This window comes from Micromys minutus (assembly GCF_963924665.1).
Source record: "Micromys minutus genome assembly, chromosome: 4".
NCBI lineage: Eukaryota > Metazoa > Chordata > Mammalia > Rodentia > Muridae > Micromys > Micromys minutus.
The window spans coordinates 18,003,786-18,131,155 of NC_137973.1; the positions used below are offsets into that span (position 1 = coordinate 18,003,786).

The 127,370-nt window shown below is 38.3% G+C and overlaps 1 protein-coding gene and 1 pseudogene across 2 annotated transcripts; both read right to left on the reverse strand.

The window, feature by feature from the left end:
* Positions 1–2,313: 2,313 nt before the first annotated feature.
* On the reverse strand, positions 2,314–4,331 carry LOC308419622 (dnaJ homolog subfamily C member 14-like; annotated as a pseudogene). The gene has a single exon. The product of its transcript is annotated as a dnaJ homolog subfamily C member 14-like (transcript).
* Positions 4,332–39,682: 35,351 nt separating this feature from the next.
* On the reverse strand, positions 39,683–115,382 carry GLRB (glycine receptor beta; the record flags this gene model as incomplete). The annotated part of the gene is made up of 10 exons (XM_080915523.1): positions 115,324–115,382; positions 113,838–113,992; positions 86,120–86,226; positions 84,511–84,578; positions 62,890–63,119; positions 62,702–62,784; positions 61,153–61,293; positions 57,084–57,236; positions 51,248–51,540; positions 39,683–39,976 (listed from the first exon to the last, which is right to left on the reverse strand). Exons 2-10 carry the CDS (start codon positions 113,957–113,959, stop codon positions 39,683–39,685), a joined length of 1,491 nt encoding a protein of 496 aa, XP_080771649.1. The 5' UTR covers positions 113,960–113,992; positions 115,324–115,382.
* Positions 115,383–127,370: the final 11,988 nt, after the last annotated feature.

Consider the following 127,370-nt stretch of genomic DNA (forward strand, 5'->3'; position numbering starts at 1 on the left):
TGAGAATTAAAATAGCAAAGGATCATAAAGGACAATAAAAAGTTCTGTAGATAAAAATGTGAAGCCTGAAAAGAATATTGAGTGTTGGTAAGGCATGTCATGGTGTGGATGAGTTTATCACCTGAGGAATAAGCCTGTTCTATCTATGCAGAGTTTTACCCACCTGACTAGATCACTCATGGGCATTCACCAAAAAGTTCTGGTCTCCGCTATTGCCAGAGTGCTTAGTCAGTTTGATTTTGATGTCAAGAGGCTATTTGTAATATCAGGACTGTTTTATATGTGGGCGTAGGCAGTAAATAACATCATGATTGGAAGGATGTAACAGGCATACTCACAATACTCTTGTTCACCTGATTAGTGATGTGTACAGTTTTGGTGACCATAGATACCCTCTTTGTCTCTGTCCTTCTCTGTCTCTCTCTATCTCTGTCTCTATTTTTCTCTCCTTTTCTCCCCTCTCTCCTCAACTAACTCCCTCTATTTCTCCCTCCTCACTCTTGTTATAAATATATATAACGAATATATATGTATATGTATATATATATATATATATATATATATATATATATATATATATATACATCTTCCTCTCTTTTTCCTCTCTCTCCCCCTCTCTATTTACTACTTCGTGCTCTCCTACTTTTTCCCCCCTTCCTCCCTCCATCCTCTCTCCTCCTCCTCTCATTCGACCTCTCCTTTTCTTCATCTCTCTTTCCTCTCTTCCTCCATCTAGTTATCTCTTCTTCCCTGCACTTGGCAGCTGAAGCATCTTCCTGTCTGTACACAAGGAGGCAGTATTTCCAGTGTCAGGCTCTGCTTTCTTTCATTCTGTTAGGAAGAAATGTATGATGTACCATTAAGATGCTGGCTAACATCATTTACATCCATTGCCAGGTGAAGTTTTGTGTAAATGTCATCTACTTTGAACTACTAGTAATATGAAAATATGATCATCTCTACACACCTCAACCTGAACTATCAGGAAACCAGGAAATACTCTATGGAGGGATAAGCCTGCAGAAAAAGGCACTATGAAAATATCAGCTGCCTCTGCATGAGATTTATTTTTGTCATACATGCATGCTCATAATGAGTTCTGCATATATGACTTCCATTTTATAGGCATACTTCTGTGCATGTCCAATTTTATGGTATGGTGAATAAAGGAATAACTGTTTTCTATGTATCAAAGATCATTTTGCAGAATCCTTTGGTATCATAAGAGAAGAGCTCAGTATACAGTAAGGCCTAGAAGCAAATTAGAGGCCACCTTTGAAATGAGTTCATGTTGTCAGCTGAGGGGTGTTATCATCATTTCTTACATCAAATCCTGGGCACTTTATCCAATCTCTTATTTTCTTTCTATAGGTTCTATGCCAGCATCTCTGAACTCTAAACATTTCCTAAATCATTGTGTCTAAGTGATCTGAAAAAAACAGCACCACCCTCAATTCCACCATAACTTAGCACTACATTCTTTTGCTTTGGATTCTAATGTCAGTCTTACAGCATGTGTCTAAGCACCCAAACATGAAATATACATATACATACATACATGCTCACACACACACACACACACACACACACACACACACACACAGTTTTTAAAGTAAAAAAGCCTGCTAAGAATTTCTTCTTCCCATGTTGGGTAATGTCAGATGCAGCTAGATTCAGCTCTCTGTGACTTCAACTATGGTCTGTCACATATATTATTACAAAGGATTTTAGGAGGACTCTGACCTCTTGTATATCTGTCCAAACTAGCATGGTGTCCTCAAAACAATATACTGACTTAGCTTTGTGCCACATGGTCATCCAGACCAATCTTTCATTTCTCTCTTTGTGCATAGATAAAATAGTCACAAAAGAGAGGCATTAGAGAGAAGAATTGGCCATCTCTTGAACAACTTGTTTCAAGTGTTGCTTCTGTTTAATTTGTTTGTTTGTTTGTTTGATTGATTGATTGATTGCTTTTTCAGGGAAGAGGATTTTTTTCCATAAGGCTAAAATATTTTTTCTTTTCTTCAATAAGCAAAAGTAATTAAAACCAAAACCCAAAATCCACAACAATCTTAAATGTAGGAGAGCAGTCAATTAAAGCTGCTACTGAATTCAAGGATGTACCCAACGTACAAGCTTCCTCACTGTGAGTCATATGACTGTATATGTAGACAGACAGGTAGGAAGGTGTGTGTGTATGTGTGTGTGTGTGTGTGTGTGTGTGTGTGTGTGTGTGTGTGGTATATGCATATATAAAACCAAGAAATTTGGAGAAATGGGAACCACTATGGCAGAAAGCACAAACAATTTTCATTGCGCAATCCCAAAACTCTCTGCTCTTTTTCTCTTCTTTGCCCCTGTATCTTCTGTGGTTCCAGTTCCAGCTGAACTTGTCACAATCCCAAATCTCTCCTTCTGTTTCTCTGGCTTCTCATAATGCTCAGACTTTCTAGAGATGGCAGAGACATTCAAACCAAATCTCTGTGCTCTTTAGTTTATCCACCCTAACACCAGGTTCAGGGTTAGATGATAACCCTTTTGTTGGAACTGAAAAAATCCAAAGCTTGCTGCCTGAGAAGCCTTCTGACTCTCTAGCTTACAGACACACTGAATCATTCAGCCCTCTTCTGCCTCCTCTCAATCTGAGGTATTCCAGATGTAAGTTTTACCTCCATTTTTCTGATGCCACATCAACAGCTTTCTCGTTAGGTTCTTCCTCTTTAACAGGAAATTCTACGGGCTTTGATTCTTCTTCCTTGTTTTCGTCTCTGGTACATTCTCTTCATTTACTTCTTCTTCAGCATGTTCTTCAAGATATGCCTGGAGCCAACTGATAAGATGTTTTATTTCCCTGTACTCTAAACCACGAGCAAGACATGCTTGCTTTTGTTCAGCAAGGTTCTTCCGCCGTTTAGGTCTGGCTTCTCCCTTGACTAATGAACTGTTGGAACTGGAGGTCGAAGTGGTCCCAGGTCCAGAGTGAGGAATGGCAAAGAAGCTCTCATTGGACATCAGCCCTGGAGGTACTTGAAAGATCTGGCTCAAGAAATCCTGCAGATCATCAGGAGGGGACTCTGGAGTGACCCTCTGCCGGACACTGGTGCCCAGCACCCGAGAACCAATTGGTAAAGAACTATGTGGATGTCTGGGGAGATGCCCGCACTCTGGCATCCAGCCCACTCTGTGATGTCATACACCTTTCTGCCCAGCAATGCAAAGTAGGTGATCTTGAGGCCCAACATGCTTGACTCTGCCCAGAAGACTCCTTCCTCGACAGAATGTAGCCTATTACACGCAGCACAATATCTGGCACCCTTGAGTTCCCGGTCCATTTCCAACCTCCTATGTTTACCTTAGCATCTGCTGCACATCATGATATTCATTGCCTCTTTGAGGACATCTTGTAGCTTTGACAGAAACTCACTCACTAACCAACTGAGCTCATTCTCTGCCATCTGTTTCATTTCATATTCTTTCTGCCTCTCTGGGTTTCTAACAATGTCCTAAGCTGCCTGCAAATGTTAAAGGCCCCCTTAGCCCGGGAAGGTGATTTTCATCAGGATGAACCATTACTGCTAGCCGCCTATAGGCCTTCTTTAGTTCAATATTGGATGTTGTAGCTTCAACTCCCAGCACATGAAAAGGGTATAGTTCATCCTAAGGAACCCTGCCATAGTCCAGAATCGGGGCACTTCCTTTTCAGGTTGGCAGTATCCCCGCTAGCTACAAGTGCATTGCTTCTTAGTCCTCTGCTTGACCCAGGGAGAGCTTTCAGCAGAGTCAAGAAGTGATTCAGGGCGCCAGCCACGAGAGCAGCCAAGAGGTCTTATCCCTCCAGTCTAACCTGTCGTCCAGTCCGACCAAAAACCTCCAGCCCAACTGTACATATCCCAAAAAAAAGGCAAGAGCCAGGAGGAGGAAAGCACCCACTATCCTTAGAAAAAGAATGAATGGACCCATAGAAGCAGCTATGACTTAGAAACTGGAACCACACTCTGGCCAAGCCCCCTAATTATCTGTCCCAGACCCCTACCCAGACTCGAAAAAGGTCCAGGACACTTTCTTTCAGCTTCCTGCATGCGTAAATGAGATGGCCACATGATACCACATATTCTCTCACCAATATCAGAAGTTCAATTAGCCTGCCTGTTCATGCATAGTTCCTCTACTCCTCACAGTACCAGACCTCTGTGCTTATCTGTCTGACTTCATTTTCAGGCCAGCTGATGATGACCTGGGGGCCTTGGGATTTCTGTGTCCACTATTTCGAGCATCCTCCTTGATCAGAAAATGATGTCTCTGCTTCAGGATGGGAGTTTCTTTCCATTGGACACACATGGAAAAAATCACTGGTTAATTTAAGAGGTTACTAATCATTGTATTCTTCTAACTCTTCATCTTCCCCCAAGTCTAGAGAGGTATAATGGTAGCTCTGCCTTCCCATAATGCTAAAATATTAACTTCTGCATCTACAAGAATTTAAGGGTATTTAGAGGTTCTAGGGTTCTCAGACTCATCAAGGTCTTTATAAATATCTCCACTTTATCCACCTTAGTTGCCTTCCTTAACATCACCACAATTAAATTAGAAATATGCAGCAAAACATTTGACTGGTACTGCAAACCTTAAATACCTAAAGTTGTATTTTGTTTTGCCCACATACCACAAATTCTTGTTTCAACAGCACCAGAGAGAACACTTCTTAATAGTGTGTGTGAAAGTTTTAGCTTCTCATTTCTTGATGTTCTAAGATTAGCTCAGGAGCAAGACCCACAGAGCACAATTAGACAATAGACCGCTGTAATAACAAGAGGTTTTTATTCCATGTACATGGGGTTGCTCATCCTCGAAGGGCGAGTCAACTGGAATTCAAAAAACATACATCTTTTATACTTTTTTGTGAGGGGGTAAACTACTATTTTACCACTGGTCAATAATATAATTTTTAGAAAGGAGAGAAAGAAGGAAGGAAAGGGGTGAAAAACTTTGGCAGTAAGTTGGTGACAATTTGCATTCTCCAAATTCAGTATAGGGAGGGGTAGGGGAGCTATTCCTAAATCAGTCATTTTTGTTTTGTCTTAACTCAGCTTGGTCAGTATAGTTTGACCTGTCCACTAAAACTTTGTTTTTACATTTTCAGAACCTTTTTTATATATTTCAAAACATTGAGGGGTTTTGTCCTTGTTTTTTTTCTCAGAAATGGGTGATTAGAACATAAATTAACTATAACATGTTTTAGGACCCTATCTAGGGCTTTCTAGAGGGCCAGGTGGCTATGAGTAAGTTTATCCTGTTTTTGTTTTTCTTCTGAAAATTACTCTGGGCATTGTATTTATTTGTCAGGCATGGGTGAGATCTCATAGCCTTGGGATGACTGAAAAGTCTCTGAGTCTGACTTTAACCATTTCTGTGTGTTTAGTGTCTTATATTCTAAGAATGCGGTGTTTTGGAAAAGTCTCAGAGCCTCCCAAAAACCTTAGGTTTTACATCACTGACTGGATCGTAAGTCCAGAAAAAAGACTAACAGCATAAACATTTAAATTCATTGCTGCTTTTGTCACCATTGCAAGCAGTATATACTCTCCAGTGTTTCTACATCCTATGTCAGGAGAAATGAACATGTTTCCTAGTCTTCCTAATGCTAGCACCTCACAATAATAAATATTATGTCCTATACCTCCTTTTAAATAATGCTCATTCATTCCTTGGCACTCAGATACAGGGACAACATGATCCTGAATTTTATCATGAAATTTCACTTCTAAGAGTTACTCAAGTACCAATTATCCTATATTTGGGTTAGTGGAGAAAGTAGACAGCACATTCCGGCAGGATCATTTTAACATGTTATGCTTACAAATGTTCTTGGATTGAGGAAGTCCACTGAGTGAGTTTTATCATCTAGCTGAGGTGATGATGCTTTTAAGCTGAGAAAGAAGCCAAGTTGGTGAATACAAGAAGAACCATGCAAAGGATGCCACCTGGAAGGATGCAGTGTTACTCTGCTAAAGACTGGAGATTATCTGAGGGCTGTATTAGCAAAAAATTTGGTATCTGTCTTCCCTTAGTTACCTGATTATAGAGGTTGCTAGACAGAGTCAACTGGAGATACCAAAGATTGATGTAGGTCATACAGGTCAGTTGCCTACAGAAAATGGGACAGTAAAGAGGAGAAAATGAATAGGAGGAATAAAAGAGTGTTTCCAGTCACATTGGCTGTCTCTTAAAATTGGTCAAAATGTTTAGACAACATATCATGTTCTGGGTTAATGGAAAGGGGATGTGGAATTTACCTTCCATAAAATCTTTAGAGATAAAGGAAGAAATTATATATATATGTCTATCATCAAGGGTCTCTGTGACACAGCTTGGCAAGGTCTACTGTTTATTTGGGTGTGTTTCCTCCCAAATCTGTTGTAGTATACTAAAATGATGTAAGAATGATGATACAAAGAATTTTATCTTACTTTGGCAGCTTTGGTTTTAACATGCATTGGTGGCTTATAAACTATAAAAAGAAATTCTCACATGTATCAGAGGCAGGAGGTAGAGATAGTATGGCCAGGCAAGGGCTTTACAACTGTTGAATAATTTTGAAAGGATCAAGAGTATAAAACATAAGAGAAGACATACATACATTCAAGTAAAAGCAGTGGAGAGATGGTGTGTACTGTATATTTTCAAGACGCCATGACTTATTGAATATTTCAACATCATCATTACATTTACCCACTGGGGTTGAGCATTTATCTCACTGATAAAGCAACTTGCCCCATAAGTATGGAATCTTGGATTCTGACCCATCAATGAAACAATAACTAAGGGAAATAACATTATTCATTTTGACTCCAGAGACTAGAAAGACCTGAGCAACATACTTGGACTGTTGCTGGAGATTAGTTTTTGTGGACCAATTAGCTTTCACCCATGACCTAAAGCACAAATCTGTCTTGCTTTCTGAATGTTCTCTGTGTTGCTTTGTTCAGAGGGAAGGAGGCAGTCATGGTTAGGTGGAAAGCACTCATGATTAGTGATTCAGAAAAATAAGACCAGTTCTCTTTAGTCAGGAATTCCCATTGTTTTCAATACAAATAATGCATATAACAAATCTGTATGTTGAATTTTCTACTGGAATAAAGAATAATTTGTACAGAAAAAAAAATAATGAAAATCATTCTTAAGGTTTTTTAAAGAATCAATCCAGGTGCAATAAGAATAAAAACTGAATTAGAAAGAGTGTTCTATTAATAATAACAATCTCTTGTGTTCATATGTGTAGGGACATCATAAATTCAGCAACACTAGCATTCCAGATTGTAGATTGTCCTGAAGTTGTTAGTATCTTAATGTTAATTCTACTTCCCCAAGAAGGGCTGCCTAGTCATATACTCATGAGTTGACTCCATCTGAACTTTCCTATTTTAATTAGTAAAATAAAGGAAAGCCAGTGACTGGGTAGGGCAAGGGAGGTGAGAGTTCTGGGAAGTCAGAGAGGAGAGTGGAGGTTGTGGCAACACAGAGTTTCCTAAGGACCACCTAGACCCAGGTGGGATTGATTGGTGTTAAGAAGCTATAAACATTAACAATTTTATATGTCTAATATCTCATATAGAAAGGCAGTTTGTATCGTTATCTATTTGATGCAATCTTGTTGTGTAGAGTGTTTGTAGATTGAGAGTTGAATATATAAACCTGAATGAAAAGCTATCAGCTATAGAGTTGTATTTATGTAGGATTTTGGGGTAGAGAATCACCCCGGGACAGAGGCAGAGAAAAGGCGGTAGAAAACCTCCAGGAAAGGCTGTTTTACAGACAAGTTTGGCCATAGTGGTAGCTCAGATGGGTGCCAGAGGTGCCTGCAGCTCTGTATCTGGGTCAGGTCTGAGGAGTGAGACTTCAGGGCTGATAAAAACTTAAACCACTTTTCTATATTTTATTATTTACTGCAACACAAGATCACTCCAGAGATCAGCTGTAACCATCACAGGGGTAAGCTACCACACATTGCTTTTTATATGAGTGCTGGGTACCTGAATTTAGCTTGTCACATTTACACCAAGCACTTAACTAACCTCTCCATCTTCGTGTTGGTTTCTAAGTGATAAAATAGCAATACAATTCTATTGAGAGACTTTTGCTACTTTACATTATATATGAGGAATGCTTTAATATTACAGTGAACAAAGACTTCTACATGGTGGCATCAGGGTCATGATTCTACTTTAAGTACATTGGATTTGCATTGAAATGGCTTACCAAAATAAGGAAGAAAAACCCCCAAATAAATCTCACCAACAACCAAATGTTCTGAAAAGTTAATTGTAAATGCACACAACCCTACAATTTATCATTAATTTTAGAAAAATGCTCCTGTCAGACAACACACAGAAGCCTAATTTGGAAATGCTGCTAGCATTCTCTGGAATGCATTACAAAGCAGAACCCAGGGAGGAACAGTCCTGGTACCATTAGTGGCCAGATAATTTACAGATGTAATTTATGTTGCGATTTTCCCCTAATAAGGAGGGTATGAGAACTGCTTTCTTTCTAGTATACACCCTCGGTGAAATATGTGGCTGCACTGTGTGTTCTGGAGGCAAAGGGATTTCATTGCCCGGCTGCCAAATAAGAATGGCTGAAGAAGGAAAATTTCTTGAGCTCAGGAGTGAGACACCAGCCTGGAATCCTTAGCTATACAGACAGGCCCCCATCTCAGGAAAAGTAAATTTAAAAAGTTATTAGGGGTGGGGTTCAAGCAAAATAATGAGGTAGATAAAATAAAGATGAGGAGGGTTGAGTTTGTAGATCATCCCCAATGTAGGTGGGTCAAACACTAGCGAACCATACATCTGAATCCCACAGAGAAGATGCCCTGTAATCTTTAGAAAAAAGACATGTTCCTTCTCTAAAGTTATCCACAGATTTGAGTTCTCCTTTATCCAAACCTTCAGTGAACTAGAATTTAAAAGTTGACATTTATTTCTACATCAGCAGCATGAAGGTGCTGTAATTTTATCATATTAAATTAAATTTCTCTCCATAAGGTCAGAATTTGTTTCTAAGGTGGGAAGAAGGCTTTTCTATCAATATGTTTGCATACTTAGAAATTGATTTTGAAGGAAAGAGCAATGAGGGATGTTTTGTCTATCTACTTATACTTTGGCATGTTTGCTTTATGAGAGTGATAAGATTGAGCTCCACCACAAGACATGGAGTCACCTACAGGAATTTGGAAGTTAGGACATCAAATGCTGGGGAAGACATTGGGACTGGGATAATGGAGAGCCTAACTTAAGTCAATGGATGCTTACTCAAGCTATGCATCTGAAGTTACACATGCATCAGAAACTGAAGTTCTCCACAAATGCTGGTATTACTTCAGAGTACTTCTTCCTTTTTTAAGAATTAAGTTCAAAGGTTTAGTATATTGAACCTAAAAGAGAAATAGGTTCTTCAAAACTCAACAAAATTGAATTTCTTACCATAGTGGGGAAGGGATCATATTGATTTAACTTTATTTAATAAAATGAGGGTACAGTGACCTCCTTTATGATTATGGGTGGAAATCACATCCTCATTTTATTACTATACTTTTGATTAGTCAGTATTGGAACAATACTGTCACCAGTAACTAAAGCTCGCTCTCAGTAGGCACACTTCTGATCATTAAAATGATTTTTTTCTTTGAAATTTAAATATTAGAGACCACAGGAACATCTACTTAGTCAACATACTTCTATAAAGATATTAAAACCTCCTTAATTATAAAATTAAATCTGATGAAATTCTCAGCTCTCTTTTGAAATTGTCTAGTCTCTGATCATGTGAAGCAATCTTATAAATCTTGTAATACAATTATATATAAATTTTATTGGTTATGTTCCTTACAGCATCTGAATACAGATGTTAAACAGCATTTCAAGACATTAAAAATTATTTTCAATAAGATGCAAAACTCTTAACATAAGAGTTATGATGATACACCCAAAGGGTTTTTTTTTAACTGAAAATAGTTTTTTTTTCTCATAGAATACAACAATATGTCCTGACTACTTTATCCCCTCCCTCCACTCCCCAGCTCTTTTTGACTACCCTGTCTTCCCATTCTATTCAGATATTACAAAGCAAGATACAGTAATACAAGTCAAAAGCCTTTTCAGATCAAGGCTCAACTAAGCAACCGAATGGGAGGAAAAGAGTCTCAACTGCAGGCAGAAGAGTAAGAGACACTTCTACTTCCAGGCAGCAATTTCAGACTCTGACAGCGCCAACTTTAGAATACTTGATCTCCGAGAAGTTTTCAGAGTTAACGAGAGCGCAGATGGGTAAGCTATCAGTGCTGGAGTGATCACACTTTTCAAATAATATTTCTAGAGCTGCAGACAGAAAACACTTAAGCTAATTCACTTCCAGTAATGAAAAGGAGTGTGCTGGAAAAACAAATCTAAAATAACCTAGAATGAAAATTTTGCAGCATAGATCTCTCTTAAAGCCACAGTATAACCTGGGGCTTGGGGGTCTGCTCCTTTCAGAAGACCCATGACAGTCTTCATTTTTATTTGTTATAGTTGGTCATTAAAAAGTCAAAGGAGCTGTTAAGATTCAGTGGTTTTTTCATTTTTCTATTGGAGCATATCTATTGAATATTATGCTGGGTTTCATAAAATTTCTTTCAAGTACAATACATATTTAGGTTTTAGTCACACTCTTGTGTTCCACCCCTACCCTTTCCCCTCTCCTGCTGGTCTTCTTCCTTTCCCCAGTTTTCTTTACATACTCATGTGCATGTGTGCACACACACATATGTCTTTACGTATTTATAAATGCAAAATAAGAAAATGTGATATGTGCCTTTAAGTGTTTAGCTTACTTTTTCCTTTTAAAATTGCATTATTAGGATTGTGATGTATGTGTATGTACATCATAGAATGAAACACAAATGCTATGGAGCACACGAGAACAGCAGAGATATTCGTGAAACTAGTTTTCTCTTCTGCCTTCACCCGTGATAGAAAATAGAACACAGGTCTCAATTTCTACCTGGGAAATAAACACCCTTTATTTATTTTTTAACCATTAAATGATTTTTATTGGATATTTTATTATTTACATTTCAAATGTTATCCCTTTCAACCCTCTCCCAAGACCCCTCCCCAATTCCCTGCTTCTATGAAGATGCTCCCACTCCTGCCCATATCATTGTCTGGACACTCCCCTATGCTGGGGAAATAAGCCTTCACAAGACCAAATCTTCACAAGACCAAATTGCCTATTGATGCCAGACAATGCCATCTTCTGTTACATCCTCTGAGTTGTATCATGGGTATTCTGAGCTCTTTTACTAATATTCACTTATCATTGAGTACATACCAGGTATGTTCTTTAGGACAGAGTTAACATCATTCAGGATGTTATTTTCTAATTCCATCCACTTGCCTAAGAATTTCATGAAGTCCTTCTTTTGAATAGTTGAGTAGTACTCCATCATGTAAATGTAGCACTTTTTTTTTTTTGTATCCATTCCTCTGTTAAAAGATATCTGGGTTCCTTCTAGCTTTTGTTTATTATAAATAAGGCTGCTATGAACTAAGTTGAACATGTGTCTCTGTTATATGTTGGAGTATTTTTGGATATATGCCCAGGAGTGGTATAGCTGGGTACTCAGTAGCACTATGTCCAATTTTCTGAGGAACCACCAGACTGATTTCCAAGGTGGTTGTACCAGCTTACAACCCCACCAACAGTGGAGGAATGTTCCTCTTTCTCCACATCACCTGAGTTTTTTATCTTAGTCTTTCTGACTGGTGTGCAGTTTCTATTTTAAATTAAAGTCTTTGGTTCATTTTGTGACTCAGTCTTTATACAGGGTAAAAAATACATATCTAGCGTCGTATTTTTTTGACTTACCAAATTTCTACTGACATCTGTTAAAAGGACTTTCTTCATCTCTAGTGCATGTTTTTGTGATCTTTGTTATAAAGCAAGTGACTAATAGACTTTTGTTGCTTGATATACAGAATTCAAAATGCAACTGAGCTGGAAGCTCACCCTGATGGGTAGCATTTATGGTTCTAGCAAGTGCTATTTGAGCACTAGTGGGTGTATTTGGGAGTGTCAGATGCATCAGTGATCTTATCTAGCATGAATCCTACACATTACAAGACCAACCTTTCCAGAGGATATTCCCACTTGAGTTATAGAGGCATTACTGTAATGAAGATATCTATCTCCTCGCTGATTAGATTCGAAGCTGGCTCTATTGAAACTGAAAGTCTTAATAACTTCCTGGTATGGAAGGCTATAGAATCAAAGCAGAACTTAATTATTCGGTTTAGTTAATTGACATCGTGATCAACTACTACTTCAAAAAATAATTTTATGTCTATAGACAATTACCACTCAGGCATAATCAGAGAACTCTTTTTCTTCTGAACTGCAGTAAATGCCAACATGGTTTGTAAAAAGTGTTATAAATAAACACAGAGTAGTTGAATGCTCAGCTGTAACTGAAGCATAGCATCAATAGCATCCTGTCCAAGAGTCTGAGAATGTAGTGAGATCCAGTGGAAAGAAAAACCGTAAGAGCCATAGGATAGGAAAAAGGACAGCAGACACAAGAGCTATGGGGGACTGAGCTGACTGAGGTGAATGGAGCAATGAATCTGCTACCATTGAGGCCAGAATGAGAGAAGAAATAGAGGAGCTCATTTCTCACTGCTGAACTGTTTTGCTCCTGACAGATTCAGGAAGAGAAGGTGTAGATTTATTTTAAGTCAATTGGACGGTAGAGGGGTAGGTGGGGAAAAGACTAGAAACATGGAAGAGGAGTAGATACTGGGAGAGGTCATGATATAGCTGGAGAAAGCAGACTTAGATCGATCCTCATGGCCGTAATGGGAGATAGGTAGATATAAATATTTCTAAGGGATTTTATATGTTTTTTAAATTCATTAGAGAAGGGCAGTTTGTACCTTTGTCTATTGTATTAAATATTATTGTGTAGAGGGTTTGTGGATTGAGAATCTAATATATAAGCCTACAATAAAAAGCAATCAGGCTTTGGAGCAAAGTTTGTGCTAGGTGGTAGTGGAAAGAAACATGCCAGGGTGGTAGTATCTACTCGGGTCGGAATCAGCAGGGCAGGTGGGGTGAGCTGTCTTGGAAGGGAATTGTGTGGAGAGCAGCTTGGACTGAGGGACAGAGTCCATGCATTCGGCTCCATATTAAAACAGTGCTTGTGGAATAATACCTTGGGGTGATAAAGGGATGAGACATCCATCACTAAATATTTACTGCAATAAAAAGGAATCATTACCTTCTGTTGTGTGCCCAGTGATGACCGACTCAGGCTTCAATAGGCAGTCTCAATTCAAAATTCATTCACATGTCCCTGGACAAACTAAACAGGTCACAAAACAATTCCCAAACATAGAAATATGGAGAGAGGCTAGGTAGGCAGATAAGCTTATAAAAGTGGAAGAGAAAGCTAATATCAGATATATACAAAGGACTCAAGATGTTAGACTCCAGAGAATCAAATAACCCTATTAAAAATGGGCTGAAGAAAAAGGTTGTCTACTCTCTCCTTAGCTATTAAATATACTACTTGATGTACTAGCCAGAGCAATAAAACAACAAAAAGAGTTCAAAGGGATACAAATTGGAAAGGAAGAAGTCAAAATATTACTATTTGCAGATGATATGATAGTATACTTAAGTGACCACAAAAATTCCACTAGGGAAGTTTTACAGCTTATAAACACCTTCAGCAATGTGGCTGGATATAAAATTAACTCAAGCAAATCAGTAGTCTTCCTCTACTCAGAGAGCAAACAGGTTGAGAAAGAAATTAGGGGAATGATACCCTTTACAATAGACACAAAGAATATAAAATACTTTGGTGTGACCTTAACCAAGCAAATAAAGGGTCTACATGACAAGAACTTCAACTCTCTGAAGAAGGACATTGAAGAAGACCTCAGGAGATGGGAAGATCTCCCATGCTCATGGACTGGAAAAATGGCCATTTTGCCTAAGGCAATCTACAAATTCAAGGCAATCCCCATCAAAATTCCAACTCAATTATTTATAGAGCTAGAAAGAGCAATTTGAAAATTCATTTGGAATTATTAAAAAACCCAGAATAGCAAAGAACATTCTTAACAGTAAAAAAACCTTCTGAGGGAATCTCGATCCTTGACCTCAAGCTGTATTACTGATCAATTGTGATAAAAACTGCCTGGCATTGGTACAGAGATAGGCAAATAGACCAATAGAATAGAGTCAAAGACCCAGAAATGAACCCACACATCTATGGTCAGTTGATCTTTGAAAAGGGAGCTAAAACATTCAATGGTAAAAAGATAGCCTCTTCAACAACTGGTGCTGATTCAAGTGGCAGTTAGCATGCAGAAGAATGCAAATCGATTCTTTCTTATCTCCTTGTACAAAGCTCAAGTGCAAGTGGACCAAAAACTTCCAGGTAAAATCAGGTACACTGAAACTAATAGAACAGAAAGTGGGGAAGAGCTTAGAACACATAGGCACAGGGGAAAATTTCCTGAAGAGAACACCAATGGCTTAACTCTAAGTTCAAAAACTGACAAATGGAAACTCATGAAATCGCAAAGCTTCTGTTAGGCCAAGGACACTGTTAAAAGGACAAAACAGCAAGCAACAGATTAGGAAACGATCTTTACCAATCTTACATCTGATAGAGGGCTAGTATCCAGTATATACAAAGAACTCAAAAAGTTAGATTCTAGAGAATTAAATAATCCTATTAAAAATGGGGTACAGAGCTACACAGAAACTTCTCAATGCAGGGATATCAAATGTCTGAGAAGCACCTAAAGAAATGCTCAACATCCCTTGTCATCAGAGAAATGCAAATCAAAACACCCTAAGATTCCACCTTACACAAGTCAGAATGGCTAAGATAAAAAATTCAGGTGATATCAGATGCTCTCAAGGATGTGGAACAAGAGGAACATTCTTATATTTTTCATGGGATTGTAAACTGGTACAACTACTCTGGAAATCAGTCTGTTGGTTCCTCAGAAAATTTAACATAGTGCTACCCAAGGACGGAGCTATACCACTCCTGGGCATATACCCAATTCACTGACTATATGAAGTTCAAGAAGAAGAAAGACCAAAGTGAAGATGCTTCAGTCTTTCTTAGAAGAAGAATCAAAAATATTCTCAGGCAGAAATATGAATACAAAGCTTGGAGTATAGACTGAAAGAAAGACCATCCAGAGACTGTTCCACCTGGGGATCCAGCCCACATTCAGTCACTAAACCTAAACATTATTGCTGATGCTAAGAAGTGCATGCTGTTAGGAACCTTATATAGCTGTCTCCTGAGAGACTCTGTCAGAACATCACAAATACAGAAGCAGAGGCTCGAAGCCAACCACAGAACTGAAAGCAGTGTCTTTAATAGAAAAGTTAAAGAAAAAATTGAAGGAGTTAAAGGGGTTTGCAACCCCATAAGAACAATACCAACCAACTACAGCTCTCAGGGATTAAACCACTATCCAGAGAGTACACATGGATCCAGCTGTATATGTAATAGAGGATGGCCTTGTTGGGCTTCAATGGAAAAAGAAGCCCTTGGTCTTGCCAAGGCTTGATGCTGCAGTGTAGGGGGATGTCAGGGTGGGGAGGCAGTAGGGGTGAGTGAGAGGGTGAACACCAGCATAGAAGCAGGGGGAGGGGTGATGGGATAGGAGATATGGAGGGGAATCCAGGACATGGGATAACATCTGAAATGTAAATAAAATATGTCCAATTTTTAAAAAGTGGGAAACACATGAGGTGGGGCCACCCTTGGGCAGGTGGCTCTAGATGATATAATGCAGTGGCTGAGCAAACAGGAGGAGAAGCCTGATAGGTGGTACTCTTTCTGCTGTGTCTTCCTGTTTCTGCCTCTAGATTCCTGCCCTGCTTGGGTCCTTACTCTGACCTCCTCAGTACTGTGACATGAAGGGTAAGATGGAATACACTCTTCCCTGCCAATGTTGTTTGCAGTCATGGTGCTTTCGTCACGCAGTAGAAATGCAAAGACAGTTCTTTTTGATGGAAGCTACACTAGGCTCTAAACATATAAGCAGAGTCCCTTTAAAAACGACAATGGGGTAGGATTTTATATCACTTGATTCAACGATGCTCAGTGAATTATGTCTAATCCAGGGGCTCAGAGTTGAGAAGGAAGTCCAGGAGATGAGGTTAGACAGTTTGATGGGTAACAAAGAATTGTATGTTCCAACTTTAACAGAGCTTAGTTTCTCCAAAAGGAAAACTCTTCTCATCATTGTCTGTCCCTAGAGCTCTTAGAGATTATCCATGTTGCAAAAATGTAAAGAATTAAATAATTGAGCAAAATTCCTGTATAGATTTTACCTTCATTTTGATTTGGTTTACTATAATAAAATAAAATAACCTATGAAACTGTAAAACAAAAAAAGTGGGAGAGAGATGGGCAGCAGTGGAAGAAGGAAAGGACTCAGAGATAGCATATACATGTGTGAAATTTTCAAAGAAATGACTTAATTTAAAAATCTTAAATTTATAGATGTGTGTGCTCACTTCTAGATCACAGATTCTATTCCACTGACCCACAAAACTGTTTGTGCAGTGACATTGTGATTCCCTTTTTGCATGGCTGATCATATGCTACCTTGTTTTGTTCTTACAATGGCTGTGTAAAATCACTGAGAGTTATGGAACTCTCTAATACCACTTTTGCCTTGGCTGTCTAGTCATCTGTGCTTCCATGTGAATTTCTGCATTCTTTGTGGTATTTCTGTAAAAGATGTTATTGGAAATGCTGTGAGTATTGAGTTACAACAATACATTGCTTATGGGAGACTGACTATTTTCACAATATTCATTCTGCTGCCCCAGAGACTTACAGGTCTATCTTCTAGTGTTAACTTGAACGTTTTTTTTAGTATTTTGTAACTTTTATTGTAAATGTCTTCCACTGTCATACTTACATTAATTTTGGGGTGAGTTTTTAAAACTACTATAAATAGAGTTGTTTTCCAAGGTTTTGTTATTCAGATAAAGTTCTGAGTTAACAGTTAAGAGCATAATTAACACACATATACAGTGATAACCAACTGACTCCCTGTGTTCATATAATATATAATATGAATTGCGTACCTATCAACATTCAAAATAACTGTTTTGTTCAATTTTCACTGAGTTTCAAGTGTGAATAGATACTTGAACACTTCATAGTTTCATTACTCAGAGCAACCTTATTAATCATAAGTGTTTCAACTAATAACCAACTGAGCTGTCATTTTCAACAGCTTTAAATGAGTATGTGTTAGACGTGAATATAAATATATGTAAATCACATCTAGTTCCTAAAATCCTATGCAATCCAGTGTTTATCATATATTTAACATACAATAAAACTACATAGATAACATAGAGGTTTTGATGCAAAATCTCTCAAAAACATGTATATAATCCACATATAGGCCAGCCTTTCTCATAGAAACCCCTTCCTCCAGTTTCACTGGTCATTTACATTATAATTGTTGAGCACCTCTGCAGGCAGAACAATGAGTACATCATGGGAAATACAGCAATAAAGAACTCAAATGTGATCACTGATCTTTTGACAATGATATTTAATGTTGCCTTACATCATAGGACCACCAATGAGACATAAGTATAAAAGCTAAATTATTTATCTCTTGTAATAAGGAATATGAAGGAATAGAGTGGTCTTGTCATAAGGAAAGAGTGATCTGTTTATAAAAAGATAAAGATAAGGGGGATATGTTTTATGGAGTTATGGTATGCGAGGAAGGGGGTGCCTCTGGGGGGCCTATGATGAAGTATCCTTTCCCCCTAAGGGACCAGCCACAGGTGGGTATAGTATAGAATCAAGTTTATTCAGGGCATGGAAAGGGAGGTTAAAATTGTAGTAGAGGCAGAGAAAAAGAGAGGAGAGAGGGGGAGGGGAAGGAATAGAGGCTGGCCATGACCATGTGGAGAGTGGGAAGGGAACAGGAAGAGAGTAAGAGCAAAAGAGTCCAGAGGGCGAGAGAGTGAGGAAGAGGCAAGCCGCCTCTTTTGTAATGCCAGGCATAACTGGTCTTTGCCAGGTAACTGTATGGCAGAGCATACCTGGCTGTTGCCAGGTAACTGTGGGGTAAAATTTGCTCCATTTCCTTTCCCACCCACTTCCTTACTCCTTTAAAAGTTCTTTATTTAAAGTTTTCTGACATTTACTAATATTTATTCACATTTAGATATGTACACTTAACTGTTAGAAGCTAGGGTATGCATGAGAGAGAATGCACAGAATCTGTCTCTCTGAATCTTATTCTTTTTATGTGCTCTCTATTTCTATCCATCTTCCTACAAATTTTATAATTTTATTTTTCTTTTACATATGAATGACTTTTATATATGTGCCAAAATTTCATGACTCAGTCATAATGTCTTTTAGTTTTATTTGTTTTATTATATGTATATGAGTGTATATATGTGTATATGTGTACTGAAGGTGTGCCTGGTGCCATATAGGCCAGAAAGGGTTTCTCCCCATCTCTGAAATTTGAGTATCAGTGTTGTAAGCTATCATGTGGGTGCAAGGAACCAAACCCATGTTCTTTACAAGAGCAACAAGTGCTCTTAGCTATGGAGCCCTCTCTCCAGCCCCTTATCAGGTTTTTTATAGAATAGTTATTGAGAAGTCAACTTGAAATTACCTAATAAAATACATGATTCATATGTAAAATACCATACCTATAATGTCAACTTAGAAGATCATAAAATTCACCCCAAATAAGATGGTGATAATGCCAAGATACCCCAATGATGATTGACATAACATATCAGTCTGTTCATTCAATTTGACCTGAGAGATATAGGATCGCTTTATCTATCTTTGATTGAAACTATGGAGAGAATATCAGCAATCACTTATAAGGAGGTTACTTACCACAGTAACCATGATGGATTCTGTATCATTTATAATTTAGTCTAGATTTTGTAGGCTGAGAGATTGAGTGCTCAAAACACCTGTTGTTCTTGGTTGTATTTGAGGTTAAATTATTTCAGAATCACCAGTAGGCTTCTGGAGCAGGTGATAAAAAACTTTCTATGACTATATCTGTGTCTAGCAGAAAAGGGGTCAATATGTATATTGTAGAGTGATGTGTCAGACTGGAAATAGGAAAGAAAGTCAGCAGCCAGGGCTAGCCATTTACTATCCTTATCCTAAAACATGGAAATTTTTGAACATCATGAGATAATTTGAATATACCTTGGTGTTTTAGGTCACCTTAGAATCTAACAGATTAAATTTGAGACAACCTCATGAAAACAGGTAAACCATGGGTGAAACCAAATTGGGGAGAGAAGTGTGCCACAAAAAGATGTAACTTCAGCAAAAATCCCACATTCAAAACCTGTAGGTGTCTAAAATAAGTGACTTTAGAATGGTTAAATTTGTGTCCTTCCACACAACCAGCAAATAGGTTCAGGCTGCCAATAGTCACATACAGGAAGTCTATATACTTTGTCTTCTTCAGAGTGCTCAGTGGGTCAAAGGTCATTCTCCAGTGGTGTGGAGAAAATTGTGGGAAACTGGAAGGATAGGACTACAGTGCTGATAAAAGGAACTGAAAGAGTCTGGGAAATAGATACATAGCCTCTACAATACTGTTTATCAAATGTGTCATCAAGATATAGGTCCAGGAGATTACTCACAGAGCAGGAATCTGAGAAAATAATGCAGAAGCTTTCCTGCACCAGGAAAGCAGGAAAGCTTCTGCATTGTTTTCTCTTTTAAGCATGAGCCCTGACCTTGACAAGGCCACATGACTGTAGAAAAATACAGAAATAAGATAAGGCCATCTCCAAAGAAGACTACAAAGACAAGGAAGTGAAGAAGTACATCAATAAAGGGGTCAAAGGCACTGTCAGCTTGGGCCGTGTTTGGATTGCTACATTTCTGAAAATACACGGATGCTCTCAAGGCACTATAATAATTATCCTTAGAAGTATATATCTCACTTTAAATGGCACAAGTTCATTTTAAAAAACCATTGTGTCCTTAGTCCCAACGTTGATGTCTTTGCTCATCAAAGAACAAGCATTTCATATCTTTGTACTACCTATTTGCTTCAAGATGTCCAAAATAACCATGTCTTGGTCTGAATGACTAATTGTTATAAGTTTATCTGTATTAAATCAATTAATTTGTCAGTTTTGATTTAATACTTTACAAGTCTCAGATTGCAGAAAAAATACAGACCAGTTTGTTGCCAGGATGTAATACAAAATGCCATCTCCATTCTTTATTTCATTCTGTATTTGCATGTAAAACCTCATCAGTGTTCTGTTCTGAGTTTACACCAGAATTGTCATCAAGAGCACCTTACAGTACTCTAGGGTTTTCTGTAGTTCATTTTGTACTCATCCAAATATCTCCCAAAAGAAGTTTCTGAGGTTAAAGAATGATGTGACCATGTTTGTGATCAGCAAGAAGCCCACTGCTTCTCCTGTACCGACTTCTGGTCATCTCTGTTGTGTAGCAATCTAGAGCTTTGCTAAACATAAGAAACAACAAATTAAAGGACAGGTTGCTCATTGTCACCCATGGTTTCAGAGGGTTCCATCCATGGTTTGCTGGTTTTATTTTCTTCATCCTGAGGTGAGAGGAAATTTCTTGGTGCTGAGAACATGGGCAAACAAAGGCTATAAATGGCAAAGACAGGCACAAACACACACAAACACACACACACACACACACACACACACACACACAGAGAGAGAGAGAGAGAGAGAGAGAGAGAGAGAGAGAGAGAGAGAGAGAGAGAGAGAGGCAGAGGGACAGAGCACAAGTGATAAAGACTATCTGACTAAAGTATAGCCTCCAAAGACAAGCTTCATCTATTTCCCACTTGGAATATCACTTCCCAAAATTTCCAGCACCTCTCAAAAGATCATCATCTACCTCCAGTATATAAGCCTGTAATAAATTAAACTTCATATTTTATGTGAGTTCTTACTTCTTGTGCTATGTAGGCAGAAACAAGTTCTCCCTCAATTGAAAACAAAACAAAACAAACAAACAAGAAAAAAAACTAAGATTTCTGGTCACTGGTGTTAATTCTCACCATCAGGACCAAACTTCAGTTAGAATCTGTCACAAAATACTTCTCAGAAGGCAAAAGTTAACAAAAATTGGCATGTCCATTCAGGAGACCAAGCTGAGATGTGTTCAATTAAAAATGAAACAGGAATTAGATTTCAGAACCTCTTTAGAGTTTTGGAATGGACTCTGGCTGTAACAAAGACTTGTTATGAAGCCAAACAAATGGGTTCTGGATGAGTCCACAACAAATGATCCTGTATATTGAATATTCAGATATGCTCTTCTTTATGAGGATTTAGAGGGAAAAATAATCTAGTTCATGAAGAATCCTTCAATTTAACATCATTGCCCACTGTGCAGAAAATTGGGAAGTTAGAATAAATGCCTACCTGGCTGATGAGTTTATTACCAAATCATCAGGACCTGCTCTTTTGGTGTGAATAGAGTATTACTCTGACACTTGATGAAAGGCCTTATAAGAAAGGCAGTTATATCTAATGTCAACAGAAAGAGAATAAATACCTATGGAACTGACTACACTAGTGGTCAACCAGTAACATTTGGCAGCCATAAATTGCCTTTAATTGGAATGGCTAAAGACTATATATGTATATATCAACCTTAGAGAAAATTATTAAAATTTACAATACCAAATTTTCTACTGTTTCAGATAATCTGAATATACCTCTCATGATAAGTAAAAGGTTTAGATTCCTGAAACCAAAGCAGACTTGGCTTCCAGTTCTCCCAGTATCTCTCAGTCTCTACCTGGCACAAGTACCCCAGCACTGAACATTCCAGGCCAGGGGCTGTGCTGTCCCGCAGATGCTTTTCCCAATATCATCAAGGCATTGTGGTTTCTTCCCCATTTTCTTTTTTTCTTCAGGCATATTTCCTTTTTCTTTCTTCTCACCTCTGTCTGCCTTCCAATGACAACTTGCCTGGCCTCCTTCCTTGGGGCCAGTGAAACTGACCACCCCAGAGCACCTTCCCAATAAACTAGTATGCATATATTTTTAAATTTATCTTGGACTAGGTCTTTTTCACCAGCAGAGAAATTACTGATCATTGTGCTTTGATAATATTATTAAGCAAGATTTGGAGAAAAAGAAGAAGAAGAAGAAGAAGAAGAAGAAGAAGAAGAAGAAGAAGAAGAAGAAGAAGAAGAAGAAGAACAACAACAACAACAACAACAACAACAACAACAACAACAACATCTTGACCTACAAAATGTAAAAATTTTAATTCTGGTGGCTATTAAATAATGATTACCTAAAGAAGTAATGGGGTCATAGAAATGGTTGCCTTACATTGATGTGGAACTTACATCAATTCCAAGAGAATTAATGATGGGAGTTTAACTGGATAGACTTCTAAGCATGAAGAGGTAGGAATATGTGGGATGGGGAAACATGGTATCTTTTAGAACTAATAAAATGCTTGCCATTTGAAATGCTCTCATATTTGGACTTAAAAGTGACTTAGCTGCTTCTCTACAGCCATGAGGAGACATCATGACTTTTCAGTTCACAAATAATGAGGAAATGACTATTGACACCAGAAATAAACCAAAAGCAACTTTATTCACCTTGAGCTGGGGGAGGGGAAGGGGTGCTGCTAACCTTTAGAGTTGTAGTCAGTCTCTGGAGCAGATACAAGTCTCCTGTTGAAGCATACACCCAAGAGCAGAGGTTCAGGGAATAATAAAGAAGAAATTCGTAAACTGAGAGTTAGTCCTCAAGCTCAGGGTATGCAGATAGCAGGGTGTTAGTACAGGTAAGGCTATTCTAAGATAGCCAGTCTTACATTGGGAGGGCTAGGCTGACTCCATGACAGGCTTCAAATGTGCAGTTCTAGAAATGAGGCATAAATCTCTGTTTCCAAGAACTGGACGAGTTCATGAAAGCCCTGGTCTCAGAAGCTGCCCTGCCACCTGGCTTGAGGCAAGGACAATGGGTCTTCAGCAGTTTCCTGACTTCCTCATGTACCTCCTTAGCAACAATTTCCAGACATTCCCCCAGCAACATTTTCCAGCCCTAAGGGAATGGGAATGTTCTGTAATGTCCCTAGAGATGGAGCAAAATAAAAGTCACTTACCCCAGAATTCTCCTAATGTGCTTTAAATCTGGCCTGCAAGCCTATTTGGTTGTCTATCTTGATAATGGGAGATTCCAACATGCTTGACTTCTGCAGAATAAGACATTCTTTGTGTTTCCATACTATTTGAGTTCAGGGTATCATCCTTTGTTGAATCATGAACCCTTACAATATCAACCCTTATGGGGTACAAACATGCCAGGTGGTTTTACTGCAACTGAAGATAACTTAGGACTTGAATTCATTCAGTAAGATGGGGTGGTAACCAATTCCTGATTGTCAACTTGAACTACAATTCAGAATTGGAAGGCTCATTTGTGATCCAGATATTGAGGCTGGGAGATCCAAGTTTCTGACCTAGAACTTGGGGTTCTTGAGGTATAGTGGCCATGAAAAGCTTAAACCCAGGCAAGGTAGTCATATCAGGATACTGAGGCAAGGAGATCTCTGAGTTCAAGGTTATCGTAAAACAAGAAAATTCTAGATCCAGCCATAGTGTTGAATATCTTTAATCTGGGCCACACCTCCTCCTGAAGGCCTACATAAGGACATTGGAAAAAGGAAAACTCACTCTTTTTTGCCTGCTTGTATTTACTTTATAGCACGTTGTTGTAACCTACTTTTACAGAAGACCAGCTGAAACAAATAACCTAATGGGACTGATCAACTACTAGGTCCTTGGACTTCCCATTCACAGATGATCATTGTTGGGTTAGTTGGACTACAAACTCTAAGTCATCACAATAAATTCTCTCAATATAGAGAGGCATTCCATAAGTTCTGTGACTCTAGAGAACCCTGACTAATACAGCAACTTATACAGAAAGAATTAATCAGGGCTTACAATTTCAGAGGGTGAGTCCATGATCATCATGGCCAGGAATATGGTAGCAAAGAGGCATTGTGCTAGAGCAGTAGCTGAGAGCTTACCTTTTACCTATCTGGTGGAACCAGGTGGAGCCAGTGGTTTTAGCCTGACATGGTATTTTGAAACCTCAAATACTACTCCTGGTGAATATACACCCTCACACAAGGCTACACTTAATCTTTCCTAAAATATCCCACCAACTGAAAACATTCAAATATATTGTCCTTTGGAGGCCATTCTCATTCAAATCACAACTGACTTTATCAAGGCTCTGACTATTATACAAAATAGATATCAATGTTATTAAACCTGATAGTGTTGATTTATAAAGGCTAACTCGTATGACTCACAATTTTGACTTACTCAGGAAAAATAAGAATAGGTATTAATGTGTTCTCTAGAGTCACAGAGCTTATGGTAGTCTCTATATAGTAAGGTATATGGTGACTTACAGTTTGTAGTCCAACTTCCCAACAATGGTCAGCAGCAGCTGTGAGCAGAAGTCCAAGGATCTAGCAGATGCTCAGTCCCACAAGGCAAGCAGGCTGAAAGAGAGAGCTTTCTTTCTTCCAATGTCTTTATGTAGGTCTCCAACAGAAGGTGTGTTCCAGAAATAACCAAAACTCATAGTCTTGCCATGTCCTGCAGAGGGTACAATGGTCTACTTAGGAAAACTTGAAGTTTTGGAGTCTGGAAAGGAACTGTTTCATGGTTGTGATAGTCAATACAAACTGTCAACTCCATGGATTTAGAATCACACAGGAGACATACTTCTGGTAATGTCTGTGAGTATATTTGCAGGGAGGCTTAATTAATCCCGGAAGATGCACCCTGAATTCAGGCAGCACCATTGCACAGGATAAAGTCCCAGACTGATAAAAATGCCTGTCTGCATTCTGAGTGCTGGCATAGCTGTCATGAAGGCTTGTGCCCTCAAAGTAAGTGAGAACTTCCAGACCCAGACAAGTGGCTGCGGGGCTGGCCTCCAGGTTTGATTCAGCACCCCCCCCCATCTCTACTTATAGGGTATGGCTGGGATACCCCTTACCCTACCCTGAACCTTTCAACCCAAAGTACTGGGCTACCTTTCAGCTCTTCCTTATTATAAACCAGACATTTTTTTTTTTTTTTTGTTATCTCTCTACCTGTCTGTCTCTTTTGCTTCTTTTGTACTTTTGACTTCTGGGCTGCTGCACTCAGTGGCCTCCTCTCCTCCCCACCCCTTTGCCCACATAGTTCAGAGTCTGAACTCTCTCAGACTTGTCTGCCTCTGACTATGTCTTCCTCATATCTATAAAAATAACTTTGTCCTCCCCCATACTTATGGTCAGTAATATTTTTTCCTTTCCTTTTATTTATTTTTGTATTGGATATTTTATGTATTTACATTTCAAATGTTATTCCCCTATTCTGGTTACCCCCTCTTCCATCGTCCCTCCCCTTGTTTCTCTGATGATACTCTTCTCCCACCCACCCACTGCCCTGGCATTCCCTTACACTGGGGAAAGGAGCCTTCACAGGACCAAGGGCTTCTGCTCCTATTGATGCCAGACAATGGGGTCCTTTGGTACATATGTGGCTGGAGAACAGGGTCCCTCCATGTGTTCTCTTTGTTTGGTGTTTTAGTCCCTGGGAGCTCTGGGAGATCTAGTTGGTTGAAATTGTTGCTCCATTCAGTATGAATCAAATTAAGCATGTCCCAAGGTTGCTTTTCTATGATATTTTGCCAGAGCAATGAGTAAAATAACTAATATAAATACTGAATAAACTTTCTTTGGCATGCATAAGACATCAGAAAGAATATTTCATGTGGAGAACATGCCTGTAGTGTCTGTCCTACTGCACCAAGGAAAGGATACTAGCAGTAGACTTGCTTTTCTGTGATTTCTAATTAATTGCAAAAGAAAATTAAAGACCAGTATTCCTCATGAATATTAATGCAATAATCCTTGAAGAAATATTTGCAAACTGAATCCAAGAACACATCAAAAATTATCCAACATAATCAATTAGGCTTCATCACAGAGATGCAAGGATGCTTAAATATATATAAATCAATAAGTATAATTCAGCACATAAACAGACAAAAAGACAAAGCCCAGATAATCATCTCAATTTATGCAGAAAAGGGCTTTGATAAATCAACATCCTGTCATGATAAAAGTTCTGATAGGTTAAAGATATAAGAAATTTGCCTCAACATAATAGAAGAGACTTACAAAAGCCCACAGCCAATATCAACATAAAGGAAGAGAAATTCAAAGCATTTCCACTAAAATGTAGAACAAGACAAGGTTGTCTATTCTCTTCTTACTTATTTGAAGTATTACCTAAAATCTTACAGCAATAAGAAATCAAGGAGATACAATAAAAAAGAAAAAAATGTATTTTTTGTGTGCAAGTAATATGACTTTACTCATGGAAGGCATCAAAATCTCTAACAGAAAACTCCTATAGCTGACAAATACTTTAAACAAAATATCAGGATATAATATTAAGACACAAAAATTGATAGGCTTTTTTTTTTTTTTAAAGAAAAGGGAGGTCTTGTTTATAAGAGTTCACTGTAGTTGTTCAGACACACCAGAAGAGGGCGTTGGAAACTATTACAGATGGTTGTGAGCCACTGTGTAGATGCTGAGAATTGAATTCAGTACCTCTGCAAAAGCAGCCAGTGCTCTTAACCATTGAGCAATCTCTCCAGCCCAATAGCCTCATACCAATCTATCTGTCTGTCTATCTATCTATCTATCTATCTATCTATCTATCTATCTATCTATCTATCATCGATCTATCTATCACCTATCTATCTATCTATCATCTATCTATCTATCATCTATCTATCTATCTAACTATCTATCTATCTACTTATCTATCTAGATACATAGATACTTAGATATATAGATACATGGATACATAGATATATAGATATATAGATACATAGATACATAAATATATAGATACTTAGATACATAGATATATAGATACATAGACACAAAGATTTATAGATACATAGATACATAGATACATAGATACATATATACATAGATACTTAGATACATAGATATATAGATACTTAGATACTTAGATACTTAGATACTTAGATACTTAGATACATAGATATATAGATACATAGATACTTAGATACTTAGATACATAGATATAGAAATACATGGATACAAATGACAAGCACACAAAGAAACACATCAGAAAAATATGGTACCTTTCATAATAGGTCAAAAAGAATAATGAAACATCTTGGAAAGATTCTTGCCAAGCCAGTGACAGGTTTGTATAATAAAAATCTGTAAAAAGTCATTGAAGAAAGAAACTGAAGAACAAATCATAAGATGAAAACATCCCCATGCTTATGGAAAAGCAATCTAAACATTCAGAGCAATCTTCACCACCTTTTCACAGAAAAAAAACAAAAACAATCATCAGTTTCATATGAGAACACAAAAATCCAGGAGAGCTAAAACAGTTCTGCATAATAAAAGAGCTGCCAGAGGTACTGAAATCAAGTTGTATTACAGAGTTCTCATAATAAAACCGCATGTTATTGTCATGAAAACAGGTTTGAAAATCCAGTACCTGTTAGAAGTGGCTAAATAAATAACTGTATCTAGACAAGACTGAGAATGTCCAAGAAAAAATAATATTTTATTGTGAGAAAAAGCAATTGGCTTATAAAAATGACAATTATAATGACATCTGAAACATTGCATTACAAAAGATAGAATCTCTTTGGAAAATACAAGGTAAGTGGAATAAAAAAAAAATCTGCTAGACCAAAACAATTAGGCAAGAGAAGGAAGATAAATAAATCAAAATTTGAAAGAAGGTAAATTTCCCTTTTGAAAATAATTTGTTCTAGTATATAGAAAATAAAATTCCAAAAGATTCTCACAAAAGATGGGTACAGTATAAAACAAATAATTAATAAAATTTCTGGGTTTAAAAACCTCATTATATAAAATCTAAATGTTTTTATTAACCATGAACTATCCAAAAATAATCTCACTCTGTTTAGATATCATTTTTTTCTCTTTTTGGGTGTCATGTGAGGATTTAGTTAAGGGTTTGTTTGTTTATTACATTCACTGCTGTCTTAGTTAAGTTTTACTATTGTAAACAGACACCATGACCAAGGCAACTCGTACAAGGGCAACATTTAATTGGGGCTGACTTAAAGGTTCAGAGGTTCAGTCTAGTGTCACCAATGAGGGAGCATCACAATATCTAGGCAGCCATGGTGCAGGAGGATCTGAGAGTTTTACTTCTTCTTCTGGAGGCTGCAAAAAAAAAAAAAAATACTGACTTCCAGGCAGCTAGGATTAGGGTATTAAAGCCCACACCCTCAGTGACACACCTACTCCAACAAGGCTACACTTACAAATAGTGCCACTGCCTGGGCCAAGTAAACACAAACCATCACAATTGCTCTCCTCTAAATCCTCCCAGATCCTTCCCTTTTTATTCTCATCCTATACTGTGTCCTTAAATAAAATGAACCAAAATAAGATATAATAAAATACAATAAACCAGGAAGTACAATTACACTGTCCACTTGAATGTGTGACAATAAATTTACAAGAGTGTGATTTATTGAACTACCCAGAACCACACCTTGAAAAATGACTTCCCTTCCCAGCAGTTATCCATTGCTAATGCTTCCTTAGCTAAAGGTAGGTGTCCCCCTCCCCCGTCCATGCTGGAATTTTCTGGGTTGAGCCTATGTCAATCTTGCACCTGGTGTCACAATCGCTAGGTATTCATATTTGCTATTGCTTGCTGTATCCATAAAAAGCTGTTTTCTTGTTCTCAGCCCCACCTTTTGCTCTTATGAATGTTCAACCACCTCTTCTGAAATTATCCCTGAATTCTAAGGGAAAGACATTGTTAGAGATGCCCCCTTTAGGTCTGAGTGCTCTGCAGTTTCTTATTCTCTATACCTTTGACTGATGTGGGTCTGTCAGTCCCTCATATAGTTCAGAACAAAGCTTCTCTGATGAAGGTTGAAAGATGGTCACTCTATGAGTATAAAACAATAGCTTATTAGAAGTTGGTTTTATATTGTCTCCATTTAGAATAAAAAAATAGGAATAGATTTTCTCAAAGGTGTTTTGGCTTTTCTAGTCATAGGTTCATGACACCAATAATAGTGAAAAATACTAATTTCCACTTGTGGAGCTGGTATCAAGTTGAATCGGAAAGTGGTTGGTTCTTCCCACTATGTTTGTCATGAGTGTACCTGTAGGCAGGTCTTAGCAGATCAGTTGTTACTATAGCTCTTAAGGTACACGGGCAGTTATGATCAATGATTTCTTATCTCTTCCTGGAGCAAGTAACTTACTTCCAGCACTCTAGCCATTAGCAATGAGGCTTCCAGAAATCCAGCTTGATTTGTCTGTGTTCTATGACTCAAATAGGTTCTTTTCTCAATAGTATTTTACTATGATGTTCTGGAGGATAACCAAGGTCACAAGCCTGTGATGTCTGCAGGATGGACATTCATTGTCCAACAATTCTGAAGGAGGTAACACATTCTTGGCACTGAAATTTTTATTTATTAGCCCATTGTCTCTATATACAGGCATACACATGTGCTGTGCTATTTTATTGGGCTTCTATAGTACAAACTTTCTACATATGTTTGCTGGTAGTCAATGTTCCTGTATTTCTTGCTATTCCTTTCTCTCCCATATCTCTCCCATACCCCAGCTACATGCCAATTTACAAAACATTAAAACTTTATACAGATTGAAAGATGTCTCAACAGTTAATAACATCTGCTACTATGTAGATGATTGGAGGTTGGTTCTCAGTGCCCACACTGGGTAGTTGAACACAGTCTGTAACTCAAGTTACAAGTGATCTAATATAATAATCTGTTTCCACAGGGATGTGAACTTGGGTACACATATCCACACAGACACAGATGCACACACACACACACACACACACACAAAATTAAAAATAAAATGAATCTTTAAAAATTTATCAAGAAACAAATTAGTATATCAAAATCTTCAGTAATTAAAAAAAAGCAAACAAAAGACCTGCATACCAAAAACTATAAAGCATGGATAAAAAATTAAAGGACACACAAGAATAATAAAGCTGTATTTTATGTACATAAATTCAAATAATTTATCTCATTAAATATTCATATTACCTTATTTTGAGAATTCAGTGCCATCCCTATCACAGTACCAGTGATGTCTTTATGAAAAGACTCCAAACAAGCCACAGAAACCTCTGATTAGCAAATGAAACCTTAAGAGTAAGAAAAAGACTACAGAAGCCACACCTCTTTATTTTCAAAGCACTATAAAAAGATGCAATAATCAAAACAGCATCTACTGAAATGAACAAAGACACATAGACCACTGGAGCAGAAACTCACTCCTTAGATTTATTGTCTATTGGCCTCAGGCAATGGTACTAAGAGGAGGAAGAGAGGATGAAGAAGAGGAAAAGGAAAAAGGGAAAGAGGAAGAAAAAATGCAGGAGTAAAGGAGTAATATTTTCAATAAATAGTATTGTAATACCAGAATACGTGCATTGATAAGAATGAAATTAGATCTTAATTTTATAATGTATATATATATATATATAAACTTAAATTCAATTTTAAAATAAGAATGGGAACTGTTGAACTTCTGGAAGCAAGAATTAAGAAAAGGCTTTTTGACATTTTCAGTGCAGTGAGTCTTTCGATACGACTCTCAAAGTGCAGGAAATGAAATTAGAAAAGGGGGAAGTGAGTCAAGCTAAAGCCACTGGACAGCAAGGAAAACAACGACACAAGAAAAGAGAGCATACGAAAGAGAAAACCCATTACAACCAATACATATAAATGCTTACCATTCAAAACACATAAGAAATCCATAGAAAGAAAACAAATAGCCAAGGTTTAAAACTTAAAGCGACCTAATTAGACATTTCTCAATAGAAGATACATAATAACTAACAGGGCTATGTCGAGGGCTATGACCAGGGCGACAAACAGGGCTAGGAACAGTCCACTGAACATCTTCAGCCTTCAAGCAACCAACAACCGAAGTCAATAATTTTAGAATGAGCTCAGAATCATAAATCTCCTCTTTTCTATTTTTAATGTCACAAAGCCAATTTTATTTCATAAAAATTCTAGAAAATTCATGGACCAATTAATTCTCCAGGCTTAGTTAATTTCTTCAACCAACTGCTAAAGGCCCAGGAAATTGCACAAGTCACGAGTCTTCTGGAACTCCAATGCAGATTCAGAACTTGGGTGCCAAAACATGGCCGGTCAATCACATTTCTGAGAAATAAAATCATTTTGGCTTTTTGGTGGCTATACTAAATATAAAAGAACTATGCAAACCTAAAATTGTGAAACACAGCTCTCTCCATTAGTGCCCTTCCCTACTCCTTTCTTCCTTTCATGTTTCTCTTATGCACACACAGAGGCATAGCACCATTTTCAAAAGAAGGGAGTTTGCATAGGTGGAGAAGGAATCCAGGAACATTATTAAGAAGCAAGGTGAAGGCTCCAAGTCTCAAAAGTGAATCCACACGAGGAAACAAAATGACAGTGTCTGTTTGAATTCCACAGATTTAGATGTGTATCATATAGTTTGGAATACACTCAAACAGTTTGTGGAAAGTTCCAGATGACAGAGACGATGCAGTGGAGCACGTCAAAACTGAGCATGTGCGCTATTAAGCAGACACAGTATGTAAGAGGGTAACCAAGGGATACAAGTAGAAAGGAAAGTGAAACCAAAATATTTCACCGCAGAAGTTGGAAAAGAGTTGTGAATACACGCTGTCATAAGGCAACATTTACACAATGGAATACTACTCAGCCACCAGAAACAATGACTTAACCAAATTCTTAAGAAAATGGCTGCATCTAGAGAATATCATCCTGAGTGAGATAACCCAGTCACAAAAGAACAGACATAATATGCAGTCACTGATAGTGGGATGCTAACCCCCAGAGGCTCGCACTGCCCCAGAAACAACTCACAGACTGTAGGAAGTCCAAGAAATAAAGAAAACAAAACAAAACAAAACAAAAAAATAAGGCAACATAGGAAACTTCACCAGGTCCCCTAAAGGAGTAAAATAATACTGGACTCTTTCTCAGGTCTAAAAAACTTAGAGTAGAAACCTAGAGGAAAAATGACTAAGATTTCCCCAAGGATGGTGTGGCATATATGGAATGGGAGATCTTTTGGCATCTAGAAGGAGGTGGGGGTACACCTCATTTTATGAGGTGCAGAAGAATGAGCCTGGGGTACATTCAAGAATGGCCGCTTTTTAAAATGAATAAACATACAAATAAGTAAATGGAACAGTCTGTTGAGATTAAGTCTTTCTTTGTGGGCCATCTGGATCATATCAATTAGTGCACACTTATTTTATTTGATCTTTTACTAGGCAAGCTCAGGAAGGGCTCCTAATGCAGCTATAATGTGAAACTGTCATGGAACTCACGTAAAATGCAAACCCTGCAGAACTTAAAAACGAAAAATTACACCACGTGCTTGTGAACAGAACATTAATTAATGCAGTCATTTGCATGCATGTATTTGCATTCCTGTACAAAGATATGCAATATCTGGAATGTATTATATTCAAGAAATATTTATAAAAATATGTATGTATCTCTGTATTGAGTAACAACATCCTGAATGGTGTTATGAAAAAGCCAGGAGGACATAGTGGACTAGCTGTCTCTTAAAAGCATACACTAAAGTTCATACATAAATGCTCTTTGAAGCTTAAAATACAATAGGTCAAATTTCAAGGGTATTTTTTGTGGCAACAAAAAAATTATCTATCATTGCGTTATTTAAAATCTCTATTTGAAGTGGTTACGTTCCACCTAGGAAGTATACACTTCATACTGTCTTTCCTTCACAGTTATCTCATATTTACAGCTTCCACCTGTTTTTTCTTAATTGTTTCTCCTTTGCTTAAAAAATGAATTTTGCAGGTTTGTTTGCTTCTTTGTTTTTAAGGATTTGTATATAATGAGTGGTTGGATGTTTAAACCTTAATAGTTTTAAAAATCAGAGTGATGGTTCCCCTTCTCAAAGTCGTTCAAAGTGTATCCACAGCTAAAAACCCAGCAATTGGTGTTCTCATATACCTTCACATTCCACAGTTGACTGACTATTTCCTCAGTGAATGAAAGATGCTGTGTGGATAACATGGCATAGTGTGTTAAGGGGAATTCAATGTGACATTATTAGTTGGAAGTTTGCCTCATCCACTTACAGATGAGTTCAGAATAAAACATTACCATTTGCTCAGAATTGTGTTAATTTCATATATTGATTGAGAATTGCTATTCTAGTTAGTGATGGGATTATCTAATTTCAAAGCACTGGAAAACAATTAAATACTTTGTCATTGCCATTCTATTGAGCATAATTTTAAAATTCATGTTGTTTCATAAATAAATTAAGAAACATGGTTCTTTAGAGTAATCATGATGAGAACTAATTATCATACATATAATCTAATTTATCAAATATATATGTGTGTGTTTATATTAGATACAAGAAATTGAGCTCAATTTGTACTGCTTGTTTAATGGAGCCAGGAAATGTGTCCTCATTCTTTGAAATGTTCAGAAGCCCACTTATTTCCTCATGCCTTCCACTTAGGCATAGGGTGGAAAGTGGATACACCCTTAAGTTCTGGCGTTAGGATAATGTTCTGTCATATACACAGACTGACTCATAATTGTGGTCTCTAAATTAAAATTTTAACATCCAAGAAGATCTAATTTATATATGTTACAGCTCCTTCTCTCACACTCTAACTTGGGTAATTGTGAATGCTAACCTAATTTGGAGCAGAATTAACCTGAAGCTTTTATCTAAGTGACCAAAAGGTTTCGATTTAGCCAAACACCCACTTTTACACGGAGTGTTTAAAAAATAAGTAGAAGCCTTAACTATTTCCAAATATTTGCTTTTAAGCACAATAAATACAGACACATCTATGATTATAGATTCAGGGATAGTTGTTTCTCCTCCTTTAAAAACAGAAAAACAGAAAGAAAGGTTCTTCAACAAAGACACAAGTTCGGCAGCAAGCCCAGTTGTCAGCACAAGCCTGTGCCATCCTGTCCTCCTGTACTGTGGTGTATGATGCTGGACAGTGAAATTAATTCACCTAAAACATTTCAAAACTTGCAAAATGCCAGCGCCCTGACTGGAAACTTGTGATTTTCGAATGAAAGAGCTTTTGAGTTTAGGAATGAATGAACAGGAAAGGCACAGCTGTGTTCAGAAAAAGGCTTTCTAATAGTCCAAAGCAGAATTTATTAGGTTATTCCTTCTTAATGAGTCCTATATAATATGCTCTCAGTTAATAAACTAAAGATATCTTCACAGCTGTCAAGTTGGCTGATGCTGACTTAGAATGATGCTGAACATTGGGGTGTCTGAGTCTAGCAGGCAGATCTGACCTACATTTTCGGAGGAAGTCTCCATAAATCATGTGGCACATGGCTGTAGTCTTCAAAGAATAACCACGTTTGCTGTCACAGAATGCCAGTTTTCTCTGGAAAGGCAACGTTTAAGACTCTAACACTGGGTAACCTGAGCCGAGGCATTCAGAGCTGGGGCGTTTGGCCTGTTTCTCTTACCAATCATTTCACACAAGGTGTTTCTGTTTCCATCCTCCATGGCCTAGGGTGAGGCAGTAGAAATTGACCAATAAAATATCCATTCGGAGGTAAATGGCAGAGGAGTCTTAGTTGCAACCAGAGTCTTGGTAAGCCATTGGGGCGGAAATGCTCTGCTATACCCTTCTTCCCTCGCCGTGGAGACTGAAATGAACTGCCTCCTGCTGAAAATTAAGACTTGGCAAAAATAGATTAAAGTTCTATGATCAAGAGCAGATGAGGGTTTTAGATAAGAAATACACATTAGGTCGACAGACATACACCATGTGCTAAGGAAATTCACCCAACAGCTCTTAATGATTTTTTTTTTTTTTTTTGACTGAGCTATTTCTGTGTGTTGAAATCTGTAATTCTTCTTTGGGTTAACCTCTAGTTTCAAGACTCTACAGTACATTATTAAATAATGTTTAGTTAGCCACATTAACTTCCTCGTTTTCTAATTATATTCATTGCTATGTTACCCGTGTGGAGATAACAGGACAACCTGCGAAAGTCTGTTCTCTCCTTCCACTGTGTAGGTCTCACGGATCCAACTCAGAGTTCCCGGCTTGGCTGCAAACATTTTAGCAGCTGAGCCACTTTCCTCACTATCTTCTGTATACCTAAGAGTGTTTTTTCCTCTTAGATGAATGGCTTAGGTCTTTTTCACATCCTTTGGTTAATACGCTGTATATTGTTACCTGAATCACAGTCTCTTACATAGTTAGCATATGCCATTCACACTGTTGACTGCCGTGTGGCATACATTATTAGTGGGATCTTTGCTTTATGCAACTCAACAGATTTGACTCACACCAACTCTTGGTAAAATAAAGTATCAACACATTTGTTGTTCTAGAAATTATTGGAGGTGTGGCGTGTAAGATTTGAGACACTCAAAAATACTTAAGTGTGTAATAGAGAATGAATGTCAGAATTCGTGAACTTCAGTATTGTTGGTGGTGAAAGACACAGAAATATCTACAGAGAAAGTGTTAAATGCATCAAAAGATAAGGATCCAGTTTGCTCAAGCATAAACACTTGGAATAAAGGTAGCCTTAAATATGACTTGCATAGAGTTCACACTATTGTTAATCACAAAAATGTTTTTTTTTAAAATGGTTTCTATGTCTTCGGTGATGTGGCTGACATTTTCCAAGAGCTTGATTTTACTCCTGAGAAGTTTAACATTAGTTTCAGTTGAAAACAAAGCAAGCTAGTAAGCACTGACCCATTCTTATGCTGCTTAGATATGCAATCAGTTTGATAATATAATCTGAATAACACTTATTTTCTATAGGAAGGTAAAACTTACCATGAATGTATTTAGTAAAAGTTGTAGACAAGACAGCAAGCAGGTTATTTGCCATTTTAGGCCTGGTTGCTTAAATCTTATATTAACTATGCACATAAGTGGAACTCTTCAGTCTTGTGAATAATGATAAATTGGGTGGTTTTCAAAGCAACTTAATTTGAGGACTGTGCTGCACCTCCAGAGAAAAGCATTTCACCTTCATTATTTACCAGAGAGGAAATCATATGACTAAAACGCACTTAACTTCTGAATGAAATACATATGAGTTAGGAGAAGTGTTTGCAGACATGACATCCAAGACTGGTCTACTTAGAGGAAACAAAACATTAGGCTAACATTTCCATAAAAGGAGAGGCCTGAATTTAGCACTTTAGTTAAGTCTAAAAATGAGAGAAAATGGTTGAAATCAATTTAGTGGGATATTAGGGTATAAATAACGTTAGGATAATTTTATAAGTGAGTTTTTTGCCTAGTTCAGTGTGACCTAACATAAGGTACTAAGTAGATCTGTATAAACCTGGCCCCTTTCTGGCCTCTGTAGGCCACCCCCTGTGTAGAATTCAGTTGTACCTATGCATATAAAAAGTGTTTTTTAAAATATTATACCAGGTTCTTTTGAGTGATGCTTCTAAGCAATTATAAGCTGCTGCACATGGATGCTAATAAGAACTGAGCTACAGTCCTTCTGCAATATCAGCAAGCATTCTCAACCACTATCCATGTCTAACAACATAACCCCAGTCACGTTAAAGAAATTCATGTCGTGACAATGAAATGAGACCCGTAATCCTGGGTTATACTATGAAGAACAGTAACAGAAAATAGAGAGACTGTTTGAGGAGTTAATAATTCTTTCACTGCTAGCTTCCTGATGAGGATACCTTTAATCACTGTGGCCATGAAATGAAAGGTCCTTGTAATTTAGAAACATAGGCTGAAGTTATATAGGTAAAGTGACATCATTTCTGCCATTTATGATTCTGCAAAGCTGCTTCTTGCGCACACATTTGATGGAAGAGAAAGAAAAGCATCTGAGAAAAGCAGAATGTTTGGAAACTTTAGATCAAGGGTGCACAGGAGTTCTTTATACTTTGTCAAGTTCATTGGAACCTTCTGAAATGATACCAAGTGAAAAAATTCAAAAACAAAACAGGTCAACGACATGACATAAGGTAGGAACCGGCGTGGTGAGAGCGTGAGCCTGTTATGGTGGAAGCGTGCACTGGTATCTTTCAGCAGAAATACACAAGGAGACACAGCAGAGTTTTAAATGTCTAAGCTTTTCAGGTCATCCGCTTCGCCTTGGGCATTCACATAGACAGCCACATCCATACACAAATAACTAGTGCAAAATAGGTTTGGATTTGTGAAAGGACAATTTCTGCCCGGGGGTAAAAAAAAAAATCCTCCCAAGGATAAGAGGAGACAGAGTTCAGATATGGGGATAAGTATGGGGAAGGGGATAACATCTGAAATGTAAATGCAGGGAATAGCTAATTTTAAAAAAAGTATGCTATCACCGAGAAAGAATCTCGACACATACAATGTGAAAAATCCAAATAATGTTACATTAGATGCCATTTATTCTATATGCTTTTATGTTAAATTCCTCTTTATAGTCAAATGTCAGACTGAGGTTAGAGATACCTAAGAGCAGGCCTGGGCTGTGATCTCGGCACACTGAACCCTGGGAAGCATAAAAAGAGAAAACTGCAAGGATGGCCGTGCTTGTGCTATCCTGAACAGATGTGTCGGGTTCATAAAACATCTGCATATTTAGCTCAAATAAGTAGTGGTGAGAGACTGTAGACCAAGGCTATAGTCTGATATTATATTGTATTATATGACAAAATTCCTTCCCTACTGTTTTAACAATACATTTCTATATCATGACTCAGATTCCACTATAATGCACCTAAAACCCTAGATCAAAAGCCCTAACATGAAAGCAAGTTATAAAAACAAATGTAAGAAAATATCACTACAAAGAGATTCTTTAAAAGATACATGTTCATGGTATTTCTCTCACCACTGACTTATTAAAGTAATACTAGATCTTGAGGGAAAAGTCCAATACCCATTTACTTGTGGCATTTTAAAGTGATTTAGATTGTCATGCTTTTCTGACTGGATGATACTGAAAGACTACAGAGGATTACTCTAGATACCATTTAAAGAAGTTTATAACCACCAGGGATGCTTCTAAGTTAAAAATCTTCATTAAATCAAATAGCAGTAAAGAACATATGGAAACTGCGCAAATAATACTTTTAATGCATCATATTATGCGTTGGCTATACAAACTATCAACAAGAACAAAAGCACTCCAAATAATGTAAAATGGTTTTGTGGTCTAGGTTTACATTACATTAATTACTAATAGCTCCAATTTTAGCTAAGACAGAAATAAACAGTTACACTCTGACACTGTTAGAAAATGGGGCTCTAAAATGTGAGACTTGGGGGTTTTTTTTCAGATAGAAACAAGATAAAGTCAGTCAGCCCCAATATCTAGACTTAGAGCAAGAAGGAAAAAAGGGAAGTCTAATGCTTAAATTAAAAAAAAAAATATTATTAACTAAATCATTGTGTTGTAACATATTCAAATACATTCAAATAAACAAAAAATTCCAAAAACAGTTCACATATTAATTGAAATATAGAAAGACTGTAATAAAGCCAAGTCCTTCAGTGATAATGAGTTTTCCAGCTAAAGTTCATGCTAATGATTCCCGGAGTCTAACAGTAATCTGGAATCTCACGTCTCACACCCTTTAGATCTGAAATGCATTCAACTCTTTTTAAGGCTTGTGCTTAACACTCCATTCCAACAAATGAAAGGCATGAAAATAGACTTTGATTTTAAGGTGGGTTAAAGAATTTATTTTATCCAAAATACTTAATTAATACATCTATCATTTATTTGTTTGTATTTTGCCAGAAGCCGGAACTCACTAGACATCTATACTAGCTCCGATTTTTCTTTTCTTCAAAAACGCTTACCATTCTATTATCTGGCATTTTGACAGCATGAGCACACTTAAAAATAAGCTTGCTGTATAAATGTATAATTTTGATTTTATTTCTTAAGGAGCCTGCATAACTATTACTTATCTACCTCTCTTAAAAACTTTAAACACTATGTCATATAATTTTACTATTGAAAATTATTTAATATAATGGCTTTCTTTCTTACAAGGACGGGGATGTAAGATAACATATACACAGAACATGAGATCTCGGTCAGCGTGCACATCATGTTTTCATTCGGATTACTGAAAGTATTTGTAGTCATAGAGTTACAGTAGCTGAAGAGCACATTATGTAGATTATGTAGTATGTGTATTTGTCATTGATTCCTAAAGCACTATGCTCAATATACATACATCTATCTATCTCATGGCTGGAGCACAGAAGTTACAGGTTCATGCTGCCATTTAAAAGTAAGGTGCTGCATTTTATTATAATCAAGTGGCATCCAAAATGCAATATATTGCTATGAAAATGCAACATTTTCACAGATCGGCAATTATGAATTGCATTGGTCACAATGAAGTGGTGTTGTATTTCATACAAATGGAAATGGTTTGTCATAAATATATAGACCAGTATATAACATTGAAGAACAAGAAGCAGAAGGGAAATAATGCTCTTGCATAAAGGTCGATGCGCTTGGCTGCTGTTGGGATGACAGGCTTGGCAGGCGGAGGCTTCTTGTTCTTTGCCTGTGGTTTCCCAAGTCCATTGTTGACTTCAATGGGTTTCCCATAGCAGTCATAATTGGATAATTCAAAATCTCTTGGTAAGCTTCCAACAATGCTGAAGTCATTGGATCTCAGATCAGACTTGGAAGTACAAACTTTCTTGCATCTGGTCTCACCAACCTGGGTGTAAAAATGAAACATGATGTAACAGAATTTAATTTATAGATACTACATCTCTTCAAAAAGGTACTTTAAAATTGAGTTTGTACATTAGCAGGAATAGTCAGCTTATTAACCGACAAGATCAATTGGACATTTAAGAAAGCTCTGATACTTTGCCCAATTAACTAGGCTCATACTGTTGAGTGGACTTCTTTTTATTAATTTGTATTAAGAAATAAAGCATGAATCAACATTAATTTGGGTTACTGTTTGGGTTGCAGTACTTTTCTCAGTTTAAATATTTAATAAAAATAAAAATAAAAACCTGTCCTTGATCCCAAGAAACTATTAGTGTAAGTGTGGGTTCAGAGCTTTCATTTTTGCTTTCCTGTTTCCAAATAGAATTCCTGATTAATAGATGATAGAGCAGTTTGTCCTGAAATAAGAATGTTAGTCTCTGAATCACAGCCATTAAAAATCCATATTATTTAAATATCTACTGAGCAGTAAGGAGAGCATGACTTAATATTGTAACAAACAGGTAAGAAGAATTCCCAGAAGTTGTCACTTTCCCATTCTTAAGTCACTGGAAAGTCTCTGTGACTTTGTGCTGGGCTCCTACGTTCAGACCAAGTGGCATGATGCATGTGTGCCATCTGTGTGCTAGGAAAGAAGTAAGGTTGGTTTCCTGCCTCTGAAGGATCCTCAGACTTATTTTAAGAAGTCTGGACTCACTCAATAGTTGGAGGGTCTCTTTTTTGTTCCATTCATCAGAAATTTTACACAAACCTTTATTGTTTCGAACTTAAATGCAAATAGAGCAGTAGAAAAGGTTTTACAATAAAAATGGCCTCTTCAGCAGTTATAATTCTATAACTAGACATATGATCCACCTAACAGAGTATTCCAACTCAACACATTCCTAATTTGTCTTGTCAATCCCTAAATTCATTGATTTCCCATTATTCCACATATCTCATTTACTCCCAGAATGTACATTATTGCCTCCAAGGGACCAATAACAGAAATGAGACATCACAAAGATAAAGTTGCCCACAGCAACAACAACAAAAACAACAACAACAACAACTCAAGCCAATAAAACCGTATTATTTTACAGGTCGCTGAGAGCTTGGAAGAGCTGCAGGAGGGCTTTCCATCTTAAGTGGAGGGGTAAATCAACTTCTTCTTCCAACTCTCTACCCCAGGAGAGGCAGCTCAAAACTCTCATAGCATAGGTTGTGGTGCTGCATGGGAGTGAACAGTTCTGGCCCAAGTCCAGAAAAGGCCCAGCTGCATTAGGACTGGGCACTGCCATCGGAACTCACAGCCTACCTAGAGAGAGAAACAACAAGAAACAGTCTCGTTCTGAGACCACCAGTTCACAGAACCACAACTGAGCCAAGCCCCAGTAAGAGACAACAAGATCACATACCATCATCTAAAACAAGATGGCAAGAGGCAAGCACAAGACTCTAAGAAACAGAAAACCAGGACAACCTGGAAACATCAGAACCCAGTTTTTCCACCACTGAAAATAACAAATCCCAACTCACCAGAAAAAACAAGATTCAGACTTAAAATCATACTTCATGATGAAGATGGAGATCTTCGAGAAGTGCATGAGTAACTGCCTTAAACAATTACAGGACAACATACATAAACAAATAAAAGCTTTTAAAGAGGAAACACAAAAATCACTTAAAGAGGAAAAGGAAAGCACAAACAACCAGGTGAAGGAACTGAAAACAGAAAGAGAAACAATGAAAAAATTCCAAATAGACAACCCTAAATTTGGAAAACCTAGGAAAGACATCGGGAGTCATAGATGCAAGCATCACCAACAGAACACGAGTGATGGAAGAAAGAATCTCAGGAGCAGAAGATACCATAGAAATCACTGACACAACAGTCATAGAAAATGCAAAAATCAAAAAGATTCTAACCCAAAACATCCAGGACACAATGAAAAGACCAAACCTAAGAATAATAGGAGTAGAAGAGAATGAATATTAGCTGAAAGGCACAGTAAATATTTTCAACAAAATTATAGAAAAAAACTTCCCTAACCTACAAAAAGAGATGATAAGGAACATACAAGAAGTCTACAGAACACCAAATAGACTGGACCAGAAAAAATTCTTCCCTACACATAATAGTCAAAACAACAAATGCTCTAAACAAAAAAAGGAATACTAAAAGCAGTAAGAAAAAACGACAGGTAACATATAAAGGCAGACCAATCAGAATAACACCTGACTTCTCAACAGAGACTATGAAAGCAAGAAGATCCTGAACAGACAGCATACAGACTATATGGAAGCAAAAGTTCCAGCGTAGGTTACTATATCCAGGAAAACTCTCAATCACCATAGATGGAGAAACCAAGATATTCCAGGAGAAAACAAAAATTACACATTATCTGTCCACAAATCCAGCCGTTCAAAGGATAATAGATGAAAAACTCTACCACAAAGAGAGAATCTTCACTTTCTTTTTTTTAGAAAACTCATGAAACTAATCCTCTCACAACAAACACCAAAGAAGAAAAGCACATAAACATGAGTCTAACTCTAACCACAAAAATAGCAGGAAACAACAATCACCATTTCTTAATATCCTTTAACATTAATGGACTCAATTCTCCAATAAAAAGACATAGACTATCAAACTGGTTACATAAACAGGATATAATATTTTGCTGCATATAGAAAACTCATCTCAGCAATAAATACAGGTACTACCTTAGAATAAGAGGTTGGGAATAAACATTCCAAGCAAATGGTTCCAAGAAAAAGGCTGGAGTAGCCATCCTAATATCAAATAAAATATATCTTCCACCAAAGGTCATCAAAAAAGACAAGGAAGTATACTTTTTACTCAACAAAGAAAAAAAATCTATCAAGATGAACTTTCTATCCTGAACATCTATGCTCAAAACACCAGATCACACACATTCATAAAAGAAACTCCACTAAAGATCACAGCATATATTATACCACACATAATAATATTGGAAGACTTAACACAACACTCTCATCAATGGAAAAAACATGGATGCAAATACTGAACAGAGACAGAGTGAAACTAACAGAAGTTATGAACCAAATGGATTTAACAGACATCTATGAATGTTTCATCCTAAAACAAAAGAACATACCTTCTTCTCAGCACCTCATGGCACCTTCTCCAATATTGACCATATAGTTACTCAAAAAGCAGGCCTCAGCAGATGCACAAAGATAGAAATAATCTCATGAATTCTATCAGATCCCCATGGAATAAGGCTCGTCTTTAATAATAATAATAATAATAATAATAATAATAATAATAATCACAACAACAACACAAAGTCCATGTACACATGGAAGCTAAACAACAAGGTTCATACTTAAATATAGTAAAAGCAATATGCAACAAATCAGTAGCTAACATCAAACTAAACTGCAAGAAACTTGAAGCAATCCCACTAAAATCAGGGACTAGACAAGGCTGCCCACTCTCTCCCTACCTGTTAAATATAGTAATGGATGTACTAGCTAGAGCAATGAGACAGCAAAAAGATGTCAAAGAGATACACATTGGAAAGAGAAAAGTCACAATTTTACTGTTTGCAGATGATATGATAGTATACTTAAGTGACCCTAAATATTTCACCAGAGAAATTTACAGCTGATAAACATGTTCAGCAAAGTGGCTGGATATAAAAATAACACAAACAAATCAGTCACCTCCCTCTACTCAGAGGACAAACAGTCTGAGATAGAAATTAGAGAATGGACACCCTTCACAATAGTCACATTGAATATAAAATAGCTTGGTGTGACCCTAACTAAGCAAGTGAAGGATCTGTATGTCAAGAAGTTCAAGTCTCTGGAGAAGGAAATTGAAGAAGACCTCAGAAGATGGAGATATCTTCCATGCTCATGGATTGGAAGGATCAACATTGTAAAAATGGCCATCTTGCCTAAGGCAATCTACAAATTCAATGCAATTCCCATAAAAATCCCAACTTAATCATTTATAATGTTATAAAGAGCTATTTGCAAATTCATTCAGAATAATACAAGAGCCAGAATAGCAAAAAACATTCTCATCAATAAAAAACCTTCTGGGGGACTCACCATCCCTCCCCTCATGCTGTATTACAGATCAATTGTGATTAAAAACTGCCTGATATTGGTACAGAGATAGGCAGGTAGAACAAAGCAATAAACTTGAAGACCCAGAAATTTACCCACGTACCTATGGTCACTTGATCTTTAACAAAGGAGCTAAGAACATTCAATGGAAAGGGGGCAACCTCTTCAACAAATGGTGCTGATTCAACTGGCAGTCAGCATGCACAAGAATGCACATTGTTCCCTTCTTAAATCCGTGTACAAAGCTCAAGTCCAAGTGGATCAATGACCTCTACATAAAACAAGTACACCGAGACTAATAGAACAGATTCTAGGTAATGGAATACCCTAGAACACATAAGCACAGAGGAAAATTTCCTGAACAGAACACCAGTGGCTTATACTCTAAGATCAAAAATCAACAAATGGGACCTCATGAAATCTCAAAGCTTCTGTAAGGCCAAGGACACTGTCAAAGGACAAAATGGCAACCAAAGTGTTAGGAAAAGATTTTTACCAGTCTTGAGGCCTATATACAATATATACAAGAAGTCAAGAAATTATACTATACAGAATCAAATAATCCTATTAAAAACAGAGCTACAAAAAGACTTCTCAACTGATGAATATCAAATGTCTGAGACGCAGCTAAAGAAATGCTCAACATCCCTAGTCATTAGAGAAATGTAAAACAAAACAACCCTAAGATTTTACCTTACACCAGTCAGAATGGCTAAGATCAAAAACTCAGGAGACAGCAGATGCTGGCAAAAATGTGGAGAAAGAGGAACACTCCTCTATTCTTGGTGGGATTGTAAACTGTTGCAACCACTCTGGAAATCAGTCTGGCAGTTCCACAGAAAATTGGTCTTAGTACTACCTGAGGACCCAGATATACCATTCCTGGGTTTATACCCAAAATATATAGCTCCAACATCTAACAAGATCACATGCTCAACAATGTTTATAGAAGCCTTATTTATAATGGCCAGAAGCTGGAAAGAACCCAGATGTTCCTCAACAGAGGAATTGATAGAGAAAATGTGGTACATTTACACAATGAAGAACTTCTCAGTTATTAGAAACAACAGGTTCATGAAATTCCTAGGCAAATGGATGGAACTTGAAGCTATCATCCTGAGTGGTGTAACCCAATCACAAAATAACATTCATGGTATGTACTCACTTATAAGCAGATACTAGCTGTTGTTAAAAGTAATGGGGCACCAATGTTGTTAAAGATGATGTACCAGATTTCAGGACCAATGTTAGGAAAAGGATGAAGAGAGTTTCAGAGATATGACCCATGAAGGTGCGGCAAGATCTGGGGACAAGGGAGATGCCTGGGGGGGGGGGATCATATTGGAAATCTCTTCCCCCTGAGGGACCAGCCACACAACAGTATAGTATGTAGTAAAGTTTATTCAGGTCATGGGAGAGTTAAGAGGGTAGTATAGGCAGAGAGAGAGATAGAGATAGATAGATAGATAGATAGATAGATAGATAGATAGAGAGAGAGAGAGAGAGAGAGAGAGAGAGAGAGAGAGAGAGAGAGAGAAGGAGGGAGGGAGAAAGAAAGAGAAGAGAGGAATGGAGGAGTAGATAGAGGAGAAGTAGGCACCAGCCATGAGCACGTGGAGAGAGAGGGCGAACTGAAGGGGAAGAGGAGAGATAGGGGTAAGAGAGGAAAAAAGAGCAACAGAACAAGAGGAAGGAGAGCTAGGAGGATAAAAGCAGCCCCTTTAATAGTGTCAGCTCACTGGGGCGGAGCATACCTGGCTATGCCAGGCAATTGAGGGGCGGGGTATACCTGGGTGTTGCTAGGTAACTGAGGCGTGGGGTTTACAGAATCCCAACACTGTCCCCTCTCCCCCTCCAACAAAAAGCTTGGAATACAAAAGAATTTATCTACAGAACTTATGAAGCTCAAAAGAAGGAAGACCAGAATGTGGATGTGTCAGTCCTTCTTAGAAGGGAGAACAAAACAGGGGAGAAAATACAAGATCAAATAGAGGAGCAGGGATTGAAGAAAAGGTCTACAGAGACCTGGAGAGGCCTCACCTGGAGAACCACCCCATATGCAGCCACCAAACCCAAGCACTATTGCTGATGCCAAGAAGTGTTTACTGGCAGGAACCAAACATGAATGTCTCCTCAGAGTCTCTGCCAGAGTCACATAGATATAGATGAGGATGCTTGCAGCTAACCATCAGACTGAACATGGGTGCCCCAATGAAAGAGGTAGAGAAAGGACTGAAGAAGCTGAAAGCTTTGAAATCTCATGGGAAGAAAAAGAAATCAACCAGTCAAGGCACTGAGTGAGAGAGGGGGATTGGGAGAGGGAGCAGTTTCATGGAAGCAAGTTAAGGGAAGGACGGAGGAGAGTGGGAGGGTATAACATATGAAATGTAAATACAGAGAATATCTAACAAAATTTTTAAAAATTTTAATATTTCCTAATTTAAACTCTGGAATTTTGTGCATGGTTCATGTAAAAGCAAATGATTTTGTATAGAACTTCTAGAACTAAAGATGTCTTCTCTAGATATTAAAAAGATGCCCAAAGGAAATAATTGGGATAGAATATAACTGAATCTAAATCAATGCTAAAATTTAAACATACCTTTACCATCAAGACACAGCTCCCATGGTCACATAAGCTTTCTTTTGTTTATTAAATTACTGAATATTGAGCACAGGGGAGCTGTTTTGTCTTTGTGTAGAGTGTTAAGAAAGTGTTACAGACGTTGCTGACAACAACAACAGGTTTGAAGCTGCTTTCATAAAGGAAAAGGAAAACAGATCAGCTACCAAAAGACTGAAGGCTGGTCAAGCCAGTGCCATCTTTTCGTTTTTATGAAAGGGAGCCAGATAGCCAGAAACAAGGTTAAAAACATAATTTTGCACGATAACCACAACTGTATTCCCTAAAAACTCTTCTACTGAAGTCTGGGTTATATATTTTTGTGGTTTCGGGTATACTTTTACTTACTGATCACACTGTTGTTTTTTAAATTGGACTTTCAGTTTCCACAATTCAGAGTTTTGTTATGCTTCTATTGTTATTTAGACTAACAATTAGGGGTGAACTTCCTGATTGTAATTTCTTGGAAATTTCTTGTGTTTTCAAAAGCAAAATACATGTGAACAAGCAGATAATGAATCTGAAGATATATATATGCATTTTTTATGGAACTGTTAGATTTAAAAAGAATACATTTCAATTTTTATTTTATTTCACATGTTAACATGTGCCAACTCTGTGAGTTTACCAAGTTGTAGATTGCTGTAAGCTTAGTGGGTATATTAGTTGTAAGGTATTTAGGATCTTATGTTACTGAGAAAGGCATGATTATGGAATGTCAGGAGGCTCAAAGAGGGATGACTATGGCAGGGGCTGAACAATGAGAGATAACAGAATGGCAGGGACTGCAGTTAGGAAGTAATCTCCCCACATCTCCTCACATGGAGGCATCCTCCAGGCTCCTGTTTGCATTTCAGGAAGTAAGAAATAAATACATGCTGCTCGTTTGTCTCACTCACAGAATGTTCAAGGTGTAGAAACATACTCTACAGTCTCTGCTCAGTACCAGTTTCTGAGGCTATGATGGCAAGAGAAACTCCAGTCAAACCCTGGGGAGGGGAACTACAATTTCTCTGAAAATAGTTTTTCTGGTGCATGATAAATGTTAGGAAAGTGTTAAAACAGATGTGGCGTCCTAGGCCTATGATCATAGCTCATAGGAGGCTAACTCTGGAGGCCACATAGAGCATTGGTGAACAGCTTTAATGAGTCAGGTGAGGTGCAGAAAAAGTAAAGAGTCTGTGGGTCAGAATAACACAATGGACCTCTGTTTCTGGGAGAAGAGAGCAGACTTCATCTTTTTCTCTCACTGAGTTCCATGGAAACCCTACCTTATATATTGAAAAGAATTTAAGAGAAGCAAGCAGCAGGAGGCAGAAAGATGAATAGTGGACTGGAAAAGCAATGCTAACGTGGGAGGAGTAAGGAAGAAGGGCAGGAGGAACAGGAGAGAGGAGGAGAAGGAAGAAGACTATCATAAGGACCACTGTAAAGGTGCAGGGCATGACTCCGACCCTGCCCTCTAAACCTTGGACTCACACAGTGGTGCATCCTCTCGTTGTCTTTCCCCTTACACATTTCTGATTTGGAGCTCTAGATGTCCTAATGTGTACAGACAAAAAGTCCCCAAGAGAAACTGTTCTGTCTAACAAAGGAAAATGTAAGAACAACCCAGCAATAAAATGTTGAGCCTCTGATTTGTCATCTACTCCATTCAAATGTCCCAGATATAGACACAAATAATCTGTTCTACACACAAGGAAAAGCTGTGGGAGGGCTGTAGGTGCTGTCTCTGAAGGCCATAATAAATCCCACATCCCCACAGAAATGGTGTGAGACTAGGTCATTGTCAAATGGTCCTCTACCAATAAATCCCACATCCTCACAAAAATGGTGTGAGACTAGGTCATTGTCAAATGGTCTTCTACCACACTGCTGTGACACCTCTATGGAGAACGGAAGCCAAGCAGTCCCAAGTTCTGTGTGCTAGGAAAAAAATGAAGAGAGTAGCGAGAATATGTTCTGTGGAAGTTTGGTGAGGCATGGGGGTAAGGGGAATGCCTCTGGGGGACCCATGTTGGGAATCCCTTCCCCCCGAGAGACCAGTCAATGGACAGGATAGTACAGAATAGAGTTTATTCAGGGCATGGGTATGGGGAGTTAAGAGGGTAGTAGAGGCAGAGAGAAAAAGAGAAGAGAGAATAGAGAAGCAGAGGCAGGCCATGGTGGAGAGAGGGGGGAAGGAAATGGGGAGAGGAGGGTCAAAGGGGCAAGGCCAGCAAGAGAAAACAAGAGAGAGAGAAAGCTGCCAAGAGACCAACAGTGCAAGAGAGAGAAAGACAGAGGACGGAGCACCCAGCCCCCTTTATAGTGCCTGGTAACTAGGGGAAGTATACCTGGCTGTTGCCTGGTAACTGTGGGGTGGGGTATACCTGGCTGTTGCCATGTAACTGTTAAATAACATCTACAGAATTCCAACACTGTGCCCATGCAGACCACATAGAGATTGAGCCCTCCCTTTGTATTCAGCAGGAGAAGGTGACTGTCCCTTAGCGAAGTAGAACTTAGACTTATAATTCCCCTGGGAGCAGCGATGCATCAATAATGTCCATGTCCCTGGTAGGACACTTAAAACCACTAAAACAGAGCTTTAAATATGATTCAGAGTCTCATAATATAAAATGTCTAGGATCTGGCAGCCATTCTGAGGGATATTTCAAACTAAATGAAAAAACATAATAAATGTCAAATCCAAGATATCAAATCTTCAAAAACTGAGAACCATACTAAAGCATCTATGACCAATATGCTTGTAAAAATGAATCTATGACCAACATGCTTATAAAATGGAAACCTAGACTATCTCAGTAAGAAACAAGAATTGAGATGAAAAAATACGTATATATTTTCACCAAGTGGTGAATGTAGAAAGTTAGTAGCAAGTCATAAAAATCATGGCTGAGTCAATGGGAAAATGCAAGAGCAGAGATAAGAACCAGGTAAGAGCTGAAGTCTGAGGAAGATTATCACCTTCTAATACTAATACCTATAAGTGTAAAGAAGGCAATCTCATTGAAATCTCTAGATGAGTTATATTACACATAGGAAAAAGAACTAGAGTGTTTATTTCCCATGGAAAGCCGTAAAGAAAGAAGTGTAATCATACATGCATGACAGTTAATGAAATTAACTCTTAGTCTACAGTCCTGTAACCAAAGAGAACAGTCATCATGGATAAAGGAGAAAACAAGGACTTCCAGATGGCAGAAGAGAGTCCACCAGCATCTCCTCTTCAATATTCACTTAGACTCATGCTCAGCAGGATTATGGTTTTTGATTCTTTTCTAGATATAATTTATAAAATTCAGGTGATAAGAACTATAGATGAATATATGTATTCCTCTTTATTGAACTGCAGTAACATAATGTGGGGTACACTGCTAAATTTCAAGGAATTTTCTGTCTGTTGCTCAGATTAGGTAACGTCTTCCGTAGACTTTAAAGCTCGCAAATCCTTTCCTCTGCTTCCCGGTTGATTTTCCCGCTGTCTCTCTTAGATGGCAGCAGACAGCTCACCAGCAGCATACCACACAAAATAGTGACTGAAAGATCATGTCAAAAACTAAAACGTAACTTTGAAACACTGGTGTATAAGAAAGAATACAGTAAACACACACACAGAGCCACAGGTTAAGCAATATGGCAAGAATTAGTTTGCTCTTCGGTCTAAAAATTCTATAAGTCGCATATGTTTTAGAATTCCATGTAAGAGTGCAATGGGAGGAGGGGTCAACGCACAAAGCATGGGACCAGAACATGATCAGAGAAGGCACTGTGTTCATGGATGTGGGATGGATAGATCTATTGGTCTCCTGGAGAGTTTACAACCATCAGCTCTATGGAAATAGCCTTCAGGCTGACTTTTCTTCCCCGAAGAGTGAACATCAATCAAGAACCTGCAAGTAAGTGCACAGGTAAGTTTAATCTGCTAAGCAGCAGGTTGTACTGGAACCAATTACTTGAATCCATTTTTAAGTCAATGATACATGTCAAGGCAGAGCTAAAGGCAGAGGGGCTATGCGGGCATTCTCTAGCTGTGCTGAATAAGCCAGAACGATCCTTAAATGTGTGTTGAGAGTGTCTGTGGGCCATCCAATTGTTAAGTGATCTGCTGACCTAGCATGGGAAACTCCTCAACACCGTAGGACCGAGAAAGTGATTGACCAACAGCCTGGCTCTCCGAGCCTCAGAGTTGAACGAAGGTCTGTGCAAACCCATAAGTCCCTGTGCAAACCTATGAGTCCCTTGGTTTCTTACTAACATTTATATAGTGTGGTAAAAACTTGTGAAATATCTCTCCATTCAGTGAGGAGCAAGTGAAGTTGTGATTTTAACAGTTGAGAGTTTTCAAAAATTATAACGTATTAGTATTTTCCTAGAAGTTCCTGACATGTTTTGTGTTTTCAGAGAAGACGTCCCTTGCTGGACTCTGTTCTGTTGGAAACAAATGTCAGTCCCACCATTTCATTTGCAGTGTCTTGTTCCTGACACTGAAGGATGGGTGAGCAATCCCATGGTTCTTACCTGCAAAGTGCTGATGTGAACTGGGGTCCCCGTACCGTTGACAGTGTTCTTCTTAGCTGCGTTTCCACCTTTCCCATCTGCTTGCTCAGCCTTAGCGATTCGCGCCTTTTCAGCTTCAACCCTTTTGGGATTGTTCAGCATCACCTGGACAACAGCATACTCCACGAGGGAGGCAAACCCAAAGAGCAGGCAGGCAATGAGCCACACGTCCAGCGCCTTCACATAAGACACCTTGGGAAGCTCCGCTGCAAGGGTGGTGCACTCTGAAGCCAAACTGAGCACGGAGAAGATGCCTAGCAACAGGAGAATCAGCTGGGTTTATCCTTGGGAAAGGCTTTACAACCATTGCTCATTCACTATTGAACTCTGATGTCTTTCAATAGACCACAAACAACCCTTAGGTGTCTTTAAGCATCGAATACTGGAAGAAATATAGTGTACTATGTTGTAACTGTGGTCGAGAAATGTTTGTACATATGCGTCATTTAAAAAATAAATGGTTTAAGTGCTTTTAAACCAAGGTTTGGAAGCACAGCATAGATTTGATTTGAGAATTAATCTTGTCCGGAACCTTGAGAGTGTCTCTCAGAGAACTCTGTGATTTATTCGTTTTTCTGATTTCTTGACTTTTTTAAAGAGAGATTTTTACTTGTAGGAGGAATTTTCATCCATAAACAAGAATAGAGCATATACATTGTTGATTATTTTCTTTGCTTGTTGGTTGGTTGTTTTGTTTTGTTTACAATATAATGCCTCACTGAGAAGATTATAGTATAGAGCATTCCTGTTCATTTCAAAAAGAAAATCTCAAATATTTTAAGAGAAAGGAATGCAACCCTGCTATAGAAGATACCAACTTAGGATGGAAAACCAGCATTATATACAAACATGTGTGATCATCATACAGCAATTAGGTTTATGTAACATAAAACAAATTAAGCAATCTTAAAACTCCAGAGATAAATTGTTGCAATTACAAGTGTCTTTCTCCCCTCTAGTCACTCTGCCTTCTCGTCCTTCCCCTCTTCCAGCCTCTCTTCCTGTCACCAGGAGGGTGGTGGTGAAGCACGGCTTGCCAGCACAGACACAGTACCCATCGTGACACAGTGGTCAGTGACGTCCACAGAGAGATGCTGTCAGTCAACATACCGACACTTAACTTTTTGGACAGCAAGCCCTGGTGCACCATTGGTTTCTTTGTTTGTTTGTTTGGTTGGTTGGTTGGTTCAGCATATTCTGGAATAATGACTTGATAGGCATCTAACTTACTATTTTATGCATAATATTTGTGAGTCATTCATTTACAAAACGACATCAATCTCAATGGGTTTACCTGTCAGTGGAATATTAACATGGAAGTTTGAGGAACTATCAATTATTGCCATAAATGACGGTGGGTTAGACCCCTGAGCCATCCCCTAACTGCTCTCCTTGATTCTACCTTTCCTTCATCAGTCGGTCCACAATAAATTGGGCAATGATTAAACTCAAAACTAATCAAAATTGGAGTCTGATAAAAGGTTTCCAGAGAGCCAGACCTCACGTTTACTAACGATCAGACTCAAGCCCTTGTTTGTTCTCTCCTAGATAATGACACGAATTACTTTCATTTCTTCCTTTCCTTTCTTTAGTTAGAATTCTCTCTTCTTACGACTGTTTCTGACAAGCACATTGTTCTGTCTCATCTCACGATCTCATATGGTGTATATCACACTTATTCGGTGTCTGCTGCTTTGCAAGGAAACATAGATGCATCAGAGGAAAAATGTTTTTAATCCATCTTACTAAGATTTACTATTCATTTTTATGACTACAATCTTATCTTCTTCTATAGTTCCCAGCAAGTAGTCACTAAAAGCAAATGTGTTGAATAAATTCAAATATCCCAAAGTGCCTTGTTAGCTATATAAAAATACAAAAATATATACATACATATATGTAAAATAAACATATATATGTATACTACATACATTTCATATATATAATAGATATTACATACATATAATTTCTAGTATGAAATATATTTCCAAATTATTAATCTAAAGACTTAGCGTGTATAGTGCCTGCTATGTGAACACATGAAAACATGTGTTTAGATCTCTGGCTTCTATGCAGGTATGGTGGCATGTGAGTGTTATGCAGCACTGAACTGAGAGACAGAGACAAGCAGTGTAGCCAGTCCATGAGCTCCATGTTTAGTGTCTTAAAAAAATAAAGTTGAACATGCCCAATGCCCACTCGGAGTGTGTACACACAAGCTAAGACTATTGCACAAACACACAAACGCTACCCACAGAATAACAAAATAAAGACCTGGGTTCTATGGCTCCATCAGAGATTTTGATCCAATTGCTTATTTAAATAAAACAGTCATTTTTATTGTGTCTTTGGTTTCTTATCCGTTAAAATATATAAATATGATAGCTCAATTGCTACAAAGGCATTTACCAAGACTTACTATCCCTGTATTCATTCTCTAGAACGCACAACCTTAAACAGTGTTTTAATACACACATACACCACACACACACACACAAACACACACACAAATACACACACACAAACACACCACACACACACACACACAAGAATATATGGCTGTGCATGTTCTCTCTCTCTATATATATATATATGTGTGTGTGTGTGTGTGTGTGTGTGTCTAAAAATCTGTGTTCTAACCATTCCCTTCAGTAATTCACAATGAGTTATGCACAATTTTTTATTGAAAGAAATCCAAAAGTAGCAGCCCATCGTCTAATGGGAGGCCACGTATGCCAGAGTTTCATCAAAGCGAGGTCCCGGTGAGATTCAGAAAGCACACACAATGGAATTTTCACACTTTCTCTAGTCAAAACTCTTGACTGCACGCATGTTTACATTTTGAGCTGTACTTTCTGCACACAAAGGGTCTATGCTTAGTTTCTCACAGAGCACCGTTTGGAGGAAGAGGAGACATAGGACAGTGGGGACATCACATCTGCATGGTATGATCCTTACCACTGAGCTTTATCTCCAGCCATAGCAATTACTTTAGAGTCTTGAAACAAATACATGTTTAAATGACTAAATGGTGTCATTTAAATGGTAAGTAAATGGTGCTTCTTTGTTACCAATGTTGTGTTTATTAAAAGGTAAAGAGTGTGAGGATATGCTTTAAGGAGATGTGGTGAGATATGGGGGCAGACCCATGTTGAAGCATCCCTTTCCCCTGAGGGACCACCTGTGGGTGGAGTTTAGACAGAATGCTAACAACCAGCCTTAAAAATTATAAGTTACTGATGCCAAGAAGTGCTTAATGAAAGAAGAGATATGGATGCCTTCGCAGAGGCTCTGCCAGAGTCATACAGATACAGCTGAGGATGCTTGCAGCTCACCAACTGACTGAACAGGGGACTCTAATGAAAGAGCTAGAGAAAGGACTGAAGAAGCTGAAAGGGTTTGCAACGCAATGGAAAGAACAACAGTATCAACCAACCAAATCCTCCGGAACTCCCAGGGACTAAAACACCAACCATTGAGCACACGTGGAGAGACCCATGGCTCCAGCTGTATATTTAGCAGAGGATAGCATTGTCTGACATCAATGGGAGAAGAGGCCTTTGGTACAGTGAATGCTTGTTTCCCAGTGTAGGGGAATGCCAAGGCACTGAGATGGAGAAGGTGACTGGAAGAGGGAGCACTTTCATGGAAGCAAGTGGAGGGGGAAGGTCAAGGAGAGTGGTGGGGATAGGGAATAACATTTGAAATGTAAATAGAGAGAATAGCCAATGAGATATTACCATAATAAAAAAAGAGGTACTGTAGTCAAAGTGTCTCTTCACAGTAATTGAACTCTGACTGAAACACCAGTACTGTTGATGTGATGTGTGGAATGCTGGGAACTTTTCAGAGGGTGCATAAATGCTTAGGGCCCTGAGAGGAAGTTCGTGGTGGGCATTGGTCATGCGGGGGGGGGGGGGGGGGGGGTTGGCTGTGGTTTGTTAGTAGTTGTGCTCAAAGAAGAAACAGAAAGGAATTAGATTGAGGGGATCTCTCTCTCTCTCTCTCTCTCTCTCTCTCTCTCTCTCTCTCTCTCTCTCTCTCTCTCTCACACACACACACACACACACACAAACACACACACACACACACACACACACACACACACACACACACACACACACACCTTTCTTTCTCTCCTATCTAGTGAAAAATCCAGGGAGATGACAAATAAGAACCCACTACAGATGAAGGATGAAAAAATAAGAACTCACAAAGTATCAAAGACTGGCTCCAATTGAGCCTGACTATTCTGTGACTTCTTACAGGAGTGAGTATCATAAATTGGTATGGTCTGAAACTCAACAGCAATAATAAATGATACAGATAACAACAGAAATATTAAGTAACTAAGTTGTAACACATGAGTATTACAAGGAAAGAGAAACAGAACTTAAATGGCACTTGGGAGGTTTTTTTTTCTAAAATAATAAACCATAGTATGACACTCACATGCTATTTAAAGGTGAAATTACGCCTGGACAAATGTATCATCAAATGACCATGCTATTGTGTAAACATGAGAGTATAACTACACAAATGGAGATAGGAAATCCTTCTATTCACATGTTATTGTGTAAACATGAGAGTATAACTACACAAATGGAGATAGGAAATCCTTCTATTTACGTAGTAATAATATCATGCATGCAGGCAATATTGAGGAAATGTCCAGTAATTAGTGCATGACTTTATCCTTTGAGCCTGGGATGTAGATTACTTAGAATGATCTCCACCAACATGGGTATTTGTTTTGAACTTTGGCACTAGTGAAGATTTTATGTTTTATTGATGCATGACTATATTCAATCAATAAGTACTTACTTTGAAAAAATAGAATAAATCAATCACTGCAAAATTTTCAGAACAAAAAAATAAAAAGCATTTACCAACTGCATAAACACTGAAAAAATAGAGATCCTTGTCAAATATTGAAGGAAGCCCCCTCCAAACTGCAGGCAGCTATCATTTCTAAATTCTCTGCTTCAAGGTTGTTGCTGATGCACATAGAGGTTTGGTTTTTTGCTATTTATTGTCATGATAAATATGATAAATACTGGCCCCAACTTTGGGTGGCCTTCAGGGATTAGAGCATCCTCACTACACCAAACTAATACTGTATGACCTTTCCCCTTATTTTAAAACTATTGGTTAGATGAAGATGCCGATAGCCTATAACTGGGCATAAGAGAGTTAGAATGGTTTAGTTTCTCAGGCTTGGGGGTCTGAGGCAGAAAATCAAGGGAGAGAGAAGAAGGTGCTATGAGACAAAATATACCAAGTCCAGGAGAAACAGCAAGTATCTGGGAAACACTGCTGGGAGGAGGTAGCCAAGCCAGAATGTAGAAATGTAGATTATGATTTAACCCCTAGTAATTATTCAAGCCCAAGAAAATAGTCATAGTCCGAGTCTCATTTATTTGTTAGGTATTTTGGATAATCTTAAATTGGATACAACACAAAAGAGCACATTTTACTATCCTTGTTCAGAAACGCTTTGACTAGAAGCTTTTCCAATTTCAGGGTCCTTAGTCTTTGAAATACTCACATATATTTTATAAAGTCTTAAGCCTAGGACCCAAGTTCAAATATATTCATTTACAGTTCATAACATGTATACCTTAAACACAAAACGTGAGGGTAGTTTTATACATGGTGTTTTTATTACGCTCTCCCAGAAAGTGAACGTGTGTAATTTTCTACTTGTTGCACTTGGACTTTTGGGGTCTCACATTTTCAGGATAGGATGCTTAACCAGGCCCCACAGTCATGGTGGAAGAGAAGAAGAGAGGCTTACCCAGAGGTACTCTGGCAGCACTGGCATCCGGGTTGATCCAGAAAGAGAGCCAGGACAAGACCACGATCAGCAGGGTTGGTGCATATACCCCCATCATGTAGAACCCAACCTGTCTCCTCAGGGTGAAGATGACTTCCACACAAGTGTAGTAACCTGTCAAAGCCAGATCAATGACAGTTGTGAGCACCGTACCTAGATAGAATGATAACTTAGAAGGACCTTCAAGGGACAAGACACTTCTACCCCTGACAACTTCACAAAGCAAACACTGCAAAGGTTTCTCTTTCGTTGGCGACACTTTATAAAGAGGATGGCTCTTGCTTCCTCTGAAGAGCCAACCTCACATGATATCTAGCGTCATGTGTCAGGACTGAGTTTGTGTGAGAGTCTGTAACTTTGTCCATTTCCCTTGTCAGAGACACTAGCAAGAAAGATGAACCTATGAGCTCCTACACTGAATCAAAGCAGCAGGTTACTGTTAGGAGGAAACACACTCGGTCTGTATCTGTCAGCCTAACCTTCAGCCATGTGAAGCAGATCTGGTGGGTGGGAAACAGCACAGTCTCCAGTAGGTCACAGTCAGAGTTAACCCTTAAAACTTTGTGTAACCATTAGACAGAAGGGAGAGTAAGGATTGAGGACTCCAGTGACCACCCAAAAGCTGTGAACTGGGAAGACAGAATTTTCCTCTCCACCTTCTTCCCTCCTGTACCCTAAGGCTCTCAACCCTCTACAACTTCTACTCTCTCCTGCTGAGACTAGTGCAGAAACTGCTCTAGAATAGAATTCTAGAACTTCCAAAACATCCACATTTTCTCTTAAGCATTGGCAGTCTGGTGAAAGGTTTTGTTGTTCTGAGGGAGGAAAGGAAAAGAAAAGAGGACAAGTGACAGACATATTCTGACAAAAGTCCACGTGAAAAGAGGACATACTTCCAAGTTGGTGGTTGGTTGTTTTCCGAATATTTTGGTCCTTTTGGTCAGTAGTTTACATTGTTTATGCTTATTGTTTAAAAGGTTTAATACTTTTAAACTAGTCACTCCATATAGGCTAAGCTGACCTCAAACTTATAAACCTTCTCTCTACCTCGTTGCTCTGGAATAACAGTCAGGCATTGCCATCCCAAAATAAAATAGTTAATTTGGATAAAAATGGCAATTACCATTTAATAAAAGTAAGCGTATGTATGAATATTGAAGGTTAAAAGACTCATGTTGTTTTCAGTTGGCCCTGTACTTAATTATTTTAAAATATTAACACAAACATATACACCATGCATAAGTGAACTAATTATGAATGGAAGAATAATCTTCTGATCCACTGTGTTATAATTAAGGAACCATATTGCAAACACTAAATTAAATATCTATTTAACAAGACTTCCATACAACATTCTTTGTCACAAGCCTCTTACTTTACACGAAAAAGCTACTCTGTTCCTATTAATTATATCCAGTGCTGTCTCAGGGAGATTCGAGAGGTGAAACATCAGCACAGAACAGAAGCGGTGAGTGGGTAGGAATGGGAGCAAATGCTGGAAATGACGTCAGAAACAAAGTGCACAGCTTTCTAGTTTTAACATCATTAAAAACAAAGCAATACAGTATATTGTTCACAGGTGTAGAAGATGAGGGGGAAAGTTAATAATGTTCCTTCTTGTCTATCCTGGCATGCATTTAAACTTCCTCGTGATAAGAAAACCATATGGCCTTAACCAGTGACCATGTGCAGTATTTCAAACTTATAGCTTTTCACAATAACAGAAACTATTTCGTATCTACAAGTGATAGGTTTAAAAAGGCTCATAGTGCTTCAGAAGTATGGAGCTCAACATACCTTGTTATTTAATAATATCACTTTATGCAGTAACAATATCATGTTGTAACATTTATTCATTCACCTACTGCATATGAATTTCAGAATAACACATATGTATCTATAAGCAATTATACATATATGTATGTTTACATATACACATATACATGAAGCCTCTCCAGCCACTATATATATTACATATAGTTTAATATATAGGTATGTATACAGCTTAGTATATATATCATTCATAATATATTAGTGTATATACTATATACAGTAGTATATAGTCAGTATAAACTAGTATAATTTAAAATAAAAATGTACATTCAACCTCTCTATGTTTCAAGATAGCCTGACTGAATGACATACTGCATGTGTTTTCAAGCAGCGTTCCACCATGGACTTTCACAAAGGTCCTCACTAGGAGACTTTGTGAGCTGTCGATGCATCTAGTCATAAAAATGGATGCTGAATATTAGAGCGATTTGCTTCATAAACCTTTATTAGAAACATTTGTTGCTCTTTTTGATCTTTCTCTCCTCTACTATATTTATGAGAAGCAGGTGGCCAGCTAATTGATACAAATGTGCATTGGGAGATCTCAATTTACCTTCCATTTCCTGAGTCATTTTCTTTCATTATTCACTTAGGCACCCAACTTAAGTATTTTCAGTTTGTGTTCCCATATTCTTCACCTTCGCTAGTCATGGAACAGCATCATTTCAGTAAACCGAGGAACAATTCAGAACTCCTTTCCAAATTAAGTTTGCCAATACTGTGTAGAAACCATCAGTATATGTATACGTCGACATAATTTTATATAAGTCTGCATGTTCAGAATCACATATATTATGAACTATCTGAGTTCACAAAGTTTCACTGCATGTTGTACTTCTAATTTACATAAATACTGATAAGCATACGAAACCTAGGAAATGTTCAAAGTGTGTTAGTCACAACTTTGCTGTCACTGCCTTCTGCAGCTACTACAATTATAAGGTCTTATTCATGGCTAATTAAAAAAAATACCTCGAAGGCCTTCACAGGACTCAAGAGCAGACCTCTAAATTATTTCTTTGCAGCATGTCTTCTTATTCCATTCTGAGAAATAAGAAACTTTCACTTTTTACTATTTAAATTCAATAACTGCTTACCATTGTCTTTATGATGTAACTTATAATTTACTATAAAGTCTCCCCATAAAAATGCATAATCTCATCAATTTATTTGATAGTCAACAGATGCTCAATTTAAGTTTACCACAAACTTTCCTACCTCTGCATGTATTTATATTAGAACTAAAAACACAAAAACTCTTCACTCTCTCATTTTAATATATTTCCCCTTGACGATGACATCATAATAGTAGACTTTTACATAATATAAATTCTTCCAAAAACATAAACTTACTTCCTATTCACTTCTGAATAACTTTTTCATGACTTGTCATCCAATGTAGAATTGTAGGCAGCTTCCAAGTTAAATTAACAATTGCAAATTTCTGTGTTATTTAACTTTAAATTTTTAAGTGAAATGCCTTAACACAACTGAACCCCTTTGGTGCTGTCAGCTGTCAGCTGTCAGTGCAGATGCTGAGGCTGAGCACTGCCTGTTTTGAGAACAGAGCAGTGACTTTCAAAGTTCTTCAGAAGTTTATTATAATTTAATGAGGTTACTTTGCTTTGCCTTTCATATCCCATGACCGAGACAAATAACACTGTGGAAGGAAAACTCACAAATGACCAGTTTTCTCGCACTCCTGATACTTCTCCTGTACCACAAACATCAACGACTTTAAAATAAACAGGAAAGTCTCACTGTCATCTAAATGAAACTGTTCAGAAGACAACGCATTAGATACAGATCGATTATGCTGTGCCACATTAAATGCTGAGTTCCAAAGACAATCTTGGCAAAACCTGGTAACCTCTAAGAAAACCATGACTTGAAAAAGTGTTACTATAATGCAATTTTGACGGCCTCTTACCAACAGAATTATATAGAAAGAAACCCCACATCCACTTCATAAATATAGGCTCAAACATCTTAAGTGAATAATATTTTAGTGTGTAAAGGGTTATGACAGTGAATCGCTTACATTCATCTTATTTTGAATCATTCTTGTTTGACTCTTTTCCTTAGTCTAAAGTTAAAGCTAAAAAAAAAAAAAAAAAAAAAAAAAAAAAAAAAAAAAAAAAAAAAAAAAAACTTGGAGACCTGGTTGGTGAGCTTTATTTTCCAACACATCACTTACCAGTGCCTTTATAGTATTTTGTACAGTTGCCATATTCGATATCCTCCTTTTTAATATCAAATTGAGGTAGAGCAATTTTTTCCAGCTGAACAGGATCTCCTGACTGCCAGATGAATCTCAAGTCATCAGTTGTATAACCAACTACAATCAGTAAACAAACACGTTAGACTAAAATATGCTTATCTATGCTTTCTTGTTATCTTAGTGATCCAAGTTAAACACAGAGAGGGTAACAAAGCTTGGCATTATGTTACGGATTTGTAATTTAAATTTTACAGTAGCCAAATCTGTGGCCATGCACATAATATCAGCACAAAAACATGTCATCATCATAAAGAAAGAATAAGCTAAATAATCATCATGATCAGATACAATCCTAGATGATCATGTATCACAAGTATCTTCTTCATCCCTATCAGTAAACAAAGTGACAATGAGATTAAAGCTCACTAAGTATCCATTTATAGTCATGTACTATGAACCCAAAGTTATAGAACAGGTATGATTTTAAATAAATCACTGCCAGGTTCCTGGAAGGAGTTGCGTTATGACAGTCGAACTGAAGTAAGACTGCAGTCCAAGTGGTGGTCATCATAGCTTCACTAAAGTAACCAGGAGTTCATGGTCTAGAATTAGGATATGTGGCATCAACTTGGAACTACACCCTGGAAGGAGCTAACACAGGACTGCAAAGATCACTGGTTTCTAAAATCCTACATGGTGTTCCAATAAGTGAAGTGAGTGAATATGGACTTATGTAAATCTGTAGTAAGAATATTCTAATTAATGTGTACATGTATATGAATTGCATAGACTTAGACTTAGTCTCATGGTTAGAAAGCAATAAATATCATTAAAATTCCGATTCATTTTAGCACATAAAAAAAGAACAAGAAAACCACTAAAGGGCATATAATCTAACAAACACAGACTATTTTACAAGGTGGTTATTACTCATAAAACTAGCTTAAACTTTAAGCATCTATACTAAACATTCTTTATGACATCAGTCTTCATTTATCAAGGTTTATGGCTTATTATTTTCTAAAGATAATCATCCTAGAAAATTAATATGTTTTATAGAAATTTCAGGTAATAGCATTTAGCACATCTTTTATAAACCGAAAAATACAATCATAGGGACATAAAATAAGTATTCATAAAAATAGTTTTTCTATTCTTTCATTCAAAATGTATACTTGGTTGGGCTTACATATATTTCAATATTTTCCTTTTTTTTTTACTGTGACACAATTAACACAGAGAAATTATTTTTTAGAACACAATAATTTTCTTTATATTTTTCACATTGCCAATCCAAGTTAAGTCTAACCTTCAGAATGAGGAGTACACAGACCAACTTCAACTTTGCTAAAAAGCCAACTACAACAGAAAGCTCTGTCTTCTCTAAAATTATCCACTAAGTTTAATGTTAGTATGGTCAAAGAAAAGCATTATGGTTTTCACAGTTATGTAACACAACAATAGAATATATTATCCAGATATAAACATTTTATTCCCCAAATCATTTATAGCCTCATTTACATACAGCTCTCAAGTTGCATCTTGCAGCGTTGTGTGTCCATGGGAAACAGAGTTAAGTCCAAAGGGCATGAAAGAGTAATAGACAACCTAAGGCAAGAACAGAAATATTGGAATCACTGAGTACACATTTCTGTCATCTATTGACTTGAAAAGGAAAATGTAAATATACAAGAACTAAATAGATCCGGGTACCTCATGCTCACAAGGACGTCTCCATCCCGAAAAATAAACAACAAGATATTTTCTTGGGTCACATCATGAAAATTGGCACTTTTTTCATTTGCAAAGAATAAGTCAGGCTTCCACAAGCACTTATACATTGTGGGATCAACTGTCAGTGCATCTGAGCCTCTGAAGTCACTAGGGAGTTTGAGCCGGGGGTCGTTCCATTTCTGTCTCAAGAAAATGTTAACTCTATAGTCCTGGGAAAGGGAGAAAGCATATTCTATTGATATTTTTAATTGCTAAATAGTAAACTAAATGCACCCATGACAAGTGTGTTTTTTACAGACCCTTTGAACAATAAAAGTATGTTTACTGTTTAGGGCATCAAACAAATAATTCCACATGGCTGGGTGGGTGACAGCATCATCTAAACAAAAAAACTTCTAAAGATGCCAATCACTCTTCCTGCTGCCAAGGATGGATGAAATTAATAGAAAACAAAGCGAACCCATTTCTGTTTGTCTCTTTTTAAATAGAAAAACAAACAGTAAGATGATAAACCTGAGTGCATACAAACACGCGCGCGCACTCGCGCACGCACACACACACACACACACACACACACACACACACACACACACACCACTATTCTACATACCCCATTTTGTCTTAACACCTACAAGTAATTGGTCCCAGGACTCCATGTGAATGTCAGAATCTCTGTATAAAATGGCTTAGAATTTGCATGTAGTCTATGCAATCCCATATACATTTAAACCATTATCTGAAATACCTGATAGTATATATATAGTTGTGGGAAAAGTTGTTACAAAGTATTGTTTATGAAAGAGTAAAAAGGAACAGAAGTCTGGACATGCCCAGATCTAAACATGTTCAGTGTAATATGCAATTTTGTTCAAAAATTCATTTGCACATGAATGAACACATATATAGAACTCTTCAACACTGTAAAGTTTTATAGTCAAAGATGATTCTAATCCACTTCTCTAAGTGCTGTGCTTTGCTAAGGGACACACTCACATATTTACATATATAAACTGGTAAAGTTAAATATTTCTTCACTGTATTCCTATAGACAACCCATTCTTAGCAAGGGTCAACATAAGAAATGCTACAGTTCCATGTTCAGTCAATGGTGCTATTATGAAACCACCCCAGATGGAGCCTTCTCTTCATTATTTAGTGATTTCTTAATTTATTCATAAAATACAGTTACATAATTATATAAGTTATTTTCTTGTGCAGAAAGCATATTTAGTGAAGGCACAATATAAAAGACATCTAATCATCACAGACCTTAAAAGCTTTCTTTTACTGGAAAATCATGCTTAAGTGTCTCATTTTGTTTTGCTATTTTTGTTAGGCTAGGGTACTTAGAGTGAAGTGGGAGCCACCCACGCTCACAGCTTAGATACTTCCTTTCTTATATTCTCATGGTGTGGCATATTCAGGTTGCCCTCAATTACTTTCTTCTATATTACTACATGTAGGTATTAATGGAAAATAAATAAAATATCAGGGTTTTTTAGAAGAAAAATTTTAGAATACCACCATTATCTTCTCTAAAAGAGTCACAGAAATTTCCTATCAGATTTTAAGATTAAGGATGCTGTAGTTTACCAGTCAGAATGGCTAAGATCAAAAACTCAGGTGATAGCAGATGCTGGCAAGGATATGGAGAAAGAGGGACACTCCTCTACTTTTGGTGGGATTGTAAACTGGTGCAATCACTCTGGAAAACAGTTGGCCGGTTCCTCAGAAAACTGGATATAGTACTACCTGAGGATTCAGCTATTCCACTTCTTGGCATATACCCAAAAGAGCACCAACATATAACAAGAACACATGCTCCACCATGTTCATAGCAGCCTTATTTATAATAGCCAGATGCTGGAAAGCACGCACACGTCCTTCATCAGAGGACTGGATACAGAAAGTGTAGTACATTTACACAATGGAGTACTACTCAGCTATTAAAAACAATGACTTCATGAAATTCCTAGGCAAATGGATGGAACTTGAAGCTATCATCCTGAGTGAAGTAACACAATCACAAAAGAACACATTTGGTAGGTACTCAGTTATAAGCAGATACTAGCCCAAAAATCCCGGAATAACCAAGAAATAATTCACAGAGCTTATGAAGCTCAAAGAGAAGGAAGGACAGAAGGTGGAGGCCTCAGTCCTTCTTAGAAGGGAGAACAAAATGCTTATGGGAGGAAGTAAAGGGAAATTGAGGAATAGGGATTGGAGAAAAGACCATCCAGAGACTGCTTCACCTGGGGATCCATTTCATATGCAGCTACCAACCACAAGTACTATTGCTGATGCCAAGAAGTCCTTACTGGCAGGAACCTGATATGGATGCCTCCTCAGAGGCTCTTCCAGAACCATACTGATACAGAGGAGAATGCTTGCAGCTAACCATCAGACTGAACATGAGGACCCCATTGAAGGGGCTAGAGAAAGGACTAAATGAGCTGAAAGTTTCTGCAACCCCATGGGAAGAAAGAAATGGTCAACTAACCAACCCACCACAGCTCCCAGGGTTTAAAACACCAACCAATGAGTTTACATGAAAAGACCCATGGCCCCAGGTGCATATGCAGCAGAGGACAGCATTTTCTGGCATTAATGGGAGGACAGGCAAAGGCTCCTTCTCACAGTGTAGGTGAACAACAAGGTGCTGAGGTTGGAGAGGGAGGTTGGGAGAGGGAGCACCTTCATGAAGGCATTGGGAAGGGGAGGAAGGATGGAATTGGGGAAAGAAGATAACATCTAAAATGTAAATACAGAGAATATCCAATAAGAAAAAAAGTATTAATAAAAAACTGAAACATGTACTAATCAAATAAATAAAACTTGTATTTTGAAATCTGTAAAAAATAAGATGCTGTAGTTTACTTTTATACTAGCTTTTCCTGTTTTAGTAGACTAGTATATCTACATACAGAGATGAAAATATTAAAGCCTCATTAGAATTCTTTACACTAAACCAATTACTTTGTAGAATATGTCTGCCAATTTGCTTACTGTTAATTAATTTTATGAATACTATACCAATATTTCATAAAGAACATTCAGGATGATATCTGGGAAGGATTAAAGCAATGCTAGACTTTAATTAATTTCAGCTTACTTTACATAATTATAGAATAAGATGTTTCTAATGTTTTGTTTTGAAGTTCAAATCTTTATTATACTCTATATTAAAATTTCCATACACCAACTGGTAATATTAAAAATACTTTACATTCTACCGATTTCCAAATCTGTAGAGCTACCTTACACAAAATTAACCTTTTAAGGAATAATTACAGCTGTTTAAAAAGTGTTTCTCCATATTATTCCTTTAACTCTTTTCAAACGTCTAATCAAGTTTTCTACACAATTGAAGATACTACGTGATGAGCATTAGCACACTGAGTTCAAAGCGTTTTTTTTATCAGTAGACACTAGTAGGAGACAGGTACAAATTCTACAAAAGCATCAGGAATCTTTTAAAAACCACAAGCCATCTGTAGGAAAATGAGCCATCATGAGATACTGTCTTTATACAAATGACTGTTCAAAAATTACACTAATCCGGAGGCAGAAGGTAGCGCGGCACTGAGACTCTGTGGAACAAACTGGAGGCAGTTAGAGAGCAGCTCGCATATGAGAAGAATGGTTCATTTCTAACTGATTCAGTTTTAAAGAAAGACAGGAAGCTTCGCACAGGAGGAGAATGCGATCCTTAAGCCACCTTGACTTGCAGTTGGGAGGTAGATGGAGCTCAAATGGAAGTGGTTGGAAGAACAGCTTAAAACACAGAAGAGCCTTAGAAAGTTGCAACATGACTCAGAACTCGATAATTCACAGAGAACTGTCAGAAGCTTGTGCAAGGGACAAAACCCACAGTATCCATGGCAACAGGGAGAAGAGGAGAGGCCAAAGGAAAAAGAAGTAGATCCAGAAGCACCACCAACGCTGGTCTTTCACTGAGCAGGCCTGTGCTCAGATATCTTGAGGTCTGAACACCATCTGTACAGTGGTAGAAAATCTATCAGAGGAAAGTCAGGAGGTAGCTTTACCAAGACCTACATGGCTGCAGGAGAAAACATCTTTGCTTTCCTGACAGCCCCCCCCACCACCACCACGGAAAATCGGGGACTACTCTAAATGCATTTGTCTCAAATTGAAATAAAACTGAGCCAGAATGGTGCAGAATTCCACCCAGTAGAAACCTCCTTGGACCCACAGACTGGAGTGTGACTCACAGGTTTTCTATAAGAACATGAACAATAGCATGGTGAACGCATCCAAGGCATGTTACTAGAATTTCTAGTTATACCAACCACTGCCTACCCTATGACCTGAGATCTCTAGGTCCAGCATTACTCAAACAAAGCCCAGTACGGAAACTGTGACATCACAAATGTTCTGCTCTTACAGGATGACACCAATCCAAATAAACAAAACTAAAATAAAAACTAACATCAAAAGAGAATCCATACTTCTGCCCTGGGGAGTGACCACAGACAGTCTGCAGGTACCAATCAAGTGACATTATACAGAAAGTGTGCATCTATGACTATGCAGGGACCAAAAACTCAGCATCTTGTGATCAGACAAGTAAACACACAAAAGTCTACACCTATCATTCAAGTGACTTCATATCAAGGAGTCTACATCTGTGCCCAGGCAAGAACTCCACCTGTACACAGAGGTATAACCACAGAGACAAACTCTGTTTAACCTAAGAACTCCACTTCAGGGGATCAAACACCTAAACATCTAACCAGATCCAGTGAATCTATAGAGGGGAAAGTGAGGAATAGCCTTGAACACATTGGCACATGACTTTCTGAACAGAACACCAGATAGTGCAGGCTCTAAGATCAGCTATTGATCAAAGTGACTTTGTAAAGCTGAAAAGATTCTGGAAGTCAAGGGACACCATCAATTGGACAAAGAAACAGCTTGAATAATGTGATATGATTTTTTTCTTACTAACTCCACACCTGATAGAAGACTAATATTCAAAATATACAAAGAACTCCAGAAACAAATATAAAACAAATAATCATCAAATTTAAAGGGAAGTACAGACTTAAATATAAAATACTCAATAAAGCAAACTAAAATTGCTGAAAAGCACTTAAAGAAATGTTCAACATGCTTAGCCATCAGGGAAACATTATCAAAATTAACTTGAGATTCCTTCTTATGCTTGTCATAGTGGTTAAGATCAGTAATACAAGCGACAGCTCATGTTGGTGACAATGTGGCACAAAGGGAATACTACTCATTTGCTTGTGGACATGCAAACTTTTACAGCTACTTTGGAAATCAACACAGCAGGTCTTCAGAAAGTTGGGAATCAAACTACCTCAAGACCCAGCAATATCACTCCTGTCCATATGCAAAGGACAGTCCATCCTACCACAAGGACACTCAGTCAACTATATTCATTGCAGTTTTATTCATAATATACAGGAACTGAAAACAACCCATATACCCCTCAGCAGAAGAATGGATAAAAGAATATAATTCAATATACAGGGGAATATTACACAGTTGTTAAAAATAACATCATAAAATGTGCTGGAAAATGGATGGAGTTATTAAAAAGAAAAAGAAAAAAAAAAGAAATCAACCTGGATTAGATATCCCAAACTCAAAAGATTAAAAACAGTATGTATTCAATTATAAGTGGGTATTGGCCAATAAGAAAATAATAACCAAGGTACAATCCATACACCCATAGGTTAGGAAAAGGGAGGGTTCTAGGAAGATGCACCCCTCACTCCCACCTCACTGCCCTTGCATTCCCTTATACTGGGGCATTCAGCCTTCATCGGACCAAGGGTCTCCCTTTTCATTGATACCAGATAAGGCAATCCTTTGTTACATATGTGGCTGGAACCATGAGTCCCTCCATGAGTATTTTTGCTTGGGAGTTTAGTTGCTGGAAACTCTGATATTCTTGTTATTTTTATGGGGTTGCAAACTTTTCAGCTACTTCAGTCCTTGTCCTAACTCCTCCATTGGGTACCTGTGCTCAATTCAATGACTGGCTGTGAGCATCTGCATCTGTATTTGTCAGGCTCTGGAAGAACCTCTCAAAAGACAGCTATATCATGCTCCTGTCAGTAAGCACTTCTTGGCATCAGCAATAGTGCTTGGGTTTGGTGTCAGCAGATGGGATGGAATCACTATTGGTACAGTCTCTGGATGGCCTTTCTTTCAGTCTCTGTTCCACACTTTGTCTCTGCATTTCGTCCTGTATTTTTTTCTCTCTTCTAAGAGGAACTGAAGCATACACACTTTGGTCTTCTTTCTTCGTAAGTTTCACATATTCTGTGAATTGTATTTTGGATATTTTGAGCTTTGGGGCTAATATCCACTTATCAGTGAGTGCAGAACATGTGTGGGATTGTGTGTGTGTGTGTGTGTGTGTGTGTGTGTCTGTGTGTGTGTGTGTGTGTGTGCGCACACGCGCATGACTGAGTTACCTCACTCAGAATATTTTCTAATTCCAACCATTTGTGTAAGAATTTCATAAAGTGGCGGAACGGCAGCTCATAGAGGCTGAGCAACTGCGATTGGGAACAGAAAATTAGAACTTCTGTTTCCACCCGGAGGCGACTTCCGGACGCAGAGCTGGGGCCTGGCCTACCTGCCAGGCGGAACTGCGTCTCATAGAGGCTGAGCAACTGGTGAGTGGGAGACCAAGACTGCAGGAGAGCAGAGAGATCTCTGTGGAGTGCACACGGAAAGTGCACACCGTACCTTGCTTTGCCCAGCCCTGCCAGATCCAGCGATTGGGAACAGAAAATTAGAACTTCTGTTCCCACCCGGAGGCGACTTCCAGACGCAGAGCTGGGGCCTGGCCTACCTGCCAGGCGGAACTGCAGCTCATAGAGGCTGAGCAACTGCGATTGGGAGCAGAAAATTAGAACTTCTGTTTCCACCCGGAGGCGACGTCCGGACGCAGAGCAGAGCCTGGCCTAACTGACACCCAGATCAGCTGCTCATAAAGGCTGAGCAACTGCGATTGGGAGCAGAAAATTAGAACTTCTGTTTCCACCCGGAGGCGACTTCCAGACGCAGAGCAGAGCCTGGCCTACCTGCCACGCAGAACGGCAGCTCATAGAGGCTGAGCAACTGGTGAGTGGGAGACCTAGACCGCAGGGGAGCAGAAAGAACTCTGTGGAGTACACAAGGAAAGTGCATCCCCTGCCTTGCCCTGCCCTGCCATGCCTGATCCAGCAAACAGAAACAGAACTTTGGAACTTCTGCTCACACCCGACCACTCTGAGGCATAAAACAGGGCTCAACCCATCTGACACCTCAACCAGTTGAGAACCAGGGACACAGACCAGATACAAGGGAAAGGTAAGAACATATCACTGACAACAAAATGGCAAGAGGAAAGAGAAAGAGTATATCCCAAGGGAACCAAGACAATCTAGCAACACCAGAGCCCAGCTCTCCCATAACAGCAAACATCTGAACTCCAAACACTCCAGAAAAAGAAGACACAGACCTGAAATCATGCCTCAAGATGCTGATAGAGTTAATTAAACAAGAAAGGGAGAAAAAGCAAAAAGATTCAGAAGCTTTTAAAGAAGAAACAAGAAAAACACTCAAAGAACTCAAAGAACGAGAGGAAACCAAAACCAAAGAAATAAAGGAATGGAAGAGGGAAATTAAAACAGAGATTGACACAATAAAGAAAACACTAAAAGAAATAACCCTAGAGTCAGAACACCAAAAAAAAAAAAAAAAAGAAATCAGGAGTCACAGAAGCAAGCATTTCCAATAGATTACAAGAGATCGAAGAGAGACTCTCAGGGGCAGAAGACAACATTGCAAACATAGACAAAACATTCAGAGAAGATGCAAAAAAAAAAAAAAAAAAAAAAAGCTCCTAACCCAAAATGTCCAGGAAATCCAAGACGTAATGAGAAGACCGAACCTAAGGATAATAGGAATAGAAGAGGGAGAAGAGTATCAACTAAGGGGCACAGTAAATATCTTCAACAAAATCATAGAAAAAAACTTCCCTACCCTCAAGAATGAGATGACCACGAGCATAAAAGAAGCCTTCAGAACTCCAAATAGGTTGGACCAGAAAAGAAATACCTCCCGACACATAATAGTAAAAACATCAAGTGCCCAAAGTAAAGAAAGAATACTAAAAGCAGTAAGGGAAAAAGGTCAAGTAACATATAAAGGCAGACCAATCAGACTCACACCCGATTTCTCAACAGAGACTATGAAAGCTAGAAGAGCCTGGACAGACATCATGCACTCCTTAAGAGAGCACAATGCCAGCCCAAGCTGCTATACCCAGCAAAACTATCAATCACCATCGATGGAGAGACGAAGATATTTCAAGACAAATCAAAATTCACACAATATCTGACCACAAACCCAGCACTACAACAAATTATAGGTGGAAAACCCAATAAAATGAGGGAAAATACAGCCTAGTAAGAACAAGAAAACTCCTAAACAAGAAAACTAAAAGAAGAAAAAAACACAGACACAACTAAACCCAAAAAAGCAATAATGGCAGGAAACAGAAACAACTATTCCTTGATATCTATTAACATAAATGGTCTCAACTCCCCAATAAAGAGACATAGACTATCAGACTGGATACATAAACAAAATCCAGCCTTTTGCTGCATACAGGAAAATCATCTCAGAGACAAAGACAGACACTATCTCAGAGTAAAAGGGTGGGAAAAAAACTTCCAAGCAAACAGCTCCAAGAAGCAAGCTGGAGTGGCTATTCTAATATCGAATAAAGTAAATTTCCAACCAAAAGTTATCAAAAAAGATAAGGAAGGACACTTTTTACTCATTACCGGGGAAATCTGTCAGGAGGAACTCTCAATCCTTAACTTATATGCTCCAAATAAAAAATCACCCACATTCATAAAAGAAACCCTACTAAAGCTCAAAAAAATACATTTCACCCCACACAATAGTAGTGGGAGACTTTAATACCCCACTCTCACCAATGGACAGATCAGGGAAACAGAAACTAAACAAGGACAGTGCAAAAGTAGCAGAGACTTTGAACCAACTAGAATTAATAGATATATACAGAACATACTATTCCAAAGTAATAGAATACACCTTCTTCTCACCACCCCATGGCACCTTCTCGAAAATTGACCACATAATTGGACACAGAACGAGCCTTCATCGATATAAGAAGATTGAAATACTCCCATGCATCCTCTCAGATCACCATGGGCTACGGCTGGTCTTTAACAACAACAAAGACAACAAAAAGCCCACATACACATGGAAACTAAACAATGCTCTGTTAAAGGATAGCAGGGTCAAAGAAGAAATAAAGAAAGAAATTAAGGATTTTCTAGAATTCAACGAAAACGAAAACACAACATACCCAAACCTATGGGATGCAATGAAAGCAGTATTGAGAGGAAAACTCATAGCCCTAAGTGCTTCCAAAAAGAAACTGGAGAGAGCTCACATCAGCAACCTCACAGCACAGCTAAAAGCCCTAGAACAAAAGGAAGCAGATATACCCAAAAAGAGTAGACGGCAAGAAATAATCAAAATTAGGGAAGAAATAGACCAAATAGAAACAAAAAGAACCACTGAAAAAATCAACAAAACCAAGAGTTGGTTCTTTGAGAAAATCAACAAGATTGATAAACCCCTAGCCAGACTAACTAGAGTGCAAAGAGTGAGTATCCAAATTAACAAAATCAGAAAGGAAAGTGGGGACACAACAACTGAAACTGAGGAAATTCAAGAAATCATCAGATCCTACTACAAAAACTTATACTCCACAAAATTGGAAAATCTGGAGGAAATGGATGAATTCCTAGACAGATACAAGGTCCCAAAGTTAAACCAAGACCAAATAAACCATCTAAATAATCCTATAACACCTAAAGAAATAGAAGAAGTCATCAAAAGCGCCCCAACCAAAAAAAGCCCAGATCCAGACGGGTTCAGTGCAGAATTTTATCAGACTTTTATTGAAGATATAACACCAATACTCGCCAAACTATTCCAAAAGATTGAATCAGATGGAATATTACCCAACTCGTTTTTGAGGCTACAATAACCCTCGTACCTAAATCACACAAAGACCCTACAAGGAAAGAGAACTTCAGACCAATCTCACTTATGAACATTGATGCAAAAATACTCAACAAAATCCTTGCAAACCAAATCCAAGAACACATCAAAACGATCATTCATCATGACCAAGTAGGTTTCATCCCTGGGATGCAGGGATGGTTTAACATAAGGAAATCCATCAACGTAATCCACCATATAAACAAACTCAAAGACCAAAATCACATTGTCATCTCACTAGACGCTGAGAAAGCATTTGATAAAATCCAACACCCCTTCATGTTAAAAGTCATGGAAAGAACAGGAATCCAAGGCCAATATTTAAACATAATAAAAGCAATATACAGCAAACCAACAGCCAACATCAAACTTAATGGCGAGAAACTTGAAGCAATCCCACTAAAATCAGGGACTCGACAAGGCTGCCCACTCTCTCCCTACCTATTCAACATAGTACTGGAAGTCCTGGCTGGAGCAATTAGACAGCAAAAGGAGATCAAGGGGATACAAATCGGAAAGGAAGAGATAAAAACATCACTCTTTGCCGATGACATGATAGTGTACTTGAGTGACCCCAAAATTCCACCAGAGAACTCCTACAGCTGATAAACAAGTTCAGCAAAGTGGCTGGATACAAAATTAACTCAAACAAATCAGTAGCCTTCCTGTACTCAAAGGACAAACACGTGGAGAAAGAAACTAGGGAAAACGTACCCTTCACAATCGTTACAAAAACTATGAAATACCTTGGTGTGACGCTAACTAAGCAAGTGATGGACCTGTATGACAAGAACTTCAAACCTGTAAAAAAAGAAATTGAGGAGGATCTCAGAAAATAGAAAGTTCTCCCATGCTCATGGATTGTAAAAATCAACATCTTAAAAATGGCCATCCTACCAAAAGCAATCTACAGATTCAATGCAATCCCCATCAAAATTCGAACCCAGTTCTTCATGGAATTGGAAAGATCAATGTGCAATTTCATATGGAATAACAAAAGACCTAGAATAGAGAAATCCATTCTCAACAACAAAAAAACATCTGCGGGAATCACTATCCCTGACCTCAAGCTATATTACAAGGCAATTGTGCTGAAAACTGCAGGGTACTGTTACAGAAATAGGCATGTGGATCAATGGAATAGAATAGAAGATCCAGAAATGAGCCCTCATGTATATGGTCACCTGATCTTTGACAAAGGAGCAGTAAACATTCAATGGAAAAAGGACAGCCTATTCAACAAATGGTGCTGGTCCAACTGGCACTCAGCATGCAAAAGAATGAAAATAGACCCGTTCTTATCTCCTTGTACAAAGCTCAAGTGTAAGTGGATCAAAGATCTCCACATTAAACCAGATACACTGAAACTATTAGATGAGAAAGTAGGGAAAATCTTAGAACACATAGGTACAGGAGAAAATTTCCTGAACAAAACACCAATGGCTCAAGCTCTAAGATCAAAGATTAACAAATGGTACTTAATGAGATTGCAAAGTTTCTGTAAGGCTAAAGACATCGTCAAGAAAACAAAACGGCAACCAGCAGAATGGGAAAAGATCTTTACCAACACCACATCAGATAGAGGCCTAATATCCAAGGTGTACAAGGAACTCAAAAAGCTAGACACCAGAGAATCAAATAACCCTATTAAAAAATGGGGTACAGAGCTAAACAAAATGTTCTCAGTTGAGGAACACCGAATGGCCGAGAAACACCTGAGGAAGTGCTCGACATCCTTAGCCATCAGGGAAATGCAAATCAAAACAACCCTGAGATACCACCTCACACCAGTCAGATTGGCCAAGATCCAAAACTCAGATGACAGCAGATGCTGGTGAGGCTGCGGAGAAAGAGGAACACTTCTCCACTGTTGGTGGGGTTGCAAGCTAATACAACCACCCTGGAAGTCTGTCTGGCGATACCTCAGAAAATTCGATATAGTACTACCTGAAGACCCAGCTATTCCACTTCTGGGCATATACCCCAGAGACACTTCAATACACAACAAAGATATATGCACCACAATGTTCATAGTGGCTCTATTTATAATAGCCAGAAGCTGGAAGGAACCCAGATGTCCTTCAGAAGATGAATGGATACAAAAATTGTGGTACATATACACAATGGAATACTACTCAGCCACCAGAAACAATGACTTACCCAAATTCTTAAGAAAATGGCTGCATCTAGAGAATATCATCCTGAGTGAGATAACCCAGTCACAAAAGAACAGACATAATATGCAGTCACTGATAGTGGAATGCTAACCCCAGAGGCTTGCACTCCCCCAGAAACAACTCACAGACTGTATGAAGTCCAAGAAATAAAGAAAACAAAAAAAATATACATATATTTACAAAACAAGAAAAAAAAAAGAATTTCATAAAGTAATTGTTTTTAATAGCTGAGTAGTACTCCATTGTGTAAATGTACCATATTTTTTGTATCTATTCTTCTGTTGAAAGACATCTGAGTTTCTTCCAGCTTCTGACTATTATAAATAAGGCTACTATGAACATAGTGGACCATGTGTCCTAGTTATATGTTGGCACGTCTTTTGGGAATATGCCCAGGAGTGGTAGAGCTGTTTCCTAAGGTAGTACTATGTCCAATTTTCTGAGGAACTGTCAGATTGATTTCTACAGTGGTTGTACCAGCTTGCAATACCACAAAAAAATAGAGTAGTGTTCCTCTTCCTTAACCTCCTCACCAGCATCTGCTGTCACCTGAATGTTTGATCTTAGTCATGCTGACTGGTGTAAGGTAGAATCTCTTACAAAGGTGATCCTAATAAGTGTTCCTGCTTATAGGAAATATAGTCTCACTGATTTCTTGGCCAGTCAAGGTTTCTAGTTGGAGGATTGTGTTACATTCAAATGAGTGGTTGACCAAGGGGTCCCTTTGAAATTCTCAAATAACACAGGCTGTAGATAAGACAAAGATTTGTTTTCCACAGCCAACAATAGTGCCTCATTTTCAAGGGCAACACTCACACAATTCACTGAACATGGAAATGTCGAACTGGTGACTACATAAAACTTCACCTGTCTCTTCTAGTCTTTTGGTACAGGAAAGCATTTTGAAGGCTACTGAAAAAGAAACATGGACACCAAACCACCTACAAAAGCTTTGATGTACAATCTGTGCATGTTGCAAAATATGCTAGGGCCATGGTGGCACAGAACTTGTGCGAGTAACCAACAAATGTCTGATTTGGCCAAGGCCCACTCAAGGAACCCATACCATACACTGAGAGGAGTAGAGAAAGGACAAACTCTATAATCAGAATATATTATATAAGAAAAGTGTCTATTTTAAATAAAAGGAAAAAATGAGAGCAAAGGAGTTTAATTTTATAGATTGTTCTGTCCTGCTATCTTTCATCTCCCTCCTTTTATTACTAGGCTTTCCCACTGATCACAAGAGAATAAAAATCAAAATGTTAGAGAAGACAGAGGCTGAAAGGAAGGATAATAAAGGTAGAAATGGGGAGGGGTGAGTACAGTCAGACCACATGATGTATTTAAATGAAAACAACTCTGTAGAATTTGTCACCAAATAAAATGAAGAAACATCAGATGAAATAAAAAGACCATTACTCTAATTGATAAGACTGAGTAAAATACCATCATAGTCTTGTCAGCGCAAAGGACCTAATTCAGATCTTCACTCTACATTTTAAGCACTTTGTCCACATGCTAGTTTCTTAGCCTTTAAGCTGAATTTCCTTTGCTTCAGAAAATCTTTTTTTTGTGTGTGTGTGTCCAGTAACTAATACAGCACATGCTAGACTTTGTTCCCTAGTCAGCATTTCTTAATGGAGACTTACTTCTAGGTAACAAATGGCAACACACTGTTAACATTTTTAGCACCTCTCTGCACCCTTCTTTCCTAATGATCCATTAGAGTAAGTATGATATACTACATAAACTTCAGATTTCTTTGATGATTAATTTTTAGTATGTACATATGTGGGCACGTGTACATAGTGTAGGTACATAGGGAGTTGTGGGTGTGGGGACTTGTGTCCCTGTGTGCATGTAGAAATCAAAGGTCAGCCATTAGTGGCAATCATTAAAGACATCATAATGTTAGCACTGGTTTGGGTTTATTAATACTGTTTCCCATCGGCCTGGAGCTCATCAAGTGGAGAAGGTTGACTGACTAGTAAGCCCCAGGGGCTCACCTGTCTGCCTCCCCATGCTGAGATTTTGTAGCTCAAACTTGGGGGGTCATGTTTCCATGGTAAGTACTTTACTAACTGAATTATCCGTGGCCTACTTTACTCTCTTTAAAAGATATCGATGAAAATCACACTCCAGGGAACAACTCCTCCGACTGGAGTTCCTTTAGTCACTGTCTCAATCTGTCATTTATTACTTTTATAGTTTATTGTCTTATTTTGAAAAGAGCTTAAAAGCCACTTTTCTATCAATTGTTTAATTACATATTACTGGGTTTCAGCATGAACTGCAACAAAATCATGCATCTTTTAAATTGTTTTATTAAATTCAAGAGTTTGGTTCAACACTCATTAAAAGATAAGAACTCATCAGTTAGTAACCTTTGGTTAATGTTTAATGTAAAACTCCCAATAATTACTAGGTATTGACATTTTAAATGTTCTTTATTAAGTCAGCTATCTTTGAAATCTATTATTTTCCCTTTTAATTGCCCAATCTACAATAATTATAGTGCTATCGCTTATTTTGTGTTCAACAAATTTCCATCAGAAACAGGCCACTTTATCTGTGAGGAATGACTTAATTGTTTATTAAGTACTTTGTGACAAATTCTACTCATTCTTCATGAAAAATAACTCTCTATTAGTTATTATTTGAGATATGGATGTCCTCCAAATTTTCAGTACCAATTAAAATGCAAACTAAACTGTTTCTCCAAAGCAATAAAACATTTCACAATGAGACACTATAGTCAGTTATATTCCACTAATGGTATTTTAATAGTGAGAATTATTTTTATCTTTATTTCAGAAACTCATTAGGCAAAAAATCTTCTGTGATTCACTTTTACCTGCTTCTCATATAAACAACTGCTAGCCCATTTATTCTTTTTATATTCGGTTAAAGAATAAAATTATTGTGCAAGGAAATAAAAAGACCAAGTCTTGTAGCATCTGGCAGCATTGTAATTCATTTTCTGTCAATTATTGCTTAGAAACATGACCCATAATGATGCCAAAGATAATCTCCTGTCAGACTAAAAGTTTCCCATGAGTGTTGTTGGGTTAAGAAAATGCTAATTAGGAGTTCTTTGTTCATATTTTAATAATTTTTTTCAAAAATATCACATTTTAAAGTTCTTACTGAGTTCTATTGAACATTATCTTATAGTTGTTCATACTTTCTCAGATCTATACTAATTTCCTGTTCATATTACAAGCTCTTCACTAAGAACCACTGACATCAGACTATAAAGCCCATGAGGCTGGCATTTTAGTCAGTTCCTATTGATAATTCATGCAGTTTAGAAGCAATAGAAATGTATTGTCCACAGTTTTGAGCATGGAGTTCTGGAAGGAACTGAAAGGCAGAAGTATAGCAGGCAGCATCCTTCCAGGGTTGAATGTTCAAAGAGTGCTCAATATATGTGTATTAAATACAGAAGAGAAGCAATGGCGTCTGTGACCATTTGAAAGATTCTAACACTGAACCAGTTTCAAGTATCAAAATTAATTGCCTTACTATGCAATCATAATGATAAACTACTAGAAAGAGAAAATCAAGCTTAAATTATGGTTCACCTTCCAAATTGGCATAAGTGCTATGACCCATGAAGTTTAATTATCTATGCTCACTGATATAGTTGGGAAAAAGAGGTATAAAAGGAAGCATCCATTAAAAAAAAAACTAACAAAGGTTCTCTTTAAAACTTAGTATGCCAAAAAAGTAACTTTGACAAACAATAAAATCATTTTAAATATTGATGTTTTAAATAGATCCCTTTCAGTGTCTTCAAAATTTATTTTAAAGAGATATTTTAGGAATTACTCAGTATAAAGCAATGAGATGCTTAGTACCTCTAGAGCCAAACCCTATCAGATAAGCCTCTAGCAGGACCAGGAAGAGGTTATATTTAACTGAATATTTCTCCAGTAGCATTTAGGCCTATGAAAGTATTATTTACAAATATTCAAGAGCAGATGTATTAGTGTCCTATTTGCTGTCAGAACAAAATAAAAACATGGTAAATAAAAGTTATAAGATCAATATTTTATAGAGTTGCAGTTCATACACCATAATGACAAAGTGACACTCAAGCTTTCTGTCCACGGGGCTGGTGCCTTCTACAGAGATGAGGAAGTATTTCCTTTCTCTTTTTAGCTTTTGGCCGTTGCCTGTATTTCTTAGGTCACAGACCTTCTTCAACCCATTCCGTCTTTCCTCTATTGCAGTGATGATTAATGTGTCTAACCTTCCTGTGTTTTTTTTTCTATTATACCTCACTCATGGATACAAGTGGACAGTTACTCTCTCCCCTACTTAAGATCAGTTGAGGGATGGGGCCACCCACCCACCTCCAAAATATATTAATCCATAATTCCTCCCATCAAAAGGAAATGCAGTGACAAAGAGTAGAGCAGAAACTGAAGGAAAGGCTATCCAGAGACTGCTCCACGTAGGGATCCATCCCATCTGCTGACACCAAATTCATACACTATTGCTGATGCCAAGAAGTGCTTACTGACAGGAGCCCAGTATAGATATCCCCCGAGAGGCTCTGCTAGAGTTAGACTGATATGGATGTGATGTACACAGACAAATATTGGACTGCGTTTGGGGACCCCAATGGTGAAATTAGGGCAAAAACTGTAGAAGCTGAATTGCAACCTCATAGGAAGAACAACAGTATCAACCAACCAGATGCCTCAATGTTCCCAGGAACTAAGCCACCAACCATAGAGTACACAGGAGGTACTTATGGCTCCAGCTGAACATGTAGCAGGTGATGGCCTTATCTGGTATCACTGGGAGGGGTGTCCCTTGTCCCTATAGATGCTTGATGACCCAGAATAGGGAAATGCTAGGATGTGGGCAAGGGGAGCACCCTCATAGAGACAGGGTGTGTGTGGAGGGCATAGGAGGATTGTAGAGGAGAGACTGGGAAGAGGATAACATTTAAAATGTAACTGAATAAAACAACCAAGAAAACAAAAGATCCTGAGCTTAACAGCAGCATCTTTTTCCTCATGAAAACCATCATATCCTCTTTCCTGCGATTAGGACATGGGCAGCACTGGTAGGCAGAAAATCAGTCATCCTAGGAGAAAGCCCTGAAGATTAAATGGTCCTGTATGCAAAGCACTAACTGCAGAGCCTGAAGCCCTGAGCTCGGTCTATAAAAGCCACATGGTCAAAGTAAAGAACCAGTACCGTCAAATGTCTCAGGCTTCCAAAGACATGCTGTAGTGCACACACACACACACACACACACACACACACACAGATACACACAGATACAGAGAGAAAGGAGGGAAGGGAAGGAGGAAGCAGGAGAAGGAGCCATTTGTTTTAAAAAGAAATGAATAGAGAAACTATTTCATCAAATCTGATTTTATGCTCAAGATCAGAAAAAATTAGATGAGAATTAATAAAAAAATTGAACAAATATATCTAAGATTTCAAATAAATAAATATGTTGGAAGCCAATAACAAAAATATAAAGAATAGTATAGTGCAATGGAGTTTTTAAGAATGGATTTTAAAATAGATTTTAAATCTATACATACAAGAAAAGATAAAATCATTTAAAAATAACAAAGATGAGCAATTGGAAGGAATTAGAAATAAGCTCTTTAAGCTGATCCCAAACATAATTTTCCTTTTCTTGACATGCACAGCTGTGTTGCCCAGAATGATTTGAAGTCTATTATTAAAACAACCAAAAGGCATGCAGCAGAAAGGCATAGAAATCCCGACAGGATCATGAATTGCAGCATAGCAATAATTCAATATAATTACAAAGCATGCCTAAAGAAAGAAAATGGATTGTATAAACAGACTTTTATTTCCATGAAGGAGCTCTTGTGTGTTTCTGATGAGACAACGTACTCATGCGTGGACTATTACAATCAACCGTGCTGCCCAATTTTCCACAGTGCGTAATGGTTTGCTATTTATTTATGAAAACATACTGTCTTAAGTATACGGGAGGGAACACATGAAAAAATCAGGAACTATTAAAAGTGTGGCTATAGAGCATATGTTCCCTAGACATACTTCTCATTGCTCAGAGAGCTCTTATTTCATTTGTCACAAACAGTAGCTCAGAAACTGCTAAAGAAAATAGAATCACCACTCCTTGTGGAAGTTTCATATCAGGGTGGTGAAAATTATTTCATACTTTGTGTGACGTCGGTTGTGATCAGTGTGAGCAAATATCACCTATGGCATTGATAATGACACCTCATAATGACAGGTAGCAGAATGTAAACCGGGAAAATTGAGCCACAGAGTGAGAATTCCAAAAGGCAGGAAAGGGCACAGGTTTTCAAGGATAAGAAACAACCTGGGGATGATGGATACAGATAGAATTTGCAAATATGTTGAGATGCTTTCAGTGTAGGCAAAAGCAGCGAATAAGCCAGGAGGGCCTTTCTCCCCCCTCTTCCCCAGTGCTAGGAGACTTTGGCAAAGGCTGCCATCCCAATTTCACGCACTGTAGGAAAGAGTTGCTCCTCTCCTTTCAGAACTTGCCCCACATCTGTCTACCACCTGACGAGTAGCTATTAATGTCCAATCCAGCCCTCAGCTCCGTGCCGTGCATTGAGAGTTAAATAAGCAACTGTCTGTCTATCCTGGAAAAGCCTAAAGTGGAGTGGACATGCTGGGCTTCCAAGACAGTAAATATGTTTTCTTTCAGCAGTTTCTCATAGAAGGATTCTTGGCCTTTGATTAAGCAAACTACAAGTGCACAGGGAAGCGATTGCACGTTCTTTAGTGCCTTGAGATGTTATAGCCTTTTATAAAACCAAGAGTCATCATTCTGAACTTTAGGATGCTTGCAAAAACACTGTCCCTCTGTATTGTAGTTTCATCTGTTTGCAAGGTGTCACCCAACCTGGTATGACTGGCTCAAGTTCAAGTTGATTGGTGACAATTTGGATAATCAAGGTCACACTGTCCTGAAGATATGACCAACTTGCAAACAGAACTGATCTTTCTGCTTCACTAACATCTTGCTTGAGGGATAGTCTTGTTTTTATTAGAGTGTTTTAATAAGCAGCCTGTGATTATCATTCCTACTCACATATGAACATGCACTTGTACAACTCTGGACTCAGCTTCATCTTTCTGGTCACTATTTATAACAAGTAAGGAAGCATTGGTCTGTCTAGATCCATTTTTCCCTTAAAAGATGTGTGTATGTGTGTGTGTGTGTTTGTTAAGCAACAAAACTTAGCAGATCACCACAATGAGTCTATAAAACATGGCATCATCAAGAGACATCTCTGAAATTCTGTAGGTACTTAGTAATAATAGAATACTGGCAGAGTAGAACAATCTACCTGAAATGTGGTTCAGAGTCAAATATTCATGTTATGTCACCTGATGAATGATGGGAAATAAAAAAAATCAATGAATAAAAAAAGAAAAGGTCAGTTACTTGGCTGCCTGAGACTTTATAGACATGTTTGAGGAGATGAGAAACACAAAGTTGAGAGGTTTCCTGGAAGGAGGTAAAGGAAGACTCTCGAGAGCAGGATTTTAAAATTATCTGGAGGACTGCTAAGGAAGAAATCTAGTAAGATACAGAACAGACTGCAGAGACAAAGATGACCAAACAGACCCCTCAAAATTTCACCTCCAAGGATCATCTACTCTTGTGACAGGAGCTCATGTAGATTAAAACATTAATCTTAAAATTAATAAGCACTACATTTTCCTCCTAAGTGACAACAGTATATTTCAGAGGAATGTTTTAAGTACCTCTAATGTATATCTGTGCAATTTTAGTGGGAGACTTGGATACAATCCTCAAATCTTTGAAGTAATTCTCTAAAATTCTCTATAACTACCTCAGGCTATCAACAGCTTCAGAGTTAAATATCCTGAATTATGTATTTATACAAAAAAGAAATCCACCATGATTTTTACTACAATTATCAGAAAGTGAGCACAACACATAGTTGTTTTTATTATTCAAAAATGTAGCTCTGCAACTAAAAACAAAGGAGAAACTACGTTAGATCACTCTGTACTCTTTGATATTCTGAAAGATTATGTGATATGCTAGAAATTCTATTAGCATTATAACTAAACCCTCTAGCATCACTGAAAAAAGTATTTCAAAAACAAAATAAAAGTAAAAAACAAGGGATTTTTTTCCTACCACTTAAGAATTATTTCAGTATTTGATTTATCAACAAAGGAAGACAGCACCTACTCTTCTAAAACCATGAACACACCACAGACTTTGATACAGCACTATTTAAGAAGACTGTGAGGGTGTGTGTAAGTTACATGACTCATTGGTCAGAGAATCTGAAACAAACATATTTCTGTTTCCTTCGAGAACACGGGCACTGCTCCCTCCTCGTCTTTCTCTGTGCCTGTTACTCTATCAGGAGTTTCAGGTCCCCTTTGTGAAATTAAACCTTCCTTGTGGTCATTCTGGTTCTCTCAGAATGAGCTGAAAAGAGAGAAACAAAGACACTTCCCAGAAACATAACATTGTCTGAAATGTATACATCTAAAAACTAAAAGGAGGAAACTAAAAAGAAAAAAAAATTTCCAAGTATTTCAGTTACTTCATATAGACTGGGAAAAGGGTTGACAGGGGTCTGTTTTGAATGGCTTCATGAGGCCTGGAAGATGACTCACTCTATAAAGTGTGTTCCATAAAAGTAAAGATGTGATGGCCGATCCTTTAAAAACCACAAAAAAGCCAGACACAGTGGTCCATATCTGTAAGGCCAGGGATGGAGAGGTGGAGGTGGAAGCATCCTGGGGCTCACTGGTCAGCCAGTCTAGCTGGATCTCTCTCTCTCTCTCTCTCTCTCACACACACACACACACACACACACACACACACACCCCAACACACACACACACACACACACCAACACATACACACACCCCAACACACACACACACACACACACACACACACCCCAACACACACACACACACACACACACCCCAACACACACACACACACCCCAACACACACACACAAACACACACACAGAGAGAGAGAGAGAGAGAGAGAGAGAGAGAGAGAAAGTTTAGAAACCTAAGTCCTTCCACAAACAGTTTTTCAGGGTGAATGCACATTTCCTAGGCCTAAGTGTTCCAAGGCTGCGTTTGAATTGCAAAAGTACACAGGTGTTGAAAGCTCTAATTTAACACAACTTTGGGAATTTGTAATTTTCCATGCTAGACTGCGAGCATTTCTCTTCACAATCACTCCTTGGTTTTCAATCTTAATGGTTTACACAGAGCTCTGACTGAAAGTATGGTAACCATAAATATGGAATTATCATCTTACCATTGTTGTCTCTTGAATGGATCCGAAACTATTAATAAAAATGTTGACTACTACATCAACAGGAATGCCTATGGAAAAAATTAGGAAGAGATTTTAGTGGCTGCAAAACATACATAAGAATTGTTATAATAGAATGTACATATTTAACTTTTATATTTTTAAATGTACATTTAAGTACAAAAATCTTTGTTCTTAATATAACATGCCCACAATTGCTGCTGGTTCATTTTCCGAGTAGAAATCCTAATAGAAATAAAACAACTTCAGTTATGTTCAATGGTTTACATTATTCAGATTTCTGTTTTAACTTGTATAGACTCTGGAATATAAGTTTTAATTGCCAACCACATAATTTAAAGAGAGTATTTACTAAAGTATTCCGTAAAATTCACTTTTAAAATAGTTTAGCTTTTTTTGCCATTTCTAACAATTTCGAATCTTTAAATTAATTGCAGCATCGGACTTCAGTAGATTTTACTGATGAATACTATATTTCCATTTTATTCCAAGAAGACACAAAGCTAATCAGACTTATAACAGAGCCATTATAAAGATTTCTGTCTGACCTGTGGAGAAATAACTTGAAAGGTCATGGAGTGAGAACTGAGGTATAATGTTGCAATTTTTCTTTCTTTCCTCACTCCTGGTGCCTATCAAAGGGAACATGTGAATGTCCCCTTTAGCCTCCTAAGCACTGCGGATGAGAAGCAGGTGGGAATCAGTGCATTCTGGGCACTGTGGCACCCCAGACTGTGGCTGGGGCTGCTGTGGAGAGAGACTGAACAGGCTCTGGTAATGAACAAAATCCCTGTTTCTACAACATCGCCAGTTGACTAGAAGCAGCTGCAGGACCTTTTTTTTTTTTTTTTTTTTTTTTTTTTTTTTCCTCTGCAAAGGCAGAAAAAAAAATCAAGCCTTATAATGCTAATCTTATGCACATTAATTCTTTCCCAACAGAACTGGCCACGGTCTTCCAGAGAATAATAATACAAGCTGGTCATAAAGGTTTTTATTTTAACCATTGCTTTATTTTTCCTTAAAACGTGTGACATGTGGGAATATTTTGCTGACGTAATAACTTTTGTTCTGTAACTTTTTTATTCATCAAGTTAACATGTCTTTAAAACAAGTTGGCCATCTTTCTTCAGCAAAATAACATAGGGTAATTTTTATAAGTATGAAATACTAATAACAGAGAGTTTATATACATTTGTAAATGTTCATATTCTCTAAGTAAATGGTTGGTCTACAAATTATTAACTGTTATTTCTATTACTGAACACCACATCAATGTCCAGAGCCTAGACTTTAAATCACTAAAATTGGGGACACACAGTTCTTAGAAAATCTATCTCACAGGCCAGCCTATGAATTCACAGAATATACCTTTTCACCTTTCAACTGGTAACTTTATAACACTATTAGGATTAATATTTTCTAATAACTAAAAAATATATTTTAAACATTAAATAGCTCTTTCCCTAGGGACATTGCAGGACAGCTAAATGTTAGCTTGAAATGCAATCCTTTGGCAAATTAGAAACACAGTATTATATAGGTATGAAGACTGGACTGGAGGGAATTTGTGGGGAGCAAAAGGACAACAAACCTTTGAAGTTTGGCCTTATCCTGGGATCATAACTGACCAGCAGCCTGTTCAAGATATTGCTGGTGGAGTTGGGAGGCACACGGGCAAGGTCCTCGGCTGACTGTTGACTAAAGGAGAAAAGACAGAGAAAGAGCCGATAAGTATTAAGAAATAGCAATCAACAGAAAGCAGCCATTTTCCTCAGGAGCACCGATTTGGCTCCCTTAAGACACAACTCCATGGAAACTTTTCACAGTAGAAGAAAATAAAGAGCTGCAAACACTGTCAGAGTCAGGGCCATTTGTTTGCACATAAAAACAAACCAGTGCATCTTAAGAGTTAATTTGACTAATTGTATCTAGTAGTATTGTTAAAACACTGTCTAGGTTTCTTCCTATTCAGTAAAACTAGGCAGATGTATAAAACAATCTACAGTCATATGTACACAGGTCAGTGAGATAGCAAAGAACAGGTTTGTTGGTTTGGTGTGGTGGTTGAGCAATGCATATTATTAACTTGTAGAATCAAAGAAGAATGTAAGTGTTGTGAGATAATGTGTCCAGAGAGACACTTCAGGATGTATAAGACAATCAGGTTATTTATTAAATGTTATTCTCAGGAAACAATAGCATCTTTCTCTTCACAATTAAACAATGGCTGCCCAGAGTAGACAGGGGATAAACATAGTCTTGCTGCTGACAGATCAATAATCCAGATAAATCACCAACATAAAAAACCCTACTATATATTTTCTGTATATATATGTCCTTTGCTCTTTATTTAGAAGAGGGTAGGGTACCACGTTGTTGTCTTTTGCTGTCAGCTCACTCTTAGCTGTCTGCCATTTCACTGTCACTTCTGAAGAGTGAGTCATGACTGAATGGACAGGTTAACAGCAAATTTTATAAATGCTATATTGTTTCTTTTTGCTCTGTTGCACCACCCATGAAGCTTTATCAGACATCATTTCAAACAATAGCAAACAGAAAACACACACATGATCAAAACCTCCGTAATGATCCCAAGAAAGATTAAAAGGGGACAACATTTGGAATTGTCTAGCATGTACTGACATGGTAATAAATGACAATAATTTCTGTGAAGCAAACTTTGATGCACTTGGCTTGACTTTTGATCACAACTGAAATATCTCCTAGTCATTTCTGCTCTGATGTTAGGAGGCCATTGGAGAAGAAACTTAGGACAACACAAGTTTAGGAAAAGGGCTAAAACAACTATGAATTGCTACAGAGAATCATTTCGGATAGAAATCATTCTGAGTGCAACATATTAAACAACAGATGAAAACCAATTAATTAAATTTCCCAAAGCGCAGGAGATTGCATAGATTTTTTAAAAATTGCTTCTTATGGCCTTATCAACTGTAATATCACACCTCCAGGGATATTAGCATGGGTAATGAGATTTTCTATTTCACTACAAGTTGAATTATAACCTCCTTGGAGCCTGTTGTTATCCCTATCACAAGATCAGACGCTCTAAAGAGAATGAGGGGATGAGGTTAAATTGGATATTAGGATGCAAATTAGTGTTCAATCCTATCTATCGATTTTCTCATTCAAGGAAGGGAGATGAAATTAATTATGAAACATACTTTCATTGAATCAATTAAGGACCACTATTATTGTGTCTCTTGATATAAAATCTGTTTCAATTACATTCTTCCTAAGGGGGGAAAGAGGTATAAAGATAATTCTAATTGTATAGTTTGGAACTTTTAGGACGGTTCATGTTTTCTTCATCATAGACTGTATTTATCAAACTGTGCCCCTCCTCTGTCCACTAATCCAGAATCAGCCCCATACATTCAATGTCGTAACTCCTCTTTCTAATTGTACCTTTCTAAACCCAATTTGCTTTCAAATTACCTTAACTTTCACCTCGCTTCTAAAACTTTGCCTCAACCATGCAATCACATTCCAGGACACACAAACTAATAAAGAAACCATTTGATGACGATTTTGTAGCTTCCTTCCATGTCTATTTATAGAGTAACAACTTGATACAAAACGGAAACCATGGTCAACAAGGGAACTGTAGCTTTTAGCCTGGAATCCCCTGTTCTAACATTGAAAAGCACATCGGACTTCGTACTTTTCACCTGCCCCAACTGGCTCAGGGCAGTTCTGCAGTCTGGACGGGGTAGGGGAGAACTGACAGGCATATCCACTTCATCCTGCCAACTGATGAGCATACGGCTACCTGATAAAACAAAAAAGCTGCTTCTCTAAGCAGAAGGCCATGCTTCAGTTGAGAGAAAGATGAAAAAAAAAGTGGTCATGAAAAGAAATGGTATTCTCTCAGCAACTCCAGAAAAATAATGCTAATAATAATGAAAACAATAGAATAGTGTATAAATGAAGACTTAAAACTTAAAGCTTGACCTGTCTACTAGTTGACTCCTCACCCCATAGCAAAGCCAGCAGTGAATTGTTATCTACCTTCTCATTACCCCTGTCAAAGTTGAAGGACAGCATTGGACTTTAATAATCTAAATGCTCAGACTCTAAATTACAGAGCCAAGGGGTGATTCTCTCCATAAAACATACTAAAGTTTCCACTGAATCCAGACAAGAATGTTAGTTTTATAGATAAGTAAATAGTATCCCAAACCAGTCACTGTGGCTCACACTTGCAATCCCAGCACCTAGGAGTCTGAGGTCCCAGGGTCTGAGTTTGAAGCCAGCATGAGGGCCAAAGTCCCAAGTCAGGTTAGGCTATGGATCTTGTTCTCAACAAAAACCCAAACCAAGAAAGAAACAAAAAACAATGAGGACTGGTCACTAGGCACCTACCCCTGTCACTTTCTTTGTAAGAGGTGTGGAAACAGTCAGAAGGAAAAATAACTTCTCAATATCAGATTACATTTTGTAACCTTGTTGTGTAAGGAGAAGGCAAGAAGAACCTCCTTCTTTTACAGGTCAACTAAAGGAAGCTGGAAATGACTTCTCTACACTGATTTCTTCAAAGGTAAACCATGGCTCGGAGCTATGACTTATCCTGGCAGCACTGTGTGTATTACTGGTCCAAGACAGCATCCTGCAATAGTTTCTGTGAGCAGCATCCAGATTCAGGGTACATACGCTGGACCCATGGTACTTCTGTTCTCTATCAGGACTAAAAGTGAGAAATACCTTCTTCTGAACTTCATTATCATCACAGGGTAGTTATTCCAAAATGTTTTCAATTCCTCTTAGAGTTAGAAAAAATTTATTTTAACAAATAGAATCAGTATCAGTTGAAAACACCAGGGGAAAATCAACTAAGCACGTACACATTAGGGGATGTATTAAAAAAATTTTTAGCCTTCTTTTTCTCCTTTTAATATTTCAATACAATTTGACCTGAGTATTTAATAAGGAGTTTGTTCTTCCTATGTTAGAAGTTCATGTTAAAATTCACCCTAAAATGTAAGAAAATCGCATGTAGTTTATAGTCATAGACATAAATTTAGTTTTTCTTACCCACATAAAAGCAGTAATCATAAATAATAATAATCATTTTTGTAACTTACTAATACTAAAATTACATAAAAATACTTTCAACTAAATTGGGAGGATCAGATGGTTGCAGCTACTTTCTCCAAAAGACAAAGTACAATGTGCACAGAGTATTTGATTGTTTATATAACACACACATACAACACACATAAATAAGTTTCAAAGTGCGTTTCTAGTGATTGTAAGTGGAACTCAATTAGTAACTGCTTCAGTAGTTGAGTGTTCATAATTTGAGTGTTTCATTCACTTGCATATTTTATTTCAGTCTGTCAACAATTGCATTAGATTCTAAAATAAGATTAACTTCTTAGCTAAATGATATTAAGAAAATAACTCACTCAGGTGAAATAATTAAAGGAGTGAGGAAATTCTGTATTATATAACAAGCCTATATTTTTTTTTACCACCTTCCCTGTATTGTTCACTTGTCTAAGCTTGAACCATTGTCATTACTAACATGAGGCATCATGTAAAGAATGTGTCAGGCCACGTGGCAGCATGATGTAATGCTTACCAGCACTCACAGAACAATACAGAAATCTCTAACCAGAGGCTCGACCTTCCATGGTGGGCATGAGCACATAGTCTCAGTTTGCCTCTGACCATAATTTTGTGTCTACTAGAATTTTTCTTTCACATTGGTAAAATACAGCAGCAGTGGGGTTTCCTTGGCTGAAATCTTTGCTGGAGAAACCTGGTGCTGATGTTGCTCTGTGTGGGACTCAACTCAAGCACAAAGCCCTACCTACGTATGAGGGAAGAAACAAGCACAGGGAAGCACAGACTGGGGTGTTTCTACACTTTGGTGGGTGAGATGTTGATGACAATCTGATAAAATAAAGCTATGTGCCTCTGAAAATGGTACACAGGGACACTGGACCTGTGGAGCTTAGGGCAAGATGAGGATAGACAAAGAAGATGGAATAAAATAGAACATCCAACAACTGAGAGGGCTTAGGATACCAGGATGGTAAAATGGGAGTTATGTGGCTGCAAGAGAAAAAGGGATCTCAAGACAGTGATATCTGGCTCTGTGGGTATGGCTGACACAGGGGTGCTGCTCACAGGAGGCAGATGAAGCTGAGAAGCGGGGTGGTCTCCCTGGAGTTGGGGTGAAAATGACTCTCCCTACCCCGCTGTGTTCCTTTCATCTTCCCAGGCCAACACTGGGAGCTTCCCTTATCTTCACACTGCATTGTGATTAGCTCACCAGGATTATGGAGGGCACATCAGTGTAGGAGTGCATGTGAGCAATGCACCTGTACCTTCATGTGCATACCCCTTGGGGGAAGAACCACAAGTTCAGTCCATAGCATTTCATGTTTGCAAGGTAGGATGACCTTGTCAGAGGTAGAGACCTGGCCTCAGCCTAAAAGCCATGACAAAGTGATGTCAGTACAAAGTTCTCCATCAAGAATCACTGTACCCTTGGATCTTGTATCAACTGCTGCTCTTTTGCTATGATAAAACACCAGGAGCAGGGCAGCTTATAGAAGAAAGAGTTTATTTTGGCTATGGTTCCAGAGAGATGGCAGGGAAGTGTAGAAACTAGTAGCACACATGGCAGCTGGGAACAGGAGGCTGAGAGATCATATGGGGGGGAGGGCTGCAGTGGAAGAAGGAAGGCTTTAAACTTTTTAACTCCACCCCTATTTTCCTCAGAAAGGCTGCCCCTCCCCATAACCTCTCCAAACATTGTCACCAGCTGGGGACCAAGTGTTCAAGCACCTGAACCTATAAGGGCTGTTTTTCCCTAAAAGTATTGCACATGAATATTGAAGCAACCCTAGAAATGACTCCGTCTCAAAATTGAAGAACAAACCTTTTAGGTATTTAAGAGAGTATCCAGTGTTTACTTAGAACATCGAGGAAGCTAGGATACTCAGGGGTTAAGACATTTACCAGCGCCAGAGACTTAAATGAAAAGCACCTACAGCTGGTATTGGTTAATGGACATGGCTTGGGTCTTACAGAGACATGTCTCATACAGTTGTAGAACGTCTGGGAAAATTTCATCCAGTTGTTGAAAGACTTACTGAAAACCTAGGAACCACTGAAAGTGAAGCCTCACAACTCTACAGTGAGGGCCATTCTATGGGGACTGTGTCAGGTCAGAAGGACAGTAATCTGTCAATAAACTTCTTGCATTCATGTTCATCAACTTTAGTCAGAGAAAGGATGGACTATGCATAATCAGTTGGGCTCACTAGCTTCGATGGAGCAGCTTTTGATGATCTATTGGCAAAATGAACTTCTGGCATCTTTAGACCAAACCAACAATCAACATTATAATTGTCAACATCGCAATGATATTCTGAGTCACATGAAAGAAATAAGTAGTGTTGACTATACAAATGCTAAATGTCTTGGGATTATATAAATATATATATAAATATATAAAATGCTAAATTTCAGGACCAACGGTGATCATAATCTCTAAATATATTCATCCAAAATATTTTAAAAGTATATGCATTAAGAGTCAACGATTAAAAAAAAAAATCAGAGGCTTACCTGATAGTCTTTTGAACATATGCCAAAGTGGAAGGGACCACACTTAATAAGGCTATAATCATTGCTTCTCTCAGAAGCATTGTCACCATTCAGTTGTCACTAGCATATTGCATTGAGTAATTCAGAAATTAGGACTAGAAAGAACGTGTTGATCCTCATGAATAGTACACGTATGAGGTGTCTTCAGGTGCTAGTGAGTATGCCTCTTCCATGGGCTTCTGCAACAGCAGAGCACTAAGACCTGCTGAGGAGGTGCCTATGGACTCACATTCCACAATACCTTGATCCACACTCTGGAAAACACAGCTATAAAATGAGGTGCACCCACATGGAAGACTTTTCCATGAATAAGAAACAAATGCAGACAGTTTGATAAGCATAAGAACTTGGCATGGCTAGTGAGGTAGTTTATAGAGCAGAGGTACTTGCCTCTCAGGTCTGCTGACATGAGTTCAATCCCTGTAACCTACACACAGGTGCAATAAGAGAACCTATTTGATCAAATTGTCCTCTGACTTTCCCACTTGATATTGGCATGGACACACACACACACACACACACACACACACACACACACACAGGTTATGAATGAGCACATACAATAAGGAAGAATAAAACTTTTAATGTAAAAGAATGAAGAGTCTTCCGTAGGAATTTCCCATTCCTGAAGCAAATGATACTAATCTTTCCCTTACAAGGATGGTGATAAAGATATCTTTGCGTAAATATGCAGGATAAAAATATGGTCTAAAAGGATAAAAGAAATGTGTCAAGGGCAAGAAAGCATGAGCTGACACGGCAGCTTTCAGACATTTCAGACATTAACTTTATTTTCTTCAGAACAAATCCAAGACACCCCTTTGAATCCAGGAGATAATTTAGCTCCAGGCAGGCACCCACTTTCTATATCTCCCTGCGAACTTCATGTGTAAATGCCAATGGCTCTTGTTATCCAGCTAACCAAACTGATTAGTCATATTGTTTGGTCACCAAATAAACATTGAAGAGACCCTGCTGAAGAGACAATAAAGTTTCTATTTAATTTTTTATGAACTACTTGAAGGAACATCTAAAGAACCCTTGGCGTAGAAGAAAATTAAGTGCGAGCCTGTGCGTTTGCATGTGTGTGTGTGTGTGTGTGTGTGTGTGTATGTTTGTGTTTTGTATGCATGGGTGTGCAGATGTCTATGTCCATGTTTGCATACATGTGTGGAGATCAAAAGTTGACAACATATACATCCCGGTATCACTTTCCAACTACACACACACACACACACACACACGCACGCACACGCACAAGCACACACATACACACACAGAGTGATATATACAGTTATACACACACATACAAAAACATACAAAAAAATAACACTAGAAAAAAGTGGGAAGGAAGAAAGGAGGGAGGGAAGGAAGGAGGGAGAGAGAGAGAGAGATAGATTGAATGGCTAATTGATTGATTTTCACTGATTCTGAAACTAAGGGCTGAATAATGGATTAGTGTGTCAGGCAGTGAAACCTCAAGATCTTTCTGCCTTTGCCTCCTCTGTCTTTGCCTCCAAGCTTTTCATGTTACATAAAGCTTAAAACTACTTATGATAAGACTCCTGCAAAATATAATTTACTTGCCTTTTATAAATAGCTATTTTTTAATATCATTCTAATAGAGTACCATGTTTTATGTAAGTTTGTTTGGATGTTTTGGTTTGTGTTATTGTTGTTGATGTTGTTTTAAGCATGAAATAATTTTGGGGTTTTGTTCATCTGCTTGATTTATGGATGAGGATCTCACTGTGTTATCCAGGTTAGTCCGGAGCTCACAATCCCTCTACATTACTCAAGACCTCTGTTACTAGGATCATGGGCATGCACCAACTGTGCCCACATTAACTGACAAAATGAAAAAAAAAAAAAAAAAAAAAAAAAAAAAACTTGTTTTTTCCTCTCCTTTCTGTGAACACACTAGTTCACCACAGCCTATGCATCAGGTCCTTTCCCTTGGGAGAAACCTTGCAGCTGGCAAAGGTTCACCTCCAGCTCAGGCTCCTGAGCAATCCTCCACAATGTGACTAGCACTTAGATGAGTGAAATATTCCCAGGCCATACTTCTTTTTCCTAGCACAGGAGATGCCCAGCAGGAAACCCTCAGTTCAGCTTCTCTTCCCAAAGCAAAGGAATTGTCAGATGTGGTATCTAGTGCCTCATTATTTCAGTGAGACCTGAGAGCCTGGCTCTCGCTATCTTGGAAACTGTTGGTAATCTGCATAAGGCAGTTTTTTGGTCAGGTACAGAAGACAGAGTATGAATTTCACTAGCATGCAGACTTGCTATAACTCAGAGGAACACTGGCTTAGCCTTGCTCGCAGCAAGGAACACCTGAACAACACATTAGTTTAACCACACAGTAATTTCTGGAGTGCCCAACAAACTAAATTTTAAGTCATTTGCCTTGGAGCATTGATATGGACCAGCACACCTAAGTCAATGAGAGTTACAGAGGACAAAATGGTCATTTGAACAAAACAGAAGACCTTTCCTAACTCAACACAAAACAAGCAAATAAAACCATACATTCAATTTTCACCAAGGTAGGAAGGACTCAGAGGCACCTTTTCGAATTTTCTAAGTGCCAAGGAACCACCTTCAGGTCTGACTACCACAAAATACAAAGAGGGCATAACATATCTCCATACTTGGGAACCACTTAGAAAACAAAACAAAAAAAAAAAAAAAAAAAAAAAAAACACCATGAATTTGTACTATCATGAAAGTTGAATTACCTGCAGAACAGTGGGCAGGTTGACTGAACAAGGTCCTCTCGTGCCTGAGGTCAGTACACCAAGCAGGAAATCAAAAAAGGAGGTATTTTCTATACACAGATTCATGACATCCATTAAAAAGAACATGATAAAATTCCTTGTACAAATACTATCAAAACATACATAAATGAATTATCTGATAGAGAAAAAGGACAAAATAAGCCAAAGATTAGCAGAAAATAAAGTAAAGAATCAAAACTAAAAAAAAAAGCTTTGAGAATATAATGAAGATGAACATATCTTTAGAATAATAAAGAAATAAGAGCCAAAATTAAAGTTAGTCATGAAAGAAGAGACATCACAATAGATGTCAAGGCAGGGAAGAAGCTGATGGGGGATGAACCACTAGATGCTCAGAGTTAGATTAACTCAGAACAAGTAGTAAAATTCTAGACACAGCTAACATTCTGATTTTTTTCATGAAGAAATAAAAATCTGAACAGATCTGTAGCTATCAAAGAGAATGAATTTGTTTTAAAATGCCCAGGAAGAGATGACTTCACTGGCAAATTCTACTAAACAGTTAAAAAACAAATTCAAGCCAGTAATTGTCAAAATCAGCCCAAACACTGAAAGGGGGGGCACTTCCAAGGACTTTATGAGAACACTGTGACCCTGATATTAAAGCCAGACAATGCACCATAAAAAACCACAAGCCAGTGTTCCACATGACCAAGAATCCTTAACAAAGACTAGAAAAGAAAATTCAACCATTCAATGGTCACATGCCATGGTCAAGTGGCGCTTATCTCTGAGTGCAAGGATAAGGCAGTCTTTGCAAATTGGAATCCTACCTCACTCATTATAACAGAAATAAAGATATAATCCACATGATCATATCAATCGGTGCATAAAATGTCTGATATAATTTAACACTCCTACTGTATTGATTAAAAATACTCAGAAGCAGGAGAGTGAATGGAAATATGTAGCAGCAGGGGTGGGAAACAGGGGGAACTCCTAGAAAGTCCCAGATACTAGAGTTGCAAGAGTCTCTCTGGACCCAACAGTGATGGTAGCTGAAATACCCAATAATGGGGAGATAGAACCTGACTGACCACCTTCAGTAGATAGACATTGCCCCATTAGAGGAATGGGGCCACCAACCCATCTCAAATTATTTAACCTATAATTGTTCCTGTATAAAGAAATTGCAGGGACAAAGAGTGAAGCAGAGACAGAAGGAAAGGACATCCAGAAACCACCCCACCTTGGGAATCCATACCATCTGCATACAACAAACACTATTGCTGATGCAAAGAAGTGCTTACAGAGAGGGGTCTGGTATAGTTGTCTTCTGAGAGGTTCTGAAATCACCTGATTAAGACACATGAAGCTACTCACAGTCAACCATAAGACTGAGCCCGGGGACCCCCCCCCCCATTAAAGAGTTAGGGAAGGATTGGAGGAGCTGAAGAGGATTGCAACCCCATAGAAAGAACAATAACAACTAACTGGACATGTTAGAGCTTCCAGGGATTAAACCATCAACCAAAAATATATATGTATCTTTCCACGGCTCCTGCTACATATGTAGCAGAGCATGGCCTTATCTGGCTTCAATGGAATGTGAGGTTCTTGGTTCTGTGGAGACTTGTTACCCCAGCTAAGGGAAATGCTAGAAGGATAAGGAAGGAGTTGGTGGAGAGATGGGGGAGGACCCTTTTATAGGCAAAGGTGGGAAGATGGGATAGTGAGGTTGTGGATAGGAAATTGGAAAGTGGGACAACATTTGAAATGTAAAAAAATAAAACAATACAGAAGAAAAAAAATACTCAGAAGCTAGAGATAGAAGGGAAATCATTTCTATGGAATAGAAGCCATTGATCAATGGGCCTCAAGATTCCTAATACATTTTAATGCAGTTCCTTATGCTGTGGTGATCTCCATCATAACTGTAATTTTGCTACTGTTCTAAGTTATAATGTAAATACCTTATATGAAGGCTATTTGCTATGTGACCCTTTACCCAAAGTGCTCATGACACAGAGCCTGAGAACCACTAACATAAATGAAAAAGTCCACATCTAACATCACATTCCACAGTGGAAAATTGGAAGCTGTTACACTCTGGTCATGAACAAAGATGTCCTCAGTTACTACATCTACTCAACATATACCGAAAGTCTTAGCTAGTTATTTGATGAGAAAAAAAAATGAGTCCAAATTGTACGAGTTCGTTTCTCTGTTTGAGGTAATAAAGTTCTAGCTGTAGAGTTCCTTAATATCCGTACACTGTTACACACTTGTGCAAACACACTATTAGAACTGACAAGGTAGCACTGCAAGAAACAGTATTAACTCAAAAAAAATCGTAATTATGATGTGCAATGGAGGTTTGCATAATTATCCTATTTACAAGAGCATCAAGAAGAATTACATATTTAGAAATAATTTTAGCTCTGACTAAGGTAATGAAATATTACCTTAGCAACTATAAAATATTAAATAAAGAAACAAATAGAAAAATGGCCATGTTTATGGATTAGAAGACGGTATTGTTAAAATGTCCACACTCCCCATAGAGATTTAACACTAAAGGCAATCACCTATTAAAATAGTCGAGATGGAGGGTCAGTTTATCGTGTCCTAGTATACAAGAGACCTGGGTTCAGTTTCTAGCACTGCATAAGCAAGGCATGGTGACATAACCCTCATCATTATCAAACGTGGGAGATGAAGGCAGAGAGATCAAAAGTCCACCGACATTATTGGCTATCACTAAGACAAAGAAGCCCAGAACCTGATGAAAATTATTACAGAAATAAAACCCAAACATTCAAAACTCCAAAGAAAAGAAGATTCTCATGCTTGGGTGAACAGCTAAGAGATGCAGTTTAAGAAAGAAAGATTTGTGCTCATAGTTTCAGAAGACCATGGTGCCAAGTGTGTGCAGAGCAGTCTAGAAAGCAAAGAAAGAGGACTTCTCACCATGAGCCTTTTCCTCCCTCTGTTCTGCCGATTAATGCTTCAAGACTCCCCGTCTATGAGCTGGTGTTGACCACATTCATGGTATAGCACCATCACATGGGGAGTTCTTCCTGGAAACTCTTAGGGAAAGTTTACCTAAAGATGTCCTCTATAAATCTCAGTTGTTCTCAATCTAATGTGGTTAGCAATTAAGATTTAGCTTTATAGACACAAAATGATCAAGCATTTCAAAAAGATTGTGCTTTAGGAAAGTATACAATTTTCTAACTTAAAAATACATTACAAAGCAAACAGTATATTGAGGAAATAGATTATGGTTAAGGGTATGGAGACAGCCTGTAGGAGCTGGCCAATTTTCATTGTTATGAGCTATAGTGTGAAAATTTACACTGTGATTAATAAACTCTTTTTAATTTTCTTTTTAAGGTTTGGCTCTCTTCAATGAATGCCTCATATCTCACATCCATTTTATTAGATGCTTCTCTTTTTGAAACTCTTCTATAATTTTATATATGTCAATGTTAACTTTCTTTAATCAGTATTCTCACTGCTAGCTAAAAAGTGGTTTGTGTGTGTTCGTGTATGTGTGTGTGTGTGTGTGTGTATGGTGTGTATGTGTGTGTGTATGGTGTGTATGTGTGTGTGTATGATGTGTATGGTGTGTATGTGTGTGTATGTGTGTGTGTATATGGTATGTATGTGTGTTTGTTTTAAATAAATTCTTCTAAAATATTTACCAAACTTTCATTAATTAAAATTGTTATAGGCTGATGCAACAGAAGGGAAGCAGAAATAAAATCAACATATAGTCAACTGATCTTTAGTAAAGCAGCCAAGAGAATGCCCAATGAGCAGAAAACATTGCATTTGACAAATGGTGCTAGAAAAGTCAGGCATCTATGAGAAAAAGAACGAAACTGGATGTTTATCTTCTGGCTCACACAAAAATCAATCCAAAATTCATTAAAGCCTTAAACAGAATATCCAAAACTTCAAAAGAAAACAGAGGAGAAAGTCCTCATGACATTGCTCTTGGCAATGATTTCACAGACAGACACCAAATGTTCAGGCTGCCTGAGTCAAAGCCGGGCAGAGGAAGGATCACAGAGCAAATGTGTGTCATGGAACAACAAAGCTGCTGGAAAATTAAGCCAAAATAGACATATCCTCCTGACCTGAGGACAGAGGGAAACACTGCAGAATGGGAAGACTTCAACAATGAAAGAAACAGTAACAAGTCATCCTTTGTTTAAAAAAGGAGGGGAAGCTCTTCAGTGGGACTTATCAAAAAGACATGCTGAAATGCTTACAAGGTTATGATTTACAGAGAACTCATACAGACTTACAAAGATGCTAGTACAGACAATGTGGGAAAGTGTTTAGAGGTGCCTTTAGAAAATAAAAATAGACTTATCGCATGATACAGTAGTTTCAATGTATATACCCAATAAATATAAAAGCACTTCAACATATCTAAACGACATTGACCTGTACCATAATTATTTGCATGCTCTGCTGATTAAATGACATAACTAGTCTGTAAAAGAGCAAACGGCTTAATCAGACAAATTTTGGCATCACACAATATAGTTCAACCAAATCTGACACTGGGTAGATGGTACTGGCTGCTCTACCAGAGGACTAAGTTCCACTCACAGAATTCACATGGTGGCTCACAGTCATTTGCCATTCGTTTCACAGGATCAGATGCTCTTTCTGGGCTCCTAAAGATACTCGTGCCCATACATATACAAAGAGAAAGGGCTCTCACACATAAACCAAATGGAAATAATTCTTTGAAAAAAGCAAGAGTCACTAATCATATAATCATAGATTTTGCAAGCTAGTATTTGTAACAGTCGTGCAGTTTGTACTGTTCAGGAAAACATATTACATGAATGTTTATGTTCAGCTCTTCGTCTAAGTAGTAGGTATCGATTTCCTTCACATGCACGTGGTTATCCATCCTGCTACATGCTGTTATGCAACATATCATTCAGAAATTTCCTAACTCTATATCAAAGGCAAGATTGTTCTTTCTTTTGACAGAAAAGAAGCAAAATAGGTAATGCAGGGATGTAGACAGGGTTGTAGTCCCAGTAATTCAGAGTAGGAGGAAGGATGAGGGTTAGCCCAGCCCAGCCTTCTTAGCAGCAACTCCGGAGAGATACAGAACGAACTTAGTGCTGCAACAGTTCTCACGCTGCATATTTTCTATCTTTGTGGAATGAAGGGGAGTGGAAGAGATGGAAAAGGAGGCTGGAATGGGGAAGAGGACAGGGCAGGAAGGAGAGGGAGGAGGAGAAAAGAGGGGAGGGCAGGAGGGGAAGAGAAAAAAATAGAAAATCAATACATAGCTGACCTTTCTGTGAGTTAAGCAGGCCTGGCTGGTTCAACTGGAGGCCTGACTTACAGCTGACGTGCACTGTGACTCTAGACATTTGGTAGCTGCCTCTATGAGCTTCTCTATGAACATAGAAGTTAACTGCAGAAAACCAATTCACAGAAGGCCTGTCTCAGGAATGAATTATGGCAGCGAAATAAAGAAGCTATGTTATGAATGTTTCTGTGAGATGGACAGTTCCTCGGAGCCTATTGTGTCATGTGGAAAGGAAAGAAAGCAATAACTGTTTGGAATGACAGACATCCGCAATTTACTCTCAGCCACAAGAAAGTCATAGGCATGGAATTTATTTAAGCAAATATGCTGAGTATTTCCCTTCTTATATAAATGCATGCTATATACTCAGGTATCTTCTTTCCCCCAAATCCCCACTCTAATTCCACTATTCTTCCAAAATTGATGAGACAAAGTTTTGAAAGGAAATATTTTCTTTGCCACTACAAGCCAATTTTTGAAAGACGGATATTGAGAAACGAATAATTTAAACTTCAAAGCTCCTTGAGTAAGTCACTCCAGGGACACCACAAATCGTGAAGATAAAGGGGCTTTGTTGCTGTCAGAACCCAGTGGCGAAGCCCAAGGCCACCCATAACACCTAACCTGGCTCTGTTACCATGGCCTTTCCACTTTTGCTTATGTCAGATCTTATGTGCAAAGAATCTCTTACTGGAGACAAAACCAAACCAAAGCAAAAGAACCTGTCTTTTGAATGGCTTTCTTCATTGCAGTCCTACAGGCTAATGTGAACAGTGGTGGGCAAACAGTACTATCTGGTCGGAGCCGCAAATAAAGACTTTATTCTGAATACTGGGTTACCTATGTACTTTCAGTAAAGAAGAACAAAGACAGCTTGGCAATCAGTAACACTCTCTGTTGGATAGATTAAAATCCACAGGACTGCTTCAAATGAGATCGTACCCCTCCACACCATATCTTATTTGTCACGTGGGGGTAGCTCTTCCTAACAGATAAGATGAAATCTCCTCCGACATTCCTGATATTTCCAGTCACCTTCAGAGAATGAAAACGCCTTTCTGTCACTTTCTTACCACTCAGAACTGTCACTGTATTTGCAACGAATCTAGTCCTGGTCACAGAAGTAAATGATTGATGAAAGACACAAAATCTCCTCCATCCCCAGTGGAATGATGCTAAGGTGATCCAGGATTGGACAGTGGAGAGGTAGGCAGAGAAAAAGTAGGAAAAAAGAAGTTGAACAGAAATTGGGGAGAAATCAAGATGGAGCTGGAGAAAGCCTACCTGGATCCCATTGACTGTAATTGACAATGGATAGATGTGAATGTGTTTAAGGGTTTCTGTAGGTCATTTTATCTCCTTTAGAAGGGTAGTTTGTATCTTTGTCTGTTAAACGCAATCTTATTTGTGTAGAGGGTTTGTGGGTTGAGAATTTAATGTATAAATCTACCATGAAAAGCTCTCAGGCTTTGGAGTAATGTTTGTGCTGGGCAGTAGTGAAAAGGAAAACGGCAGGCTGGTCGTATCCACCCGGGACAGAAGCAACAGGGTAGGCGGAGTGAACCACCTGCGAAAGGAACCTCGTGGAGTGACAGAGTTCGGACTGTGCGATAAACTCCATGCACTCGGCTCCACACTAGAGTGGCACCTGCCTGCGGAGTGAGACCGCGGGGGGGGGGGGACCAATAAAGGCATAAGCCATTATTTATAGTATTTACTGCAACAATCCCCAGCCAGGCCCAGCGACAGAGGCAGATGAGAGCACTGGTTCACCGGCCTTGAGCTTACTGTTCTATACTTTCTTTGTGCCTTTCTCGGATCCTGTCTTTGAGATTTCCGTTTGTTTGCTTGATTGTTTTTTTGTTTTGTTTTTCCTTGTAGCAAGATCCTACGGTATACACAGGCTGACCTCAAGCTTATGGCAAGTCTTCTAAATAAACTGCTCAAAAGGGACTTTGGCTGTCCTCCATCTTCGGATCCTGCCTGCCCCAAGTCCACGACTCACATTGGTGCCATTGAACTGCAGCCCCCTCCTAGGTTCTTGTGGATAAAATTGCTTCTCTCTGCTTCTCTCTAAACTCCCCATTCTCATGCTTTTCAGCTCTCTTCACTCTCTTCTCCCTCCCATGATCCACATCTGGGTGACAGCAAATATCCAGTATTCTCCTTTCCAGCAGAAATCCTCACCAGCCCACACAGCCTTGCTTCTCTGTTCCATGGCCCCAAAGCCCCAAGACTTCTCAGAAAGAACAGATAGCAGTCTGCCCTGAGCCTGCAGAACAAGGACAGGCATGATTTCTCCTCCACGATCCTCTCACTGTGTCATCCAGAAGGAAATTCACTTCCCTTACAGCTCCATGGTCACAGTGTGGAGACGGAGAAGCACTCAGGGCTTCCTTGAATACTGTCTTCCATGGCCTACTCATCCCTGACAGAGGCTGAATAGGACATACTGAGATAAGGTTAAAATGCCATCCTTCCTTTCCTAGTCCTCACTGCTTGCATTGAGGTCTTCTATTTTTATATGTTCATTTTTGTTTTTTTGGAAAACCTGTAACTATCCACTGTGGCATTCATAACAGAAAATACATTGCTATATTATGTTAAATACATAATTTATATGACTATAAATGCTGATTTTAATTAATATAAAATATAAGTAAATTTATCAATACATTCAGTTATTTCAATCATAGCTGAAGTTGAGTACTTTGTAAAGGAAAGAAGTTCACATATCCCTCAAGGTTTGTGCTCCAAGACTAGAGTGCCAATCATGTCAAGAAGCAGAGAACAGCTCATCACAAGGGAAGCCAAGCAAAGAGCAGTCTTGTTTCTAGCAACATGCTGTCCTGAGAGCAAACTCACTCTGCACAAATTGTCGCAGTTACTTCCTAGAGGAACCAGGAACCAATCATCTTCCACCAAATGAGATCTCTTAAAGTAACACAACCTACCACACGGAGGACCAGGCCAAATCATTGCACCACACTCCACCAATATATAAGACCACACACCACCAAAATATAATACACATCACCAAATTAAAGCACTACACATCAATACATAAAACCTCACACCACCAATATTTACTATCACACAGCACCACAACATGACATATGCTACCAATACATAATACCAGATTTCATAAAAACATAGCACACACTGCAAAAAAAACCATACACCAAAACCTAAGTTCCCACAAAATCAAAATATAACACACCCCACCAATATATAAAGCTACATAACATAGATAACATCACAAACCTTCAAAACATATTGAACATTAACACCTTAAAAGCAACTTATGCAAAATTTTAATGTCCATAAACTGTGTTTCTAAAGAAATACTCAGATAAATATAACATTACTGCATTTTAAAACTAAAATCAGCATTGTGCTAACATTATACCCTAGAACCTGCATATTGCTATTGCTATAGTCTGAAGAGTTTGGAAATAAAAGCACTTGGTGGTTTGACTTATGGGTCAAATTAGACTTCTATTCTTCATAGCATACAAAACGAAACTTCAACAACAACAAACAAATAGAAAAGGAAAAAAAAAAAAAAAACTAGGTTGCCACAGAAGTAAGGGATTTTGTTGTTTGTTGTTTTGCTTTTGTTTTTTGTTGTTGTTTGATTAGTTTTTGCTCTTTTTTGGCAAAAGTTATAAAAATACAAAATGGGGCTGTATTAATTGGTAGTGACAAATACTCATTTTCTAACACAAATCAAAATCTGAGAAGGACATTGGTTCCTATGAGTCTGAGCACTTCCGAATATGTATATCTTCTCTCCACGGACATAGAGGGACACTCAAAGGCAGTGTCATTTCATGCTGTGTATGACAGGATCAACCCCTGGATGACATTCAAAGTAGGCAAGTGAGTATCTTCTAGCTGCTACTCTGTGTTGTTACAGAATTGTTTCTGAAATTGTTTCTGAACAAAAAAGTCCATTCAGTGTGCATGTCCTACCAATGAACTTCAATGAAACAGAACAATCTGTTCAGTGATCTGATGGTAGGCTTCATGTAAAAACTCTCTCTTAAGGAAATATCATTTGTTAACTTTGGCACAACATTAAAGAACATTCAAAATTAGGTAAAGCTACTTCAGTACTCTCCTTTTATTCAGTCCCATGTGGTCATCTCTTCTACATGGTCATCCAAATTAATATAGCGTTGTGAACCTAATGCAAATGTGCATGGGAGGATGTGAATAAGGAGTCCTTCGTGATGTCAGTCCCCAAACTAACACACAGTGATGCAAAGCAAAATGCTACTTTCACTGACTGGAAAATAATACTTACCGTGAAACGTTTATAAAAGTAAGTTATTCTTGCTAATACTTAATGCCTATGGAACATAAAATTTATGTTTTTGCTTGTTTGTTTGTAGTGCTGTGCTGGGGATAAAAACCAGGACCTCACACAAGCATTCTACCACTGAGCTCTGCCCAATGCATTTACAGTGTAGTATAATAGCATGCAGTAGAAAAGTGGAAAGTGCATGGCTGGATATCACAGAGTAAATACACCTAGAGATAAAGATGTAGATACAACAGTTCCTGATTTTCACACACACACACACACACACACACACACACACACAACCAGAAATTGCTACAGTAAAATATGGATGGGAAAGTCATGTAAGAGGCAAGAATGGTTATTGGGAAAGACCCAGTGGTTAGGGAGTCGGTGAAAGCAATATATCAGTAGTAGCCAGAAGGGTTAGGAAAAAGACTCGGAGCAGGGGATTCTAGAAGGTAACCAGGAAGCATGGGAAAGACCCAGAGGTGGAAACAGGGATGTGCTGGGATACAGAGAAAAGCACATGGCCCTTACCAAGTAACAATGGTTTCAAGGATTTATTTATGAGGAAAAAATAATACCTTTGCTACATTAAAGAAATTATGTACTTGCAGAAGAAGAGGACACATTTTGGAAAGTCGATTTCCTTAATCTGTGAAGATATGGCATGCTGATAACATAAACAATTCAACTCTCAGGAGCATCATCTGGCTTTTAAATACCTATATTTTAATACCTTAAATCTCAAACCAGATCGACTTATAACTAAGTTATTTAACAACCCAAATTTTGGGTAAGCTTAAAAAAATTAGTCTTCATTATTTTTAAAGCTGAGGAAAAAAAATAAATTAGAAATAAATCTAAACAAAATAAAGGAAACCTAAGTTAACCCTGATTGAGAAAATTATAAAATAACTATAAAAGAATAATAAAGTTCAAGACTAATTTGCCTCAAGTGAGCAGGTGAGTGATTGCTTGAATACAATCAAATTTCTCATTGTACATCTGAGAACATTGAAACCCAAGTGAATTGGTTTAATTTTCTTCAGTGTATGTCATGTTCTTTTTGCAATGACCCAATGTCTTGTCCAGCATGTGTGAAGCGATATTCAAGGTGAATTCATCTCACCAATATCATGTTTAACTGTACTGTCATTAAACCATGGGTGTGTCAAAAATTAACTCCGGTTTTCCAATGCAATTACTTACTTACTTGATTCAACTGTATTATCAATCATACTTGGAGCTCTTAGGCACAAACCTTTAAATAGCTATGTGCTAAAACTATATATGAGCACCTCCTCTCAACTGTTTATAATGTAGATTGTTAACATGCGTATGATTAACTAGAAAGGAAAGACCTCATTACCTGAAGGCTTTAGTTTAATCAACTGCCAAAATATAGTATCTTTTATCTGTGTCTTCTGCATTTCCTCCCTTAGTCACGGTTCTATGATTTGGCTTATCCAAAAATCGTCTTAATTTATTTCACAAGACAATGCCTTAATCAGAAGTTACTTATTTTTCTACTCCTTAATGAAAGCAAACTGCAGCCGAATAAACCCAACAGTGAAAAATGGACATTCGAGACCAAGCAAGTACCGATCGAGACTCTCTGACCAAACTTCCACAGAATTTTAGCTCTTGAAACTTAAAGCAACAGGCATTTAGCACATGATTATGGGTGAGTAAATCATAAGGCGGCTACTTATTTTTTTTCTTTTAAAAGCTGAATTTCAATCAGTTTCCAAGACATTAACTAATCATCCTTCTACAGAACGCTGGCTCTTACTGTACAGAATTCCCATGCAAGACTGTTTAAAAATTTATTAGGACAGGCAATATTTACTCAGCTAAATTCTGAGGAACTGGTAAAATCTGGATAAACAAAATTATGTTTCTAAATAGAAAATGATTAATAATATCAAGGAATGGTTAGCAAATGGGAGCAGATGAACCTTTCCAAAACAAGATTGTAGCTGCAGCCCCAATGTGAAATTTTGGAATATCATCAATTTGAGAGTCCCTTGAAATCTAGGGTTAAAGGAATGTGCTGGAAATTATGTCACTGACTGTAAGACTATCAACAAGAGAATGAAAACACTATGCTGAGATGACAATAAGGCAAATCACTGGGAAAACACCATGACGAATCTGGTGACAACACTGGTAGGAGGAGATGCAGTGAAATGAAACCTGAATATGACAATAGAGGTGATGTGACAAAGCGAAGGTGACGCTCCCATTTCAGCTTCACACCTGACTGACTGGAGTAATGGGGATGCCAGTTTCAAAAGCTGAAGAATTATTTGAAAGGACAAGATCATTAATTTAAGTGATTGCAAGATAACACTATGACAGCAGAGAGAAATTGCAAAATAGGTAGTATGAAATTACATAACCAAACACTAAAAGAAGCAGAAGAAAAATAAAAAATCCTGGCCCACGTGCACATTGATGACAGACAATCTCCAATTGCATCCACTCTTTGTATGAGTCATATCTTTTGCAGTCAGCCTCTCATCTTTGGCCAATGTTTTAAGCTTGAATATCTCCACAAGTAAGTACAACTAAGCATGACCTCACCAGGAACTAAGCAAAGATCCATCTAGTCTGCTAATGAAAACTAGATAAAAGAAACTAGAGAGACTAATGACTACCCTAATACTTTGCACAATCCTGATGGCTTTTGTTGTTCATTGTAAATTTACCTCTCACCAATATATACCATTGACATGCATGTATTCTAGCATTAAATGTTAAAAGAGCCAAAAATTCTCAGAGAGGGTATCAAGTAAATTTATATTTATGCATACTAAGTTAGATTATGAGGAAATTTACAGAAATAACCCCCATTCTTTTCTAGTGTGGGCATAAGAACAAAAGTAACCCCGAGTTACTGATGTCATGATTTTAATGCAAGAGTGTAAGGGATTTGAGAACACTTATAGGATATGGGAAATATGGGCTGACTTGATTACACACCTAAACAAGAAGCACTCTACCACTAAAGGCTTCATGTCAAAGGCCTAAGAAGGAAGACATAGAAAACACTTAGATCAAAACTCTGAGAACAAGGAAGAGTGTTTCACAAGATGGTGGCACTCCTGTTGTGTCCTGATACCAGATCTTTCTGATAGCAGAAGCAAGCACCTGAATGTATCCAGCAAAGCCCTGGGAGAAGACAGCCTTATTCAGTCATGTACAGGGTCTGAATGGTTTGAGAAGACAAGATGAGGCTCAAAAGCTATACAAAAACCCAGGCTCCAAGCACCTCAGTATGTTCTGGGCAGAACACCTCAACACACATGAACCATGTACTCCATCAAAAGGGGGCCCTGCCAGTGATCATGTCTCCCAAGAGGAGGATCTCCTACTCTGACTCTAGTGACCACTGATCTTCCAGAGCCCTCACTGTCCTGGATAAGCACAATTGAAGCCACAAGTAGTAAGCATCCATGCTCTTCAGTAATCCAGTTCTGAAGAATCCGATACACTGCCAACACCCACAAACTACCCTTCCCCAACCAGCATTGGACATAGTGTCATGGCTAGATGTGCAGGCAATCTGACTTCCAGCTTACTTCCTGGTGTCTCAACCCACTGTGAATTGACCCTGCCTCCAAGTATTGGTGATGTCACATAAAGCTACATTTTGAATTGATATATATGTTTGCTGTGAGTTGTCTTGCATCTGTAATGTTTGCATAATAAACCATGCAATTGCAAAACACAGGCTATCTGCTTGTCTGTGACACACAAACACACACACACACACACACACACACACCATGTTTAAGACAATTCTCTAATATACTTTATAAACACACTACATCCACTTAAGGGTATCAGCTGCCAGATGGTTGAAATTCAGAGGCCTCAACATCAGAATGACCACAAGTACTCCAAAATGGCAAACTACTAATACATACCAGGGCACTGTCCAGGCAAGATCAATGAAAAGGACTTGCTGTATCCCTATGGCTGAAAATTGAGATGGGAAGCAATGTTCCTCTGTGCGTTTGAAATTGTATTTTTGTTATTATCATATTATTAAATGTATTTCAGTTCTGGTTTTTAGAATATGCAAATAGAAACCAGTATTCACAAGGCTTCTGACTACAGAAATGTTGGTCATTTCTATCTGTCATTCTGCACCCTTTTCTTGAGTGCTGTGGTGAATCAATTTATCTTTTCCTGTGGGATTAGGTCAGAAAGGAGATTTTTCTGGGTTGGAAGGAGATTTAAATAAAACAGGATAAGAAATTTCAGAGGGAAATTACAGTGTTTGTTTTCTTTTGTTTGCTGGGTTTGGATTTTTGAGACAGGGTCATTGCATGTATTTCTAGGCGACCTGGATCTCTTCCCTATGTAGGTTCTGCTGGCCACGAGCTCCTCCTGTCCTTTCTTCCTGAGTACTGGAATTAATGGCATGACCAAGCCTGGTCTAAATGGAAATGATGATAAGGAAGGTCACCAAATTTTTATTACCAATTCAAGACCAAGGCTTATGCATTTTATATACTATAACATTCCAAGTCAATCCACCAAAAAAAAAAAAATTAAATCAAATTAAATAAAGGCAGGTCTGCCTCACTGGAGCAAGATAAAATTTAAATTTAGACACGGTGACTCCACTTCCTATTGTGATTAGATAATCAAATACACTGTCATGTCTACAGAAATTTTAAAAATCTCACAAATTGAAATGTCTTTAAACACTGATATATAATCTACCTAGTTATTCATCTTCAAATCTGCTAACATAGGTCAGCCAAACAAATTTCCCATGTCATAGTGGCTGTAATGGCAATACCTGTGCCACCCCTAATCCAGTCGACTTCATGTCATGTGATCGCTAGTAAAAACTTCTTAAGTTGAAGCCAAAACTCTCACTCCATATAGCTTTTATTCATTAGCCTGGCTTCAAGCTGATGCCAAGCCATAAAGTCTAGTTTCTTATTCACGTCACAGATTTTCAAACTCTTGTGAACAACCTCCAATTACCTCACTTACTTTAGCACTTCCCGGTATGAAGAGATCTTAATTGCTTCTGCTCTTATTTCTCTGTCCTGGGAATACTGTGCAAAACAGTGCAGAAATGCCCATAAACTTTGCTTTAAACAGCTAAGTAAAACACCATACACACACACACACACACACACACACACGCATATACACATACACACATGCACATTCATTTCTATCAATATGATGGCATCAAACATTTTTCAAATATTCTATTAACCATATTTGCATAAATAGTAGGGGAACCAATTTCCTGATTGCATTAGCCTTTTGTCCATCACTTTATTCTTACTTTGTTATTAGCATAAAAATGGGTTCCATATGACATTTTTCTATCTGTGTGTCATTGTGTTTTATTCATATTCATCTAAGTATATTTTCTTGTCAGCACCTTATACGCCTGAAAGTCAGGCCCACTTCACATGCCTTCAGTGAATGTATATACAAAAATATGTAGTATATACATATTACTATATCCATATATATGAATATACACCACATATAATACCCAGTATGCAAATCCTATCTTCTTAGCCTTAGTCTCTTAATTCAGGGTTATACTGGATCCCAGTTCTAACTCACATTGTATTTTCCAATGTTTCAAATTTTAGTTTGTGAGTTTTTCTTTCTTTAATATTTCCTTTTAACTGCTGATAAAATATTGAATATAATAAAGCCAAATTTTCGCCCCTGTCAAACATAAACCAGAGTAAAAATATTCTATTGATTAGGCTACTTGTGGATAAATCTAGTTGGCCATATGCTGAGACCATATCAATTGATGAAAAATCCAGACATAGAAGCAAACAAAGGATTTTACATTTCCCTTCCCTTATTAAAAAAAAAAAATTTCACTTGATTGTATATCGTGTGCCAGGCATTCTGTGGTTCCCTGGTAATGAGTCCAGTAAGCATTGTTCTCTCATGAGTTTACAAAGAGCTGGAGAAGCTCCAGGAGCAATCATGAGCTTCAATGTACAAATGGAGAACGTGATTATCAGAACCAGACTCTCAAAATGAAGAAACCGGGATCACTTCATTATATCATAGTGCCAGCCTACACATACACACACACACACACACACACACACACACACACACACACACACACACACACACACGGGTTTCTCATCGTTTTACATTTGGGTTGATTTTGATGTCATCATGGAACTGTCAGTTTACAACACTGAATGAGGAGGACACAGGCAGCAGTGTTTGTAAAGCTCCAGGCATACGAACTGAGGCTCAGCAGTGAACAAGTGATAGTTACTGCCGTGAGTTTCTAGCAAGAGCCTCCAGGTGGGAGTTACTGATACAGACAGAGGGCACTGGTGCTTTAACTACTGAGAACAACTGTGGTGGAGACGGGAAAAGGCAGGTGTGCAGTGTGGTTCACAGCCTGGGATGGAGAAAAGACAGATGAAGATATTGGACTCTAGCCATCATCTTCTGTGTAGAGACAAGAAATGTCGGCCATATCCAAAAAGCCACTGAATTCATCTCAATACTGGAATGACCTAATTAGAACCATCATCTGAGGGGAAAATACCAAACCTAACCAAAACAAACTCTAGAGTCAGTGTGGAACAGAAATAGCCGGAAAAAAAAATGAAGTGGTGGAGAAGCTAAAACAAGCAGTATTACAGATTGTAGAGAAAGGAATTCAAACAGAGGTGGTAAATAAGAGCTACAGAGATGCTGAGTCTTGGTGCTGGCTGAATTTGACAGGCTGGTATAGAAAGGGTACATCAAGGGTGATCCTAGGATGGCAAAGGAGATGGTGTGGTCATTTATTGGCAAAGGGCCACTGTGTTAGGAGCCCTGTGGAAGAGTTCTGAGAGCAGTTTTCGCATATTGAGTAAAGCGTTGGAATATGATGAGACATTCAGGATAAAGGATGCTACGCTCTACTCAGCTCTGGCCTAGACTTAAAAACCGGGGAGAGTTTATGTTGTGTTGTAAGTATGGTACGCGAGCGCTGCTATATACATGGGTATAGGTGAAGTGTTTCCAGTAGAGTGGAAAAATTACACAGAGCTATCTCTCCGGCCCCTGCCCTGTATTTTTAAATGTGCATTCTTCTACTGGGGGGGGGACTACTATTCTAGTAAAAAAAAACAAAAATAGTTCTTGTTCACTATAAATATACTAGCTGGGCTTATCTGGTCCCATGGCTTATAAATAGCACTCCTAAAGTGTTTAAATAAACAAAAGTTTGACAGGGAAACATCTCATGATATTAAGTGTTCACCTTCTATCCTCAACTTCTGAGAGGTTCCATTCCAACTCTGCTAATCATTACACCTAATAAATTTACACAAAACAGTTGAGTTTTCTCAACTACAAACAGTCGTGTAAGATAATTTTCGGCACATTACTAGGGCTGAGATCCTAGCCTGAGTTTTTAGAGAACTTTCATAAAATAGACCAAATTCCAACCAGAGAAAACACTTCTGAATTTCTTAAGCTCTTAGTCTTAAGGCTGATTTTCATTTATTTTACTTCAGTTTTGTTTTTTGGGTTAGGTCTCACAATGTAAACCAAGATGGTTTTGATCTTCCAATCCTCCTACCAAGTGCTGGGATTATAGAATTATATCCCTAGGACAAGAGATACTTGTTTGTAAAATGAATCCAACCCAAAAGTATACAAGTGTGGTTCACCAGGGCACACTTACCTGTCTGTCTACTTATCTTAATGATCCTCTATGCACATACACGTGTGTCATACTGAGCAAGCACATAGTTCTCACGGAACCTCTTTAGAAACTGGTTCTCTCCTTCCACTGTATGGGTTCCAAACTGAGCAGAACACATTTACCTTTTGAGTTATAATCTCAGCCCTAGTTACGTATTGATCAGGTAGATGCCTGACAGGATTGCCACAACTATCAGTGGAACTTTACTCAATCTCAAAATAAGTTTAAGATTATGGTAGAAATTAGCAAAGATGGATTTTCGACTCATTATATAACACATGAAGGACTGAGACAAGAACTCAAGAGGCATAAATGGTATCTTATGAAACCTCACAATTTTCACCATCTCCATGAAGACTATTATTACCTTATCCTACTTTTAAAACTCTGTCTTAAATAACTGTAGACCCCATACACACTGACCATCTCCATATGCTGGGCAATTTAATAATGTAGCTGTGAAAACGATCAGGTGTCCTCTAAACATTCTTTTAAGGTAAACAGAGGCAAGATTTGCTGTTGTGATCTTTAAACAATATGACTTTTGATGCCGGAAGTATGGCAGGAGCATGACATGGAATCACTGAATGCTAGACATTAGTCTTTATGACACTGCCTTCAGACTTTTAAGTCTCTCACATCCCTAAAGTATCAGCTGCAATATATCAAGTCTACCATCCTTGATTTACAATCTTTTTCCTTTCTAAAAGACACTTTGTTTCTTACAGATATTTTTAAAACTTCAATGGTTCATATGTAAGTCATGATGCTAAAATAAAATGTCTGTGGTCGATAGAGTTTCTCAACAATAGCAACTGAAAAATGGCCCGTATCACCAGAGTAACTACGTGTGTTGTATTTATTACCTAAAAGCACACTGTAATCTTTAGAAGTCATTATATAATGTTTATCTGCTGTAACAGTTGGATATTTTTCAGCTTTTATTGACTAGTAATATCAAACCTTCTCAGAAAAGATCCCAGACTGAAAACTTTGACTTTTGGGAAACTGTAGCTAGATTTTTGTTTTAAGTAATTTTATATTTTATCACACACTTTTTGAGGGATACACAAAAGTCCTTTGCAAAACCATACTTCAGAACAAATGTTATGCACCATTCAAATTTACTTCTACCATATGTACCAGTGCAAATAGAATAGACCTCAAGATAATACTTATCTGGTTCTTAACTAATTCTCATTCCAGATTATTCGTAAATCTACCATTTGAACTCGTATTTTGCTCAAAGCATGGACCCGCAACAACCAATTAAAGTTTCCCATCTGGCAGAAGAAAGCCATAATAAGTTGTTTAACTTTTGTAAAGGATATGTAAAGGTGTCTCACAATGGCTCCTTCCCAGCAGGAAGGGACCATCACGTTTCAAACCTGTCTACTCTGCTATCCTGCAAGCAGGGCACAATAGGTACATGACTGGATGCCAAGAGTGATGTGGGCAGGCATTTCAATAACAGGTCTGGCTCCCTAACAAAAGCAGCAACTCTGCTCTGCAGAAGGATATAAGACGTGAGGAACATACGATGGGCACAAATACTGCTTCTTTTTCCCCTTCCCTTTCTTGGAAGACTTTTCTTTAGAACACACGTCTTCAAACAACAAGGATGTGAAAACAAAAAAGGAGATGGCCAATGAAAGCTTCATTTTGAAGACAGATGGAAGGTTCAGCAGCTCAATCTACGAGAGAAAACAAGAAGGTGTTCACACTTACGGGGCATGTGGCCAGCCTGTGACTTCTCTTTAAGCAGTTTCACCGTGGCTACCCAACTGGCAAACGTATCTCAAATCCTACATCACTGAGAGTTTAAGTGTCCTTTATGCAGCAAGAAAGCCGAGTTAAAGTCATGGTAAAAACTCCGTTCAAATAACCAACATTCCAGTAAGAGACAATTGAGGATTGTACAATTTCCAGATCTGGACTTATATGAAATTAAAATCTGACATTAAATTGGAGAGTATAGGTTCACACAGATACCCAAAAGGATGCTTAGCACACTATTAAAATGGTTCATTCTGGCTAGAATATTTGATATCAAATTTTAAAATCGTTGTTGTGTGCATAGACTTTTTTTAGTGCATTTTTCCCCCCAAAAAACAACTAAAGGACTTAATTCAACAAAAAGCAACAGAAAGGCACAGGAAGATTATCAGGAAACAATCTAATCACAGTGCTTGTTAGCTATCATTAAATGTGCATGCTACTTTGTACCCTGAAAGAAAAAATGCCATGTAGTAATGCAAGTTGGCTTTTACTTTTCCCATCCGTGTGGGAACTCCAGTCATCATCAAAAAGATAGTTCTGAGTAATATAGTAAAGAAGCAAAACTGCAAATGAGCTTCAGATAATGCTCCTACCTACAAATTAACATCGCTGCCTATGTCCAGAGGCGAATATTGAAGCCAGAGTACAATGAACACTAAAGCAAACCATCAAGCACTTACTGACAGCAGTTCAAAACCTCTTCTGCATCGTTTTCACACCATAAAATTGTTTTCTGCAATCTGAGACCGAAACACCCAATTCCCATCCCACTCTTGTATCTGCCACGCCAGTGTCCTGTTTTTACCGCCACTCCCCCAGCCCCCTACTCAGGTTACCCCATATTTATCCCCTACACCCCCAAAGCAAGCTCAAAGGGCATGACACTAGGTCCTTCACCCGCAGCCACCTCTATCCCTGGGGATGAGTCCTAGCACTGCAGCGACTGTCCCCTTTGGCTCGCAGCCCCCTGTCCTCGGGAGCAATGCTGGCCGCTACAGCCTAGCTCCCATGACCCTTGTCCCCAAGGCGAGGTGGCTTTCCAGAGCTGCAGGCCTTGGAAAAGCCAGGTGAGCCTCCGCACAGCAGCCCAGGGCCCTCAGTGCCTCCCCCCCGCCCCCCGGGGCCCGTCCCCGGCGGGCATCGGACACTGCGTCTTGCACCGAGCCCGCCTAGGGCCCCAGCTCGGCCCCGCCGCAGTGCGTAGACCCGGAGCCCGCGCCGTGTAGAGCTCGCCGCCAGGCCTTACCGCACGCGCCCCGCAGCCCTCCGCCGAGGTGACGGCGGCGCAGGTGGCGGGCGCAGAGGCAGCTGTGACCCGCGAGTCCCGCCGCCGCCCGCGCCTGGGCCGCCGACGCCACCGCCACCGCCGCCGCCGCCGCGGAGCTTGATGCGCCTGCTCCGCCCCCGAGCGTGCGCCGTGGCGCGCCGCGGACAACTGCGGGGACCACGGGCGGAGGTCGCCATCGAGAGGGACAAGACACCTCACGGTGTTGGGGATCTTTGGGGGGCACCGTCGCAGAATCCTCGGGAGAGACTGGAGAAAATAGAGCTAAAATGAAGGAGCTGGGCTCAAGGGGAGGCTTGTGACACTAGTTACATGATGTGGGACAGCAGTTGGCCTTCTTGAACCAAATTGAACCAGGTTCCTATGCTTTCGTCATCTCCTTCTCTTGCCAGCTTCTAACGTAATGTCAGAATGATAATTCCAGTGTCTGAAGTCTGACCTCTCTATGCAGGCTTCATCTGGTCAGACTCATTACAGAACTATAGTGCAAGGAACAGGGTTCCTAACACTGGTTACACAATTGACATTGGGCACAACAGGCCCCCTTCATTTCCCGGGCTCCCAGTGTCTCCACCGACCCTCAGCATGTCCGGACAATTGTCCATCCTTCTCTATTTTATTGACAGCGAAATTGAAATTCAGGCCAGTAAGAAATTCACTTGGGGGTTACAGATCTTAGAAGGGATTTAGCAGAAACACACTGATTTTGCACGATGGTGCCAGTTAGGTTTGGCTTTCGGTACTAAACTACTCTAGCTTTCATTTCCACAGTGGAGAAACAACTTCTTTTTAAAGTTAAGCACTCTGCCCATTCCTATAAGAGCCCACAGGAGTTCCCTCCCCTTCATTCAACTTAAGTTGCAGCCCTTGCTGCCGTCCTAATAAGTGCAGTTTTGTTTGTCTGCTGAGGTCAGGCTTTTGTCTCTTTCCTGCCGTTTATTCCTTTGCTCTGCACAGTTCAACAACTATAAAGAAAAAGGACAGTGTTTATTAGAATGTACCAAGGAGCTGTGGTAGATTTTTGGGGTTTTGTGCCCAAACCTTAGGGAACTGAGTTAATGATCTTGCATGAGTACAGGTACACACACAATTTTGAATATTTTTCTACAAATATGACCATCTTATGGTAACATGGTTGTGTGTGTGATACTGTGAAAGAAGAATATTCTAAATCAGTGTCAGGACAGTGTTTATTTTCTTTCTCCATTCCTAGTCTACTCATCCATCTACACAGTTTTAAATACTGGGTTGATTATTAAAATTACCTCATGTGACTAGACTTAGTTCCAGAGCTTTAGACACTATGTATCCAAATGCTTTCTCAACATCAAAACTTTCCTATGTTTTATATGTGTGTGTACATGTATGTGTATGTATATGTATGTGTGTAGGTATATCTGTAGTGTTGATTGCTTTTATCATTGCTATGAATAAATGAAAAAATACTCAACAAGAAATGACACAAAAGAAAGGATTTACTTATTTACAGTCCTGGAGATACCGTCTATCATTGTGGGGAAGGCTTGGTGGTAGTAATGTCAGGCAACTGGTCATATTGAATCAAAATTCAAGAAGGAGAGGACCATGAATGCTGGCCCCAAGCTTGATTCCTCCTGAGTATTAAGATTACTTGATAGTTGAGACCTTGGAATGGACCCAAATTAGGGTCCATTTTCTTAACTAGGTTAACCTACTATGAAAACACCCCCATACATAAACAAGTCCAAACATTAGTCTTCTAGGTGAGTCTAGAGCCTTTTCAAAATGGCAATTACTATTAACTATTGCATATGGTGTCCTCAACATATTTTTCTTTATAGTTATAAATTATTTAAAATTTATTTAATATTTCAACCAATGAAAATGAAAACATTAAAATTTCATGAGTCATTGCAGAGTTTTTTTGTTTTTTTTACTTTATTTTTTTAAAAAAAGATAAATGTACAATTTTTCACCACTTTTGCATGAAAGTATACGAATACATGTTTAAGGTTGTAATTAAGTATTTGTGGATATATATGTACATACACATATGTATATATGTACAACAATATAGAAAAAGAGGCTATTAATTTGAGAGGATAGGAGAGAGACTAGGAGGGGCTGTAGGGAGAAAAGGGGGATGTGAGACAGTCAAATTTTAATTAAAATATATTCTTCTGTGAGTTGTTTATGGAGTGTTCAGAGCTTTCTGGGGTTAGTATCCCATTATCAGTGACTGCATATTATGTCGGTTCTTTTGTGACTGGGTTATCTCACTCAGGATGATATTCTCTAGATGCATCCATTTTCTTAAGAATTTTGTTAATTCATTGTTTCTGATAGCTGAGTAGTACTCCATTGTGTAAATGTACCACAATTTTTGTATCCATTAATCTACTGAAAGACATCTGGGATCTTTCCAGCTTCTGGCTATTATAAATAGAGCTGCAATGAACATTGTGATGCATGTATCTTTGTTGTATATTGGAGCGTATCTGGGGTAAATGCCCAGAAGTAGAAAAACTGGGTCTACAGGTAGTACTATGTCCAATTTTCTGAGGAAGCGCCAGACAGATTTCCAGAGTGGTTGTATCAGTTTACAACCCCACCAACAGTGGAGAAGTGTTCCTCTTTCTCCACATCCTTGCCAGCATCTGTTGTCACCTGAGTTTTGGATTTTGGCCAGTCAAACTGGGGTGAGGTGGAATCTCAGGGTTGTTTTGATTTGCATTTTCCTGATGGCTAAGGATGTTGAGCATTTCCTTATATGTTTCTCAGCCATTTGATATTCCTCCATTGAGAACTTTTTGTTTAAGTCTGTACCCCATTTTTTAATAGGGTTGTTTAATTCTCTAGTGTCTAGCTTTTTGAGTTCTTTGTATATCTTGAAAATTTGACCTCTATCTGATGTGGGGTTGGTAAAGATCATTTCCCACTCTGTTGGCTGCCGTTTTGTTTTTTTCATAGTGTCTTTGGCCTTACAGAAACTTTGCAATCTCATTAAGTCCCATTGGTCAATCTTTAACCTTAGAGCACGAGCCATTGGTGTTCTGTTCAGGAAATTTTCTCCTATGCCTATGAGTTCTAAGGTTTTCCCTACTTTCTCAACTAATAGTTTCAGTGTACCTGGTTTAATGTGGAGATCTTTGAGCCACTTACACTTGAGCTTTGTACAAGGAAAGAAGAAAGGGTCTATTTTTATTCTTCTGCATGCTTGAGTGCCAGTTGGACCAACACCATTTGTTGAATAGGCTGTCCTTTTTCCATTGAATGTTTACAGCTCCTTTGTCAAAAATCAAGTGACCATACACGTGAGGGCTCATTTCTGGATCTCCTATTCTACTCTATTGATCCACGTGCCTATTTTTGTACCAGTACCATGCAGTATTTAGCACAAGTGCCTTGTAATATAGCTTGAGGTCAAGGATAGGGAATCCCGCAGATGTTTTCTTGTTGTTGAGGATGGATTTCGCTATTCTAGGTCTTTTGATATTCTGAATGAAATTGCATATTGCTCTTTCCAACTCAATAAAGAAATGGGTTGGAATTTGGATGGGGATTGCATTGAATCTGTAGATTGCTTTTGGTAAAATGCCATTTTTAAAATGTTGATCCTTCTGATTCATGAACATGGGAGATCTTCCCATTTTCTCAGATCTTCCTTGATTTCTTTCTTTAGAGGTTTGAAGTTTTTGTCAAGACATCCTTCACTTGCTTAGTTAGAGTCACACCAAGGTATTTCATAGCTTTTGTGACTATTTGAAGGGTATCTTTTCCCTAATTTCTTTCTCCACATTTTTCCTTTGAATATAGGAAGTTTGAGTTAATTTTATATCCAGTCACTTTTCTTAACTTGTTTATCAGCTGTAGGAGTTCTCTGGTGGAAGTTGTGGGGTTGCTTAAGTACACTATAATGTCATCTGAAAATAGTGATGTTTTTACTTCTTCCTTTCCAATTTGTATCCCTTTGATGTCCTTTTGCTGTCTAATAGCTCCAGCCAGGACTTCCAGTACTATGTTGAATACCTAAAGGGAGAGTGGGCAGCCTTGTCTTGTCCCAGATTTTAGTGGGATTGCTTCAAGTTTCCCACCATTAAGTTTAATGTTTTCTGTTGGTTTGCTGTATATTGCTTTTATTATGCTTAGGTATGGGCCTTGGATTCCTGTTCTTTCCAAGACTTTTAACATGAAGTGGTGTTGGATTTTGTCAAATGCTTTCTCAGAATCTAGTGAGATAACCATGTGGTTTTTATCTTTGAGTTTGTTTATATGGTGGATTACATTGATGGATTTCCTTATGTTAAACCATCCCTGCATCCCAGGGATGAAGCCTACTTGGTCATGATGAATGATGGTTTTGATGTTTTCTTGGATTTGGTTTGCAAGAATTTTGTTGAATATTTTTGCATCAATGTTCATAAGTGAGATTTTTCTGAAGTTCTCTATCCTTGTAGGGTCTTTCTGTGGTTTAGGAACGAGGGTTATTGTGGCCTCAAAAAATGAGTTGGGTAGTGTTTCCTTGAATTCCATTTGTGGAATAGTTTGAAAAGTATTGGTATTATATCGTCAATAAATGTCTGATAAAACTCTGCACTGAACCCATCTAAACCTGGGCTTTTTTTGGTTGGGAGGCTTTTGATGACTGCTTATAGTTCTTTAGGTGCTATGGAATCATTTAGATGGTTTATATGGTCCTGGTTTAACTTTGGTATCTTGTATCTGTCTTGGAATTCATCCATTTCCTGCAGATTTTCCAGCTTTGTTGAGTATAGGCTTTTGTAGTAGGATCTGATTATTTCTTGAATTTCCTGAGTTTCAGTCGTTATTTTTCCACTTTCCTTTCTAATTTTGTAAATATGGATACTCTCTCTTTGACCTCTAGTTTGTCTGGCTAAGGGTTTATCAATCTTGTTAATTTTCTCAAAGAACCAATCTTGGTTTTGTTGATTCTTTGAATTTTTTTTTCTATTTGTTCTATTTCTGCCCTAAGTTTGATTATTTCTTGCTGTCTACTCCTCTTGGGTGTATCTGCTTCCTTTTGTTCTGGAGCTTTAAAATGTGCTGTCAGGTTACTAGTGTACGCTCTCTCCAGTTTCTTTTTTGAAGCACTCAGAGCTATGAGTTTTCATCTCAGTACTGCTTTCACTGCATCCCATAGGTTTGGGTATGTTGTGTTTTCATTTTGATTGAATTCTAGAAAATCCCTAATTTTTTTCTTTATTTCTTCTTTGACCCTGCCATCATTTAATAGAGAATTGTGTAGTTTCCATGTGCATATGAACTTTTTGTTGTCTTTGTTGTTATTAAAGACCAGCCTTAGACCATGGTGATCTAAAAGGGTATATGGGAGTATTTTGATATTCTTGCATCGATTGAGGCTTATTCTGTGTCCAATTAGTTTTCGAGAAGGTGCCATGAGGTGCTGAAAAGAAGGCCTATTCTGTTTTTTTTTTTTTTTTTCTAGGATGATATGTTCTCTCTCTCTACATATATATCTATTAATTCCAGTTCGTTTATAGTCTCTGTTAGTTTTACAGTGTCCTTGTTCAGTTTCTGTTTCCATGATCTGTCCATTGGTGAGAGTGGGGTATTAAAGTCTCCCACTATTATTGTGTGGGGTGAAATGTATTTTTTGAGCCTTAGTAGGGTTTCTTTTATTAATATGGGTGCTTTTGTATTTGGAGCATATATGTTAAGGATTGAGAGTTCCTTCTGACAGATTTCCCCTGTAATGAGTAAAAAGTGTCCTTCCTTTTTTTTTTTGATAACTTTTGGTTGAAAATCTACTTTATTCGATATTACAATAGCCACTCCAGCTTGCTTCTTGGGGCCATTTGCTTTCAAGATTTTTTCCCAGCCTTTTACTCTGAAATAGTTAGTGTCTGTCTTTGTCTCTGAGATGAGTTTCCTGTATGCAGCAAAATGCTGGGTTTTGTTTATGTATACAGTCTGAAAGCCTATATCATTTTATTGGGGAGTTGAGTCCATTTATGTTAATAGATATCAAGTAATAGTGGTTGCTGTTTCCTGCTCTTGTTGCTTTGGTAGGTTGAACTGTGCCTGTGTGTCTTTCTTCTTTTGGTTTTCTTGTTTAGAAGTTTTCTTGTTTTTACTATGAGGTGGTTTCCTTCATTGTATTGGGTTTTCAACCTATAATTCATTGTAGTGCTGGTTTTGTGGTCATATATTATGTAAATTTAGTTTTGTCTTGGAATATCTTTGTCTCACAATCTATAGTTATTGATAGTTTTGCTGGGTATAGCAGCTTGGGCTAGCACTTGTGCTCTCTCAGGGTGTGCATGATGTCTGTCCAGGCTCTTCTAGCTTTCATAGTCTCTGTTGAGAAATCTGGTGTGATTCTGATTGGTCTGACTTTATATGTTACATGATGTTTTTCCCTTATTGCTTTTAGTATTCTTTCTTTGCTTTGGGCACTTGGTGTTTTGACTATTACGTGTCAGGAGGAATTTCTTTTCTGGTCCAACCTATTTGGAGTTCTGTAGGCTTCTTTTATGCTCATGTTCATCACATTTTTAACGGTAGAGAAGTTTTCTTCTAGGATTTTGTTGAAAATATTTACTGTACCTCTTAGTTGATATTCTTTGCCCTCTTTTATTCCTATTATCCTTAGGTTTGGTCTTCTCATTGTGTCCTGGATCTCCTGGACATTTTGGGTTAGGAACTTCTTGGTTTTTGCATCTTCTCTGGCTGTTTTGTCTATGTTTACAATATTGTCTTCGACCCCCGACATTCTCTTTTTCATCTGTTGTAGTCTGTTGGAAATACTTGCATCTGTGACTCCTGATTTCTTTTTTAGGATTTCTATCTCTAGGGTTGTCTCTTTTAGTGTTTTCTTTATTGTGTCTATTTCCGTTTTAAATTCCTTCTTTCATTCCTTCAGCTCTTTGGTTCTGTTTTCTTCTAGTTCTTTGAGTGTTTTTCTTGTTTCTTCTTTAAAAGCTTCTAATTCTTTATGCTTTTCCTCAGGTTCTTGTCTAAGGATCTCTATCACCATCTTGAGGTAGGATTTCATGTCTGAGTCATCTTTTTCTGTAGTGTTTGGCATCCAGCTGTTTGTGGTGATGGGAGAGCTGGGTTCTAGTGTTGCCAGGTTGTCTTGGTCTTCCTGGGGTAAGTTTTTTCGCTTTCCTCTTGCCATCTTGTTGTCAGTGATTGGCTCTCGCCTTTCCCTTGTACCTGGCTTGTGTCTCTGGATCTCTGCTCTTCCAGGTGGAGGATGTTCAGAGTGGCTGTTGTTCACCCTGGAAGCTGCCAGCTGGGTACAGAGGGCCCAAAGCTGCTGCCAGGTCTCTAGATCCCTGGATCAAGTTGGGCGGATGCACACTTTCCGAGTGCTCAGCGGAGATCTCTCTGCCTCCTGGCAAGTCAGAATCCGTTCTCACCCAGTTCTCGCCAGTCCTGTCTATCTGAGTGTCTGCTCTTCCTGGTGGCGGATGTTCCAAGTGGCTGTCGTGCACCCCGGAAGTGGCCGGCTGAGAACAGAGGGCCCAATGCACCCCCGGAAGTGGCCTCAACATGTTAAAAGCACATTTTCTCTAAAACTGATCGATCCACAAGCAACCTTCCTCTTCTCCATTGATGGAAAATCTTCTGGAATGGCAAGACTAAATTGTAAAGCTGTTCAAGTTCCCACCTCCTTTTTTTTCTAATGTCTACAATTAATGTAGAAATCCTGGAATCCAAGTATGTTTGATCATATGCCACCATCATAGAATGGGTCCCCATCACCTGTCCCCAAACTGTACTACAACAGTGGTACATACTTCACTTCTACTGCTCTCCTAGTTTTCAGTCTTCTCAGCAGACGATCCACAGTAAATTTGGAATACATGTCATGCTGTATTAGGTCACTCCTTAGCTCAGATCCCAGCAATGTGACCCCTGGACATTGTGAACCAAAGTGCATATACTTGTCTGCAAGATCTTTTTCACCCCCACTCCCACACACACCTGTGTTTTCTACACCTTCCACTTTCTTTTTCTCAGATGCTCTAATTTTCTCCATTCTGATCTGACCTTGGATATTTGCCTCCAATTGCTCTGTGTGATGAAAATGATCTTCCCTCTAAAAGCCATGTATTAACTCTTTAATACCATTGTCTTCTTTTTCAAATATCAACACCTCGTTGAGATTCATTGAATATTACTTAAAATTTCAATACTTTGGATCTCTGATAACTTTAGACTTCCTTTTTTTTTCTTTCTCGTGGTATTTATTACATTTCAGTGTACTGTACATGCTAATATTATATTCTACTATACTATGAATATACTTCTATTTTTGTGTTTTCCCCTGAATTGAGTCCTATGCTAAATAACAATAGGAACATCTGTGGCTTTTTACTCTACTGATATTTCTCAAGCAAAATGCAAATGACCATACATACTTTGGAGAGTTGCTCCACAACCAAACAGATTAATTGAAGTTAAATATTTGGGGTGGAATAGGAGAGGAGAAGAGCTACAAATAATACCTTTCTCCATTTACATTCATTCTCTTTTCTTCACGGAAAGATAGATGTGGGATTTATAGAACCCAGTTAGATATTACATTCTGTTTTTTTTTTCTTTTTCTTTTGTCTCATTTATTTACAAATAGCTGGACATATTTTTGTAGGCCTATCTGGAAGCAATCAAATAGCAAGCATATGCTATATGTATACAGACTTGCCCTAATATATGTCAATCTTATATTTCCTGGTCATGTAACTTAAATATAATCATAGATATCTTACATTGAATATTGGAATAAGAGAGGTAAATATTTTATTAGTTGACTTTTGAGAAAGGCACATTTTACTCATCCTTTCAAGTAGTCTCAGAATATAGATAAAATTTTAAGCCTCCCATGGATTTCAACCAGCCACAGCATATCAAGTTGCAATAAGACTAGAAACATCCTCTCCTATTAAGGCTGGACAAGACAACCCAGTAGGAGGAAAGGATCCCAAAGGCAGGCAATAGAGTAAAAATAGCCCCTGACCATATTAATAAGAATCCTACTAAAGACCAAGCTGCACAACTGTAACATATGTTCAGAAGGCCTGGTTCAGTTTATGAGGGTTCCCTGGTTGTTGGTAGTTCAGTCTCTGTGAAGCGCCATGGACTCAGGTTAGTGGATTCTGTGGGTTTTCTTGTGTGTCCTTGTTCCCTCTTGCTCCTATGATCCTTCCTTCCCCTCTTCCTCAGGAATCCCCAGGCCTCACCTAATATTTATCTGTGGGTCTCTGCATCTCTTTTCATCAGTTGTGGGATGAAGTTTCTGTGATGACAGTTGGCCTAGGCACCAATCTAGGAATCTAGAAGAATATCATTAGGAATCATTTCATTTCATGTATTTTTTCCCTATTCTGTTTAGTTCTATCCTAGATCTCTGGTCTATCCAGTGCCTGGTTTCCTGTCCTCCTGGAAATGCTAGGATGGGGTCCCTCTCTTGGCATGGATCTCAACCTGGAACAGTCATTGGTTGGACACTCCTCCAATTTCTGCAACATCCTTACCTCAGCCCATCTTGCAGTCAGGACAAATTGTAAGTCGGATGTATTGTGGCTAGGTTGGTTTTCTGGTCCCTCAGCTGGAAGTGGTACCTGGTTACAGGAAATGGCCAGTTCAGGCTACGCATTCTCCTATTGGTATAGTGGAACATTTTTTTATATATTCCCAGGAGTTGTATTGTTGAGTCTTGGGGAAGACTATCCCCAATTTTCTGAAAGACCATCATATTGATTTCCAAAGTAGCCAAACAAGTTTGTACTATTGTTAGGAATGGAGGAGTGTTCCCCTTCCTCCATTTCCTTGACAGAATGAGGTTTCATTTGTGGTTTTGACTTTAGCCATTCTCAGAGGTATAAATGAAATCTCAGAGTAGTTTTGATTTGTATTTCCCTGATGGCTAAATATATTGAACATTTTTAAAAATGATTCTTAGCCATTAGAAATTCCTCTGTTGAGAATTCTTGTATAGATCTGTACACTATTTTAATTGAATTATTTGTTTATTCATGTCTAGTTTCCTGAGGTCTTTATATATTTTTGGATATCAGCTGACTGTTAGATGTGGAGCTGGTAAAAATCTTTGCACATTCTCTAGGCTTCTATTTTGTCCCTTTGATGATATTCTTTGTCTTATAGAAGCTTTTCATTTTCATGAGGCCCTATTTGTAAGTTCATACTAATTAATATAGTTAATATTGTTGGTATTAGTGCCTGAATGATAAGGGTTCCATTCATAAAGTTGTCCTCTGTGCCAGTGCCTTCAAGACTACTTCTCACTTTCTTTGCTCTCAGGCTCAGTTTATCTGCTTTATGTCAAGGGACATAAACACCGGGAGTTGAGGTTTGTGCAGGGTGATAAATATGGATCTATTTGCATTCTTCTACATGCTGATTTTTACTTAGACCTGAACACCAATATAAATCATATCAAAAGTATATATTTTAGCCCAAACTCTGTATGTCCAGATGCCATCCCTGCTATGATGGAGTGTATTTCCTAAAACTGTAAGCTAAAATAAGCCCCCTTTCCCTCAAGTTTCTATCTGCTGTGTACTTGGTTGCTCCAAGTAAGTAACTAATTCAGTCAGGAAAAATGATATGTAGTAAAATTTTCAGATAAAATTTAATATTACAGCATCATTTAAAACACAATATTAGCCCTAAGGATGCTTACTGTGGGAAAAATAAAAGATAATGCTGATGGTCATGTTCTCTTTTTACAACTTACATGATACTTACCAAACCAATTTTATCTCATAAAGAAACATATCTCTGTTATTTAAAAGGCTTATGTTCTCAAAACTATCTACATTGAAATTCTATTTCATTGAAAATGAGAAGGTCTTAGGAGAAAAGAACTTTGAATAGGAATTAGATGCTGATCTGGGATTCTGAAGACTTTGTTGGTACCCTGATAAAAGAATTTCAGACAGTTCGCCTGCCTCGTTCTACCATGGCAGCATAAAACAAGAACACCAGCTATACCAGCATGGAACTTTTTACCTACCAAATCTGTCAATTGCTTCATATTTCATTTCAGACTCAAAAGCTGCTAGGAAGAATCACTTGTTTAAGTCATTTAGTCTGTGGCTTCTTTTTTTTAGCAGCTGAGCAGTTCAGGCAGTCTAATACATCAAGTGTTTGAAAGCATTTAACCAATAAATAATTTTTAGATAGATAGACAGATAGACAGACAGATAGATCTGAGCCTAAAAGCTCAGCATACCAACGATACAACCTACCAACCATGTGAAGCATAAGAAGAAGGAAAACTAAAGTGTAGATGCTTCCATCCTACATAAAAGGGGGAACAAAATTATCACAGGAGATAGAGGAAGGAAGGTACCTGGGAGGGAGTGAGAAGGGTGAGGGGACAAGGGGACAGAATCAGGTATGTAAAAGGACAGAAAAGAAGTACAGAGGGTCAGAAAATTGAATAAAAATATGTAGCAGTCAGGGATGGGGAACTGGGCATGGCCACTAGAATGTCCCAGATACCAGAAAATTGAGAGGCTCCAGGACTCAACAGAGATAACATTAGTTAAAATACCCAGCAAAGAAGAGATAAAATCCATAAAGACCACCTCTAGTTGGTAGTCATGGCAGCTAGTTAAGAAATGGGGACACCTACTCACCTCAAAAATTTTAACCCAGAATTATTTCTGTCTAAAGAAAAGACAGGGACAAAAAAACTGGAGCAAAGACTGAAGAAAAGGTCATCCAGAGATGATCCCATCTAGGGATCCATCCCATCTGCAAACATTAAACATAAACACTATTGCTGATGCCAAAATGCACTTGCTGACAAGAGGCTGACTAGTACAGATGCAGATACTCACAGTCAAGTATCAGACTCAGCCCATATAGCCCAACAGAAAAGCTAAAGACCGAAGGAGCTGAAGAGGATTACAGCTTCATATGAAAAACAGAATCAACTACACAGTCCTCTGAGAGCTCCCAGAGACAAAACCACCAATGAAAGAGGGATTCATGGCTCCAGATACATATGC